At 38.2% G+C, this 135995-nt stretch overlaps 11 protein-coding genes and 2 long non-coding RNA genes across 21 annotated transcripts; 7 read left to right on the top strand and 6 right to left on the bottom strand.

Annotated features, from left to right (window-relative positions):
- Positions 1-13540: 13540 nt before the first annotated feature.
- On the top strand, positions 13541-15612 carry LOC122007250 (elongation factor 1-alpha-like). The gene is made up of 3 exons (XM_042563079.1): positions 13541-13698; positions 13904-14391; positions 14458-15612. The coding sequence occupies exons 2-3, from the start codon at positions 13930-13932 to the stop codon at positions 15337-15339; spliced, it is 1344 nt and encodes a 447-aa protein (XP_042419013.1). The 5' UTR covers positions 13541-13698; positions 13904-13929; the 3' UTR covers positions 15340-15612.
- Positions 15613-30902: 15290 nt separating this feature from the next.
- Positions 30903-33448, top strand: LOC122007249 (pyruvate decarboxylase 1). The gene is made up of 6 exons (XM_042563078.1): positions 30903-31484; positions 31583-31746; positions 31846-32496; positions 32572-32689; positions 32776-32964; positions 33054-33448. Exons 1-6 carry the CDS (start codon positions 30954-30956, stop codon positions 33222-33224), a joined length of 1824 nt encoding a protein of 607 aa, XP_042419012.1. The 5' UTR covers positions 30903-30953; the 3' UTR covers positions 33225-33448.
- Positions 33449-35321: 1873 nt separating this feature from the next.
- LOC122007248 (superoxide dismutase [Mn], mitochondrial-like) lies at positions 35322-39036 on the bottom strand. Its single transcript, XM_042563077.1, has 6 exons — positions 38569-39036; positions 38301-38347; positions 38095-38220; positions 37922-37978; positions 36179-36256; positions 35322-35551 (listed from the first exon to the last, which is right to left on the bottom strand). Exons 1-6 carry the CDS (start codon positions 39011-39013, stop codon positions 35459-35461), a joined length of 846 nt encoding a protein of 281 aa, XP_042419011.1. The 5' UTR covers positions 39014-39036; the 3' UTR covers positions 35322-35458.
- A 6427-nt stretch (positions 39037-45463) lies between these two features.
- Positions 45464-48823, bottom strand: LOC122007247 (endoglucanase 9-like). Of its 2 annotated transcripts, none has more exons than XM_042563075.1 (6): positions 48229-48823; positions 47829-48136; positions 47284-47757; positions 46534-46669; positions 46278-46450; positions 45464-46187 (listed from the first exon to the last, which is right to left on the bottom strand). In XM_042563075.1, exons 1-6 carry the CDS (start codon positions 48620-48622, stop codon positions 45789-45791), a joined length of 1884 nt encoding a protein of 627 aa, XP_042419009.1. In that variant the 5' UTR covers positions 48623-48823; the 3' UTR covers positions 45464-45788. The 2 variants fall into 2 exon arrangements, with proteins under 2 accessions (XP_042419009.1, XP_042419010.1); XM_042563076.1 differs by having other exon boundaries at positions 47284-47748; positions 48229-48822.
- Positions 48824-52097: 3274 nt separating this feature from the next.
- On the top strand, positions 52098-53863 carry LOC122004807 (L-ascorbate oxidase homolog). The gene is made up of 2 exons (XM_042559635.1): positions 52098-52339; positions 52453-53863. The coding sequence occupies exons 1-2, from the start codon at positions 52098-52100 to the stop codon at positions 53861-53863; spliced, it is 1653 nt and encodes a 550-aa protein (XP_042415569.1).
- A 10797-nt stretch (positions 53864-64660) lies between these two features.
- LOC122007246 lies at positions 64661-76608 on the bottom strand. 5 transcript variants are annotated; one of them, XR_006118873.1, is made up of 9 exons: positions 76559-76597; positions 74798-74884; positions 74202-74635; positions 73792-74106; positions 73589-73689; positions 69937-70029; positions 69686-69857; positions 69247-69542; positions 64661-64835 (listed from the first exon to the last, which is right to left on the bottom strand). It is a non-coding gene; the product is annotated as an uncharacterized LOC122007246 (long non-coding RNA). The 5 variants fall into 5 exon arrangements; XR_006118871.1 differs by having other exon boundaries at positions 74202-76448; positions 76559-76608; XR_006118872.1 differs by having other exon boundaries at positions 74202-74884; positions 76559-76608.
- Positions 69345-75671, top strand: LOC122007245 (proline-rich receptor-like protein kinase PERK12). 2 transcript variants are annotated; one of them, XM_042563074.1, is made up of 9 exons: positions 69345-69528; positions 69709-69851; positions 69961-70058; positions 70245-70504; positions 72853-73389; positions 73982-74130; positions 74224-74445; positions 74512-74661; positions 75230-75671. In XM_042563074.1, the coding sequence occupies exons 1-9, from the start codon at positions 69345-69347 to the stop codon at positions 75524-75526; spliced, it is 2040 nt and encodes a 679-aa protein (XP_042419008.1). In that variant the 3' UTR covers positions 75527-75671. The 2 variants fall into 2 exon arrangements, with proteins under 2 accessions (XP_042419008.1, XP_042419004.1); XM_042563070.1 differs by having other exon boundaries at positions 69345-69612.
- A 4652-nt stretch (positions 76609-81260) lies between the features above and the next one.
- On the bottom strand, positions 81261-83828 carry LOC122007244 (calmodulin-1-like). The gene is made up of 2 exons (XM_042563069.1): positions 83579-83828; positions 81261-81799 (listed from the first exon to the last, which is right to left on the bottom strand). The coding sequence occupies exons 1-2, from the start codon at positions 83652-83654 to the stop codon at positions 81426-81428; spliced, it is 450 nt and encodes a 149-aa protein (XP_042419003.1). The 5' UTR covers positions 83655-83828; the 3' UTR covers positions 81261-81425.
- Positions 83829-98718: 14890 nt separating this feature from the next.
- Positions 98719-101910, bottom strand: LOC122007243. Its single transcript, XM_042563068.1, has 2 exons — positions 99724-101910; positions 98719-99315 (listed from the first exon to the last, which is right to left on the bottom strand). The coding sequence occupies exons 1-2, from the start codon at positions 101779-101781 to the stop codon at positions 98881-98883; spliced, it is 2493 nt and encodes an 830-aa protein (XP_042419002.1). The 5' UTR covers positions 101782-101910; the 3' UTR covers positions 98719-98880.
- Positions 101911-107256: 5346 nt separating this feature from the next.
- On the top strand, positions 107257-111041 carry LOC122007241 (probable glutathione peroxidase 5). 3 transcript variants are annotated; one of them, XM_042563066.1, is made up of 7 exons: positions 107258-107452; positions 107561-107637; positions 107721-107782; positions 109333-109451; positions 110574-110741; positions 110826-110885; positions 110991-111041. In XM_042563066.1, the coding sequence occupies exons 1-6, from the start codon at positions 107396-107398 to the stop codon at positions 110865-110867; spliced, it is 525 nt and encodes a 174-aa protein (XP_042419000.1). In that variant the 5' UTR covers positions 107258-107395; the 3' UTR covers positions 110868-110885; positions 110991-111041. The 3 variants fall into 3 exon arrangements, with proteins under 3 accessions (XP_042419001.1, XP_042419000.1, XP_042418999.1); XM_042563067.1 differs by having other exon boundaries at positions 107257-107452; positions 107769-107782; positions 110826-111041; XM_042563065.1 differs by having other exon boundaries at positions 107259-107452; positions 110826-111041.
- A 4709-nt stretch (positions 111042-115750) lies between these two features.
- On the bottom strand, positions 115751-118695 carry LOC122007240. Its single transcript, XM_042563064.1, has 2 exons — positions 116405-118695; positions 115751-116300 (listed from the first exon to the last, which is right to left on the bottom strand). Exons 1-2 carry the CDS (start codon positions 118574-118576, stop codon positions 115833-115835), a joined length of 2640 nt encoding a protein of 879 aa, XP_042418998.1. The 5' UTR covers positions 118577-118695; the 3' UTR covers positions 115751-115832.
- Positions 118696-126315: 7620 nt separating this feature from the next.
- LOC122007239 lies at positions 126316-126846 on the top strand. The gene is made up of 3 exons (XR_006118868.1): positions 126316-126457; positions 126594-126649; positions 126747-126846. It is a non-coding gene; the product is annotated as an uncharacterized LOC122007239 (long non-coding RNA).
- A 1294-nt stretch (positions 126847-128140) lies between these two features.
- LOC122004746 (probable UDP-N-acetylglucosamine--peptide N-acetylglucosaminyltransferase SEC) lies at positions 128141-133174 on the top strand. The gene is made up of 4 exons (XM_042559586.1): positions 128141-129855; positions 130291-130535; positions 130750-130803; positions 133096-133174. Exons 1-4 carry the CDS (start codon positions 129757-129759, stop codon positions 133172-133174), a joined length of 477 nt encoding a protein of 158 aa, XP_042415520.1. The 5' UTR covers positions 128141-129756.
- Positions 133175-135995: the final 2821 nt, after the last annotated feature.

Here is a 135995-nt window from a genome sequence, read left to right as displayed (position 1 = left end):
ATTAAATCATTTACATTTGTTATTATTTTTTTTTAAATGGGTTAAGTTTGTTTCTTTTTGCAAAAACGAGAGAACACGGTGACGGGGTGACAAGCCGACTGAGGCGACGAAAATTTCCATGACTTCCCTCCTTGTTGTCGTGCTGTGAGATGCTTTGGCCGTGATTTTTGCAGCACGCATGGCCACGGGAGACTCTAGCTTTTCCATGATCACAGCATGGCCACTGTTGCGGCCAAAGCATCTCACAACAAGAGTTGCTGCTATGCGCGTAACTAAAACATCGTATAACGTGGGTAGTAGTGACTCCTATTCTGCTTCCTATTTCTAGTAGTTTCAATTATTTCTTTATGTTTAATTTTAAAAATGCATTGATGCCATTTCTATCATTTTTCTTTGATTTTGCTATTCTCAAAATTTGTATTTTCATTTTCTTCATATTTTGTTGTTCTTAAATTTGGATTTCATTAATCTTTTTAATTTACTTTTGGTAACCACATAAAAAAATATCCTAAATTTAATTTAACCTAAGAATATAAAGATAAGGCTTCAATTGGATGAGCTAGGAATATCATATATAGTTTCAATTGGATATGCATTTCATCTCACCATAATGGTAGAATTGTCATAGCCAAATCTTAGCGTCTGGGTGGATAATTTATAGTTAGCTTAAAAATATTTCTTTATTTTTTTTTTCACTTTTATCAATATATGAAACAGAATGATTTGTTTGATAATCTATTAATGAACAGTAGATGCTATCAATTTTTTTGTTGTACTCGGTGAAGAATGGACATACTACCGAAAAAAACAAAAAGCTAAATTGAAATTATTATTATGTCTTATTATCCACTTTAATTTTTGTTTGTTGCACTCAGTTTTGTCTCTTGCACTCTAGATTTACAATTATGAACACGGGTCAATCCTCTCCTAACTATGATTCTTGGATTTGTACATGAGTAATTCAATTTATATGATATATCTCTTATTACTTTTGGTTTGATTTTAGTAGTTTGACTAAATGTGACGGAGAGATAAGAAATTTAGTTCCCCATCCTTCATCAATTTTAAGATTACTACTAATTATATACCAAACAAAACAAGCATACTTTTAAGAAATAATGAGAACCATTAGGTGAATCTACCTGATACGACTCCCAAATGTTACCATGCAATAGTTGAAAGCAAATAATAATTTTAGTAATTCTCTTAGAAATGAAAAGTTTGTGTCCTTTTACTAGAGGAAAAACTTCATAGACAGACATGAGAAGTTGGAAAAGAAATAGATCTAGTGATGATTTTTTGCATTACAATTGAAGATGGGTGGTCAATTCTTTGATGTTATGATGCACGATTAATTTTTTATGATTTCATTTGTAGGCACTGAATATTGACAATTCTGAAGTTAGAGATTTATCACATTGGAGAAAACTTCTAAAAAGGTATTATTCTTTCATTAGTTAAAATTTAATTGTACTTGTAAGTGTTATCTGTATAGTAAATATTTAGTTGTGATCTAAGAAGTAACTTTTATTCGGAGTTAATAAAAATAGCTACGGAGAAAGCTGTAGCAGAGTGTATGAAAATAGTAACTCCTATTCTAAATCAAATGAAATCCCAAATTGATGCACTTCAATCAAAGTTAGAGAATCATGACTCCCAATTGACTCATCTTTGTATGGAATCCAATGAATTTAGTAATCAAAAGGTATTTTTACCTTATTTAAATAATTGATTTTTATAATGAATTTTGATAGTTTTGTGATACATACACTATTTTTTATTTAAGTTGCAGATAATATTATTTCATATATACAAGGAATGAGTAACCAACAGGTATATTAGTAGTTGTTTTTAGAAGATTTTTTTTGTATTATTAACAATTTTGGTATAGTAGTGTATATTTTTTAAAGTTTTAGATAAATTTATTTTATAGGTGTAGTAACTTGAAAGACACAAAGATATTGGCAAACACATGAATACTCACATTTCTTATTATGAGATGAAGAGGTTTGTTTAACTTGAAGTTGTTTGTATTGTATATATAAATAGTTGTAAGAAAGAGTATTATGTGTTACATGAACTATTTATTGATTTTTCTTAATAGTATATATTATAAATCATCTTTACCTCTAACAAGAATTTTTTTTAATGTTCAAGATTCTGATGAAAAAAGATTATAGAAGTTATCTACAGATCATGAGAAGTTGTTCTTTAGACTTTCTCTTGTGTAACTTTCATGGGAATAGTAATATTTTTCTTATCAAATTAATGATCGATATATAGATATTTCTATTATTGGATGAATGTTGGATGCACTTCAATTAATGATTGTAGAATTTTATATTATGTATATTATTTTTAATTTATAAAGAAAAAGTTTTTCCTTTTATTTTGAAATGACAATTCAATAAATATGATTTAGATTAATTTGTATAGTAAATGTTCTTTTAAGATTATTGATTTTCATCATAAATGTTACATCTAACAAGTTAAAACATTAGGGACAATAATTTACTGTCTTCACTTCTATTTGAGACAACACATTACCATCTTAATTTGTGTCTCTAGTTTTTTCATAGAATAAGACATAACATTTGAGACAAAACAATAACTGTCTTAAATACTTTTTATACAATTGAACAACCGTCTCATCACCATCTTAAATAGCATTTGAGACAGTACAACTGTGTCAATATTTTTTTAAGACGCTTGTATTGGGGGTGCGCTCGCCCGCCCACCCCTCAAGCTACCATGCCCCCTGTGCGGCCGAGCCGAGACAATGACAATTGTACGATACTAGAGCTACCACTACTCTCAAATGGTCGAGTAGAAAGGTTTGTAAAGTAGTTATCTAACTACATAGCAACGAGGTCCCTGCCTACTTGCAACTCTAGCTATCACTACCCCTGAGTGGCCGAGTGAGCATGAAAGGATATGTTGCACACACTCCAAACACCACTACCTCGGTGGTCGAGTATGTAGAAATGGTTGATGACTCTCTCAACCATAAGGGATACATAGTCGCCGACATATCAATGTTATGATGAGCAAGATGTGAATAATCATATCCACAAATATAATAATCAACTATACTACAATAACACAATCATGCCTAACAATAAATATACATCAACCAATGCCAATAAACAAAATAACCAGTGTCAACTAATATCATAGATAGCAACGAGAGACTATATATATATATCAAGTTGATCATCTTAAAGATCAAGCAAAATAAGTATCAAACTCAAGAAGTAATATGAATAAAGTTACAGTAAATACAGTTGACTATCTAATCATAGCTTATGTGCTAAGGACAATGTACTAAAAAAATAAGACAAGAACTATCTGTCTCAAATGTAGATCAAGCGAAATGTCCATACATCAATGTTTACCATGAGCTTAAAATCCAGCAACATATAACACGAGTTATTACAACACTCTAACATAAATCAAATAACTAACCTAAATCCTAATCCAATTAGAGAACCCTAATTAGATCAACCTAATCATCGATTAGCTCTGATTAATCTAACTCATTTGATTAAATTAGGTTTAGCCAAATTCCAAAACCTAATCCTAACTGACTAATAAACATTGATGAATTCAACCTATAAGATCATTACTTAGCCCATTGATCACCCATTTGATCTCTCAATCAATTAAGGAAGATGTTAGCTAATCAACATCAGGCTAACTCTTATCAATAAAGTATCAGCTATCAATCAATCTAAACTGATCCGTATTATTTTTTCACATGTTTCAATATAATACAAGCAAGACATGAATTAATAATCCAAAGAAACTCTTAAATAGAATAACTCATCTTTGATGGAAATCAAGGAGGGGGAAAACATTGAAGGGAACATATACTGATGGACGGAACAATGAATGGATGCCTATGTCTTAGTGATGATTTGATAGAGTTGCTCCTTGTTGACAAGAGGGCCGATCGAGGTAGAAGAAGATGATGTGCCCTCTTCCCTCAACAACGCCATGGAGATACGACAACAATGGTGGTTGGTTGGTTGCGGAGACACGCAAATGCTCTAGAGAACGAAACTACGGAGGTAAAACCCGACTCACAGCGAGACTGAGCTCACGGCCAAGGGAAAGGCAGGTGCCCGACGAGGTAGAAGACAATGGGGATGTTGTTGGAGCGCGATCCCGGCGATGGAATACAAGAGGGATGGGTGACAGTGAGAAGGAAAGGCAAGCCAAAAGCAACAACTCACCGCGCAAGAGCGGCGGCGATGGCCGACGGTGATGGTGGCATGGATCAGGAGATGGAGAGGACTCTATAGCAGATCGGGAGATGAAGTGGAGAAATCAAGAAAGGAATTAAGGAAATAAAATTGGGTTTTCCCTTTTATATACCTAGTTAATAATTATAACATTGGAATAATTAAATCAATCAACTCCTAACTAAATGGGTATTTCAAGCCGTTCTTAATTCTCTTAGCATAATAAATCTACCTCTTAAAACATCTCATCTGAACTTAGATTAATTCTTGAAATTTTTTTAAAAATTTCTACAAAATTATTTCTCAATTAACTGTATTATTTAATTATGAATTGGTTGTCGTATTTAACAAGTATACTTAGCAAATTGATCACCAAAAAAAAGTAGGGGGGGGGGGGGGGGCAAGACACCATAAAGAAGTATGAAATAGATGGAAGTATGAGATTTCTCATCTGAAAGTTTATGAGAATATAACCCATGTTCATGTGTGTTTGATGAAGCAAGCAGTAAATTGCATGATAAAAGTAAGAAGTTTATTTTTATTAGTTATAATACTAACTCAAAATGATATAAGCTATATAATCCAGATACTGGAAAGACAATCATCAACCTAGATGTTGTATTTGATGAAGGAAAATGGAATTGAGAATCTTAAAATGAAGATTACAACTTCTTCTCATACTTTGAAGAAGAAGATGTGGAGCAACCAAGGGTGAAACAAATAAGAAAGGAGTCTACTACTCCATTAGTAACACCAACATCAAGTACTCAAGAAAATTCATTTGCATCAACTTTAAGTGAAAATTCATGTGAAAAAGTATCACGCTTTAGAAGTTTATGTGACCTTTATGAGGTAACTGAAAATCAAGATAATCTTACTCTATTTTGCGTCTTTGTCAATTGCAAGCCTATGGATATTCAAAAAACTATAAAGAGAAAAAAGTCTAAAGATGCAATGAATGAAGAAATCAAGACGATCAAGAAAAATGATACATGGGAGTTAACTCCACTTCTTGAAAGACATAAGGCGATTCGTGTGAAATGGGTATACAAAATAAAGAAGAATGTCAAAGGAAAAGTTGAAAGATACAAAGCAAGATTGGTGGCAAAAGATTATAGTCAAAGATCTGACATTGACTATGATGAGATATTCGCTCCCGTTGCTCGATTAGAAAGTGTCAGACTAATTATTTCTTTAGCAGCTCAAAATAAGTGGAGAATATATCAAATGGATGTAAAATCTACTTTCTTAAATGAAATTATCCAAGAAAAAGTCTATATTTAGCAACCATCGGGTTTTGAAGTCAAAGACAAGAAGTTAGAGTTCTAAAATTGAAGAAGACTCTACAAACTAAAGCAAGCACCAAGGATATAGAATAGCCAGATAGACGGGTACTTGCAAAAGAAAGGGTTTATCAAATGTCCTTATGAACATGAACTATACATTTAGAATAATGGTAAAGATATTTTGATCGTCTATGATACACGGACTTATCAGAGGCTCCGATGTGTCCTTCCTAAGTCAAGATATTTTACCTATGTGGATGGAAAATTCAAAAATAGACCGATCAGAATAAAAAATAAGCAATTGAACGGGATGAAGATCGCTCAGATTGGGTTGGCGGTCCAAGTACTGTTAAAACCCTTGGCGACCGACTAGAGGAGGGGGGGGGGGGTGAATAGCCCCTGCACAAATTAAACAAACACAACCTTTCTCAAACTTATAACTTAATTAAAAGAACACTTGCATAAGAAATAATAAAGAAACTAAAAGGAAATAGGCATCGAGAATTTAGTTGGTTATTACCGGGGAGGTTGTTAATCCAAGGCAGATCAAAAAGCTTGCTAAAAATCTCCTCTATGCGGAGAAGCCTCTTACAACATTCAAAGCTCACAAAACAAAGCTAAACTCAGACAAACTCAAGCACAAGTGTTGTTACTTTGTAATTCTTGTTCTTGTTGTTAGCTTTGGGGAGCAGGGCTGATTATATAACCTTGCTCGGGTGTCTGGAAGGGTTCCAGGTGCCTGAATGGGATAGAATTTTATCCCCGACGCAACGTTCAAACGTCACGTCAAATGGCTAAAACTTAGGTTCCGAGAGCAAGAAATGGTTCCGGACGCCCCGGACTGCTTCAGGCGCCCCGGACTGCTCTGGGAGCCCCTGATTGCTCCGGGCCTTCCGCTCCGGCTCCGGTCACTTGGGTGATTTCGGCCATCCGAAATACGGCTCACCCGAACCCAACTTCCAGTCTTCTCGAGCAAGCTTCCGCTCTGACTTCTCGTCCCTCATAAACGTCGCGCGCCTCCTTGCCCGCACGCGTACTCTTCCGCAGCACCATTTCCCTCAGATGCACCGAGCCCGTCAGCTCTCTCCCGTGTAGTCCTTCTCGCTAGCCGTGTCTTTTGCTCGACATCCTGTGCTCCTGAGTTCCTGTACACTTAGATACAAGGCTAAACATAACAAGATCTAACTTAACTTGTTTGATCACATCAAAACTACCTTGGGGTATCAACAATCTCTCCTTTTTTGATGTGAGCAATCCAAGTTAAATTAGGGTAAACCAACGTAAAGTAAAATAAATAAAGTGTAAAAATTGTAAAAAGTTTAAACTACCTCCCCCTATACTTAATCTTCCCTTCTCCTTCTTTGATCACATAATAAATAGGGAAAAAAAAATCTAAGGGTAATTTTTGAAAAATAAGAAAGTTTTTAGTTTTAAAAAAAAAATTTGATTTTCCAACAATTTTGATAAACTTATCAAATTTTTGAAAACTTTGAAAATAATTTTGATATCATTTAAAAAATTTGCAACGTAAATTTTAGAAACATTAAGTTTTGGATAAAAAATAAAAAATTCTAAGTAATAAAATGTTAAAGCATTAATTTACAATTAATTGTTTTATTAGTTAGTTAATTAAATATTTTATTTCATTAATTGACTTCCAGGCTGTGACGAGACAGGCCTTCTTGGTTATTGGAGCAACAATCACTTTTTAGACAAAGCCTCTTAAGGAAATCAAATATTTAATCTACTCTCTGAAAGCTCTAACTTTAAAGTTTTAATCCAAGAATAATTTGGAACCCAATATAGGCTCCTTCCAACTAGGTTGATTAAAATTCTTTTAGGAATATATTTCTGAGAAATTTTCCTAATTTATCCCTTGTGATCAATAAGGTACCAATTTAGACCATTACATTTTTCTAATACTTGTATTATATGAGCATGTATTATTTTTCAAGTTCTTTATTTTTTTTAAATTATCATTTTCTAATTTTATTTTGTCAAATTCTTCTAATGGACAAGATTTGGTTAGAATTAATTTTAACTCTTGGTTTTCTTTTTCAAGCTTACAGTAATCTTTTGACAATAATTTAACAAATTTGAATAATTTATCGGGAGGCAGAGATAATACCTAACTTACCTTGTCGATTCCATCATCCGTAGTTTCCCATAAACTACTGCTTTCTTCCGATGTAGCTCCCCTTTCATCGATGCTCTCGATGCTTATTTCGAACGAGCTTGTTTCGTGTTCATTTTCTTGATGGCTTGCCATTAACGCAAGTTTAGAGAAAGCATCAATCTCTGATTCGGACGATATTTCATCCCACGTTGCCTTTAGCGTCTTGTACTTGTTAGACTGGGCAGGGTTCTTGTTCTTTCTTTTATCCTTGTCCTTAATCTTTAACTTAGGGCAGTTGTCTTTAACGTGCCCTTCTTCATTGCAGTGGTAGCATCTAATCGTTCTTTTCTTTCTACCCTGCAGATGGTTAGTTTTTCTAGTTTTAAATAATTTTTAAATTATTTTACCATCAATGTCATTTCATTGTCATCAAGAGAGGATTCTGAATCTTGTTCGTCCACCCTTGCCTTAAAGGCAATGTTGTGCTTTGGCTCCTTCTTGGAATCTGCACATGTCGTTTCATGGAGTTCAAATGTTGAAAACATTTCTTCTAAGGTGACAGTTTCTAAATCTTTAGATATATTGTAAGCATCTACTAATGGTGCCCACTCAGTAGTTCTAGGAAATGCATTAAGCGCGTACCTTAGCAAATCTCGGTTGCTTACCTTTTCTCCGAGATTCGTAAGTCTGAAGATTAATTCCTTCATTCTCGAGTGAAGATGTGCAACGGTTTCTTCTGCTTCCAATTTTATGTTACTTGGTTCCTTAGCAGATCCCGTCTCGCAAGCTTGACTTCGGACGCCCCTTTATGTAGCTCAAAGAACTTCTCCCAAAGCTCCTTTGTTGAGTTGTAGGCACCGTACCGGTTGAGTTCTTGTGGCGGTAAGACGCTCAACAGATGGAACTCTATTTTACCATTTGCCACGAAGTCGATCTGCTTCTTCTTCATCCATTGGTATTCTTCCTTACATTTATGCAGGGGGTGAATAGCCCCTGTACAAATTAAACAAACACAACCTTTCTCGAACTTATAACTTAATTAAAAGAACACTTGCCTAAGAAATAATAAAGAAACTAAAAGGAAAGAGACACCGAGAATTTACTTGGTTACAATTGGAGATGTTGTTAATCCAAGGAAGATGAAAAAGTGCACTAAAAATCTCCTCTGGACGGAGAAGCTTCTTACAGCATTCAAAGCTCACAAAACAAAGTTAAACTCAGACAAACTCAAGCACAGGTGTTGTTACTCTATAGCCCTGCTCAGGGCACCTAAAGGGTTCCAGGTGCTTGGAATGGGATAGAATTCTATCCCAACACAACGTTCAAATGTCACGTCAAAATGGCTAAAACTTGGGTTCCGGGCGCCACGGACTACTCCAGGCGCCCGGGCAGAAAAATCATCCCCTTGTTGATTTTTCAGTCTCGGCCTCCTGCTTCAGTTCCGCTCGCATCGATTCGGATCTTCCGCTCTGGCTCCGCTCGCTTGGGTGATTTCGGCCATCCGGAATAGAGTTTACCCGAACTCAACTTTCGGCCTTCTCAAGCAAGCTTCCGCTCCGGCTTCTCTTCCCTCGGAAACGCCGCGTGCCTCCTTCAAGTCCGCTCGCGTACTCTTCCACAGCACCTCGTCCCTCAAACACACCGGGCCCGTTGGCTTTTTCCCGTGCCGTCCTTCTCGCTAGTTGTGTCTTTTGTTTGACGCCTTGTGCTCCTAAGTTCCTGTACACTTGGACACAATGTTAAATACAACAGGACCTAACCTAACTTATTTGATCACATCATAATTACCTTGGGGTACCAACAAGTACCCTGCTGCCGACCGAGCTGGCTGTCCAAGTACTCTATCGACCATGACGAAAAATACTTGATCATGATGAGTGCCTGACTACTCGAGATTAGATTGGCCCAACCGACCGAGATGAAGATCGCTCGGACCGCGGTGGGTAAATCTAAATATCCAACTACTCTACCAATTGGGGCTAAGAGGGCTCTGTCGGACATACAACAACACTAATAGGTTGAAGCTGAGGGCCAAGGGTATTAATAATCGACAAGTGTTGAAGATAACTATTGTGCATATTAATGATAAAACAATAATAAACCATTAAAATAAGGAAAGGGGAAAAGATAGATATACTTAATAAGGGGAAGAAAAAATAAAAAAAAACTATTCCATCTATATTTGTTATTGCTCCATTGAATGTAAAGAAGTCAAGAAAAAAATACTTTCTATCGATAATTAATACTATTAAATAGGAGAAGATGGAAGGTGGTTGAAAAATGTATAAAATGATATGATGAGTACGAAAGGTTCATCTCCATCTCCTAGTTCCTTTGTTATTTCAATTCCTCTTCCTGTTATTGCTTCTGACTTGAGTGTTGGAGTGTAAAGTCAGGTCACTCCCCGACGTCTTTATTTGCAGCCTACTCACTGGTGAGTCATCCCAAGACATCTCAGAGCAGGAATAGTCTGCTTATATGTCGATGATTTGATCTTCACGTGAAGCAATTCAAGTGTATTTGGAGAATTCAAAGAAGCGATGACTAAGAAATTTGAGATGACTGATATTAGACTGATGGTATCCTATCTGGGCATCGAAGTAAACTAAAGAGAAGATGAAATTTTCATCTCACAAGAAAGTTATACAAGAGAGATATTAAAGAAATTAAATATGGATAACAGTAAACTCATAAATACCCTAGTAGAATGTGGAGTCAAACTTAAAGCACGATGAAGGAGAAAAAGTTAATTCAACATTTTTCAAGAGTTTGGTTGAAAACTTATGATACTTAACATGCACAAAGACTGATATTTTTTATGTTGTTGGACCTGTTAGCCGCTACATTAGGGCTCTAACTACCACCCACATTAAGATTGCTAAAAGAATTTTGCCTTATATCAAAGGTACGACAGATCTTGGATTATTTTATTTATCATCTAATAATTTCAAACTTAAAGGATATAACGACAGTGATTAAAGTAGAGATATAGATGATAGAAAGAGTACTACGGGTTTTATATTCTTTATGAGAGATACAACTTTCACTTGGATATTAAAGAAACAGTCTATTGCTATACTTTCTACTTGTGAAGTGGAGTATGTGACTGCGACCTCATGTGCTTGCTATGTCATTTGGCTCAGAAATTTATTGAATGAGCTAAGTAATTTACTACAAGAAGAGACAACCAACATTATGGAGTTAGTGGATAGAGAGAGAATTCAGTCTTTCATTATAGAAGCAAACACATCGATAGACATTATCACTATATATACATTATAAGAAAAGAGGTGTAAGTGGAATACACAAAGTCTCAAGATCAAGTTACTGATATATTTACCAAGTAACCCAAATTTGAAGATTTCATGAAAATGCAAAATTTATTTGGAGTCGTAAAATCAAGTTTAAGAGAAGTGTTGGAAATTAAACTTAATTGTGGATAGAGATAGAATATTATGGAGTTAGTAGATAAAGATAGAATATCACAAGGATACAAATAATAGATAGATGAGATGACAATTATGGATAAGAATGAGAGTTCATGGTAAAAGAAAAATGGTCTAGATTTAATTTATTTGAGATAAATGTCGGTGTAGTGAGAGATAAATATAGACTTAATAGTTATCTAATAAATCTATAAATATGTTAATCTTTTTAATGAATGAAATTAGGTTTTTTTAGTAAAGTGTATTTTTTTTCTCCCATAAATATTTTCCTATGATTCTGATATAGAGTAATACTCTAGTTACTGATTAAAAAAATAACTATTCAGAATAAATTAACCTTTTATTTATTTTTTCAAAGGAGTTTGGATTCTCTGTCCCTAAATTTCTCTGTCTCCGTGTCCCCTTATCGATTGGATGGATCAAATTACATCTCAAGAATTCCTTGCACATCATGAGGATATTGCACACATCTTAAGCATGTCATGATGCCTTAAGATATAATCTGTTCCGTCCGGTCGACAGGGGACACGGAGACAAAGAAAGACAAAGGATTCGAAGTACCCTCTAAGATGGAAGAACATGAATAAAAGAAATGGAATATAATATTCTAATGAATAAAAAAATCTTTAATTTTTTTTTACCATAACTATATATCCAAATAGATAGAATTTTTATCATTATTTAATTTATGAATTTTTTTATTATTTTATTATTCATATTATAATGAATATTTAATTAAATAATTTAAATTACTATCGAACAAAATAAAGAAAAATCTACTTTTGATTATAAGAGTTAAGATGAATTTTGAAACTTTTATTTTTTATTTTTACAACAGAATTTCATTGGTAACACTCAATAAACCTAAACCGTCATTCTTTTATGGAATCATAGGTTTGTTAAAACATGATTTCTATTCTAGTAGAATCATCATAAACATGTTGCAATAAGGTTCTACGATTTTTTCCAACTTTTTTTCTCTGTTTTTATGTTGATTTAGGCGGTAGCATAGGCTTACTTATCTATTTTTATTATAACAAAAGATGATTAATTATAGTTATTTTAGACGTCTCTTATTGTTTGTCTCATCTAAGGTATATTAAAAAGGATAAATTATAAGATTAATTTATAATTAACCGTCAAATGATTAAAAGGTGGCTTATTTATGTTTATGCTGGAATGTGTAGTTTGGCTCTTCATGTGGCATACACGAACAAAATTACATATAATATTTTTTTTTTCAATCACAAACGTAAAATAGTTAGGACAATAATAGAGTGTTAATGTTAATGATAATGATAACTTAGTCATTGTACACATATAATATAAAATATGAATACACATAAATTTTATATAGAATGAATATTTTTTGTCAAATAATTAAACAACATTATTTAATAATAATATGATTTATTCTCAAGTGTGTCTTTAAAAAAAAAAAATTTAATTCTTTATATTATATATTAAACTAATAAAAATAAATAATACATTTAATCTTAGTCCATAAATTAGGTAAGGTTGCACCAGACCCATGCAATAGTGTACTCCAGAATTCAAACAACAAGCTATTGTAACAGATTCCCCCTTATAAAAAAATAATTTAATATTATACTTGGTTTTAGTCAAAAAAAAATCGAGAAAAGTATGTTTTCTAACTTCATCAGTTCAAAGTATTTGTAAAAATTTCTCTAATGTTGGTATTCCTAAGATACGAAACTAAAGAGAATAAAAAAAATACTAATGTGAATAATTTTTAATAATATGTCAAGCTGAGTTCCTGACTATAAATTTCTGATTGATTAATGAAAAACATTCTTAATAATACGTCATAAGTCTTAAATCCTAGATTCCTGATTGATTAATTAGAAAAATTTATAATAATATACCATGATTGAACCTTGAACTCCTTATTAATGTGTCTATAAAATTTTTTAATAAATCTTGAAATTATTTTCGGTGTGAAAAAAAATATTCAAATAATTTAATTTTGCGCTACCAAATTGATTGAGAGTTAATTAGATATTGATTTTTAATAAAATAGTTATATATATGGCTGATATTTCAAACTATACAATTTTTAATCATTTCTTTACAAATTCAGAGTAAAAGGATATCTTGGTTTTTCACTACGGGATCCCTGCCATTAAACAAGCTAGAAAATAATGGAAATGCTTCCAAAATTTTATTGAACAGATTGAAGAATTACTAAATTTAACTTACTTTTTAAATAATTAATAAATAAATGCATCTGTAATTTTATTTAAACACTTGTAACTCTACTTTTATTAATATATTCTAATTGAATTGCGAGATAAAAATACCTCTGCTTTTATTATTATTAAAAAAAAAAAGAAAAAGAAAAAAACAAAGGTTTTAACGAGCCACCATGTTGCGCCGTCCGAGCTCAACATGACGGGTAATTCTCCTCGACGGCTCGTACTTTCATGCTGTTCGAGGCCGTCCGATGAGTCGATCGAACGGAAAGGATGGAAACCCTAGGCATCCTTCGTGCCCGCGAATCTCTATAAAGCGCCCGCCAGAAGAGCCACGCCTCCCCGCATCGATCGGACTTGCTGTCGGCGTCAGATCTACTCGGGATCTCACAGGTCCGATTTCTCGCTTCTCTCCACTCTCGTTCTTCTTTCTCCGTTTAGTTTCCTTTTTTTTCGTTGTTGGATCGTCGATGTTGGTCTTGCTCTTGCGCCTGTCAGTCTTATCGACGATTGTTCTGTTTAGATTTGATTATCTCCTTACTGTTATTGTGAAGGAATTACAGATCTGATTGTTAGTTGATATTTTCGATTCGTGTAGTTGGATAATCTTCTCCGGCGAGCTTCATGGGGAAAGAGAAGGTTCATATCAACATTGTGGTCATCGGCCATGTCGACTCCGGGAAGTCGACCACCACCGGCCATCTCATCTACAAGCTGGGCGGCATCGACAAGCGCGTGATCGAGCGGTTCGAAAAGGAGGCCGCCGAGATGAACAAGAGGTCGTTCAAGTACGCCTGGGTGCTCGACAAGCTCAAGGCCGAGCGAGAAAGGGGAATCACCATCGACATTGCCCTATGGAAATTCGAGACCACCAAATACTACTGCACCGTCATCGACGCCCCCGGCCACCGCGACTTCATCAAGAACATGATCACCGGAACCTCCCAGGCCGACTGCGCTGTTCTCATCATCGATTCCACCACCGGCGGCTTCGAAGCCGGCATCTCCAAGGACGGCCAGACCCGCGAGCACGCTCTGCTTGCTTTCACTCTCGGAGTCAAACAGATGATTTGCTGCTGTAACAAGGTAAAACGTTTCTATCCTCTCGATTTTATGGATCCGTGAGCTCAATCCTGTGCTTTATCTATCTAGATGGATGCGACGACGCCGAAATACTCGAAGGCGCGATATGAGGAAATCGTGAAGGAGGTTTCTTCTTACCTCAAGAAGGTCGGATACAACCCGGACAAGATTCCCTTCGTTCCCATCTCTGGCTTCGAGGGCGACAACATGATCGAGAGGTCCGCCAACCTCGACTGGTACAAGGGCCCGACGTTGCTCGAGGCTCTGGATTTGATCAGCGAGCCGAAGAGGCCCTCGGACAAGCCCCTCCGGCTTCCACTTCAGGATGTGTACAAGATCGGAGGCATTGGCACTGTGCCGGTCGGGCGAGTCGAGACTGGTGTTCTTAAGCCCGGCATGGTCGTCACCTTCGGCCCTACTGGGCTCACGACCGAAGTCAAGTCGGTCGAGATGCACCACGAAGCTCTCCAGGAAGCCCTCCCCGGCGACAATGTCGGCTTCAACGTGAAGAATGTCGCTGTCAAGGATCTGAAGAGAGGGTTTGTCGCGTCCAATTCTAAGGATGACCCTGCGAAGGAGGCTGCCAACTTCACTTCTCAGGTCATCATCATGAACCATCCTGGCCAGATCGGCAATGGCTACGCCCCCGTGCTCGATTGCCATACCTCCCACATCGCAGTCAAGTTCGCCGAGATTCTAACGAAGATCGACAGGCGATCGGGCAAGGAGCTCGAGAAGGAGCCCAAGTTCCTTAAGAACGGCGACGCCGGCTTAGTGAAGATGATCCCCACCAAGCCCATGGTCGTGGAGACATTCTCCGAGTACCCTCCTCTTGGCCGTTTCGCGGTGAGGGACATGCGCCAGACTGTAGCCGTCGGAGTGATCAAAAACGTCGAGAAGAAGGATCCTACTGGTGCCAAGATCACCAAGGCTGCTGCCAAGAAGAAGTGAATCTTCTTGTCGGTTTCAGTCGCTTGTCGACGACATCCCGGCGAACTAAGAACAAGTATTTGGATTCATGAGTTTTTAGGTGTTGTTGATCTTGGTTGGCGCCAGGAGTTTTTAGGACTGTGCTGCTCCGGGCCTCTGCCGACTACTTTTGCATTGTGTTAAGCTGCTACACTAGTTTATTGGTATCAATGGCGTGCTTTAGGTTTGTGTTAACTTTTACTTTTTTTTAATCTCTGTATCTCAATTTTATCAAGTTTCTATCTTGAGCTGAAATGATTCTGAAGTTTTTTTTTAATATATATATATAATTGTCCATAATATATATATATAATCCATATAACATAATATTTTGATTGAAAAGAAGAAGAACATGCCTTATTTTTCCTATCTTAAAGTCCAACCCAAGTCAAAAGACAATCAACTTTCATTATCCTTTTTTAGATTTTATATTTAGTCTTTCCAGACGAAATATAAATTCTTTCATTAGTGTTCTTATATTTAGTTATGAATAGTTAGTATAACTTTTACAATTAAATTATTATAAAAATAAACAATATTTTAATTTAGTTAAAAATATTATATATAATGCAAATCTTTATCAACTGGGTTTTAATTAATCTTGATAAATCAATTTTAAAATGTTATAATCGTCTACAGTAGTGGAGCTGCTATTTAAATAATTTGGATCAAATTCTTTTTAAGAAAAAATTATATAAAGTGCTTTATACAAATTATTTGATGTAAAGCTGGTATACTTATAGCAATTATGGTTATTAATTTTGAATTATTTTAATTAACATCTAGAAAATAATAACTGCTTGATACAGTAACTGTGGCGGGAATATGTGACATTATAACCTGCAAAAGCTTGAACTCTTGTTTACTTTTATAACTTTAAAAATTATATATTCAAAAATATATTTTATTTTTTTAATGTAAACTCTTAGTATAACGCTACTATGCTTAAGCACGTCTTATCTGACTTGAATACTTTATTTATAATTATTTTTAAAAATATTAAATACTTATTAAAAATATATAATAATCACAAAACTAATTAAAATAATCACAGTTTACGCAGCATGAAAAAGGAGTGTCCTTATTTTTTAGGACAATTAATTAAAAAATAATAACGGCTTGATACAGTGAATGTGGCGGGAATATGTGACATTATAACCTGCAAAAGCTTGAACTCTTGTTTACTTTTATAACTTTAAACATTATATATTCAAATATATATATATATATTTTTAATGTAAATTCTTAGTATAACTCTACTATGCTTAAGCACGTCTTATCTAACTTGAATACTTTATTTATAATTATTTTCAAAAATATTAAATACTTATTAAAAATATATAATAATCACAAACCTAATTAAAATAATCACAGTTTGCGCAGCATGAAAAAGGAGTGTCCTTATTTTTTAGGATAATTAATTCAAAAAAAAAAAATTAGTCTTTTAACATCATGATGGTAAAAGATCAATACGTTCGTCTCCAGCGCCCTCACCAATCCGTCTTAGGACCAATATGAAAAAGATAAATCATGGACGGCTAGTATAGTCTTTTAACATCGTGATGATAAAAGACGAATACGCTCGCCCCCAATCTTTTAACATCGTGCTTCATGTGACAAAGGATGAGATTTTCCATAATCGTCTTTCAATTTCTCCCATCTTGTCGATGATTCTAAGAGCATCGAAGCTCCTATTGTGATCCTTCGTTGATTTTGAAAAATCTGGAGTCGTTTTTTTTTATTTTTTTATTTCTTTTTTAAAATAAAAATATTAAAATATTAAAAAAAATTGAGAAATATGAAAGTGAGAATATTGTAAAAAATTTATAAAAATTTATTAATTTAAATTTTATAAAAATTTAATTATATATAATATCAAATATAAAAGAGAGATATGAAATATATATAATGAAAATTGTAGGAATAAATTGTTGAGAGATTTTTTTTTTATAGTTGAGATGTATAAGATTATTTACTTTTGACCTAGTATGAATGTGACAACAAAAAATTTATAGAGACGTTCCATGACTATAGATGCCTTAAACGAAGGCTGATCCCTCCCTCCTCTCTTCTCACACACCAATCACCATGTAAGAAATTGACATATGAGAGAGTTTGACTTGAACCAATGTGTTTCTTAATTTGATGATTTCACGTGTAACTAACTTTCACAATTATTTAGATGAAGAGGTATTTTGTGAATGATTGTATTGTTTGATTGAAGACACATTGATTCATGAAAAGACATCATAAAAAGATATGAATCTCTTTATAAATATTCAAAATTCTATATATTTGGTAATTCGATATTTTTTTTTTTTTTTGATAGTTTACATGTTGAAAGGGTTATTATATCTTGGGGATAATTTACTGATAAAATTCATTAGCAATCTTTGAGTTGTATGGGCAAATAAAATCTTAAAGGAAAGTATTTCCATATGCCTCAACCTAAACATTTTAATACGCTGTAAATCCATTCCACCTCCATAGTTCTTTGTTTTTTTAGATGTTCTTTATTTCCAGTTTGCCTACTCATACATAACTCCAACAATCTTTAGGTTTTAAGTCGGTAATGGAAATTAAAAAGAATATATCATCTTTGTTGGAATCAATTTTACCTCAAGATGGTCCGGTGTGATCATAAGTTTTGATGGTTTGGGCAAAGAGTTTAAATTAAGTTTACCCATGTATTTAATATGTGTATTTGAGTTGTGCAAGTTTACAGGATACACATATGACTTAGCTTGATAATTTCGGGTCCGATGAAGGATAGAACATTTGAGGGACCGTGGACAAGGTAACAAGGCAAGAATCGAGGGAAGCGCACTTCGAGGCATACGTGAAGGATGGCATTGGGACAAGCCGCAGGTTTGAATGCATCTGAGGGACGAGAGCCAAAGGAAGTAAGCTTGAAGGCAAGAGGTCAAGGCTACAAGGAAGATTTAAGTGAGTCATGAGGGTCCGAGTGTTGGAAATGTGAATGGCTTAAAGAGATGGAGACGAAGAGACTATTGTGCATGAGTTTAGTCCCACATTAGAAGTCTCTTGGCTTTATTGTTGGTTTATATTATGACACATGCATTGACGTTGTAAACATATGCATGGGGAGAGCTCTCTCACGCGTGAGTGCGCAAGGGTGGGTGCAAATCCAGGGCCCGGATTGTACCGAACCAAGGTTGACTCGTGTGCGAGCACGACTTGTGCATGTCGAATGTCGGACCGGTTGAGGTAAAATTTACCCAAAAGAATGAACCAACATATAGCCACTTGAATCTTGCTCAAGGATGTAATGGAAGCATTAATGTGAAATTAATGCTGATTCCGTAACGTCTCGACATTAATAACGGCATTAAACTCATTTATTGCAGGCAAGATGAGAGCTCCTATATAAGGAGGCTGGATCTTGAGCAAAGCGAAGAAAAAGAACGAAAGCAAAGCGAAAGCAAGAGAATTCCTCCACCTTCGTTCCCTGATTCTTTTCTCTCAGTCGTGCATCCGCTCGGCTAAACTATTTGTGATAGCACTCAGGTGCATTCTCAGTTCGCCACGAACAACCAGTGCTTGGTTGCGTTCGTGGTCTTGCCGTTGTATCCTGGAAAACAGACGATCCGAGAAAACCTCGAAGCACAGCCGGAGGTGGGACGAATCTGTTTCAAGGAAACTGCGTCGATCGCAGGCCTCGGTCTGGTGCTCTGTTTGTCCGCTCGGTTGGACTCTTCATTTGCTGGGTCGGCCACTCGCCCTTCTGATCTGCCCGACTGGTCTCCCGCTCTGCCTGTCTATCCTTCAGTCTGCTCGGACGATCTGATTGCTCAGACTCTGAGGCTAGAAAAACCAGCCCCTGCTGGCAGCTTGAGATTATCTGCTCAGGTCATCTTAACTGTGAGTTGAATTTAATTAGAGTATTTAGATTCAGCTAATTTCCTGTAAATCTCCGACTACAGATTGTTTGGTGTCCAACAATCTTGAAACAGACTCGATTCTGTTGAGATGGTCACGGAACGAAATGTTGAGGTGCAACAGACTCAACATGTTCAGGCCCCCTCCGCCCCGATTGGAACTGTGCCAATCAGTCATGGGGAAAGGCCAGAGAAGTTCAGTGGACTGAACTTCAAGAGGTGGCAACAGAAGATGCTCTTCTACCTGACCACACTCAATCTGGCTCGGTTCTTGACCGAGGACCCTCCCAAACGCACTGAGGATGCTGATGCGCAAACCATCAGTACAGTGGAGGCATGGACTCATTCCGAGTTCCTTTGCCGAAAGTACATCCTTAACTGCCTTGCCGACTCGCTGTATGCTGTGTATAGCATGAAGAGTACGACTAAGGAACTGTGGGAGTCCCTAGACAAGAAATACAAGACGGAGGACGCAGGGGCAAAGAAGTTCATCGTGGGCAGATTCCTGGACTACAAGATGATTGACTCCAAGACGGTGATCAGTCAAGTCCAGGAGCTTCAGGTGATCTTGCACGAGATCCACTCAGAAGGAATGGTTCTGAGTAAAACCTTCCAAGTGGCTGCTATCATCGAGAAGCTGCCTCCTGGCTAGAAGGATTTCAAGAACTACCTAAAGCACAAGCAGAAGGAGATGAATGTGGAGGAACTCATCATTCGACTTCGCATCGAAGAAGACAACAAGAGTTCAGAGAGAAAGTTGTTCTCTCCGACTACTGTCAAAGCCAACGTGGTCGAGCACGGACAAAGCTCGAAACGGAAGAACCCCAAGTCTTCCAAGATAGGACCCAAAGGAGGCATCAACAAGAAGAAATTCTCTGGGAAGTGCTTCAACTGTGACAAAGTGGGTTACAAATCTTCGGAGTGCAGAAAGCCGAAGAAGAAGCAGGAGGCCAACCTGAACGAGGGACCAGAAATGGACAATCTCTGCGCTGTGGTCTCTGAGCTGAACCTGATCGGTTCAAACTCACGACAATGGTGGATCGATACTGGAGCCACTCGACATGTCTGCTGCAACAAGGAGCTGCTCCACAACTTCGAAGAAGTCACTGGAGATAAACTGTTTATGGGGAACTCAGCAACCTCGGACATCACGGGCCAAGGAAAGGTGGTGCTGAAGATGACCTCGGGCAAGGACCTCACTCTGAACAATGTGATGTATGTTCCGGAGATTCGGAAGAATTTAGTGTCCGGATCACTTCTGAGCAAGCATGGCTTTCGCATTGTTTTTGAGTCGGACAGAGTTGTATTGTCCAAAAATGGGAGGTTTGTAGGAAGAGGCTATGTATTTGATGGGTTGTTTAAGCTCAATGTAATGGCCATTAGGCCCAAAATAAATAAAACTGAAAGCTCTTCCACTTATATGCTTGAGTCTTCGTGTTTGTGGCATGGTAGACTAGGACATGTTAACTACGATGTATTGCGTAGATTAATAAACATGCAAAGCATACCTACATTCCACCTTGACCCAAAACACAAGTGTGAGATTTGTGTTGAAGCGAAAATGACAAGGTCATCCTTTCAACATATTGAAAGAAGTAACGAACCACTTGACCTAATCCACACTGACGTGTGCGATCTAAAAGGTACGCCAACGCGTGGTGGAAATAAATACTTCATCACTTTTGTAGATGATAACACAAAATACTGTTATGTGTATCTTCTCAAAAGTAAGGATGAAGCTATAGAGAAAATTTGCTCTCTATAAGAACGACGTTGAAAACCAGCTTAATAGAAAGATTAAGGTGGTTCGAAGTGACCGAGGCGGTGAATATGTGTCACCGTTCACTGAGTTGTGTGCTGAACATGGGATCAGACATGAAACAACAGCTCCTTATACTCCTCAGCAAAACGGGGTTGCTGAGCGAAAGAATCGAACTCTTAAGGAGATGATGAATGCTCTTCTATTAAGCTCTGGATTGCCAGAGTTCATGTGGGGGGAAGCTGTGTTAACAGCTAATTACCTTTTAAATAAGGTGCCTCGGAAGAAAATAGATAAGAGCCCTTATGAGTTGTGGAATGGAAGACAACCGTCCTACAAATATTTACGAATGTGGGGGTGTCTTGCCAAAGTGTTGGTGCCTGATCCAAAAAGGATTAAGATAGGACCAAAGACTGTTGATTGCATATTTATTGGATATGCACATAACAGCAGTGCTTATCGATTTTGTGTATGAGTCACACATACCGGAGATACATAAGAACTCGATAATCAAATCGAGAAATGCCTCTTTCTTCGAGCATGTGTTTCCATATAAGACCCGTGAGGATGCTAGCTCCTCAAAACGGGCGAATGAAACACAAGGTGAAGAAGAAAATGATGACAATGAGGAACCAGTGGAGGTTGAGCCTAGACGGAGCAAAAGAGTTAGGGTAGAAAAATCCTATGGATCGGATTTTATCACTTTCATGTTGGAGAGTGAGCCCCGTAGTTACTCAGAAGCTGTAGGCTCTTCTGATGGACCTCACTGGAAAGAGGCAATTGCATCTGAGATAGAATCTATCTTGTAAAATCACACTTGGGAACTTGTGGATCTTCCTCCGGGAAGTAAACCACTAGGTTGCAAGTGGATTTTCAAGAATAAAATGAAGTCAGATGGCACGATCGATAAATACAAGGCCGGATTGGTAATCAAAGGATACCGACAACGAGAAGGCCTTGATTACTTCGATACATACTCTCCGGTATCGAGAATAACTTTCATTAGAGTATTGTTGGCTATTGCCGCTCTATGAAATCTCAAAATACATCAAATGGATGTAAAGACAACTTTTCTAAACGGAGATTTAGAAGAGGAAATCTACATGGACCAACCCGAGGGGTTTTCTGTGCCAGGACAGAAAAACAAGGTATGCAGATTGGTGAAGTCATTATATGGCTTGAAACAAGCGTCAAAGCAGTGGCATGAGAAATTCGATAATGCCATGAAGGAATGTGGATTCAAGATCAATGAATGTGATAAATGTGTCTACATGAGAGTCACAGAGAGTGACTATGTCATCTTGTGCCTTTATGTAGATGACATACTTATCATTGGGAGTAATGATAAGATAATCAAATCCACAAAAGATATGTTGAACTCAAGATTTGACATGAAAGACATGGGCCTAGCTGATGTGATTCTGGGAATCAAAATTCTTAGAACGACAGAAGGACTTGTTCTTAGTCAGTCCCATTACGTGGACAAAATTCTTGAAAAATTCACCAAGGGTGATACTGCTTTGGCACGAACGCCGATAGATACGAGTCAACATCTATCGAAAAATCGAGGTGAAAGTATCTCGCAGATAGAGTACTCTCGAGTGATTGGAAGTCTGATGTACTTGATGAGTTGTACTCGACCAGACTTGGCCTACGCAGTAAGCAAACTGAGTAGATACACGAGTAATCCCGGTGTTGAGCACTGGAAAGGGATAACAAGAGTACTGAGGTACTTGAGGTATACTCGTGAATATGGACTGCACTATACGAGATATCCTGCTGTAATCGAAGGATACAGCGATGCAAGTTGGATATCCGATATAAAAGACTCTAAGTCTACGAGTGGGTATGTCTTCACTCTAGCAGGTGCAGCCATTTCCTGGAAATCTTCTAAGCAAATCGTAATAACCAGATCCACGATGGAATCTGAGTTTGTAGCTCTTGACAAGTGCGGTGAAGAGGTTGAGTGGCTACGGCAATTCATAGAAGATATTCCACGATGGGCGAAACCGGTGCCGGCGATATGCATACATTGCGATAGTCAATCAGCAATCGGTCGGGCACAGAACCATCTGTATAATGGTAAGTCTAGACATATACGTCGTAGACACAATACCATTAGACAACTACTCTCAACTGGAGTTATTACTGTTGACTATGTGAAGTCAAAGGATAACCTAGCGGATCCGCTAACCAAAGGGTTAAATCGAGAGTTAGTTGCAAGCTCATCACAGGGAATAGGCTTGATGCCGTTGTCAGCGATCAGTGCAGAGGACACCCAACCTATGCTGACTGGAGATCCCAAGAACTAGGTTCAAAGGGACAACTAATCTGCGCTGACAAGACACGCTGTGGGGGTAGCCCAATGAAACAGTGACTAGACGAGGGTAAGTCGATGGGTTTTTAATGATCAAAAAGAGTAGTTGGAACTCTTGAGGGATCACCTATGTGAGAAAGAAGTGGGGCCGCTTCAAAGAGAATTGGAGGCATAATTCTTAGAGCTTCTCACAGAACCAGGCGTGTTCATGGCCAAGAACGAACACACTCATGAGAACTGAGTTGTATCAGGGAGAGTCTTGGGTGAGATTTGTCACTGCTTACACAGACGGCAGTATAGTTCAAAGGCATCATGTCTACTATCAGCCGGTAAGCAACCAGATCTTCACAAGGGAGGGTTCAAAGGGTAAAACCTACCTATCCTATACTTGACTCAACTGTTGAATGCTATCACATACCCTGTTTTCCATTCATGTGGGGGATTGTTGGAAATGTGAATGGAATAAAGAGATGGAGACGAAGAGACTATTGTGCATGAGTTTAGTCCCACATTAGAAGTCTCTTGGCTTTATTGTTGGTTTATATTATGACACATGCATTGACGTTGTAAAACTATGCATGGGGAGAGCTCTCTCACGCGTGAGTGCGCAAGGGTGGGTGCAAATCCAGGGTCCGGATTGTACCGAACCAAGGTTGACTCGTGCGCGAGCACGACTTGTGCATGTCGAATGTCGGACCGGTTGAGGTAAAATTTACCCAAAAGAATGAACCAACATATAGCCACTTGAATCTTGCTCAAGGATGTAATGGAAGCATTAATGTAAAATTAATGTTGATTCCGTAACGTCTCGACATTAATGGCGGCATTAAACTCATTAATGGTGATTTCGTAACGTCTCAGTATTAATGACGACATTAATCTCATTAATAATGATTCTGTAACGTCTCGACATTAATGAAGACATTAAACTCATTAATGACGAAATTAAACTCAGCATTAAATGATCATAATTTGATCATTTATTGCAGGCAAGATGAGAGCTCCTATATAAGGAGGCTGGATCTTGAGCAAAGCGAAGAAAAAGAACGAAAGCAAAGCGAAAGCAAGAGAATTCCTCCACCTTCGTTCCCTGATTCTTTTCTCTCAGTCGTGCATCCGCTCGGCTAAACTATTTGTGATAGCACTCAGGTGCATTCTCAGTTCGCCACGAACAACCAGTGCTTGGTTGCGTTCGTGGTCTTGCCGTTGTATCCTGGGAAACAGACGATCCGAGAAAACCTCGAAGCACAGCCGGAGGTGGGACGAATCTGTTTCAAGGAAACTGCGTCGATCGCAGGCCTCGGTCTGGTGCTCTGTTTGTCCGCTTGGTTGGACTCTTCATTTGCTGGGTCGGCCACTCGCCCTTCTGATCTGCCCGACTGGTCTCCCGCTCTGCCTGTCTATCCTTCAGTCTGCTCGGACGATCTGATTGCTCAGACTCTGAGACTAGAAAAACCAGCCCCTGCTGGCAGCCTGAGATTATCTGCTCAGGTCATCTTAACTGTGAGTTGAATTTAATTAGAGTATTTAGATTCAGCTAATTTCCTGTAAATCTCCGGCTACAGATTGTTTGGTGTCCAACACCGAGTGCTGAGAGTTTGTACTTGGGGAGGGAACTAGCGTTTCTCGATCAACTGGTGACTTTACAAGTCGACTGCTACACTCAACTGGGAGCGAACAGAATGCCTCTGTTCGCTCGGCCAATGTGGATCAGTCGATTGATAAAGTCACCAGTCGATAGATATCGAGACGTTGGGATGTAGCACATTTACCACAGAGGTTAGTCGACTAGCACATTTACCACAGAGGTTAGTCGACTAGCACATTTACCACAGAGGTTAGTCGACTAGCACATTTACCAGTCGACTGGTAGGCAGGATTTTCTAATCCGTGATCTATATAACCAAGGATTTGAAGCTTGGTTAAGGTTGACGAAATATAGGTCGTGAACTCTTATTAGTAGTCTTCCAAGTGCCCATCTTTTCAAGAGTTCTTATGAGAGTTGTAGTGAGGTTTTTCCACCCACAAAAAACTACGTGAGCTAGCCGGAGGTTTTATGGGGAGTCATCCACTGAAGGATCGGGATTGTCCACCTTACGGGCAGCCGTGGATTAGGAGTTTTATCACCGAACCAAGTAAATCAGCATGTTAGTAGTTTGGTGTTCTTCGTTATTGTTTAGCTTGTTTATTTGTATTTCCACTGTGCAACTAACACGTATAGGAAGAGAGAACCACGAATTAGAGACACCAACTATTCAATCCCCCCTTCTAATTGGCCATCAATCCTCAACAATCTTTTCTCAATCCAAATGTTCAACTCAACTGATTCGACAACACTAATTTTACCCGTTGCAAAGAAAAATTATTCTTCATACTTATTGTTCTCAAGGTTGCATAGGTTCTTGAACCAAAGTTGGAGCCATTTCTAGAGCCAAAGGATGATGAATGATTATGATACGGGCAAGGTTACACAGAAGATGCGTGAAAAAACCTTGGTGATATGCCATGGTCATATTCTCAACACTCTCTTCGATAGACTCTATGATCTCTACATCTCAATTGAATATCAAGTAGAGATATGGAATGCACTTGAATACCAATATAAAGCCGAAAAAGAAGAGAGAAATTCTTTATCTTAAAGGCTAGATGGCTAGCGAAAGGTTTTTAATAAATATGCGGTATATATTATTTTGATACATAGTCTCTGATAGCTAGATTAACATCCATAAGAGTGTTATTTGCTATTGCTTCAATTTATAAGTTGCATACACATCAAATGGATATAAAGATAATATTTCTAAATGGTGATTTAAATAAAGAAATTTATATGAAATAACCTGAAAGATTTGTATTATCTGGAAATGAAAAGAAAGTTTGCAAGTTGGTCAAATTGCTTTATGGATTAAAATAAGCTCATAAACAATAGCATGAGAAGTTTAATCGTGTTATTTTATCTCATGATTTTAAACATAATAATGTTGATAAATGAATATATTCAAAATTCACAAATGATTTTAGAATTATTTATACTTTATATTGATGGCTTACTTATTTTTAGAACAAATATAAGGTATAACTGATGCTAAAAAGATTAACAAATACCTATTTAGGATCTTAGCAATGCTCATTTTTTCCTTGGCATAGAGTTTTTTTTCCACATTCTGAAGGTTGTCTTCTCTCTCAGAGCAAATATATTACTAGACTTCTATAATGAGCTAAAATGGATGGTATATGTCCTATATCCACACCAATCATTAAAGGTGGTTTCACTACGCCTTCATCCTCCTTTTCAATGATTGACCCCCAAATCTACTGAAGCATTATTGGTGTCCTACAATATGTCACAATTATACGACCTGATATTGCTTTCGTTGTCAATCGTGCTTGTCAATTTATGCATGCTCCTACTAAACACTATTGGAAAGGTGTTAAGAGAATTCCTTGATATCTCAAAGACACTATTTTACATGGTTTTCTTTTATATCATCAGTTCTCACGAGAGTTGTTTGCTTACAGTGACGCAGATTGAGCTAGATCTCTCAAAGATAAACGTTCTACTAATGAATATGTCATATTTCTTGGGCAAAATCTTATTTCCTGACTTTCAAAGAAGCAACCTACAGTCTCTCGCTCAAACAATGAACTTGAATATAAAGCTATAGCTAACACGACATCAGAAATTATTTGGCTACAATCTCTTTTTTCAAAATTACACTTTTCCTTGACTGCTACCCCTAAAATCTGGTGTGATAATATTGGTACAACTTATCTTGTAGCATATCCTATTTTTCATGCTCGTACCAAGCATGTAGAGATTGATTTTCATTTTGTTCACGAGCGTGTGGCGAATCGATAACTTTCAGTTTCTTACATCTCTACAGAATATCAAATTGCTTATATATTTACTAAGTTATTATCTAGACAACGTTTCATCAAGTTAGTACTCAAACTCAATGTTCAGGCACTCCCGTTGAGTTTGTTGGGGGTAATGACAATAATGAAAAATAATCTCTAATTAATTTCAATCAATTGAGATTTATTATATTTGGCATCACAATCAAGATGAACATGAAGCAAATAGTAAAAATAATATTTCTAAATATATTATATTAGTATGTTTATAATTATTATGATTGTATGTGATATTTAATCTTTCCTATTATTTTTTAGACAACTTGTATAAATAAGTCTATTGGCTTTAGTACTATAATAATCAAAAGATTAATTCTCTATCTATTAGTTTATACAAGTAGGAGGATACAACCTTACAACAGACTCAGCGATTTTGTCTCGACTCTTCAGTCGAGAGGCTTGACGATCTTTCCCTAACTCAATCAGGAGCAAGTGAGCCTTATGATAGTCTTGGAAATTCTCAGTTATACAGTCACAACACAACAGTCCAATCAATTGAACTTGCATCTCCGTCCATAAGACTTGAAGGGGAGACTTGTGATGCGGGAAGATAAACAAATCATATGGAGAGGAGGGTTTTTGGGTCTTTTCCCCGTATTTTAGGGTTGGGATTGGCCGAAAGAAAGGTGATCCTTTTCTTTTTCTCACGCTCTCCCTCTCTCCTCTTCTCAAGTGTATGCCACCCTTTTCCCCTTCACGTGCATCTCCCTCCTTACCAAATGCTACCAGATCTCCCTTGTTGTGCTAGCCCACGTCACCATCGCCTCCTGCCTCATCTCCTCCTCTCCGACCTCGCCGTCGCCGACCTCTCCTCACATGGTTTCGCCAGCCTTCCCGCACGCGATTTCCTTCACGCGAGGAAGACACCGCCATGCCACCCTTGCTACCGTGTCGCTAATCCGACTTTCGAGCCTCTGTCGCTTCAGACCTTTCAAACTTCGTCGCTGATCCAACTTCTGAGCCTTTGCAACCACCTCTGTGCCCTGTCGGGCTCCTCCTCTGTCATCGATTCGGCCTTCGAGTCCATTGGGCTTCGCCTTTACTACCGATCTCCTCCCTTGTTGGGCTCCACTGTCGATCCGACCCCCTCCCCTACTAATCTCAATCAAGCTCATCTCCGAACAGTCTCACTGTTATGATACACCGACTCACATCCCACTCCTTTATGTTATAAAAGGTCTCACCCCTACACAGACATACGCGCACACATGCTCATATATAAGCGCATACACCTCTTCTTGCATTTTAGTAGTTTACAGTTCTTCTCCATTTATCCTCCTTTGGAGACTGACTTGAACGTCGGAGTGGACTAGCCGGGGCACCCCCGACCTCCATTTTAACCCTCTCATACGCTCCTCTACTCTCCACAAAATCTCTAGACGATTCGGTTCTCCTTGCAATGCAGATGACTCTCTTCTATAGTTTTACAGGCATCTCTGATGACTCCACCTCCCTCCAGATCACAGCGACTCCCTCAACACAGAGGACAATTCAACCTTATCTTCCTCGAGGTCATGGCGACTTCGTCAACATTGTCAACAACTCACTAGTGGCCCCACGGATAGAGATCATTTATTTATGTTCACAAATGATTTTCAAGGAATAATGCACGTTAGTAGGTTTACTGACGGGTGACTTGACCATCCATGGTATTTTGCCACGAACACCCATCTTATCTTGGAGTAATTGGACGAGTTTATTTAATTAATAATATATGTTACTCCTATTTTGTAAATTCAAATTAATAAATTTTAGTTTTATAATTTTTTATTATATTATATAAATATATATATATATATATTTATATTTAATGATTTATCATCCTAAATAATCGGTCGATGTAAATAAGTCTTTAATAAATTGTTTTATTCATATGATAAAATATAAAGATAAATAAATTCGATCCTTAACTTTATTTTTATCCCGGATTCACAAAAAATATATATAATATTTTTCTATCCATAATCAAGCAGACATTTTCATAGACAGAAAGTATGAACTATTATATGCTTGTCCCTGGACAAGCTCATCCCGATTGGCAGTATCCTCAGTGTCTTCTTCTCCTCATTTATCCAAATACCACCGTGGGGTTTGATCGAACTGTGGGACTCTTAAAAAAAACAATTAAACATGTAGATAACGTTAATACGTTCGATCCAGTCCCACGAAAGTACTACAGGATTCTTAAACGCACGTTTGAAGTGGTTCATTGTTAACCGTGACAATGAGCGGGGCCGGCACAAATGCATAGGTAGTAGCATAATTTTGGGAGAAATCACAATTCAAAGCGCGATGTTGTTTGCAGTAACTGCCCTTCATGTTGTCAGCTCGTCAGTGATAGGTTAATTTAATTTAATCGATCTTTTACTTACCGTACTCAATTTTAATTTAGTTTTTCAAATTAAACATATTAAATTAAAATTAAGAAATTTTAATTTCAGAATTTTTATTTATTATATATAAGATCATAAATGAGTCGAACGCCGTAATTTATCTTCTCCGTATTGATTCTGGGATGGGTTGATGGGAGCACTGAAGGCGAACGTATTCGTCTTTTGTCATCATAAATGAGTCGAACATTCGTGAATGAATTTAGCAATCGGCTTATTAAAATCTTGTTTATCCAATACTCACAAGGATAATTAAATAAATAAATTTGAACTGTTCGTTAAGTTAAACAAATAAATTTGAATAGATACGCATTCAGCTTGTTAATATTCATGAATAATATTTATAAATCATGTTTATTAATAAAATTCTTATCAACGTACTAAATAAATAAAAAAACCATTAAAATGAATATATAAGTTTGAATTATTAAACTCAATAATCAATCAAATAAGTAAAAATTTCAAATTTAAATTTAGAATTCAATAATATAAAAATGAATCAAACTTAAACTCATCGAAAATAGATCAAGTTTTAATAATTATTTTACTAACTTAATTTATTTTAGACTCAATTTAACTCAATTATTTTATCAAATAAGGCTTATCACTCAGATCAATATGTACAATCCTAATTATATATTATATAAATATGTAGGTTTGATGTTGTATTTATCAAACTTTTTTTTAATAAATATATTTTATGTACACAATAGAATATCAAGATAAATAAATTTATCCTTATTTAACTTTATTCTTATCCCAATTTACACTCTTACATATTGATATATAGGATATAGGATTTAGTCATCTAAACATCCACATCATATACCTTATTTAAATATTTTACTTTAAATTTTAAATAAAATAGCTGAAAAAAATTTATATCTACTTTATTTATTTCCTAAATTATATATTTATAATAATACTTCTCTAAATTTAAAAAATAGATTCTATTCTTTAAATATCAAGAAATAAGAAAGTTAATATATACGTTGTATTAAAAAATAAATATATAAATTTAATAAAATATTTTTTAAATTTTAAATTATATATCTTGAATAGGAAAATTGACGGGTTGCTCTTAGGATTTATAATTATAAAATTATTTAAATTCGACTCTGTGCTCACTACCCTCGCGCACCTGGTCTTGGCGCAAAACACTCCCGTGACCAGGTCCCTCTCCCGTGACCACCGTTGGTTTCGTCAAACTATGGGACCCTTAAATAGTAGAAATTTCCATTATAAATATAGAAGATACCCGACAAAAGCCGATCGCACTTTCTTCGTCTTCTTCTTCTACTTCTCCTCGATTTAGAACTATGGATACTAAGATCGGATCGGTGGACGCGGCGGCGGAGGCGAAGGCGAACGGCGTCCTGGGCTGCCCGCCGGGGACGGCTTGCAGCGCCGTCGCCCCATCCGCTGTGGTCCCGGCCGCCGGAACTTGCGAGGCCACCCTCGGGCGCCACCTCGCCCTCCGCCTCGTCCAGATCGGCGTCAGCGACGTCTTCTCCGTTCCCGGAGACTTCAACCTCACCCTGCTCGACCATCTCATCGCCGAGCCCGGCCTCCGCGTCATCGGATGCTGCAATGAGCTCAACGCCGGGTACGCCGCCGACGGCTACGCCCGCGCCCGCGGCGTCGGCGCTTGCGTCGTCACCTTCACCGTCGGCGGATTGAGCGTGCTCAATGCCATAGCCGGCGCCTATAGCGAGAATCTCCCCGTCGTCTGCATCGTCGGCGGACCCAATTCCAACGATTACGGTACGAACCGGATCCTCCACCACACCATCGGCCTCCCCGATTTCTCCCAGGAGCTCCGATGCTTCCAGACCGTCACCTGTTTCCAGGTACCGACATCGATCCCCATTCTCCTTTTCTTAAGGTTTAATGGGAATCGCTAGTTTAGGTCTTCAATGTTCGAATCTTGCGGCCTGTTCTCGTGTAGGCGGTGGTGAACAACCTTGAGGATGCTCACGAGCAGATCGACACGGCGATCTCCACTGCCATCAAGGAGAGCAAGCCCGTCTACATCAGCATCGGCTGTAATCTCTCGGGGATCCCGCATCCTACCTTTAGCCGCGAGCCTGTCCCCTTCAATCTCTCCCCGAGGTGAGCTTCGAGTTCACGAGTCGATGATTTGGGTTTTTTTTTGACGAATTGATTGCCTTTTTTTCATGATTTTTTCTTTTTTGATCATCAAACTGTTAGATTGAGCAACCAGATGGGGTTGGAGGCGGCTGTGGAGGCCACGGCGGCGTTCTTGAACAAAGCCGTGAAGCCGGTGCTGGTCGGCGGTCCCAAGATCCGCGTCGCCAAGGCCGGGAAGGCCTTCGTGGAGCTGGCCGATGCCTGTGGCTACCCCATCGCGGCCATGCCTTCCGCCAAGGGCCTCGTGCCGGAGCACCACGCTAGGTTCATCGGCACCTACTGGGGCGCCGTCAGCACGGCCTTCTGCGCCGAGATCGTGGAGTCCGCCGACGCGTACCTCTTCGCCGGTCCCATCTTCAACGACTACAGCTCCGTGGGCTACTCCCTCCTCCTCAAGAAGGAGAAAGCCATCATCGTCCAGCCCGACCGCGTGGTGGTCGGCAACGGCCCGGCCTTCGGCTGCATCCTCATGAAGGATTTCTTCCAGGCGCTCGCCAAAAGACTCACCCTGAACACCACCGCGCACGAGAACTACCGCAGGATCCACGTCCCCGACGGCCAGCCATTGGAGTGCCAACCCAAGGAGCCACTGAGGGTCAACGTGCTCTTCAAGCACATCCAAAAAATGCTCTCCGCCGACACCGCCGTCATCGCCGAGACCGGAGACTCATGGTTCAATTGCCAAAAGCTGAGATTGCCGGAGGGATGCGGGTGCGTCAAGCGCGCACATTATTCTTGCCACTTCCGCCTCTTCCGATGAATCACAACTCTGTCTTTGCTCTGCAGATACGAGTTCCAAATGCAGTATGGATCGATCGGCTGGTCCGTCGGAGCCACCCTCGGCTACGCTCAAGCTGCAACTGACAAGCGCGTGATCGCTTGCATCGGAGATGGAAGCTTTCAGGTATCGTCTTCACTCTCCCCGGCCTTCACAGATTACGATTTAAACTCTTTCGAATCTAATTGCTGCATCGCCTTTCGGAATCGAAGGTGACGGCCCAGGATGTGTCGACGATGCTGAGATGCGAACAGAACTGCATCATCTTTCTGATAAACAACGGCGGATACACGATCGAGGTTGAGATCCACGACGGGCCTTACAATGTCATCAAGAACTGGAACTACACTGCTCTGATTGACGCGATTCACAACGGCGAGGGCAAGTGCTGGACCGCAAAGGTGAGCCTCTTTTGCTATTTTTGGCAACGAGAGTTGTTGTTGCATGTTTGAGACGTCTGATTAAATAAAGCCCGTGCGTGTGTGTTCAGGTGACCTGTGAGGAGGAGCTCAAGAAGGCAATTGAGACATCGATGGGGCCCAAGAAGGATTGTCTCTGTTTCATCGAGATCGTCGTGCACAAGGACGATACCAGCAAAGAGCTGCTTGAGTGGGGATCTAGGGTTTGTGCGGCGAACAGCAGGTCGCCGAACCCCCAGTGATCTGATCTCGGTTTGAGTCTGCAGGAAGATCGACAATGTAGGGGTTTTATTGTGTCGAATTGCTGCTCTCTTGTCTTCTGATAATAAAGAAACAAGTAGTGACTCTCAACACTTTCAGCATCGCGCTGCAATTACTTTCACCTGTTGGTGACATTCCTTTTTAATGTAGGGTTTCTTTGCTCCTTGCTGATAATAAAGACGCTGCGGTGCTATCTGTTTTTTGATATTGTGCTGTGCGAAATGAACTTTGGCAAAATAAAATTTGGTGGACCAAAGAAAACCCTAATTATTAAAATCATTAAAAATTCCTCTTTTTAAAAAATATTAAAACAGCGCTGTTTGTTTTAAAATTTCTTCGGCAATTTAACCAACAGTGCACTTTAATTTTTAAATTTACTAAAAGGTACTCGATACTTTACTATTTATCACATCTTTTCAAGTACAATTTTTATTTTAGACTCTTATTTATCAAATAGTGCATTTTTTCAAGTACAATTTTTATTTTAGACTCTTGACGTAGAGTTGATATGATTCTATATCAGATCCAATATAAATATTTTTGACGATTCTTCGATTTTATATATTAACATCTATGATAAGCTGAAATAAATAATGAGCATCATATTTGAACTCCTTGTAACATCAGAAATCCATAAGACCTGAAATAGGTGCAATCGGAGCTCTCTAGATACTTCAGTGGATTTTGACCGAAATTCATTGATGGATCTAGAGAGCTCTGATTGCACTCATTTCAGTCCTTATGGATTTCTAAAGTTGCAAGAAGTTCAAATATAATATATATTATTTATTTCGACTTTTCATAAATGTTAACATGTAAAATGAAAGAATCGTCAAAAAATGACTGAAACTCACTGATAGACCTAGGAGCTCGGATTCCACTCATTTCAGTTCCTACGAATTTCAAATGTTGCAAGGAGTTCAAATATGATATCCATTATTTATTTCAACTTTTCATAGATGTTAACATGTAAAATGAAAGAATCGTCAAAAAAGCTCATGTTGGGCCTTTTTGACGATTCTTTCATTTTATATGTTAACATGTATGAAAAGTCGAAATAAATAATGGACATCATATTTGAACTCCTTGCAACATCAGAAAATCATAGGAGCTGAAATGAGTGCAATCGAAGCTCTCTAGGTCCATCAGTGGGGTTTGATCGAAACCTACTGATGGACCTAGAGATATGCGATTACACTCATTTCAGTTCCTATGGATTTTAAAGTTACAAAGAGTTCAAATATGCTATCTATTGTTTATTTTGGCTTCTTCAAATATATTAAAATGTTATTAAAAATTAACTAAATTTTATGTAATGTTATTCATATATTCTGTATATTGATAAAAAGAGAAGAGAGAGAAAAATAGTGAAGAAAAAAAAATGGTAGAAAAAGTAAGATTATCAAGAGAGTAAAATAGAAATTACACTTGAAAAATGCACTTTTTGATAAATAACAAAGTAACGTATGTTTTTTAATAAATTTAAAAATTTAAGTTAGCTAGTTGATAAATTATCAAAATTTCTTTATTATAGTCATTAAGAAATAATTACTAGAAAATATAAAATTAAATTATTTATTATTTTAAATTTAATATAGTTAACAATGTTATAACATAACATATTTTATATAATTTTTTTATAACGTAAGTAATGTTAATTAATTTAAATCAAAATCAAACAGCTGTTCAATTGTTACTTGCCGCACTTAGAGTCTTAGCTACTATAATTTTATCACAATTTATTAAAAAATAATATAAAAATGTTTTGCGTATTAATTTTTTAACGAAATTAAATCAATTTATTTTTATATATTATAATAAATATTCCGTAGTTATTATAAGATTATGTGAAAAAAATATTTATTTTGTTCCTAGGGTTTGATTGGACAAGATCAACTATCTACTGTGAGCGATTCCATGGCCAAGATGTATCCACACCTCCATCTTTTACAGATCTGGTGCAGATCTTACCGTATCGTTTTCAGTTGAACTGGTGTCTTAGAAACATGTTTGATAACTGCACAATGCAGATCAGTTTCGAGAGCACGCACTTGCTCTGGTGCTTTTGCTGAACGATCTGGACGAGCAAACGGAAGGGTATCATCAGGCATTGCAAGAGGAGAAATTTGTCGGGCTATGACAGCCCCTCAATTTATTACAGGACAGACAAGAAACATAAGTGGCGCAACTCTTCCAAGATCAAGAAGAACAGGCATCAAGCAGTCGCCGTTTCGTACACTTGGCTGGCATATTTCCAGTCAATAACCTTCCATATGTTCTTCAGATAGTCAGGTCTCACATTTTGGTACTGCAACACAATCAAACACAAGGTTGAAACAATCGAAAATTTACACAATACAAAACATAGTGCATTCCTTTTATTTTTTGGTAATTCAGATGTTCAAACTTCATCCGATTAATTCTGAAGATAGACGGGCTTCTCTCCTAGTTCACCTCCGGAATAAATCCGAAGCCCAACTTATGCACACTTAAAAACTAATGCATGAACAAAATAAATTAAGCTGTCTTAAATTAGCTATTATTATAAGAACATTAGCCATGACATTAAACTAATATTTAGCAGAAGTTTCTGTAGCAGTTATATAGGGAAAAAATGAGTTGAAATATTTACGACAGATGACCCATCAAGTATCTTAAATTGCATTTTAATCAATAACATTTGGCTGTTTAACTAGTTGAAGTAACACTCTTTGATATCATAGCACACTAAATAATATTACAGCCATTAGTGAAACACTAATTATTATAAAATTTTGAAATAATGTATTAGAGATATTAATACTGATTTATAACTATGTTTAGGTATGAATGAACATATGATGCCACATCATTTCCAAGTGTAATGGTGAGTATGACAAAATTCCTTGTTTCGTGTGGCATATGGCATTCAAAAGAGAAGCTTAGTGTATAGTACCTGTAGATAGTATGCATGCTCCCACACATCGATACCTAGCAATGGAATAAGTGTCGCGCCTTTGGTCACCAGTGGATCCTATAACAAATTTTTCAAGTAGGTAAGAGCTAAAGGAATGGTCAAACCATTGAACTATTAACCAAAAGAAGGGAATGCAGAGTATTTTTTGACTTAAAAAGAAGCAATATGAATATTGTGATACAATTACATGTTTCTCATTGATGGCGTTACATGGATAACGTGGATGAACATTATTTTCAGGCCAAGGAACAAAAACATGAATTGTCAAACAACAATGACATACACACAAGAAAGCAACATGGTGGCAAAGTATTAGTTGACCTACTGGCCTACTATTCTTATTATCAGATATATAGTTATAGAGATTGTTCAACTTGTAGAAATGATAAATTTTCAAATAGATATAAAACAGCTAAATTTGAGACAAAAATTATAAGAAAAATAAGTTTAAAACTATATCCGACATTCACTGACAAACTAAGAGTTAAGAATAAGACATATTGATTGAATTGCTAAATCTAGAGGGGAAAGATCGAGAATTATTCAATGAAGTTTTGGGGATTACGATGTTGAGGACCAAGAAAAATCAACTAATAATTTATAGGAATAATGATTGAGTTTATGAAACATACAGTAAAACTACCAAAAGAATTATTCATGGAAGAATTAAAGACGAAAGTAGTATTTTTAAATCAATATGGTTTAGATTCTGGATATCAACTATGACGCTATTCATTTAATAAGACAACTAAATCCTTTGCAAATGTTTTCTATTAAATTTAGAAAAATCTTTTGATGCAATACGTAAATCCTTATCGTGATCGGTAGAGAAGAAAGGAATATCTAGTTGTTACATCGATGTGGTAAATGACACATGATAATGTTAGTGGAACTAGTAAGAGAGAATGCCAAATGATTTTTTTATGATTGTAAGCTTACATTATGGATCAGCTCTAAATCCCTTCTTATTTAAAAATAAACTCCCTTCTTATTTATAACTAAACATTCTAATCATAATCAACTCTGCATCGTCTTGATCTATGTTATTTGCATACAACACTTGGCTCACTATAGTTATCGGATCAGAGTGCTACACAATTATATATATATAAGAGAAAGTTGAGATCATATCGATGTTCAAAGAAGATCAATAAAGTCAAATAAATTAGGATTGAAGGAATCATGGGTTGGAGACCAAAGAAATTTCTAGCTAATGTGAGTGAATCAATTCAAGATATTTGAATATTACTAATAAAGTAACCTTACATAGGCTTAAATAGACAAATAAGATTCATATAGCTGACTTTAGATAGTTGATATTAACACAATTAAATGACAACAATGACAACTATAATATACTAAAATATCTCTAACTATTCTTACAGCAAAACATATTCAACTTATATTGACATTACATTGATGCTTTAGTGAAATCAACGACATGGTTAGATACAGTCTGCTATTCCAAGTATGGAAAAAAAACAGAAAAATAAAATTAAAATATCATAAACATTCCTAGAGTTTGCATTAAAAGTTGATGGAGAGATTTCTTCATTACCATTTAAGAGAATAGCTTTGCGTTGCAATTGTCAGTTATCTTACAAGATTTGATCATTTAGGCTTAAGAAAAGACTACTACATTTTTCATGAACATATCAACTAAACTGAACAACCGAAGCTGCAGGTAAAGAATATCCATATCTTTGAAACAAATGATGCTACCTGATTTGCTGTGGTTTCAACACTGAGTTTCTTGCTGGTCTTATCCAGAGCTAGCCACTGTCATAAAGATGATCAAAGGAAATGCGCAGAAGAGAAACTAATAATCATGGCACAACAAACTTAGTAAATGTTTAGAGGAAGTAAGCAATTATGTTCTATGAGATTAAACATACCACCCATCCAGAACCTTGTAAAGCAGCACCTTCTGCATTTATTTTCTGCACCAAAGCCTCAAAGGAGCCAAAGTCTTCGTCAATTGCCCAGCCTAGTGAACTATGGGGAGACTCACCTCCACCTTCCTGCATACTCATTCCATTATCATATTTATGGACACAAAAAACAAGGATATTCCATGGTGTATTGGGCAGTTTGCACTTACATTTACAGGCTTCAGGTTTTGCCAGAAGATTGTGTGGTTGATATGACCTGCACACAACATTAAACCCTCCTATTAATCCAATCTCCTACTATTTGTCAGCTCAGATATGTCTAAACTCTAAATGCCCTATGCAATAGATTATGGTTTGGTAGGCGTTTTTTTTTCTTTATGATTTAAGAAAAAGAACCGACTGCGAAAACCCTGATGGATCTCGAAATCATCGAAACCACAGAGTCAAGGAAAGAAAGAGATGGAAAGCAGAACAAACCTCCGCCATTGAACTTGATGGCGCTCTGCAACCGGACGACCGCCGGCGCGTCACCCTTCGCGATTGCAGCGTCGAGCTGCTCGAGAGCGTTATTGTAGTTGGTGACGTACGACTGGTGGTGCTTCTGGTGGTGCAGCCTCATGATCTCGCCGCTGATGACGGGCTCGAGTGCGCCGTAGTCATAGGCGAGATCCGGAAGGGCAGCCAAGGTGAGGGCCCGGTCCTGGCGAACTCTCGATCCAAGACAACGATCCAGGCAGGCAGAGACGGGGGCGAAGCTGGACGCGCACGTTAGGGTTTTCTTGGAGAAGAGGGCTCGGAGAGCCATGGCTGATTGCTCCAAAGCAAGAAACAGAGAGAGAGAGAGAAGGGAATGGGGAGGGTTTGGCGACGCAGGCGGCATTTTATAGATTAAGCGGAGAACGGTAGGATCATTCACGCCCATGGTTTGCCGTGGTTTGGAAGGATTGGGGCATCCACAGCTTCCTTAAACATTAAATTTATTTTAAATTTAATAAAAAAAAATAAAGATAATCCCTTAATCTTTGATTATATGGATGATTACATTCTTTTGTTTGGTGTCCATTATTTTTTATAAGGAATGTAATTCGTATTATTATAAAATGACAAAAATATCTTACGACCTCTACCGGCGGAGTTTACGATCGCCGCCGTCGCCGGTCACCCGCCGACGTCGCCGGCCGCCGGCCGCCGGCGGCGGGCGACTATGGGCGGCGACAGATTAAGGGTATATTTGACATTTAAATTTTTGTTAAACGATGATCTTGTAATGTAATCGGATTACAATGTGTTTGTTTTGTAATCCAGATTACAAAACTTCATTATATTTTGTAATCCAGATTACATTACATTACAAGTTAAAAATTAAACCAAACAAATTAATCAGCCTTGTAATGTAATCTAGATTACATTACAAGGCAGATTACCCCCTACCAAACGCAGCCTTAATCTTCTTAGACACGCATGCTCATTCGCGACGTTTGGTCACTCCGGCTCGAAGTCTTCTCGCTGACAACCTCGAAAGCCATCCATCTAGCATGTCACCTTCCCCAATTTCAGACATCATCAAATTTGACGTCATCTGTGGAAACTTCACATATTTTTGATAAAAGAAGCTGGATGATTCACAATAGTTACCTTATCGCAAGAGGTTCTGGATTTGCTCGTGGTCGCCAAAGCATAGAAGATAGCGCAACAACAATAAGCTGTCAAACATTCTTTCTCGAATGACCCAACATTCTGACAGGAGCTCACACTGAGAGGAGGACCAGGGCAGAAGGACGGATGGAGTTTCCCCGGTCTGTCCTCCAGCTGATTTCAATCAGGTACCTATATAGCTAAGCGGTTTTCCCCCTGTGCCCCCATCTTGAATCGCAAATCACAGGGTGTTGTTTCGCATGCCTCTCGATGACATGGACCGATCGGAGAGGGCCCAAGGATCATCCTCAGGAGACACACCTGTTCGGGATCCATATAAAGGGAAGGCTCCAATCCCCAGGGCTCCCTGATTAGTGTATGTTGTTCTCCCTGGAAATATTGGAGGATAAATTATCGCCCCATTTCTGACTTCTCACAATTGGAGAATAAGGAGGTGCGACCGACCCATAGGACCACCTGCTCAAGTACAAAAATGCAGTCATCCTCTATCAATACACGGAAGGTGTCAAGTGTCGAATGTTCTTGACTACTCTCTCGAGCTCCATGTAAAGATGGTTTAACAGACTCCTGATTAACTCCATATGCAGCTTTAAAGATTTCTAAAAGGTATGTTCCTCCACCACTTCGCCAATAATCATCGGTACCATAAGACCACATAAAGTTTATTCTCCCTCAAGCAAGGGTCCAAAGAGGCGTTAAGGGCATATATCAAGCAGCTAAATTAAGTAGACACGGATGCCCCTTCAACTATGCTGGAGATCCTGGTGAGTACTTTCTCCCAACAGCTCACAAATGGGGACTTCTTTCGGTCCTTGATCAAGAAATCCTCTTGGGACTTCAACCATTTTCTAGGAAGGGCAACCAAGTATATCAACTTATAAGAGGCACAGTTCGCCCGGATGAAGGAGGTGGTCGCACCTACTCCTATCCCTGCCCCAAAGCGCCGAGCCCCTCTCCCTCCTCTTCCACCTAAAAGACCCAAGTAGGGGCCCCAGCCCCATCATCAAGATTAAAGACCAAACATGGTCTAATGTGTGGAGGTCCTTGTTAGTCCCTTGTGGTCGACAAAAGGGGGATGAATTGTCCTACACAATATAAAACAAATACCTTTCTCAACTCGATCAGGCTTAGCACAATTACACACTTAAACAAAAAGGAATAATAGAATTAAAGTACGAGACAAATAGATTTTTTACTTGGTTGGCAATCAGAGAATTGCTACTCCAAGAAAATTCAGCTCAGTAGACGAATCTCCTTCTCGAACAAAACATCGGGGGCAGAGAAGCCTCGTACACAAAAATTAGGCTCGTAAACTAAAAACAGAACTAGAATTAAAGTACAGAATATATTATTTGAGAAGAGAAAACAAGGGTTATATTAATAGCCTGCTGGTCGGTCAGCTCTGGGAGTCTGGAATGGGTCTGGGCATCAGGGTGTGGATAAACCTTTATCCACGATGACAACGGCTTGCTAAAGACAAGTTTACTGGTCCAGATGTCTGGACCAAGCCCGGGTGCCCAGACCGCATAGATATGGCCCCCCTAGATGAGGCGCCCCCAGGGGCGCCCAGGGGATTCGGGTGTCCGGACTGTCCGAACACCTGGACTTGGTTCAGGTGCCCGAACAGTCAACATCTTGTTGACTGCCCGATTTCTCTCCATTCCAGCTTCGTTGGTTTAGAAGATTTCAGTCATCCAGAATAGGGCTCATCTAAACTCATTTTCCGGCCTCCTTGAGTAACCCTCCGCTTCGACTTCTCGTTCCTCCAAAACGTCGCGCGCTTCCTTCTCGTCTGCCAGCATACTCGACTGCAGTGCCTCGCCCCTTGGATGCACCAAGCATGTCGACTCTCTTTCTTGTCATCAATCTCGCTAGCTGTGTCTTTCATTCGACTTCTTGTACTCCTAAGTTCCTACACACTTTGACACAAGGCATCAAAAGACAACAAGACATAACTTGACTTGGTTGATCGCATCAAAACTACCATGGAATACTTATAGTCCGGACTTCATTTGCCAAGCTCCGCTGGTGGGTTCCCATTTTTTGTACTTACCATCTATCGGGAATTCACAACACTCAAGACTGTTATCAGGATAATCAGGAGATGTGCTAGAAAGCTAATCATGGGTTTCAACACCAACCTCCCCCTAAGGAAAATAGACACTACTGTTGGATCGAGTCACACGTGAGAGGGGGATAAATCACATGATTTTCAAAAACTTATTTTTTTATTTGTTTTGGATTTGAAATCAAAGTAAAAAAACAGCGGAAAAGACGAAAGTGAAAAGCAAGTAAAAGACAGTTAATGCAAGCAATTTTTACTTGGTTCAGAACGTTCGGCGACTCTTACTCCAAGACCAAGGTCCCGCGGACCTATCGATGGATAATCCACTAAATTTCTTTTCCGAAACCACCAAAAGAGGAGATTAAGATCGTAGAAGTGTAATACGCTACACTCCCCGTTTGCAAAAATTAAATGTTATACAAAACTTTAATTACCAAACAATGTTTGAAGTTGGTTGGCTCAAGCTCGGTGTTTGGTTAGCTTCTCCGTGGCAGTCGGGCGTAGCAAAGACGTAACAAAGTAGTAACAGAAAGCCAGAGCAATCGAAAAGTTGTTTGAATATGCAGAAGCTCATATGTCAGTTGTGTCTGAAGCTTGGGTCGAGAAGCCCTTATAAGGAGGGATGTGGAAAACGTCTTCAAGGACCTTGAAGACACCTCCAACCTGAGAAATCTGATCCCGACTGATCCCGTCCGAAAGCTGAGTCAGACGGAGGTCGGCTGTGCTGTCGTCGGTGTTGACGGAAAGTCGCGAAGATGCCTTGTCGATTTGGTACCTCCTGAAAATGTTCCCACGGACGGATGACTGGGGGTGATGACGAGGACGATAAGGCAAGGGTTCTGCACACACTCAGACAAGCCGCCCTCACGTTAGAGACCAAGAACCAGGGAAAAAATCCTCCGGTCAGGCCCTCCGACGCTCAAGTCAGGTACTTTTTCTCCATAAGCACAGTGAAAAGTACGAGAAGTAAAGGACGAATGTGTAAAGATGAGTGAGCGTACCTACGTAAGGGAAAAAACCTCCATTTTTATATGACAGTGGGTACTTCTGGAATCTGACGAGTGTCAGGAAATGTCGGGTGTCAGGATTTGTCTGGCAGTGAATGACACATAGCGTCCCCCTATAGGTCTGATAAGGATTCGACGGGCAATGAACCCTAGACCGTTAGCATATTCTCTGACAGGCAGTGATTGTTCTCTAACAGGTTGTTACGATTCTCTGGCTTGATTGTTGTATAGTGTGTGCACGCCCTGGTCTGTTAACCCTGACATGGGTCTTCATACCTGCAAATATTGACTTGTGGGCACAGACCTGCCTTCCCCGACACATTCCCTGGCTTGTTTCCTGGCTTATGTTTGTCGCCCCGTAAATTCAGATCTGTACGTCCAACCCTCCATTTGTCATTCGATAGATCCTGGTAAATCCTGACCTGCGCTTACCGCCCTGCCAGTCGAGGCCTTTCCTTACCGTTCCTCAAGTCTTGTTCCATATGCACAGCCCTGCTCTGTAAACCTTAGTCCTCCGGTCTTGACCTGTAAGCCTTAGTCCTCCTGTCCTGACCTGTGCGCCTTGACCCATGTGTAAGCCTTAGTCCGATTGCCTTGAACTGTAAGTCATGGTCCGTATATCCCGACATGTATGTCTTGATCCGTGTCTCCTGTTCTGCCTGTCTTATCCTGCGAGTCCTAACCTGCAAGCCTTAGGCCGCCTATCCTAACCTGTGTTTCCTTACCTGTATCCCGTAAGTCCTAACTTGTACATCTTACCTTCCGAATTCCTACTCACCATGTAGGCATAATCCCTGAATGTTACTTATGTCCAACCTGCACCGTCCTGTAATCTGGACCTTTGACCACCACGTAGGCCAGACTTTTGACCACCACGTAGGTGGACTTTTGACCATTACGTAGGCTTGACTTCTGACCGCCACGTAGGCTTGACTTCTGACCGCCACGTGGGCTGGATTTCTGACCATCCTGTGGGCTTGACTTTCGACCACATCTGCTATCTGACCCCACTATCATGCACCGTATCACCGACTTTGTTGTGCCTTATCTGTGATGAGGTCCAAGATCTATCCTGTGGAAGGCACCTTCCACAGCACTGAAGGCGCCTTCCATGAACAGTAGGAAGGCACCTTCCTTCACCTAGAAGGCGCTTCGGACACTGTTCACCCGAGACCTTTGTGCCCCTTTTGTCCTGTAAAACATATTAGTTTAATAATACAAGGTGTACCCTGTAAAACAGAGTTAGCACAATCATAGTAAAGAGTAGTAATTATATCTTGTCTCCCTGAGAGTAGGATCTAGTCAAAGTCTTGATTTAGGTTTCCGAAATGGACCTAAATCGGATCGATGCCTACTGTCCCTTCAAATAGGGATGTGTCCTCACATAGTTACTCTCCTCCAATAACTTACCTCTACTTACCAAGTGTAAAGTTACCTCCAAAATCACACATCCGGACTTCGAAAATTGCACATCCCAATTTACCGGAATCGCACATCCGGTCTTCTCCAATCGGGAATCGCACATCCCGATCTACCGAAATTGTACATCCGATCTTCTCCAATTGAGAATCGCACATCCCGATCTACCAGAATTGCACATCCAGTTTTCTTCCATCGGGAATCAAACATCCCGACTGCCAATCGGGAATTGAACATCCCGACTGGACTTTCTTCCAGTCAGAAATCGAACATCTCGACTGCCAATTGAGAATCGAACATTCCGAAACATGTGCACTCGGTAAATGCGTTAAATCAAGATAATTCCTAACTTAACTCATTTGTCATTCATCAAAACTTTAATTAGACCATTAGTGTAAATTACACTAACAATCTTCTCATTTTTGATGAAATGACAACCTAAGTTAAAGTTAGGAAAAAAATATACAAAACTAAAAAGATAAAACATATAAGATAGTTAGGTTTTGTTCTATCATTTTTAGGATTAAATTCTTCTGATATTCCATATTTTTCTAACTTAAACTCTTAATTCTTCTCTTTGACATTCATCATCAAAATAACATGCAAATAAGTGAATCAGAGTATAAACATGTAACAAAGTAAAGTAATAAAATTTTGACAAAATAATTATAACATGTAATGAGATCAGGAACCATTACCAGTGACTTCACCGCCTAGAGATAAACAACTTTGGTTTGAGTCGTGATATTTTTTTCTGCAAAAGGTGTTATTTCACCAACTCTGAACATCCACAATCATTAATAAAGAGATAAATTAGAAAATTAAACAGACTACCGTATAAAAAATTATTTCCACCAACTTCGTCTATAATCAACTCTAATCCTTTTTTATAAATCTACAGTGTGATAACTAACTCAGTTGCCTATGTCTGAGAACATTACACAAGTCAATCCCCTCCATGCACATCTGGCCATGGCCTAGAATCAAAAAGCCTCACAAAGACGGAATCAGGAACATAGAGATGGCATTCCTAAAGTGATAACTGGATGAGCTTTTCCTGGACATGGAAGAACAAATTGAATACTAAAAAGCTTCTATTAGTGAATTCAAAAAGATCGATCAAACCAAACTGCAGCTTATAGTCACAATCACAGCCCTTCTACTTCTCCAATTTGAGTGGAAAAAAACAACTAAAAACAAGTTTTCAGTAGATTACATTCTAAACTTCACTGAAATTGTACAAGACTAAATAGAAATAAATCAACGACTCAACATGGTTTTGATGAGCTTGCTATATTTTCGAGAATTTTCAACAAGCTTACCATGTTTCAGAAAAATAAATTGAGCTGAAGAGAGAAAATTAGTTCACACACTGAGTCTAATAGGGGCTCTGTACAACATTGGCAAGACATCTAACAAAAAGGATGCAAAACTGAGGTGCTTCACTCAGCTCCACACTCATTTGATCTTTAATAACTTGCTATATCTCGCAGAATCGGGATGGATGGAAGAAATATAACATAGAGCAACAAGAACTACAGAACATTTTCTCAAGGCTTCCATGGTGCAGGCGGTGGTGGGGGATTCGGAAACATTGGGGGAACCGAAGAGAACATAGTGTTCTTGTCAACTCCAGTTCTGCCTCCAGACAAAGCCACCAGGGCAGCAACTAATCCAGCATTGCCTGCGAGTGTTGGCTCAGTGTAGTTGCGGTTAGACCGAACATCTCTGAACTCGTCGTGCCTATCTGGTCCAGCGACCATAGCACCGGCGATTGTGTTTGGATTAGGCTTCCTGGTGTCCCTCCATTTCCACCCTCCTTTGCAGTTATAATGCACCCTGTTCTTCGGAATTGATGCTCCTCTGTGATGAACATGCTTAGGATATTTTGTGCCGAATCCCACAACATAACTCAGTTGGTGTGGATTTTTGCCCAGGATGTAATCAATCTGCACATGGAGCAGAATTGCATTTAAACTTATGTCGAAATCTAGGATTACTGAGCGATAACATAAGTCAAAGGCACCGAGCACGAGAACCTGAGTGCGAGCAAAGTCACGAAGTGCACCAGCAGGGTAGAAGTTAGGACCACAATACCATCCTGGAGCATCGGCTGTTTCGAGATAGTCACTGTAGAGTGTTGCAAGAAATGCAGCATTCACTACATGCTGAAGAGGCTTTGGATTTCCATGGTTTAGTTCAATTAAACCACCTGTAAGAGCACAACCTTCAGAATTTTTAAGAGAACAAAAAAAGTGGATTAGTTAATATGACAAATGATTGTGATTATCTAACCTTTTGTGCGATTGAAGGACTTGAAAACCGGAAGATATGAGCACATGAAATTGGCAGTTTGTTTATGGAAAGCTTTTAGTATTTCTTCGTAGGGGTAACCGGGACTCAGAAACAACCTCAATCTACTAAGAAGAACCTATCAAAACAAAAGAAAAAAAGACTCAACACAATCTTGTTCTAAAATTCATCTTGATACATTTGTAAAGTAATTACGTAGATAGGAATTGTGACAAGATACTACAGTAACACTTAAAAATCTACTCTCTTTTTTCCCCTTTTTGTACAATTTCCATGTATCACTTCTTAAAAATTTCCTTTTTAACCATCTACGAACTCTAGAGCGCGGCAAACACCCCTCAACCACATTGCTAATTGCATCATTCTTTTTCAACACAATGTATCTTTGACATCTCAAACGTCATTGTTCTAGTCATCATCCCAAACATAAAGACATTACCACATAGATATTGAATATTGATACAATTTGGGCATATCTAAGCTTCTACTTCCTATTCTATGTGAATTTTCTGCATACATACTTCCATCTTTTCAACTAAAAGATGACTATAAATTGAAGACAATCTCACATTCCTTTAACTATAATGTTAAGATCATAAGTTTGTTTAAGAGAACAAACTACCAGATAAAACAACAAGGAACAGTGCATACCTCATTGTAAGTTGATGAATATGTATCAAAGTGGAATTGAATTCATTTCAAAGAAGCATAAACAATAAAATTGCTACTCACTTGAGCACCAGGGAGCTTGTTGTCCCAGTTCAGAACTCCATATTGAGGACCGCCATGAAATGCCCCAGCTTGTTGGGCGAGCTTGGGATTAGTCGAAACCGAGAGGCACGATGCATTGCCGGTTGCGAGGTACATCCATGCTCCACCCCAAATAAGTTCATCAAAATTACTAGTTGAATTGTAGGAGGCGGCATCCCATTGTCCAGTATATACACTTTTGTGCTTGGTGTATCTAGAGGCGAACTTCCAAAGAGTGGAAGCGCCATGGACGAGTTTGTGGGAGTAGGCCTTGTCGTCTTTGAACACTATGGAAGCTGCAGCTAAAGCTGCAGCCGCCTCTGCGGCAAGGTCAGAGCACCTATCCCAGCAGATGGCAACCGGCCGCCGGTAATCAATGTCCTCTGGTCTCATCCAACAGTAGTGATCGTTTTGTTTAGTTCCTCCTGAAGCAGAACCTTGCCCAACCTGCAAAAACTAAAGATTTCAGAGCACCATTTAGGGTTTCCTTCTAGAAACAAAAATGTCCTTTTTTTGCTTTCCTTTACCTCTGCAACGATGCTATCGGTGGTGTCAGCGGAAGAATTGAAGGTTTTCAGCAGGTAATCGACGCCCCACCTTATGATCTCCTTGACGTGGTGGAGCTCTCCGGCGGCTTCGTACTTGGTACTGTACTCGATAACGCTCCAACTGAGCATGGTCATGGCGAAGGAAGCGGGGAAGGTGAACTTGATGGCGTCGCCGGCGTCGTAGAATCCTCCGACGAGATTCTTCCCGTACGATTGATCGGAGAGGCCATCCCTCAAACCGGAGTTCCCCCTCCACGATACATTGCTGTGTTTGGGAATCGGCCCCGCTGCAAAAGAAATCAGGCGTAAAAGGAACGTTTTTTTCTCCGGTCAAAACCCTTCCTTTTTTTTTCCGAAGAGGCCGTCAACGAGGACTCACATCGCTGGGCGTTGAAGAACATAAGCGCCTTGTGGAGTGCGAGGGTGTAATTATCCTGCGGCGGCTCTAGGCGGTGGCGCCGGGGGACGGTCTTGACGATGATGGCGATGAGTCCGGCGAGCGCGGCCGCGACGACGACGGCGCCGGCGGTCCAGAGAAAGAGCTTGTGGCTGACGAGGAGGCACCCGAGGTCGACGTACTTCTTCTTCTTCTTCTTCCCGTGGGACCCCGGCGCCGCGAGGAGCCAGCTCTGCTGGGTCTCGTCCAGCTGCCGCGACGTCATCGACAGCGCCCCCCGGTCTAGATCGAGGTTGCGGCTCCGGTCGTCGTCGGTGGCGGAGTCACCCTGCAGCTCCAGCGGGCCGCCCCAGGGGTCACGGACGTACATGCTCATCCCTCCTCAGACCGCTCCACGCCTAGCCTGCAACAACGAGGCCTAGAAGACCGCCAAAATCCGAGTTTGAAAGGGGGAAGAGGAAGGCGACGAAAGGCGAGTGGCGCATAGGAGCAAAAGTGGAAAAGGCGCCAGCTTTTGCCATCGTTTTACCAGTTCGCCAGCTGGAACAGAACCTCGTAATTCGAGAACGAGAGAGGAGAGAAGGTGAGGGAAGTCGAGGAATGCCCGAATCGGGAGAAGGAAAAGTATTTATAAGAAAACGCCGTGGAAATGCATGCGATTTGGAGTGTCCAAAATCGGAAGTCCAAATTTTTCATTTTTATTGGAATAATAAAAAACATTCTTTTTTATTTATGATCAAAACAACATCTCATTCCATTTTAATAATTATTTACCTGTGGTAAAATTATATTTCTGCCCTTTTCTTCTCCACTCTGAGCCTCATTTGGTCAGCTATCGCATCGCGTCTCGTCGCTCCCGCCTTAAGGCTGCTGCCCGTAGCAGGTCTACCCTGCCCCTAACGTCTTCTGGGCCCTACCCACTACACGTCCCACTGACATCCGAGCACCCAGAATGTCGCGACGAAGAAGAAAACAGAGCATTTAAAAATGACAAATTTAATTTTAACCTTTTTGCCACTCCAAAATCTTACCCTTTCCCCTTCTTTCCTTTGGCATTTTATGATAGAAGATGAAATCGCTTATTCTTGTGCTCTCATCGTATTCAATCTCAGATCATCAAGAGGGTAAGTGGTGGGGAAATAAGTTGTACAGGGTTCAAGAATTTACACCCTGATAGTCTTACAATTCAATCACATGACCTCATGTGACAAATATATCATCACTTATCATCACAGATGACCCGTGGGGTCTTCTTCCCTTTCACACTTAATCATATTATAGGTTGTCTTCTCAGACGATCTAGTGATTAGCACATGAGGTATCATCATAAAATCTAGGGTTCGAATCTTGGTAAAGTCGAGATAAATACTTTCCTTATGTGCTAATCACTATTCCAAAAATTAATTGTCATCCGTGATTTACCTCCTCCGTATTGATCCTAAGACAAATTGATGAAGATACTATGGGCAAACGTATTCATCATTTTACCACCTTGATCACATTGTAGGCTTTTGAAAAAACTTTATTGTTACATTTAATCGATTCAATTTAAATTGACATAATTCAGTAAAAATTTCAGAATGAATATAAACTTTCAATTTAATTTTGCAATTTGAACCGGAAAAAAAAACATCTCTAAAGATAGGCAAATCATAAATGGACGAGGAGGTGTTCCGATGAGGAAAATAAAGCAATGGGTGTGGTTTGTTTGTTGAACTAAACTCTCTTTTGTTAGAAGAGTATTCATGATTTAGGTCAGTTATAGTGAAAGGAAAAACTATCACTGTAACAAAAAGATCTAATTCCACAAAGAATTATTGGAGTAAAGATTATCAAAGGACATACTTCATCTTTCTCATGATCTAGGATGAATTTTCTCTTGTTCCTTTTTCCCCCTTCAATTTTAGATACTTACAGACATTAGACAATATCCAATTGTAGATTAATTTAATTTGCCTGTGTCCTTTTTTTGAAACTAAGTCATTATTTGAAGGAGACTATCCATTCGCCTGTGTCCTTTTCTGAAACTAAGTCACTAACAAGGAGACTTTCTGGCAATGTTCAACCAATTTTAACCTGATCGTGCAGAGGAATATTTCTATTTCTCTATTCACGACATCAAAACGCTGGGAAATTATATAATAGTAATAATTATATCTTATATGCCACTAAATTGTATTTTGGTACCGTTCAGATTTATTATGTGTAATTAAATTATATCATAAATGTTACTAAGTTTTATTATAAATGCTACCAATTTTTATTTCGAGATAGAAAGAGATAGGATAACAAATTAGCAATCTTCTCTAAAGACATTGAGTTTATGAACTATTTTATAAAATTACAGTGTATGTGCTATAAAATTGTATTATGAGAACTAATAAATTATATTATAAATTATCAAATTCAATTACATATACTATTAAATCATTAGCTTATTAAAGGATTTAGAGCTTAAAATGTAGGATTCATTTCAATTATTAAATTAATATTCATATATAGTTCAATCAATTTTGAACTCCACACTGTATTTGTTTAGTTAAAAAAATGTTTTATTTCCATCAACTGATTTTCAATGAGCCACGTTCAGTTTGTGAAAAACTACTTGATTAAAGTTAATTACGTCGACATGCCATGTCAGTTTTTTTTTTTCTATTTACATTTTTTTTCCTCATTTTCTCTCCTCATCGAAATCACCGTTCGTGTGTCAATCGTGCCAGGCGGTGAACATGCCAGCCTTGCCATCGGCCACCTGCCCATCGTCGGCCGGATCGCATCCAGAATCCTGACGACAATTCTGTTGAAATCCAGTCGCTAGCGTGGTGGCCGGATCGCGCAGGATTTCAACCGGATTCCGATTGCAATCCAGCCGTGAACCGGGGCGAGGTCTAACAGTGATCAGATTCCGACCGCGATCAAGCCGGATCGTGGCTAGAATTCGGTGCAATCAAGCCGGAACGCGGCTGGATTCCGACCGCGATCAAGCCAGATCACGTCGGATTCCGTGCCTAACTCATCGAAATCCATCAGCGATCGCGGCTGGAATCCATGTCGTGATCCCCCTAAGGATTCACCTTCCCCCCATGCTATAGCATTGGGGTGGGTCTAGGCGGCCAGAGGATGCCGACGGTGGACAAATGGTAGGCGACGGGTCGAGTGGCTTTTGGGCGAAACTGTACAGTGAATTTAGATGAGAACGAATTGTTTCAGTGAGAACAAAGGAAAAAAAGAAAAAGTTACATTTAAAAAATTAAAAAGAAAATATAACAACTAGTAGGAAATAATAATTTGTAGCATAATAATTATATATATATATATATATATATATATATATATATATATATATATATTCAATAAAAAAATCTCAGTGAAATACTAAAAGATAAACACATAAAATGATAAGACAAATAAAAAGTAAAATAATGGGTCATAAATTTATATGTCTATCTTTGAACAATTCATTAAAATTTTAGTTTATATATATATATATATATAAAAGGCTAGTTTAACCAAAGACTTTATATAAAATAATAACAGTTATTATAATTATATATTTTGAATAGCTATAAGCCCTCCCATCCGACCAAACTTTGATGTTAATAATCAACTAACCAAAAACAGAACGGAACGGTAACTACTTTACCACGTAGCGGTCCACTTAAAAGTCAACGTGCCAAAGTCACACTGACCTATTTACCCGCCAAAAGCAGAATTCGACTGACGACGTGTAAGGCAGTGCAAGCTTTCCGACCGGCGTTCGCGCTCCACATTACTACCTTCGGACTATAAAACTCCCCTTCATCTCCCTCTCCTCCACCACCCACAGATTTCCCCTTCTTTCAATCCATCCTATGTCGGCGACGACGATGCTGGTGCTGTTGCTGGGTCTCCTCCTCGGCCTCGTTCGCTCCGAGGACCCTTATATCTACTTCGACTGGAACGTCTCCTACGGGACCATCGCCCCCCTCGGCGTCCCCCAGCAGGTTATCCTCATCAACGGCGAGTTCCCTGGCCCCAACATCAACTCCACCACCAACAACAACGTCATCGTCAGCGTCTTCAACAACCTCGACGAGCCCTTCCTCTTCACCTGGTTCCGTCGTCATATCCATTGATCTGTTTTCCTTTTTAAAATTTCCAGCGATCGAACTCGCTCTGTTTCTTAATTGCTCTGTTCTTGCTCTGTTTCTTAATTGCTATGATCAGGAATGGAATTCAGCACCGAAAATATACGTGGCAAGACGGCGTGGCCGGCACCAATTGCCCGATCCTGCCGGGGAAGAACTTCACGTACCATTTTCAGGTGAAGGACCAGATCGGTAGCTTCATGTACTTCCCATCGCTCGGCATGCAGAAGGCGGCCGGCGCCTTCGGCGGTCTCCGCGTCAACAGCCGCCTCCTCATCCCGGTGCCCTTCGACGACCCCGCTGACGATTACACCGTCCTCATCGGTGATTGGTACGCCAAGAGCCACAAGATCCTGGCTAAAAATCTCGACGCCGGAAACACCATTGGCCGCCCCGCCGGCATCCTCATGAACGGCCACTCAGGGAAGGACGCGTCCGGCAATGACGAGCCGCCGCTCTTCTTCATGGAGGCCGGAAAGACCTACCGCTACCGGGTCTGCAACGTGGGGTTGAAGGTGACCCTCAACTTCCGGATCCAGTCCCACTCGATGCTACTGGTGGAGATGGACGGATCCCACACGGTGCAGAACAATTACGACGCCCTCGACGTCCACGTCGGGCAGTGCCTCTCCGTCCTGGTCACCGCCGACAAGAACCCCGGCGACTACTACATGGTGGCGTCCTCGCGATTCACCAAGTACAGCATCTCCGCCACCGGGATCATCCGCTACAACGGTTCCAGCACGCCGCCGTCGAAGGACCTTCCGCCGGCTCCAGAAGGGTGGTCGTGGTCGTTCAATCAGTGGAGGTCGTTCCGGTGGAACCTCACCGCCAGCGCCGCCCGCCCCAACCCGCAGGGCTCCTACCACTACGGCAGCATCAACATCACCCGCACCGTCAAGATAGCCAGCTCCACCGGCAAGGTCAACGGGAAGCGGCGGTACGCTCTCAACGCCGTCTCCCACGAGGACACCGCCACGCCGCTCAAGCTCGCCGAGTACTTCGGCATCGCCAGCAAGGTGTTCAAGTACGACATCATCGGCGACGAGCCACCGGCCGAAAACACGGCGATCGAGATCGCGCCCAACGTGCTGAACATGACGTTCAGGACCTTCGTGGAGGTGGTGTTCGAAAACCCAGAGAGGACGACGCAGGCGTACCACATCGATGGCTACGCGTTTTTCCCGGTGGGGATGGGGCACGGGAAGTGGACGCCGGAGAGCAGGAAGGTGTACAACAACATGGACGCGGTGAGCCGGCACACGATACAGGTGTACCAGAGGTCGTGGTCGGCGGTGCTGATGACGTTCGACAACGCCGGGATGTGGAACCTGAGGTCGGAGCTCTGGGAGAGGAGGTACCTCGGGCAGCAGCTCTACTTCACCATCCAGTCGCCGGCGCGGTCGCTGAGAGATGAGTCCGACATCCCGGCCAACGCTCTGCTCTGCGGCGACATCGTCGGGCTGCCGAAGCCGCCGCCGTATGTCTGACACCAACGAGAAGGCTAATTAATTTAGTGACCTGATTTATTTGCGAGTGTTTTTTTTTTCCTTCTATTTATTATTTTCATTTATTGTTCATTGTTTGAGGCCATGAGAATGGCCAGTGCAATGTTTTCTTAAATATTATTTGATCTTATAAAATTGTTTCAGTGATTATGATAATATTAGATGTTGCCCAATGTTGAGTTCCAATGCTGATAAAAGATGAATATATTCGTCTCAGTATCTCAGTCAATCCGTCCCAGTAACTTTATTAGAATCATCCATCTCTGCTTATGTACCCAAATCATACTAATAGTATAATAAGAAAGTAAAGAATTTCATTGTAACTGGATCCTTGTAATTATCTACTCTCGAGAATTAATTTGTTTGGCCTTTATGAAAAATTAGTATATTCTAATGTCTGATTGCTGAGCTGTGGTAATTGCTGTAACCAAAGAACCTTTGTAGCTTTTTAAGGAACAGGATGTGGAGCATAGTAACTGCGATAATAACGAGCAAAAAAGGTTGTTCATGTGACTGGGCAACGATCTCCATCGGAGAGTGATTAATTAGACTAAAAAGCTATTTATTACCTTCAACTAGTTTGTTTTGGTTGGAATCTAGGAAACACACCAGGTATTAAGTTAGTAATCTCAATAAGAAGAACAATGTTGGTGCCTTTGGTTCATCGGTTCATAGGAAATGTTGAGCTACTTCACTGCTCGTGGAGTTTTCATAAAATTGTACTGTTTTAATGATCATTCTTAGCAATTTTTTTAGTTTCTTTCATGAATAATTATTCTTAGTCTACTATATTGTCAAAATAAAGAACCTCTAAAAAATATCATTTATTATGAATATCAAAATAATATTATTTTTAATGATTATACTTGTTATGTTATATGACATTAAATATTGGACTATAATCCGAACATATGAATAGAAGATGAGAGTTAAAGAGATAAAGATGTTAAAATAATTTTGTGAACATATGATGATGGACAATAAGAAATGAAAATATTAGAGAGTTGAAATTACATTATTAAGAGAAAACTTATACGATTAAGATGATACAAATATAATAAATACTCCAATTGGGCGATTTAAAATTATGACAAATATACACATCGAATAAAAAACTAAAAAAAATGTAATTAACAATAATAAAGTAAGGTAAAATTTATTGAAGTATAGATAATATAATAAAAGATAAAACTAATATATTATAAAAAGATCTATATATCTTATTCCACTTAATATGATAAAACTTGAACTTAACGACGACTTCGTACAATACCAAAGCACTATTATAAAATAGCATCATTACTCCATCAAGTTCCTTTGGGTCAAAACTAGTTAATGGTCCTTAAAACACCAAAACAATAAAAAAAAAAAAAAAATCATATTTAGATTCTATATTCATTGATGCGGTGGTAAAAGGAGTCTATCAAGGATGAGTCAAAGACGAGAAAAGCAGTTGATATAGAGGTCAAAGTAAAAGTGATCAAAGGTATGGAATCGTCAGGTCACCAACATTGGCCGAGCGGGTCGATCGAGCTTGAAGGGTTCGATCAAACATGACCGCTCACTCAGCAAAAAGAGAGTCCAGGATCAAGGTGTTGCTTGGAAGCTAGTCCGACCAGATCGCTAGTCCGGCCAGGAGATAGGCAACGCCCCAATAGCCGAACAACTACAGAGAAAGATAGATGTTCGCAATTGTGACAACCCTACAAGGGCTTAGTCTGACCGGACCGCCTGTTCGATTGTACAAGGGACGATCTACCGAGCCAAATGACCGTGGAGAAAAACAGGCTCGAGCGGCCAGGAGGGGAATCGCGGCCGAGAGGCTCACCCGCTCGGCCAAATAGCGAGACCCCTTGCTTTACGACCTACCGAATCGAACGATCGTGGAGAACAAGCTCGAGTAGCCGAGCGAGGAAGCCCAGCCGAGCGGCTCACCCACTCGGTCAAACAATGGGACTCCTTGCTTAGCGCATTGTATCATTCTAGGAGTTGATGACGCTAATAGCAAGGCATGGTTAACAGACAAACCATACGGCGAAAGCTTCCATGTCATGTCAGGGATTTGCACACCCTGTTAAGGAAAAGTGTCAGGACACTTTCCTGACTTGTCCTTTCATAGGACAATTGGAAAACGCGTGCACATGCTTTGAGAAGCATGCACGTACTTTGCGAAACGTGCACATGCTTTGAGAAGCATGCACATGCTTTGAGAAGCGTGCACGTACGCTACAAAGCCACTATATAAAGAGAGTGTTGAATATAAGTGAATGGAGAAGAGGTGGAAGAGTAAAGAGATTTCATTGTGAATGGGACTTTAATCTCACATTGGGAGTTTCATGGCATGATGATTGATTTATATTGATTCGCATGCATTGAGAATGTGAATAAATGCATGTGGATAGGCTCTTTTTCATACGTGGATGCACAGGGGGGATGCAAATCCAGGGTATGGATTGCACTGAACTATGTTGACTCGTGTGCGGGCACGACCTGCGCGCGTCGAATGCCGGACTGGTCAAGGCAAAATTCGCCAAGTGGAACAACCAACGTTTTGCTACGTAAACATTTTGCTGCTGTAATGGATGCATTAAGTTTGAGATTAATACAGAATCTAAACGTTCGAGTAATAATGAGTGAAACAGTAGGTAATGGCCATTAACGCTGTCATTGATCTGAGCTCTTATATAAGGAGGCTGCGATCAAAGGCAGAGAACACACACGCAGCGAAGCAAGCAAAAGCTATCCACCTCATTCCCCTCCTCTGTAGTGCTACTCCTGCTCGGCAGAGTGCTCGTGATAGTGATCGGGTGCCACTCAGTTCGCCGTGACCACCAGTGCTTGGTGGGGATCACGGTCAAACCGTTGTATCCTGGGAAACAGATGACCCGAATAAGCCTTGAAGCACAGCCGGAGGTGGGGGCAAATCTGTTTCAAGGAAACTGCGACTCTCGCAGGCCTCGATCAATTTTCCCGGTCGGTCTCTTCGTCCGCCCGATCGATCAGTCGACTCGTCAGATCTGTCTACTCGCCTGGTCAGTCTTTTGCCAGATCTGTTAAGGCTGCTCTGTCAAGACCTGGTCTTTCAAGACTGTTCTGTCAAGACCTGGTCTGTCAAGACCTGCTCTGTCAAGACTACTCTGTCAAGATCGCTCTGTCAAGACTGCTCTGTCAAGACTATGTTAAGACCTGCTCTGTCAAGACCGCTCTATCAAGACCTGCTCTGTCAAGACTGTTCTATCAAGACCGCTCTGTCAAGACCGCTTTGTAGACCTGCTCAAGTCCCTCTGCAACGCAGACCTACAGCTCGGCTGATCTGCCCGCTCGATGACTAAGTCCGCTCTTCTGTACGTAACAGAAACCAACCCTGTAAGATATCGGAAAATTAGATAATAAATATTATTGGACGAAAAATCTTATTGGATTTTTCCAAAATTTTTAGAAATTTTCTGGGAATTTTTCGGAGCTTGTACGGAGGGTTTTGAGGGGATAGATCGGCAGACGCGGATAAAGTCTATTTGGAATACCCAATTAAAGTGGGATTTGATTGAGGAATTAACTTAGGTTTTAATTACCTAAACTTAAGTTTATAATCCCTAATTTCCGAATCACTCTCCTCAACCCCCGAACCTTTCTCCTCTTCTCCCTTCTCCCTCACGCACTGCCCTCTCCGGCGATTACTCTCCCGGCGACGTTGAGCCACCGCACAGTGGGCATTCCGATCACGTTGACGCATCTCAGCCCAACGCCGGCCGAGTCTCCTTTCTTCCTCTCCCTCTCCCTCTCGATTCCCCTTCCTCTCTCGCGCGAACGCCCGACGCCGTCGGTGCGCGTTCTCCACCGCGATCACAGCCTCGCCGAGTCGCCTGAGGAAGAGCTGCTGGATGTCGAAGGGTACCGGCCATCTCCGGCTGAGAAGGCGTTCTGGTGGCTGTCTTCTACGGGCGATCGCTAGTGATCCAGAGGGTAGGGCACGCGGGGTGCTTGACTCGCATCATCTCCGATCGATCGAATTCCTTTGTTCTTCCTCCTGGATCTGGCCAGAGGGAGGCGACTTGTGCCATCACACGTTGGGATAGATCGGGCGACGCCGGCTGTAGGTGATGATTGAGGTAAGCATCGGCAGGAAAAAAATCTTGTGGATTTAAAGATTTTGGTTTATAGGGTTCCAATGTGATGTTTCTCTTGTTTTGGATTAGGGGAAGACATAGGAACAACTCGATGGTTTTCCTTGACCGATCATTGTCCTCTGCATTCTTGCGGCTGAGTAGGGTTTCAGATGAAGAGGTGGAGGCTTGGTTGAGGTGAGTAAGACTCTGTTTACTAAGGTTCAGCAAACCAAATTTGCTTTGCAATTAGGTTTTGTGTTTGATCTTGGAAAGAATTGATGTGGGAATTCTTGGTGGCGGTTGGCAGGTCCTTGTGGGGCTGTGAATTTGGAATTGCTGCCATACTTCAAGGTCAGTGCCTTTCTAGTGTTGTACTTTGGATATTCTATTAGTATGATACTAAATTGGGTTTTCTATGGGTTGTGGGGTTTTGTTCTGCTTAGATTTATGTAGGGTTGATGTTTGGATTAGTAGAGATGAATTGTAGAAATTGATGGTTGTGGATTATGTTTGGTTTTAGGAGTTGGATTAAGGATGGATCTATTATTGTATTGGATTTGGATCATTAGGTAGAGTTAAACATGATGGTTATTGGTATGTGTTGGATGGATTAAGGTTTGTTTTGGATTGGAAACTATGCATATGGGTGAGAATTTAAAGATGAATCATGTTGGAGTTTGTGGTTGATTGTGGTTTGATAATTTGGTTGATAGGTTGATTGGATGATTATCGAATTGGGAGATATTGATACGATGTTGGATAAAATTGGATTATTGATTTGGAGGAGTTTTGGAGATGTAACATGTATAACCTAATTTAATTAGGTTGTATTATGATTAAGGTTAGTTGGAGGATTAATCCTTAATCATATTTGATTAGGATTATTTTAATTAGGTGGGGGAAGTTGTTTAGTTATTTACTTCATATGTAACTAGCTAAATACATTATATGATTGCAGGACTTTGGTTTGAGACGAGTGTCTCGACGTGGGATTTCTGGATCACGATCGACAGATTTAAGGCGGGTATTTCTTCCTTGGTCTCTGCGTAGTTTTTCTTGATCTTAGTGCATGGCTATTATGTGATGGTTTAGGCTGCTTTATCTTATATCATGATCGATTGCTATTTTTCCTGCATGATACTTATGCTTGACCCTTGTGATGATCTATGTAATTCATATACAGTCTTCACTTTTGATATCTACTCTGTTGTGATTACACGTGTAGAGTATGTCTTGTAGGGATTGTCGGGTTGTTGGTATTACCATGCTGATTGGGTATATGATGTGGACTGTACATAGGTGGGTATGTGTTATAGGAGTCATCTTGTTGACCGTGCATTTGCATGTTGTATGTACACACGTATTTGTCATGTACTTTTGGAGGAGTTGTGTTGATTGTATGTTTGGAGTATATACACATGTCCGTTGTGTTTTTATTGGAGGATACATGTTGATTGTACTTATATTTTTGTGTACATGTGTCTGGTGGGATTATTGGAGTTTTGGTTGATTATACATGTGTAGTGGGTAAATATGTTTGGTGGGATACCTGGAGGTATCATGACGATTATACTCATGTTGGAGGTATTTATGAGGTTTGGGGTTGTTGCATGGATGATGATTATATATATATATCATGTTCATCATTCATTGCATCTGATGACCATTGTCTCCCTTGTGGTGAGAGAGTCATCAGTTGGTTTGGCTTAGCGCCGCACACTCGGCCACTCATAGGTAGTGGTAGCTAGAGCAGTTGTCGCTCGTCCTGTCGTGCCACCCGGTCACGAGGTTTAGTGAGATCCGGCGTTGTGAGCAGTCAGGGACCCTGATGCTATGTAGCTAGATAGCTACTAGTGGATTGTCCGCCTCGACCACTATATAGTGGGCTGGAGGGTAGTACAGTTGTCACGGACCCAAGCCTCTCGGCCATACTGGGGTCGTGGTGTCTGGAGAGGTGTCGGGGGTGACCATCGAGCATGCATACGCAGTTATTATTCCTGCGTTTGATGCGCGGTGCATCTGCATTTGCATACATGCCTAGTAGATACTAGTTGCATGTGATTGTCGTTGTTGCACTTGATTGAGATATGGTTGTTGCATTTGGTTGCCATGCTGCATACATGTCATTTATTTTACATGTATATGCAGTCGTACTTATATTGCACAGGTATCACGGGTATATCTGTTGCAGATCCGGTGAGTTTACTGATCATTGTACCATGTGTCGATTCCAGATTGGGTATGTATCTGTTGTTATATTAGTTGTGGTTTGTACAGTTTATATGTCAGGTTATTATGTCAGTTATGTTTAGGTGCATTGATTATGATAGTATGATCATGTTCTTTATTTCCTACTGAGACTGTATACTTGTGATCTCCATGTTGTTTATGGACCATGCACTATCTTGTCTATTACCCGCTGAGTTACCTATACTCACCACCGCATGTATATCCTTATGTTTTCAGGTAGATGGTTGGAGTGTCGCTCGGAGTATCATGTCTGCCGGGTCCTACGTCACATCCGAAGACCATACTTGTTTTCTTTTGTATATCTTTTTATTATTTCTGGCATTGTATTTGTGTTTAGCCATGTGGCTATCTTCAGGTTTTGGTGTTGTACTTGTGTTTAAGCCGTGCCGACATGCATTGTATTTATTTGTGTTGTGTGGGCTTTCCGTTTTCGTTTTTCCGTTGTGTTGGTTTTTGGTACAGCCGTGTGGGCTGTTTTATATATAACTGCGTGGTTGTGATTGTTTCATTCCAGCCGTGTGGGCTGTTATTATAACTGCGTGGTTGTGTATATAAATATTCCAGCCGCATGTGGCTGATGTATATTTTGTTTGTAGTGATGCTTCATATTGTCACCGGTACAGGGGATATGTTGTCGGATTTTTGTCTGGCAGGGACTCCTCTGGGGGCGTGACCTACAGCTCGGCTGATCTGCCCGCTCGATGACTAAGTCCGCTCTTCTGTACGTAACAGAAACCAACCCCTACTGGCAGCCTGAAATCATCCGCTCAGGTCATCTCTATTGTAAGTTGAATTTAAATTCTGTGTAATTTTAAATTCAAAGAACTTTGTAAATGAATCGCCTTGAAATTCAGCTTGGGGAAGGGTATTGACGCCACACTCAAGCAAGATGAGAAGATGAGTGATAAGTCATGGGGTTTGATCGCCACAAGTTGTCTTGATAAGATCAGAATTAGTTCTTTGCCTAAGAACTAGAATGAAGCTCTCATCAAAGAGAAACTAAAATTTTCATTCAAACTTACTTGATTTTCCATATAAGAGTTCTCCTATTTAACATCCCTTAAGATCCACTATGCACTAATTATGCAATAAATATCATGCTTGCATGCATGGTATTTATTATCCACTAATGCAACCACTAATCCCTAATACTAGCTTAATGCAACCATGCATGCATGGTATTTATGATACTAGCTTAGGAACTCTCAAAAATACATTAAAAATTCACAAAGAACATCAAAAGTCACTTTAGAAAAATCCCCCCAAAAATACATATGAGAATGGTCCTAATGTTGGTCCAATTTCACTTTCAAATTGAAGGAATGTGATCCATTTAGTTGTTGCCTTCATTGTGCATTGATCCTCCTTTTCCTTGAGCCTCATTATTAAGCCTTCCAAAGCTTGCTTCATTCTCTTAGTCTTGGATCTCGTCATGGGTCCCCCAATTCCCTTCAATACATCTTCTTAGGGGTGTCAAAAATGAACCCGACCCGACGACCCAACCCGAGTCGACCCGAAAAAAATCAGGTTCGGGTTGGGCATTTTCGGGTTCGGGTCGGGTTCGGGTTGGAGGGTTGGAGAGCAAAAAAATTTCGGGTTGGGTCGGGTCGGGTTCGGGTTGACCCGGGTTGGCTTAAATATAGGGTTTTGTGGGTTTTTTTGGGGTTAAATCAAATTTTATTTTAAAAATTTAGATGTTTTAATGTATATTAATATCATGTTTGTATGATAATGATAGAGTATTGAGATAAAAGTGAAGAATTATAGGGAAAATAATCAAAAAAAAAAAAGTCGTTTTGAATCGGATTTTCGGGTTATATGGGTCGGGTTCGGGTTGATCGGGTTGGTCGGGTTCGAGTTCGGGTTGAGGTGTTTTGGGTTGAACTCAGGTTCGGGTCGGGTTCGAGTTGGGTTAAAAAAAAAAAAACTCAACCCGACTCGACCCACCCGAATTGACACCCCTACCTCTTCTGGGCTCACATCATTGCCTCCTTCTTTAGGTGAATTCGTCCTCGAATTTAGGTCTTCATCACCTACATCAAAAGGACTCAAATCAGCCACATTAAATGTTGCACTGACACCATACTCACCGGGCAAATCAATTTTGTAAGCATTGTCATTAATTCTTTCCAACACTTGCAATGGTCCATCTTCTCTTGGTTGAAGCTTTGATTTCCTTTGGGTAGGAAACCGTTCCTTTCTCATATGAACCTACACCCAATCACCGGGTTCAAGGACAACTCTTTTTCTCCCTTTGTTGGCTCGATTTGCATATTGCTCCATTTTCTTCTCAATTTGAGTTTTAACTTGCTCATGAAACTTCTTCACATATTCTGTCTTTGTTTTGCCATCCTTATGAACTAAAGAAGAAGTGTCAGGTAAAGGAAGCAAATCAAGAGGTGTTAGTGGAATGAACCCATAAACAATCTCAAAAGGAGAAAATTGAGTAGTAGAATGGACTGCCCTATTATAAGCAAATTCAACATGAGGTAAACATTCTTCCCAAGATTTAATGTTCTTCTTAATAATTGCTCTAAGAAGAGTAAAAAGTGTCATATTTACCACCTCAGTCTGGCCGTCAGTTTGTGGGTGGCATGTGGTGGAGAAAAGGAGTTTTGTTCCCAGCTTGTTCCATAAGGTCCTCCAAAAATGGCTTAAAAATTTGGTGTCACGATCTGAAACAATACTCCTAGACATGCCATGAAGTCTTGCCACCTCTTTGAAAAACAAATCTGCCACATGAGTTGCATCATCCACTTTGTGGCAAGGTATGAAGTGTGTCATCTTAGAAAATCTATCAACTACCACAAAAATAGAGTTCTTACCTTTTTGGGTACCTGGTAGCCCTAAAACAAAATCCATAGACAAGTCAGTCCAAGAAAAATTAGGAATAGGCAAAGGCGTGTAAAGTCCATGAGGTAATGTCTTAGATTTTGCTTTTCTACACACAATGCACCGTGCACAAAATTTCTGCACATCGTGTTTCATGCGTGGCCAATGAAAATGTCATTTCTAAGGTCTTTTGAACCCCAAAGTGTCCCATTAAACCCCCCCTCATGTGCTTCCCTAACTAGCAATTTACGCATGGATCCTTTAGGCACACAAAGTCGGTTATTCTTAAACAAGTAGTTGTCATGCCTAACAAACCCATTTTGTGATTTCTTTTCACACGCAGCATATAATTGGAAAACCTCATTATCATGTACATACAATTCTTTAATATGTTCAAAGCCAAGCAATTTAGTTTCAAGTGTAACTAACAAGTTATACCTTCTTGAAAGTGCATCTACTACAACATTTACCTTTCCTTGCTTATGCTTAATCACATAAGGAAATTATTCAAGAAATTCGACCCATTTGACATGCCTTTTGTTGAGCTTCCCTTGCCCTTTCAAATACTTCAAAGATTCATGATCACTATGAATGACAAATTCTTTAGGCAAAAGATAATACTGTCATGTTTGCAATGCTCTAACAAGTGCATACAATTCTATATCATAAGTGGAATAGTTGAGAGTGGCGCCACTTAGTTTCTCACTAAAATATACAATGGGATGACCATCTTGAAGTAAAACAGCCCCAATACCCACATGAGATGCATCACATTCAATTTCAAATGATTTGGAAAAATCAGGTAAAGCAAGAATGGGTGCATGTATGAGTTTATCCTTAAGTGTTTGAAATGCATTTTCTTGATTCTCTCCCCATCTAAAACCCATGTTTTTCTTGACAAATTCATTTAGGGGTGCTGCCACTGTGCTGAAATCCTTCATAAACCTCCTATAGAAACTTGCCAACCCATGGAAGCTCCTAACCTCACTCACAGTTTTAGGAGTTGGCCAATCTCTAATGGCCTTAACTTTCCCTTCATCAACCTACACTCCTTTAGAACTAGTGACAAAATCATGAAAAACCACATGATTAGTGCAAAAAGAATACTTTTCCAAGTTAGCATATAGTTTTTCCTTTCTAAGGACTTGCAAGACAGATTAGAAATGTGCAATATGCTCTACAAAACTCTTGGAATATACCAAAATATCACTAAAGTATACTACCACAAATTTTCCAAGAAATTCTCATAAGACATGGTTCATAAGTCTCATAAAAGTGCTTGGTGCATTAGTTAATCCAAAAGGCATTACCAATCATTCATACAATCCATATTTGGTTTTGAAAGCTGTTTTCCATTCATCCCCTTCCCTTATCCTAATTTGATGGTACCCACTTTTCAAATCAATTTTAGAAAAGAAGCAAGCACCATGCAATTCATTAAGCAAATCATCAAGTCTAGGGATAGGATGTCTGTACCAAATTGTGATGTTGTTGATGGCTCTACAGTCAGTGCACATCCTCCATGATCCATCCTTTTTAGGCACCAAAATTACGGGTACAGCACAAGGACTTAAACTTTCTCTAACCCATCCTTTTTGCAATAACTCCTCCACTTGATTTTGTATCTCCTTTGTTTCTTGAGGGTTGCTCCTATAAGCTGGCCTATTGGGCAAAGAAGCGCCAGGAATAAGGTCTATTTGGTATTCAATCCCCCTCATTGGAGGCAAACCTTGAGGCACTTCCTTGGGAAACACATCCTCAAAATCCTGCAAAATAACAACAACATCACTAGGCAAGAAGTTAGTATTAGATTCCATGCAAGTTTCCTTGCACAAAAAAAGAAATATAGGTTGCCTTATCAAATAAGCTTTCTTCGCCTCACTTCCTCTTGTAAACAAATTTTCTATTTTTCTCTCTTTCTTTTCCTCATTCTCTCTTTTCTTTTGAATTTTGTCCTCAAAATCAAGTATTTTCTTTTTCACACACTCTTTCTTTTTCTTAAGCTCTCACTCCTCTTTTTCTCTTTTCTCTCTCATTTTTATTTAATCCTCACAAACCTCTCTAGGTGATAATGGTACAAGTGTGACTTTGCGAGAATTGTGAACAAAAGAGAACTTGTTAGAGAATCCATCATGGTGAGCTCACCTATCAAACTGCCAAGGTCTTCCAAGAAGAATGTGGCTTGCCTCCATAGGCACAATATCACATAAAACTTGATCTTCATATTTGCCAATGGAGAAATTAATCAACACTTGCTGGTTCACTACCAATTCACCACTATTACTTAACCATTGGAGTTTATATGGTCTTGCATGTGGTGTAGTCTTGAGGTTGAGTTTGGTGACTAACCTAGTGCTTGCCACATTAGTACAACTTCCACCATCAATGATAATAGAGCATGTCTTATCTTGAATAAGGTAACGGGTATGAAAAATATTTTCTCTTTGGTCCTCCTCATGCTCCTTGGCTTGGCTTCCCAATAATCTCCTAACAACCAAGAGATCTCCATCTTGCGCATAGGCTGCTCCATCATTTTCCTCATTGCTTGAGGAAGAGGAATGAGAAGTAATTTCTTCACTAGAGATACTCCCATTATCTCTCACCACCATAGTCTTCTTATTCGGACATTCGGATGCAATATGACATTTTCCCAAACACCTAAAGCACTTGATATCCCTACTCTTAGAAGTGGAAGAAGTGGTAGTAGGAATAGGCTTCTTAGTGTTTGCTACCTCCTTAGAATTTGAAGAAGAACCCTCCTTCTTTGGCTTGTCCTTCCAACTTGAAGAGTAGTTTGGAGAAGATGATTTCTTCATAACGCCCTTTCTCTTTAATTGTTGCTCTACTTTCATTGCTTGATGCACTAAGTCGTCAAGCTCCACATAATGTTGTAACTCCACAATGTCTCTAATATCTCGGTTTTGGCCATGGAGAAACCGAGGCATGGTAGCTTCCCTATCCTCCACAATATTGGCTCTAATCAAAGTCACCTCCATCTCCTTGTAGTAATCATCCACACTCCTACTCCCTTGGGTGAGTCTTTGCAATTTGTTGTGCAATTCCCTATGGTAGTGGGAAGGCACAAATCTCCTTCTCATCAAAGTCTTCATTTCGTCCCAAGTGTTGATAGGATGCTCTCCATACCGTCTTGTCTCCTTTTGCAATTGATCCCACCAAATTAAGGCATAATCGGTGAACTCAAGGGCATCCACCTTTACTTTCTTTGCATCATTGTAATTGTGACATGAGAAGATTTGCTCTATTTTCATCTCCCACTCAAGATATGTTTCGGGATCATTCCTCCCTTGGAAGGAAGGTATATGAACTTTCACACCTCCTAGATCATCTTCTCGTCTATGGTCTCTACCTCCTCTTTCACGTCTTCTTCCCCCTTATGTCTCCTTCTTTCTCTTGGTGAATCATAGAATGGGTCACTTTGACAAGATTCTTCATGATTAGAATTGCCCCCACGGTTGGAAACATTTTCTCCTTCAAGTCGGTCCATCCTTTCGTGTATTTCTTCAAGTTGTCTTTGAAGCATTCTTTCAAATTGTTGGGTAAGTGCCTCCATTTGAAGCCTATTAAGATCTCGCCTAGGGGAATGAGGTGATTTTTCCTCACTCAAGCTTGCAAAGAAAAAAAAAAGATGACAAGGAAAATTACAAAAGAAATGTTAGACGGGCCTCACCACTCTACTCACGTGGTTGCACTCAAATTTATCCACTCAGCTTCCTTTATAAGCTCTTAAGGAAAGAACCTTATCAATATCTTTCTCAAGACAACCAAGTGAATAAGAAACCAACAAGAGAAATATGAGTAGAACAAGAGAAATAAACGAATAAAACGAGAATTTCAGCAATGATCAAGAGCAATGAAAGGAATATATCTTTGAATTCAGATTTCACAAAGAAAGAATATTGAGTCCTTTCAATTCACAAATCCTCCTTTTTTTCAATCAGAAACCAATGACTCTAATGATTCATTTCTCTTTTTTTTTTTCAAATTTTTCTTCTTTTTTTTTAAGTTGAGGACCCAAATAGCGAATAGAAATTTATGATAGATAGGGACGGAGAGATCAACAAAGATGGACAAGAACAAAGATGAAAACAAGACACAAACCTGAAAATCAAGGAGCCAAGGCTCTGATACCAAATGATAAGGAACCTTATAAATGGATCGCCTTGAAATTCAGCTTGGGGAAGGGTATTGACGCCACACTCAAGCAAGATAAGAAGGTGAGTGATAAGTCATGGGGTTTGATCGCCACAAGTTGCCTTGATAAGATCGGAATTAGTTCTTTGCCTAAGCACTAGAAGGAAGCTCTCACCAAAGAGAAACTAAAATTTTTATTCAAACTTACTTGATTTTCCATACAAGAGTTCTCCTATTTAACATCCCTTAAGATCCACTATGCACTAATTATGCAATAAATATCATGCTTGCATGCATGGTATTTATTATCCACTAATGCAACCACTAATCCCTAATACTAGCTTAATGCAACCATGCATGCATGATATTTATTATACTAGCTTAGAAACTCTCAAAAATGCATTAAAAACCCACAAAGGACATCAAAAGTCACTTTAGAAAAATCCCCCCAAAAATGCATACAAAAATAGTCCTCATGTTGGTCCAATTTCACTTTCAAATTGAAGGAATGTGATCCATTTAGTTGTTGCCTCCATTGTGCATTGATCCTCCTTTTCCTTGAGCCCCATTATTAAGCCTTCCAAAGCTTGCTTCATTCTCTTAGTCTTGGATCTCGTCATGGGTCCCCCAATTCCCTTCAATACCTCTTCTGAACTCACATCACAAGACCTGCTCTGTCAAGACTGCTCTGTCAAGACCGCTCTGTCAAGACCGCTTTGCAGACCTACTCAAGTTGCTCTGCAACACAGACCTACAGCTCGGCTGATCTGCCCGCTCGATGACTAAGTCCGCTCTTCTATACGTAACAGAAATCATCCTCTACTGGCAACCTGAAATCATCCGCTCAGGTCATCTCTATTGTAAGTTGAATTTAAATTCTGTGTAATTTTAAAATTCAGCTAACTCTCCAAAATCTTACGCAACATATTGTTTTGTCTAACAGAGGAGTCCATGCACTAAGAGAGGTATGCGTTATTTTACGATCACACTCTTGTTGCTACAGTTTCTACTATTCTTCTATTGTTCTGGTGACTAACTTCAGCGTCGGGACAACGTCGGGAACCCCTTCCCTAACTCGACACTAACATTCTTGGTTTTGCAGGGCGAACAAGCTTCACACGTTCAACCGCAAAGTCACATCCCCAACCATTATCTTTATCGCTTTAAGACACGATAATTCATCAAATAATTTTAGTTAAAACTATTAAAGTATCATGAATTCAACAGGAATCTTATTTATCAAAATACTAAAGTTGCATTTAAATAACTAGAAAGAAAAAAAAATACTAAAGTTGGGTGAATTTTGCCATGGAACATTAGCAAGTAAAATTAAGAAATAAGAACCATCGTATCTAGAATATTTAGATGTGAATAGAATCGGTTCCAGATTATTCCAGCTTCTCATGTCAGCGTCAAGGATCCACACAGAGCTGGACTCTAATATAGAATAAGTCCGGATCCCTGGCCATTGGTGTTCCAGTTATGGTTCTTTAATCTGACAGCTACTTCGACGATGACCTCAAGCAATATGATGAGATCCTAAAACGCATCTCACATTGGATTCTCCAAATAGCTATGAATCCTGACAAAATCTTGCGATTTGTACTTTCTAATAAGAGACATTGAGATTCCCTCCAGAGGCATATATACTACAATGTCCCTTCAGAAATCCTAATCAAATTCCAAAGGTTAGGATATCCGAATATGCCTGGAACAAGAATCTAAGATGCATGCCTGGATCAACCCCACCACCATTTCTGTTCTCTAAAAGCTCTTAGCTTTTGGAATCTAAGTTTCTACATTTTGCTGTTCCTAGGAAACTAGACAAGTAGATCATAGCTTACTTAGTTCCTAGCAACTCAATCTTTGTTTTGTTTTAGTAACAATCTTTTGTTTAACTCAGTAGATAATCTGGTAGATAGGTAATATGTTCAGTTCCACGCCTGCATCAAAATTCTTGCTGATTTCTCATGATCATATGAGAGATTTAACTATGAAACTTTGTGAGAATAGGATATGTTTTACCTTAGAAATTGTGTGTACAGCATGCTGCCGGCTTTGTTAGGAAATAAGGATTGCTTTGCTACTTTGTTCCTCTTCATCGGTTGTCAAGCTGTTCTTTGATGACGAGTTCTTCAGCAACTGGTGGTGGCGGCATGCCCACTGCACCTCAAAGGGTGGTGGTGATCCAGGACGCATCAAAAGATTTAAGTTCCAGCGCAATCAAATGGGCCATTGATGGTCTTTCCCTTAAACTCGGGGATGAACTCACTCTCCTTGGAGTTCTTCACCATGTTAACACCCCTAGTACGTTATTTTTCCTGCGAGCTAGGAAATTAAGTAAAAACCCACAAGCTTTTCTTTTAAGATCAAAAGAAAAACAAGACTCTGGTAATAATTCCAATCAACTATTTGTTAAATAGACTTTTCAACAGATGAATTTTCTTTAAGATTACATAATTACCATCTTAGAGCAATTGGTTTCAGTGGGCTACAGAAGCAAGATAGATTCCAACTCCGTGTTGGCGACAAACACTAGGATCATCAGCGAGGAAGTTGCAAGGAAGGAGGAAGAATACCAGAGAAGTGCAGAGTTATTGCCCATCCGTGAGCTATTTGAATCCAAGAAGGTAACACTGCAGTGTTTTAGTTGCACAAGTAAATTTAGGCAATGACAAGAGTGTACAAGTGTGTTTCATATACCAGATTGTTAACCTGGATAATTGTTGGAAATGCCAGATTGCATTCAACATAAGTGTTGTTGCGGCATCTTCACCGAAAGTAGCTGCCCTTGAAGCTGTCAGTAAGCTGAAGGCAACGTGGATAATTCTTGACAGGTTGGGAAAAATGTGAAGAAATTATTTCATAAGAACAATGGTTAGTACATGATCTAAAATCAGCTCATCCGATACAGAAATAAGCACCTAAAAGAAATGGGGAAACAAGCAAGGAAGCAAGAAAGTATTATGCTCTGCTAGAATGCTTGGTTTTGTAAATGACATTTTTTTTTCTCGTTTCAATAGGCAGATGAAAAAAGACAAGAATTTTTTCTTGGAAAGGTTACCTTGTGGCATCTCCAGAATGAAACGTAACAATAGTGTAGAACACCTCAGAGAGCCAAGATTGCATCGAAGAAATGACGAGTTCTCAGAGGCAAATGTGGGGAACCCCATAAGGTACAATGAGATGCTACCAGGACAAGAGATAAAATCAGGTACTACTGAAATGGTGCTAGAATTTCCTGATGATGGAGATCTTTTCAGTTTGGAGCTGACCGCAATAAGTAAGCCACAGTTAGTTTTTACTAAGTCATAAGGCAGTTTTTCTTCTACATTTACCACTATCCTTGATCACACACTCTTTGGTATCACATGTATACATCCACAAGCCTTCCCAACCATGAAATTATTCACATTATTAGTAACCATAATTAAAGCAATAAAATCCTCAAATTTTTTATCCAATTTTCAATGTAAACAATCTATCACCAAACACAACCTCAATATATCATTCATACACCTCAATTATCTATCCAATCCAATGTCCTCTCAATCTCCTCAAAAATAGCCTTGTATGACTAATATTTACAAGATCAAAATATCTTTATAACTCACTATCAACACATAATTACAATAGCGTAATCTTAGTCACATCCCAAACTAATCAATCAATAGGTCTTTTTGTTATTATCAACCTCAAATTATTTTTCCCAACCAAAACAACCTCACCTATTCACAACCTCATATTATTGTCCAAGAAGCTGAGCTCACCCTCCTCAATTGTGTACCATGTTATTTTGACTATTGCTCAAGAAATTACTAGAGAAGCTCCTAAACTCCTTTGGATCTACATGAACAATTCCTACCCTTTTTAGCATAGGGAACTTCATCAATAATGATAAGTTGGCAAAATCACACTCAAGCTATTTATATAATGATATGTCAATAATTGCATTATATGCACATTAATCAACTCCAAAATTTCACCTTCATGGTTCATCCCTTAAAGTCATTTGTGCTCAAAATTTGAATATCAAGTCAGTCAAAATTGTACTTATTTTATTATGTAGATCAGTTCAACAATAACTCATCTTTACAAATGTATCTGAACACAATATATTTGCTGAACTTTTATGTTAACCAGCACCTTTCAAACTAGACAGCTTGCAACTTAATCAATAATGCACCTTGATGTTCAGGATTGATTTCACTAACTTGTCCTTCGGTGAAATTTAATCGTAGCAACACTTACATTCAATGTATAATGCTAAACACAAAACCTATTTTCTTGCATAAGACTTTGTCAATCCTCAAACATCTTATAATTATTTTTCTCCAAACAAACTTCTTGAGCCTTGCTCCCCTTGGTCATTGCCCCTCATTGGTCCTTTGTGCACATTCCCATTCTTAATTTACACATGTAAAACTTGGTTTATATCTTTTGAGTAATACATCAAATAGGTTGAAGCTCAAGCAAAAAGTTCTGATCCATAGTTTCAATACCTAGTTAAATGTATGGAATTATCAATAATGCTTCCATGCAAACTTGTCTCCTCATGAAGATGATCTCCTTTTGAAATCCATCTTGTTGTCTATCATTCCCTATTGGCCTAAGCCTCTTAGCTAGTGGTAGATTTTAACTTCCACCTCATACAGGGTAGGAGGGGGACAATCAAATTGACATAGTGCTAAGGACCTTCTCCTCCTTATATTGCCTGTCCAATTCAACTAACATAGCTTTAGTAAACTTGACTGGGGTCAATTTGATGTTGGAAGGCCATTGACATATGACATGATTATGATATTGAGTCATTAGTTATAAACTTAAGGTTAGTAACTATAACTATTCTTAACATAGGTAAAAAAAATTATATTGATTTTAATAAATTTTAGGATGTGTGAGGACCACTCCAAAATTCAAATCCCCTTGGCCCTCTTCTCTCCTAGAATTCATTAAATATCACTTTAACGTGCAAGAGATTTTATTGGATCTTTCCAACATGTTAACAAAGGTTCTTAGGGAGTTCTCTCACAAGGATTAAATAGATTCTAAAGATCATAATCATAAACATTAGATGAGACCTGTCAACTTACATTGCTGCCTCCACAACCGTCTCAATGAACTTATGACATCAGGCTATCCACTTCCTTTGTCAATTGTTACAAAAGGGGGAATAATTAACATGAGAAGAAACTAAGAAATTTAATTCTATAATTCCATCTTGCTAACTGATAATTCTTAACTAAAAAGAATGAATTGTTTCTCTAGAACATTTCTCCAAGTATTATTTAGGTATTAGTTTACTTCCAAAGGAACAAGATCTTCTCTTTAAGGATTTATAGCAAGAAACAGCGTCCATGTTATAGCTGTGATAGTAAGAAACTAATACACAAGATATGAATATCTAAAGATACGAACTACATTTTTTTTGGAGAGAATATCCAAAATCTGAATGTGCCTGCAAGAGCCAATGAACCTTGACATAAGCAGCTCAAGTAAAATGAGTAGGTCTAATTTTGCAAAAGTGTCCAGAAGCTCTACTGATGGTTAATTAATCTTCGTAATATCTTATCTATTACAAGTAGATAGCCAATGCTAAAATTAATGAGCTTGATAAAAAATAAATCTCAGGTTCTAGGCTGTCTGAGAAAAAGCACACTTCCATCCATCTTCAAGAAGATGACTACATAAGCATTCAAGTAGCAGCTGAAGATAAAGGTTCAATGACTTCAAAAATGCCGCTAACACAAAATGATGAAAACAAGAGTCAGGAGTTTGGAGCAATGAACCAAATATTGGAGGGAGAAAAAGCATATCCTGGTTGTAAAGTGTGTGGCATAGAAAGACCAAAAGCAGCATCTTTAAGGGAATTCACTTACACTGAGCTGTGTACTGCGACAAAGGGATTTTGCCAGGAAAATTTTCTGTCTGAAGGAGGATTTGGGTCTGTCTTCAGAGGAGAACTTGATAGTGGGCAATGGATTGCTGTCAAGCAATATAAACATGCAAGTTCACAAGGAGAGCGAGAATTTCGGTCAGAGGTTCATCTTCTAGGACAACTAAGACACAAGTATGTGGTCATGCTACTTGGTTCATGCTCAGAAAGAAATCACAGGTTGCTTGTCTATGAGTATGTCTGCAATGGTTCATTGGAACAACATTTGTCAAGTAAGATTTTGTGTTCAATCTATCTTCTGTTTTAACAAGCAAGGTATTTATTAGCAATTAATTTTATTACTTCATAGCAAAGAAATTCTAGCGGATTATCCAAACCTGCTCACTAGATTGTAGAATTCATACCAATATATAAAAAGATACTCTAGAAGAACAAAACCTTATTGGAATTTTATGCCAAAAGAAAGCTTACCCTAGAGCCTTTCTTCTTCAAAGTTTAAGAACACTTTTTTTTCGTCATGTTATTCGTTCATGCTCAGAAAGAAATCACAGGTTGCTTGTCTATGAGTATATCTGCAATGGTTCATTGGAACAACATCTGTCAGGTAAGATTTTGTGTTCAATCTATCTTCTGTTTTAACAAGCAAGATTTTTATTAGCAATTAATTTTATTACCTCATAGCAAAGAAATGCTAGCGGATTATCCAAACCTGCTCAACTAGATTGTAGCATTCATACCAATATAATAAAAAAATGTACTCTAGAAGAACAAAACCTTATTGGAATTTTATGCTGAAAGAAAGCTTAACCTAGAGCCTTTCTTCTTCGAAGTTTAAGGACACTTTTTTTGGTCAATTTCATGCAGAAAACAGTTCATCCCTTTTGACTTGGGGACAAAGGCTGAAGATAGCTATTGGAGTTGCAAAAGGTTTGAACTATCTGCACCAGAACAATATAATCCATAGAGATATGAGGCCCAACAACATCCTCCTAACACATGAATATGAAGCTATGGTAACAAATTTAGACCATCCAACATAAAGGAATTGCAAAATGAAATTTGAAAACTTTTAAATTTAACTCACTTTCTGTTGCTGAATGTATCAGTTGGGAGATTTTGGGCTTTCAAGAAAGCAACGAAATGAGTCTGTTCTTGTGTCTGAAAACAAGGTAGTAGGTACTATTGGATACTTGGCACCAGAATACACAGAACGTGGCAGACTATCGACTAAATCTGATGTTTATTCATTTGGAGTGGTTTTGCTTGAGTTAATCACAGGTCGGACAACAATGGACAACAATTTAGAAAACAAAGGTCTTGTTGGATGGGTAAGTTATAGTGTTTTACCTTTGCATCTATATATTATCCTCAATTATGTGTTTCCTTCTCTGCAGGCAAGACCACTTCTGCATGAGAGGAACTACCCTGAACTGATTGATGAAAGGATTCTTGATTGCCATGACTTGTACCAACTATTTTGGATGATAACCGTGATTGAGCAATGCCTTATAAGGGACCCTGATAAAAGGCCATCGATGGAAAAGGTAAGAAGAGAGATCTTTCAAAAAAACATCTAATTCTGTTTTTACAGTATTACCACATGATTAATAATGTTTGAAGAATTATAGTATATTATAAACCTGCACCTGATATGAACGATATTTTCAATGATCAAATTACCAGAAAAACATGATCTGTTTAGACTGCTTAGTAGACTTTTTGTGGTTTGGTATAAGACTCCGAGATCAATGTTCCACTTCATTACACCTGGGAAAGTTGTATTTATCAGCTTTACGAGTCAGTTTGTTTCATCTGATGGTATCATTACAAAGTACAGAGATTTTATAAGTTAAAAGCCTCATAGGGAATTAATAGGTCATAATACAAGAAACGAGACTTTTACCGGCTCCAACGTAAATGAAGTTAGGTACTCTAGAAATCTCTCAAAATTCTGCAATAGCTTTGGAATTTATCAGCTATTGCGACAATCAAAATCTTTTACTAAAATTTTCATGCTGTATTGCTGTATAGAGAAAATTTCTACTGAATGATTATACCAAGAACCTATTTTCCATGAAACTGACAATGAATTTACTTCTTGGTTCATGAAAGGTGGTACACATCCTAAAATGCATGATAGATGGGGAGGCAATTGATGTCAGTGAGACTTTCTCCCCTGCTCACTCTTCAGCTAATAGTTTGCCAAGCGAAAATGTTTCACAGGATGAGCAAGAATTTGAATGGCAAGAGAAGACAAGCGATGGTATACTATCAACTAATATATCTCAAACCAGTGAACCATTTTCAACAGTGCCAAGTTCCGAAAGTTCAACAAGATCAAGAAGTTTCTGGAACATAATGGTAAATCCTCAAGGCACAAAAATATATTACGATGAGATGCTCACTTAGAAACAGTGTATAAAGTTAGCGCTCATACATCCGCAAGTTCCAATGGGTAGTAAAATGATGTAGCCAGTGCACCATAAATGGCATTCTCTTTCATGGCTCATAAACAGGATAGGCATGAATCGAACCCCACGTAGACATATCACAAGCATGCATAGAATGGACAGTTAAATGTAGTCAGTGCACCGTAGATGGCATTCTCTTTCACGGCTCATGAACAGGAGGCATATGCACCGAACCCCACATAGACATATCACAAGCATGTACAGACTGAACTGATCTGAGCAAGAAATCCATGAAAGCTATTGCAAAGTGGACATACAAGCAAATAAATGGCATAATAACCTCTAACGGGTGATCAGAAGCTCAGAAAACTGCTACCGTCAAAGATTTGAAGAAGATAAATGGGCCTCACACCAGAAAATGAGGTTTGTTGCTTACTCAAAAGAATTGAAAATCAATTAAATTCATTCAAAATCCATGGTTAATGTATAGACTACTCAACTGATCTAAGCAAGAAATGGATGAAAGCCCAGACAACCGCTACCGTCAAAGATATGAAGTAGACGAATGTGCCTCGCGCCGGAAAATAAGGTTTCAAGCCCCTGATCTAAGTTAAGATTACTCGAAAACAAATGAAAATCAATCAAGTTCATTCGAAATCCGTGGTTAATGTATAGACTACTCAACTGACCTAAGCAAGAGACCGATGAAATCAACTAAAAAATGGGCATAGAAAGCATATAAATGAAAATACAACCTCTAACCCAGTAGTCGAAGCTCGATCGGGAAACTGCTACCATCAAAGACTGGAAAAATATAAATGAACAGAAAAGTAGGTCTCACAACCTTAATCTAAGTTTAAGCTTACTCTCAAGCGATGGAATGCGAAGTAAAATCACCCAAAACTTGCAAGTTGTTCAACCTTCGTCATTCATTGGAACACATAAAACAAGGGAAACCGGATCGTCGTTGAACATCCAAGATCGAATAACGAGCGACCGAAGGAAAAGAGTGGTTGAAGACGATGCATACCTCGCACCACCCTCTCTCGCAATGACCCGCCGTCCTCACCTACTCTCGATGGACGATGGAATGAGAAGGCGAGCCATTTTATAGTAGGACTGGATGACCGACTTGGGAGATATTTAAAACGTCAAAGTATTCCTGAGCGTCATTTAGTTGATTCTTAATTGATTCCTCCTTAAATTATTTGCTTTTTATTTAAATCTGGATATTCCTTTCAATTTTGTCTTACGTTTCTAATCATCAAAACTCGAGTAATTGACGATAGAGCCGCACCATCTTTATATTTTTTTAAAAATTCGGTGACTTCCAACTATACCACCCAACTACATACATACATTTCTATGTATACTATATATATCAATTTAATCAATATTACTTAAATTTAATTTAAATTATTTTTTAAAATAAAATAATTGTTAAAGATCACTATAATAATTTTAAGAAAATTTTCACTACATTAAATATTATATCAAATTTTTTTTTTACCATTTAAATATTTTTTTTACGAAATTGATATATACTTTTTTTATATATAAAAATATTATATCTATAATATTTGAAATCAAATTGAATAAATTTTACCATGTCACACTATCCTCTCTCACAATAACCCGCCGTCCTCACCGACCTACTCTCGTCAATGGGCGAAGATGGAATGGAGCAAAAAAAAAAAAAGAGAAGTCGGGCTATTTTAGAGTAGGGTCGGATGACTCACTTGGAAGATATTTGAAACGTCAAAATATTTTTGGCATCAATTAGTTGGTTCTTCATTGATTCCCCTTTCAATTATTTGTTTTTTTATTTAAATCTGGATATTGAGCTCTTCCACCGAATTAATCACGATGGAAGTGACCGTTTAGATCCAAAAATTTTACATCTACCAAGATAAATCAAGTAGCAGTCACAGAACCCATCCAAACAGCTAGTATTGTCTGATGGTCCTACATCATAATCCCGGGCTTGAAATCCTTTTCAATTTTGTGTTATGTTTCTAATCATCAAAACTCGAGTAAACGACGTAATTGAGCCTTAGCCGATACCAACTTGATTACACCCATGAAGGAAAACTTATATTTTATCACAAATACTTTAGGCATCCTCTTATATAATAGAATGGTTAAAAATATAGCAGTATTATAGTACCATTATATTTTTAAATTTTGTCTGAGTCCCCTCCTCTTGTTGAAAGAATGGTTAAAAATATAACACCTTTATATTTTTTTAAAAATTTGTCTGAGTCCGGGTTTGAACCGGAACCTCTAGCACGTGATACTAGTGTGACTTCCAACTACACCACCCAGACTACATATAAGCACTTCTATGTATACTATATATATTAATTTAATCAATATTACTTAAATTTAATTTAATTTTTTTTAAAATAAAATGGTTGTTAAAAATCACTATAATGATTTTAAAAGAATTTTCACTACATTAAAATGATTCAGTTTAAATATTTTTTTTACCAAATTGATATATAATTTGTTTATGTATAAAAATATTATATCTATAATATTTGAAATCAAATTGAATAAATTTTACCATGTCGCACTACCCTCTCTCGCAATAACACGTCGTCCTCATTCACATACTATTGTCAGTGGGCGAAGATGGAATGGAGCAAAAAAGAAGAGAAGTCGGGCCATTTTTGAGTAGGACTGGATGATCGACTTGGGAGATATTTGAAACGTCAAATTATTCTTGGCGTCATTTAATTGATTCTTCATTGATTCCCCTTTCAATTATTTGTTTTTTTTTATTTAAATCTGGATATTCAACTCTTCCATCGGATTAATCACAATGGAAGTGACTGTTTCGAATCAAAATTTTTACATCTACCCAGATAAATCAAATAGCGGTCACGTAACGCATCCAAACAGCTAGTATTGTCTGATGGAAGGAAAACTTATATTTTATCACAAATACTTTAGGCACCTTAATAGAATGGTTAAAAATATAGGAGTATTATAGCACCATTATATTTTTAAATTTTGACTGAGTCCCCTTCTCTTGCTGAAAGAATGGTTAAAAATATAGTACCTTTATATTTTAAAAAAAAATTGCCTGAATCCGGATTTGAACCGAAACATACTAATGTGACTTCCAACTACACCACCCAGACTACATAATGACAATTCTATGTATACTATATATATGTCAATTTAATCAATATTATTTAAATTTGATTTAAATTATTTTTTAAAATAAAATGGTTGTTAAAAATCACTATAATAATTTTAAGAGAATTTTCACTACATTAAAATGATCCAATTAAATTTTTTTTTTACCAAATTGATATATAAATTTTTTTTATATCTTTAATATTTGAAATCAAATTAAATAAATTTTAACATGTCGCACTAGTCTCTCTCGCAACAACCCATCATCCTTACGGTGACAAACGATAAATACGCTCGTCCCGGTGTCTCCGATAATATGAGATAAATCACGGGCGGTTACTAATCTTTGGAATAATAACTAGCACATAAGAAAAACATTTATCTTGACTTTATCAATATTCAAACTCCAAATATCATGATGACAACACCTAACCACTAAATCGTCTCGAAGGAATATGCTCTCGTCGGTGAGCAAAGATGGAATGAGGCAGAAAAGAAGAGAAGGCGAGTTTTTTTGTAGTACAAGTTTGATGACCGACTTGAGACATATTGAAAACATAAAATTATTCCTAAACTTCTTAAACGTCATCGCATCATTTAATACAAAAATATAAATAACTCCGAGAGTAACTGGCTAGTCCCAATGGTGGTTAGAATAAATTTAAAAGTATGCATGACGCAAGCATCCCAGGGTTGTCTTTCCACTGGTGAAAATTAATCTGTCATGCACAGTGATTAGAAATCGATCCGTGGGTGCTTAGTTGGTTGGTTGGTTGGTTAACCGTGGAAGAGCTTTGTCGTTGCATCGTTGCTCGGAGGCATTTGACTGCCTTATCTTTAAATCTACTATCAAGCTCTTCAACTTAAAAATATATTGCAATACTAAATACATCAAACCAATACTAATGTTCAATTATGATTTAGTCATTTTATTGACAAAAACTACTTATAACAAAATTTTAACGAGTAGGTATTTCAAATTAACATCATCACCCAATATTATCGAAGCTCAAATAATCACAACTAATATAATTTTAGGATTGTTCAATTTTATATCAAAGTTGTACAATTTCAAAACCTATAACAATAATCCAACCAATAAACAATATTAACATGATATATGAGTTGAAATCGAAATAGTCCCCTCGGATAGGTCTAGTGGTTAGTACAAGAGGTGTTGCCACCATGAGGTCTGGGGTTCGAATCTCAGCAAAGTCGAGGTAAATACCTCCCTTATGTGCTAGTCATTATTTCAAAGGTTAATAGCCGCCTGTGATTTACCTCCTCCGTGTTGACCCTGTGACAAATTGACGGAGGTGCTGGGGAGCTAAATCGAGCAAACAAAATTTCTAATAATCGATGGCTTGAAAATCCCAAACTAAGGATTTGGAATAAGTTTAAAACTCATCATAAATGAAGTAAAATTGATCTGGGTACTTAAAGGTCGACGATAGTCACAGTCAAGTTTGGTGGAAATTCTTGCTAGAATTCAAATAAACTCACAATCCACTAGAAAATCACCGACGAAATATAGCACCTTTATAGCACCCTAACCCAAGGGAATGGTTAAAATATAGCACCTTTATATTTTTAAACTTGGTCTGAATCCAGATTCAAATCGGAACCTCTTTAGTGTGTGAGGCTAATGTGACTTCCAACTACATCACTCAAACTACATACAACACTTCTATATATATATATATATATATATATATACCGATCAGGGAATCTTCTGATCGGTCCAGAGATCGATCAGGAAGGCATGTCCGCAGCGGTCCGCACGGCTTTGTCCACAGAATTGCTATGCTGTGGACAAAGCCGTGCGGACCGCTGCGGACATGCCTTCCTGATCGGTCACCAGTCCGATCAGGGAACCTCCTGATCGGTCTTTGGACCGATCAGGGACTCCTGATCATTTTCTAATCGGTCTACAGACCGATCAGGAGGTTCCCTGATCGGACTGGTGACCGATCAGGAAGGCATGTCCGCAGCGGTGCACTACTTTGTCCGCAGCATAACAATTCTATATATATATATAATCAATACTACTTAAATTTAATTTAAATTATTTAAAAAATAAAATCATAATAAAATCGTTGTTAAAAGTCACTATAATAATTTAAGGGAATTTTCACTACATTAAAATTATATTGATCCAGTTTAAATATTTTTTACCAAATTGATATATAATTTTTTTATATAACAATATTATATTTATAATATTTTAAATCAAATTGAACTAATTTAAGCACATCGCAACAACTACATCAAACGGTATAATTTTGATTAGAGAAGAAAAGATAAGTTACTAAATTAAAGGACTAAAATACATAAATATCCTTTGCCACTAGGGGCACGCCGGCAAGGTGTGGTGGCAAAAGGGGCTACATTTCAGGATTAGTTGGCTCGTAAAATCCAGATACATAATATAAAAAAAATGAAATACAAAAGTCCAGACAATCTGGAAACAGATATATGTATAGTCCCAATAAAAGATATTAAAATTAACAAAAAAAATGATATAATACATTTAAACGAGAAAGATGTATTCAACAGATCGATTGCTTCATATCGTAGATGCAAAATACTTGATAAAATACATTTATAGAAGCAAAAAAGGTTTAATTTGAGTGAGCACCATCCATCCACACGAGGGAGTAAAACAATTGTATAGTTTCACAACTACAACTATTAAAAATAGGCAATTGACATTTCATAACTAAATTTCCTCACTTTTCTGTTATTCTGTTGCCTCACTTGGCCATCATGACCTTAACAAATTCCTCATAGTTAATCTGGCCATCACCGTCAACATCAGCTTCGCGAATCATTTCGTCCACCTCCTCGTCTGTGAGTTTCTCTCCCAGGTTAGTCATCACATGACGGAGTTCAGCTGCTGAGATGAAGCCATTCTGGTCTTTGTCAAACACACGGAATGCTTCCTTCAGTTCTTCCTCTGAATCAGTATCCTTCATCTTGCGAGCCATCAGATTAAGAAACTCTGGGAAATCAATCGTGCCATTGCCGTCTGCATCAACCTCGTTTATCATGTCCTGCAGTTCGGCTTCGGTAGGGTTCTGACCCAAAGAACGCATCACAGTCCCGAGTTCCTTAGTTGTGATGCTACCTGTTTGGAAATCATGAAATTTCACAAAGAATATTGGACAATTAGAATCAAGTATATCATGTTTTTAGGTCTTGATGAATTAGAATGTATCATTTTCGAGCATTTGAAAATTATGAAAACAGAATCTATCAACAGATTTTTCCTATCAGTTCCAACGAAAACAAACTCACCATTTTGAGTAGAATACTCAGATGTTTAGTTGAAAGTAACTAGGTAATACATGAATTTAGCATAAACAAATAAGTTGACCAATGATCCATTTTATCTGGAGCATCAAAAACATAGTAAATAAATGATATTCCTAAACGACATGGTGTGCTGCAATTGAAGAAACAAAGATACATCTTCAAATAAACAGTTTATGCACTGACAAACAAAACCATAAATTCTTGACTACTTTCATCGACACTGTCAGACTGTCTATTTAGTTCCATCCTAGTTTTTTTTTCCCTATGAAAAGGAAACAGTGGACTAAGCCTGCGGTAATATATTAACTAGAGATCAGTGTACAGGGAGCCTTAATTATAAAAGGTATAGCTAAGAAAAACGCAAAGGAAAGTAAGAACAAGATTCCACCCTCATTAGATCAGATCATGTATTCATGGGAGAGTATCCATCACAACTATGTTTTTTTCATAACAAGATATTTGCTAGTTGCCATGACTCAATATTCAGTTATTCACTTGCAAAAATTGCACAAAGTAAGGTGCCTTGTTGTTATACATTCTTTTCAACTCATATACCTAGAAACTGGATATAACATGGAAAAGAAAATGAGATATGTTGCAGAACCTTAGATGTGTAGCCTGCACTGCAAAATCAATTGGCTTTCATGTGTTAAAATCCTCACACTAACATGGTATTATCCTTACCATCCTAAATGCATCTCTCTTTTCAGCTCTTTCAAATGTAGGGTGGTCTAGGAATGGAAATTTTGGGGCTCGCTAAGTATCTTTCCCATATCTATCTGATATGCAAACCACCTCACTGGGCAGAATCCACTTGAATTCAATCCCCAACATTTTTCTTAATTTTCCAACTAAATTACATCGTTGCTATTTCCTGATTCATCAATCATGTTTTGGTAGTTGTTAAGTTTGATTGGTAACCAGTTCTGTAATTTAAGTGAGTGGACAACCCTATAGATGAGTGATTTGGCTAGTCCAACATAACACATAATTGACTTTATTGAAATTATTGACACTAGCAAGATAGAAATAGAAGATCTCATTCTTCAAAACTATGTGCAGTTACCATATGAAGTATGAATTTGTGACCATTTATCCAAAAGCTTAAGCTAGGGAAAAGATTCCACATACTTTATTTTCTTAGCAATACTAATAAATGAATCACACATTTCTATCTCCACATATGAGCATGAAAACTATGAAAAAAGAAGTAATGGCGTAGATATGCACGGATCAACAATCCTAGTGACAAAGTGATCAAATGGTAATGAAGAGGGAAAAACAAAAAAACAAAAAAAAAAAAAATCATTCTTTACTTCGTATTATCATGTATCGTTCCAATTGGAAAATATTTGAGGAATGAACCAGGAATGGGAATAGAACTAAAATCTGAAAGCAACAGAATTAAATTCGAAATCATTTTCATAGAAGAAGTAGAGCAAGACAATGTTCCAAACAAACTCTTCCGCTAGTGGACAAATTATGCTATCTGGAGCCCACAAAAGTCATAGACACAACCAATCGAACACTAATGGTCGCAGATCTAGGCATCAAAGCGAAGAGAAATGCAATGGGTCAAAGAGGACCAGACCGTCGCCGTCCTTGTCGAACAAGCTGAACGCCTCCTTGAACTCAGCGATCTGGTCGTCGGTGAGCTTGTCCGCCATGCCGCCTACGCGATTGCTCGATCGATCACAGAATAGAGACGGAGGGAAGAGGGGGGTGAAGACGAAGGCGAGAGGACGAGGAAATGGAGAAGCGGATGGACCCGAGCGCTTTCTGCCGTCGACTTCGCTGCTTCGGGCTTCACGAGTTAATTGCGCGATTAATTACATAAATAGGCCATTAGTCCTTAATCATCGCCCTCATTTCGACTAAGTCTTTTTAGGCAATTACTTTTATCGTCTTTAAAAATTAAAAATTATAAAATAACTTGTTCCTATTAAAATATTTAAAATTTGAAATTTAAGTTCATTAAATATCTCATTTTTATGATTTTATTGCAAATTAAATATTGGTCCTTATTCTGTGACGCGGATGGGAGTAAAGGTTCTTATTCAAAATATAGTTTACATTAAAGATGGTTGGCTTACATTAAAGATGTTTGCCTTTGGTGTTTGATTTTATTTTTTAAAAATTATTTTTAGTTTTGGGATGAATTCAAAATTCGTCCTAAATTTGGGATGAATTTCTGGATTCGTCCCAAAAATTTAATTATTTAAAAAAATAGAACAAAATGGGACGCCTTAAATACGGACCTAGAGACCAGAGGTGATCACAGATCGGGTTGGTTCGGTTATTGGGGTAAAAAATTATTCGACCCTACTAGATCAGATAATGCAATATCAGGACTTACATCCGACCTTATATCCAGCTGTTCTTATGTATCAGATATCCGACGGGTTGTAATTAAGTTATTTGGATATCCGACCCTATATCAAATGAAATATAAAATATAAATATAAATACAACAAAAAAATAAAATATTTTAAAATGATAATAGACATTACTCATTATACGTTGTAGCAGCTAATCGGAAATATCTACTATAACATGTAGTAGCTTATCGGCAGTAGCTGCTACAACGTGTAGCAGTTTATTAATAGTAGTTGCTACAAGTAGGGGTGATCGCGGATCGGGTTGGTTCAGTTATTGAGATAAAAAACTATCCGGCCCTACTAGATCAGATAATGCAATATCAAGACCCTACATCCGACCCTATATCCGGCGGATTATTTTTTTTCGGTTCGATTCAGGTCGATATAAGCGGGTTGGTCGGTTTGACGGGTTGACTGCTCACCCCTACTAGAGACATTGGAATTTGATGAAACAAGTTTCTATGCGTTCGTATCATTGTCCTAATCGTAAATATATCCATAAAAATATTTTTGACCAAATATATTTATTTTTGGAATTTTTTAATCCCAATTTGACCTAATTTGGTGTTAAAAATTTGAATCACTGAAAATATTAATTAAAAATTATGGATGATGACATATTTACGGTCAACGATACAAACGCATATAAACTTATTTCATGAAATTCCGATGTCTCTAGGTCAAGATATAAGCCTTCGGTGTTTGATTTTATTTTTTAAAAATTATTTTCAGGTTTGGGACGAATCCAGGATTCGTCCCAAATATTAATTATTAAAAAAAAAAAACAAAATGGGACGCCTTAAATATGGACCTAGAGACATCGGAATTTGATGAAATAAGTTTCTATGTGTTTGTATTGTTGTCCTGATCGTAAATATATTCAAATAAATATTTTTGACCAAATATATTTATTTTTGAAATTTTTTAATCCCAATTTGACCTAATTTGGTGTTAAAAATTTGAATCACTGAAAATATTAATTAAAAATTATGGATGATGATATATTTATGATCAGGTCAATGATACGAACGCATAGAATCTTGTTTCATGAAATTCCGATGTCTCTAGGTCAAGATATAAGCCTTTAGTGTTTGATTTTATTTTTTAAAATTTATTTTCAGGTTTGGGACGAATCTCTGGATTCGTCACAAAAATTTAATTATTTTAAAAAAATTAGAACAAAATGGGACGCCTTAAATACGGACCTAGAGACATCGAAATTTGATAAACAAGTTTCTATGCGTTTGTATCATTGTCTTGATTGTAAATATATCCATAAAAATATTTTTGACCAAATATATTTATTTTTGGATTTTTTTTAATCCCAATTTGACCTAATTTGGTGTTAAAAATTTGAATCACTGAAAATATTAATTAAAAATTTTGGATGATGACATATTTACGATCAAGTCAACGATGCGAATGCATAGAAACTTATTTCATGAAATTTCGATGTCTTTAGGTCCATATTTAAGCTTTCAGACACTAATTTACAACCATTCGCTGCATAACACCTTTTTAGTTAGTAGGAACCTATATATGTTTTAAAAAATATCTACCAAGATATATCAGAATTTGATGAAACAAGTTTCTATGCATTCGTATCGTTGTCCTGATCATAAATATATCCATAAAAATATTTTTGACCAAATATATTTATTTTTGAAATTTTTTTAATCCCAATTTGACCTAATTTGGTGTTAAAAATTTGTATCACTGAAAATATTAATTAAAAATTATGGATGATGACATATTTACGATCAGGTCAATGATACGAACGCATAGAAACTTGTTTCATCAAATTCTGATGTCTCTAGGTCAAGATATAAGCCTTCGGTATTTGATTTTATTTTTTTTAAAATTATTTTCAGTTTTGGGACGAATCCAGGATTCGCCCCAAAATTTGGGGCGAATCCAGAAATTCGTCCAAAAAATTTAATTATTTTAAAAAATAGAACAAAATGGGACGCCTTAAATATGGACCTAGAGACATCGGAATTTGATAAATAAGTTTCTATGCGTTCGTATCATTGTCTTGATCATAAATATATCCATAAAAATATTTTTGACCAAATATATTTATTTTTAGAATTTTTTAATCCCAATTTGACCTAATTTGGTGTTAAAAATTTGAATCGTTGAAAATATTAATTAAAAATTATGGATGATGACATATTTACGATCAGCTCAACGATACGAACGCATAGAAACTTGTTTCATGAAATTTCGATGTCTCTAGGTCAAGATATAACCCTTCGGTGTTTGATTTTATTTTTTAAAAATTATTTTCAGTTTTGGGACGAATCCTGGATTCGTCCCAAATTTTGGGACGAATCCAGATATTCGTCCCAAATTTTGGGATGAATCCAGATATTCGTCCCAAAAATTTAATTATTTAAGAAAAAATAAAACAAAATGGGACGCCTTAAATATGGACCTAGAGATATCGGAATTTGATGAAACAAGTTTCTATGTGTTCGTATCATTGTCCTAATCATAAATATATCCATATAAATATTTTTGACCAAATATATTTATTTTTGGAATTTTTTAATCCCAATTTAACCTAATTTAGTGTTAAAAATTTGAATCACTGAAAATATTAATTAAAAATTATGGATGATGATATATTTATGATCAGGTCAATGATACGAATGCATAAAAACTTGTTTCATAAAATTCCGATGTCTCTACGTCAAGATATAAGCCTTCGGTGTTTGATTTTATTTTTTAAAATTTATTTTCAGTTTTGGGCCGAATACCTGGATTCGTCCCAAATTTTGGGACGAATCCATGGATTCGTCCCAAAAATTTAATTATTTTAAAAAATTAGAACAAAATGGGACGCCTTAAATAAGGACCTAGAGACATCGAAATTTGATGAAACAAGTTTCTATACGTTCGTATCATTGTCCTTATCGTAAATATATCCATAAAAATATTTTTGACCAAATATATTTATTTTTTGATTTTTTTTAATCCCAATTTGACCTAATTTGGTGTTAGAAATTTGAATCACTGAAAATATTAATTAAAAATTTTGGATGATGACATATTTACGATCAGGTCAATGATGCGAATGCATAGAAACTTGTTTCATGAAATTATGATGTCTTTAGGTCCATATTTAAGCTTTCAGATACTAATTTACAACCATTCGCTGCATAACAACATTTTAGTTAGTAGGAACCTATATATGTTTTAAAAAATATCTACCAAAATATATCAGAATTTGATGAAACAAGTTTCTATGTATTCGTATCATTGTCCTGATCGTAAATATATCCATAAAAATATTTTTGACCAAATATATTTATTTTTGGAATTTTTTAATCCCAATTTTACCTAATTTGGTGTTAAAAATTTGTATCACTGAAAATATTAATTAAAAATTATGGATGATGATATATTTACGATCAGGTCAGTGATACGAATGCATAGAAACTTGTTTCATGAAATTCTGATGTCTCTAGGTCAAGATATAAGCCTTCGGTGTTTGATTTTATTTTTTAAAAATTATTTTCAGTTTTGGGACGAATCCAGGATTCGTCCCAAATTTGGGACGAATTTCTGGATTCGTCCCAAATTTTGGGATGAATCACTGGATTCGTCCCAAAAATTTAATTATTTAAAAAAAATATAACAAAATGAGACGCCTTAAATACGGACCTAGAGACATCAGAATTTGATGAAACAAGTTTCTATGCGTTCGTATCATTGTCTTGATCGTAAATATATCCATAAAAATATTTTTGACCAAATATATTTATTTTTGGAATTTTTTAATCCTTATTTGACCTAATTTGGTGTTAAAAATTTGAATCACTTAAAATATTAATTAAAAATTATGGATGATGATATATTTACAATCAGGTTAACGATACGAACGTATAGAAACTTGTTTCATCAAATTTCGATGTTTCTATGTCAAGATATGAGCCTTCGGTATTAGATTTTATTTTTTAAATTTTTTTTTCAGTTTTGGGATGAATCGAGTGATTTGTCCCAAATTTTGGGACGAATCTAGAGATTCGTCCCAAAAATTTAATTATTTAAAAAAAAAAGAATAAAATGGGACGCCTTAAATACAAACCTAGAGACATAGGAATTTGATGAAACAAGTTTCTATCCGTTCGTATCATTGTCCTGATCATAAATATATCCATAAAAATATTTTTGACCAAATATATTTATTTTTGGAATTTTTTAATCCCAATTTGACCTAATTTGGTGTTGAAAATTTGAATCACTGAAAATATTAATTAAAAATTATGGATGATGATATATTTACGATCAGGTCAACGATATGAACGTATAGAAATTTTTTTTCATGAAATTTCGATGTCTCTAGGTTAAGATATAAGCTTTCGGTGTTTGATTTGTTGGTTGCTATTCGGAAAACCTAATGGTTCCACTGTACAAAAATTTTGTACAAAGGTCTGAACCTTTTCCTAGCTACCATGTGTTCTTTTAAATTAAACTTGGATCGCCTGCGGAACTTAACACGTTTGATCCAAAGTTTAATCTATTTGTTCTTTTAGGTTTTGACTTGGATCTCCTGCGGAACTTAACATGTTTGATCCAAATCACCTAGGTTATTAATTCCATTAAATATTAGTTTCCAAAATTGGCTCCCAGTACTGACGTGGCGAGGCACATGACCTTCTTGGATATGGGAACAACCACCACCGACTAGACAAAGTCTTTTAAGGAAAGTTAATATTTAATTTCCTTAAATAACTTTAGGTTAACCGAAAAGAACAATCAAACCACAAGGAAAAGAAAAAAAAAACAAAGAACACAACATCGAAAACAAATTCAAAATACTAGAATCGCATGCCTCTTGTATTTGGTATTATTTCCAAAAATAACTAGTATGATGCGGAAAGGAAAAATACTAGTTATACCTTTTAGAAAGACCTCTTGATCTTCTACCGTATTCCTCTTCTAACCTCGGACGTTGTGTGGGCAACGATCTTCCGAGATGAGAAACCACCAAAGCACCTTATTCTCCTTTCTTCAAGTTTCGGCCAAGCACAATGCTTTCAAAAGATGAAGATCTTTTTCCACCAACCAAGCTCCAAGGGATGCATGAAACAAGACTCCTTTCTCTCCTTTTCTCCAAGCTAGATCCGGCCACTTCTATGCCTCCAAGAGATGATGAAGTCTCGGCCACAAGAAGGAGAAGAGAGAAGGAGAAGGGGAACCTCTAGGGGTCGGCCACACCAAGGAAGAAAAGAAAGGAAGAAAAAGAATAGAGTCGTTCACCATGAAACCTCCTCTACCCCCTCTTTTATAATCCTTGGTCTTGGCAAATAAGAAAATTTAAATAAAAACTTTCTTAATTCTTTTGCCATGAAAAGGAAAATTTATTTAATTAAAAATAATTTTCTCTTCTCCAATTTATTTGGCCGGCAACCTCTTTCCCCAAAACAAGGAGAGTTTTAATTATAGCAAAAATTAAAACTTCCTAATTTGTTTCTAGAAATTTATAAAAAAATTTCCAATAATTTTAATCCCTTCATGATTGGTTAATAAAAAGAAATTTTATAAATTAAAATCTTTCTTTTAAACATATGGATAATTTCCAAAAAGGAAAGTTATCTCTAAAAATTAAAATCTCCTTTCAATCTACAAATAAGGAAAGATATTAAATCTTTTCTTAATCTTTTGTAGATACTAATAAAAGAGAATTTTTAATTTTTAAACTTTCTTTTAAATCATGAACATAATTAAAAGGAAAGTTTTTACCAAAATTAAAATCAACCTTTTAATCTACAAATAAGGAAAGAGATTTAGCTCTTCTCTTAATCTTTTGTAGAATCTTATAAAAGGAAAGATTTAAATTTTTAAACTCTCTTTTAAATCATGTTATCCACATAAGAAATTTTTTTTAAAAATAAAAATCCTTTTATTTTAATTTGGGCCGGCCACACCAAGCTTGAACCCAAGCTAGGGCCGGCCACCTTGAAGCACCCATGAACCAAACTTTGGCCGGCCCTAGCTTGGTCTCCAAGCTAGCTTGGCCGACCCCTATGGAATGGGTAAAAAGGTGGGTATAGTACTCTATAATTAAGAGGCTACGATAGGGACCGAGAGGAGGAATTGGTTTTGGTCTCCCGATAAAATTAAGCATCCCGTGTTCGCCCCGAACACACAACTTAATTTTATCAATAATAATTCATTCCACTAGAAAACTATTATTGAACTACTGCACCAATCCCAAATTACATTTTGGACTCCTTCTTATTATGAGTGTGTTAGTCTCCCTGTGTTTAAGATAACAAATGTCCACTAATTAAGTAAGTTACTGACAACTTACTTAATTAATATCTAGCTCCAAGAGTAGTACCACTCAACTTCATCGTCATGTCGGACTAAGTCCACCTGCAGGGTTTAACATGACAATCCTTATGAGCTCCTTTTGGGGACATTCTCAACCTAGATCACTAGGACACAATTTCCTTCTATAATCAACAACACACACTATAAGTGATATCATTTCCCAACTTATCGGGCTTATTGATTTATCGAACTAAATCTCACCCATTGATAAATTAAAGAAATAAATATCAAATATATGTGCTTGTTATTATATTGGGATTAAGAGCACACACTTCCATAATAACTGAGGTCTTTGTTCCTTTATAAAGTCAGTATAAAAGAAACGACCTCTAATGGTCCTACTCAATACACTCTAAGTGTACTAGTGTAATTATATAGTTAAGATAAACTAATACCTAATTACACTACGACCTTCCAATGGTTTATTCCTTTCCATCTTGGTCGTGAGCTACTATTTATAATTTATAAGGTACTGATAACATGATCTTCTGTGTATGATACCACACACCATGTTATCTACAATATAAATTAATTGAACAACTACATTTATCATAAATGTAGACATTTGACCAATGTGATTCTTATTTCTAGATAAATGTTTATACCAAAAGCTAGGCTTTTAGTATACATTCTAACATGATTATCTTTTTTTTTAAAATAATTTCATTTTTGGGATGAATTCTGGATTCGTCCCAGAATTTGGGACGAATCCTGGATTCGTTCCAAAATCTGGGACGAATCCAGGATTTGTCCCTAAATTTGGGACGAATTCTGGATTCGTTCCAGATTTCGGGACGAATTTAGCAACGAATATTTTTCCTGTTGCAAACTTGGAACGAATTTTTTTTGTTGCAAAATTTGTTTGTTATTTGGGTCGAAATTTATTTTCGTTAGTAAAGTTGTCCCAATTTTGGGACGAATATTTTTCGTTCCAAACTTTTGTCCCCAAATGTGTGTTTTTTTGTAGTGTGGGGACGATCTCGAGCACTAAAGTATCCCATACACTATAACACCCGAGCATAGTAACATTCACTATAGCATCTCGAGCCCACGTGGGTGATGATTCTAAGCACCGTAGCAGTCCGAGTGGATGATGATACCGAGCATCGTAACGTTCCTGAGTTCAAGTGGGTGACGATCTCGAGCATTGTAGTATTCTCGAGTCTGAATTGATGATGGTCTCGAATAGTACATTGTAATATCTCGAACATTAAAACTACGCTATTTTGTCTGCAAGACAACATGAAGGTATCAGTTATGGACCGAGCATTAAGGGTTGGCGACATCAATAGATAATAATTATATATGCAAGAAAGAAGACGTCGATTACGAATGAGGAAAAGGAGGCTTCGATTACACAGCCACTTGAATCCGCTGTCAATAAAAGGGAAACGTATATTTTTCTCCGTCTCTATATATGAGATAATTATTCCGGGGAGACTAATACGCTGAATTGATTTCAAAACTACAATTGTTCTCCATTCTTATTCTCCATTCCTTTCTCAAAATTTAACTTGAGCGTCAGAAGAGCCACACCAAGCTGCGCCTTGACCCTCATTCTAATATTTGTTTTAGGGCATCTCCGATATATTTCTCTAAATATCCCCCTCCTCAAATATCCATAATTATGGGGGATATTTGAGGGGTGATTTCCCTTTGTCCCCGGTGATTTTCCTTTGTGTGGGGCCCACCAATAGGTGGGCTATCATATTTTATTTTATTTGTTTATTTAATTAATGTTTTGCATGTTGAGTAATATTGAAATCGAACGTCGGATAATGTTGAAGTCGAACGTCGAAAGAAATCAAACGTTGAACGTTGAAATTAAAAACGAACGTTAATCAACGTTCATTTTTTTTTAACGTTGAGCATTTTCCCCTTGTATATACATTGTTTTTTCATCACTTCCATACTCATTGCATACCAAAAATTTAGAGAGAAAGGAATAAAAATTCCGGTCATTATTTTAAGAATTTGTTCAACTCTCCAAATATCAACGAAAATTCTAATGAAGAAAGTTCTCGAGTTCGTCCCAATTTCCTCAATCCTCAATTTTCATTTCCCACTCAACACTCACCAAATTTCCAACTTTTTCCATACCCGCCACTATATTATCATAATTTTTAAAGTTATCCAAATTATTTGAGTGATGACCCTCAAGCTCGGTTTAATACATATCCTCCAGAATATTGGCAGAGTATTCAATATTCCATGCAAGCCCTATCTCATGGAATTAATCTGTTTCAATCACCAGAGATTCAATCAAATGAATCAAGAAGAGTTAGTGTTGATGCAACTGACAGTGATAAAGGTACAGAAATACCTTATGCAGTCCCCGATTCATAATTTCCTCCATTCTCATCTGAATATTGGCAGGTCCGACGATATTATTCTCAATCAAGCACCAGGGATGGGCAACAAATTAGATAAAGACCATAGCAAGCGAACAGTATGGACAGTAGCAGATGATAAGCTCCTTACAACGATCTACACAATTATGAGTGAAGATTCAGTAGTTGGTAATTCTCAAAAGAGTGAATCTTTTTAGAAACTAGTGGTGACTGTTGGAGCAATCTAGGTGCCCTAGGTTTTGATGTTTGGGCAAAGGTTTAAGTTAGGTTTATTGTTGTATTTGATATGCATTGTGAGTGTGCAGGATACAAGTACAACAAGAAAAGTCCAAGTGTGATCTTGGCAAAGGAGGAAAGTCCAAGAATGAGTCTTGGCGGTGTAAGTCCAAGCATGTAGTCTTGGCAACGTAAGTCCAAGTGTGACTTGGCAATGGATGAAGCCCCGGAGGTGAGGAGCCTCTTGGCAAAGGAAAACCCGACAATATGGACAAGGCCGAAGGAAGCTCCAGAAGGCAAGACGTGAAGGATGGGGAGACATCCGAGGGACGCGAGGCTGATGGAGGAGGCTAGAAGGCTAGGTCTAGGTTGGTCGGGCGAGAACGAGTGCTGAGTGAATGTACTCGAGGCAAAATCCTAAAATTAGGGTTTTACTGTAGCGTACTGTAGCAGTACTGCAGAGTTACTGTAGCAGCACTGTAGCAGTACTGTAGCAGTCGACTGATGATTGTAGCAGTCGACTGATGCACTGTAGCAGAGAGCCGTTGAGATAGCCGTTGGCACCAGTCGACTGGTGCATTGACCAGTCGACTGGTAACGGGCAAATCAGGTTCTGATTTGTTCCAAACTCTATAAGAAGGAGCTTGGTATGGCCGGCCAAGGTGACGAAATTAGACTTGGTTAAAGCCTAATTAGTAGTCACCAAAGTGCTCAAGAGATCTTTGTGTGCTAAGAGGTCTTGGTTGGAGTTGTGGTGAGGTTTCTCCACCCACAAGGAGGTTGAGCTAGCCGGAGTTTGCCGGGGACTAATCCACCGACGGATTGAGGGATCGTCCACCTTACGGACACGCCGTGGAGTAGGAGCAAGTTATCTCCGAACCACGTACACGCCTTGTGTTAGGGTTTGTGTTTGGTTTGTTGTCTTCTTCCTTCTTGTTTTAGGTTAACTTTCATATTTGTTAGTTTTCTTTTGTATTCCGCTGTGCACTAACATTATAGGAAGTAAAGTTTTGGGTGAGACGCTATTCACCCCCCCCTCTAGCGAACGTCAAGGTCCCAACAGTGACATACTATAATACCAATTGAGATAAGAGAGCTAAAGAACGGAGGAGAAAGTAAAATCACATTGGCCTTCGCTGAAAAAGATCGTAAATAGATACAATGAAATCTATAATAAATGGTGTAATGATCGACCAAGCTGATGGAGTGACGAGGATTTGATGGTGCGAGCTCATGAAGAATACAAGAGTACTTTTAAAACTACTTTCCAATATGAACATATATGGAGAATCGTGAAAGATAGTCCGATGTATATTCCTTAATCCTTAGAGCAGCGGGATACAAAGAAAGCAAGAACATCAGAATCATTAAGTGCACATACTGACTCTTCTAATCTTAACACAGCTGTTGATATGGATGATAGAGAAATCCGATCTCGTCCAATGGGATAGAAGGTAGCAAAGAAGAAAGGCAAACAAAGAGTGGGCCTAATTGATGAGTTGAATCAAGCTATGCAACCATCAATGACACATTGGGAAGAGTATAATAACAATAAGAAAGTAGATCAACTCATCCAAGCACATCAACTCCCCGTAATGGACACACGAGGCATGACAGATGAACAACTTCAAAATCATCTAGTGATATGTGAACAATTGAAGAAAAAATTGAACATGTAGTTAATTTCTATGATTTATTTTATCTACTTCATGTTTATTTTATTAATTGTAGTTTATCGTTGTGTGTTTTATTAATTTAATATGGTTTGTACCTCTACATTTCAATTTCAAATTTATAAAATATATGTATTCGTATGATGTAGTATTTTTCTTAAATTTATATGTTTTCTATTGTATTTTCCCTAAAATTAAATGTAAGTTAATAAAATGATAGTGAGCCCCATAAATATTTAGTTGGTGAAATATTTGATTGTGGAATTAAGGATAATTGAGAGTGAATATTTGATGAGTAGGACCCATAAATATTTGATTGGTGGGATATTTTATTGTAAGATTTGGGATATTTGAATAGTAGGATATTTGAAAAATAATATGGAAGTGGAGGCACAAATACTTGGGAGAAATATCCCTAACCATTGTGGATGCTCTTAGTAAGCTGCGCCTTGGCCCCCATTCTAATATTTGTTTTAGGACATCTCCAATGTATTTCTTCAAATATCCCCCCTCCTCAAATATCCTCCATTATGGGAGATATTTGAGGGTTGATTTCCTTTTGTCTCCAATGATTTCCCTTTGTGTGGGGCCCACCAATAGGTGGGCTATCATATTTTATTTTATTTTTTATTTAATTAATGTTTTGCATGTTGGGTAATGATGCGGCGAGGATGAGGAGCCCCACCCCACTGTCACGGTGGAGGTCAAAGCCAAGACGGTCAGGGGGTCGATAGTGTTGGTCGGTCGGACGAAGCATACTCCGATAGGAGATAAGCACCGACCCACCGTCTTCGACACAGGAAGTAATCAAACAGACGCTCAAGGGGTGCGCAGAAGTTGAGCCGAGCGGCTCGACCGCTCGGCCGAGCAACATACTCAACATCAGCGTAGCACGCGGACAGTGAGCTTCCTGTCGAGCGGCCATCCCGCTCGATCTAGCAACAGATCAGGATAGTGGATTTCTAGTCGAGCGGTCATCCCGCTCGACCGACTGTAGACTACACGGGGCAGTAGACTTCTAGCTGAGCGACCTTCTCGCTCGACCCGACAGCAGATAGTACATGGGCAATGGAGTTCCGTCCGAGCGACAACTCCGCTCGGCCAAGCAGCAGACACAGCAGGATATCATTGGATATCTTTTTGGGAGCTAGCGCCGCTGACAGCCGGCATGGTCAGACAGAAGATCGTACGGCGGAAGTTTCCACTGTCACTTCAGAGATATACTCGGCCCATTAAGGTATTGTGTTAGGGACACTTTACTGACACATCTTTTCAGGGAAAGCTTTGAGATACATGCTCGACTTAGGAAGCGTGCACGCACGGTTCCGGAACTCTATATAAAGGGGGCCAAACATCGGTGGAGGTATGCTTTACATGCGATATTTACTGTTGTGCTACAGTTCTTGCTTCTTGTTTCGTCGGAGACCGCATTGAGCGTCGGAAGACCATCGTCGGGGACCCCTTCCCTGGCTCGGCATTGACGTTGCTTGTGTTGCAGGCGGAAGCAAAGTCCACCGGAGGTCAGCAGGAGCGCCACGTTCCCAGCATCCATCTCTTCGACTTTCGGACAGGATTAGGTAATGTTAAAATCGAACGTTGAATAATGTTGAAGTCGAACGTCGAAAGAAATCAAACGTTGAACGTTGAAATTAAAAATGAACGTTAATCAACATTCATTTTTTTTGAACGTTGAGCATTTTCCCCCTATATATACATTGTTTTTTCATCACTTCCATACTCATTGTCTACCAAAAATTTAGAGAGAAATGAATAAAAATTCCGGTCATTATTTTAAAGATTTGTTCAACTCTCCAAATATCGACGAAAATTCTAGTGAAGAAAGTTCTCGAGCTCGTCCCAATTTTCTCAATTCTCAATTTTCATTTCCCACTCACCAAATTTCCAACCTTTTCCGTACCCGCCACCATATTATCATAATTTCCAAAGTTATCCAAATTTTTTGAATGGCGACCCTCGAGCTCCGTTTAACACATATCCTCTAGAATATTGACAGAGTAGTTAATATTCCATGCAAGCCCCATCTCATGGAATTAATCCGCAGTTCAATCACCAAAGATTCAATCAAATGAATCGAGAAGAGCTAGTGTTAATGTAATCGACAGTCAGTGGCGGATCTAGGAATTCAAGTATGGAGGGACGATTTTTATATGGAACAAGGGGTGGTATCCTCTATCTTCATCGGTAGAACCTCATAATACTAGGGGTTCCACCATCGACACCGGAGGGGGGGCATCGACGGTAGATAAAAGAGCTAAAAAGAGAACTGAGGAGAAAGCAAAATCACATTGGCCTTTGCTGAAAAAGATCGTTAATAGATACAATGAAATTTACAACAAATGGTATAATGATAGACCAAGCGGATGGAGTGACGAGGATTTGATGGTGCGAGCTTATGAAGAATACAAGAGTACTTTTAAAATTACTTTCCAATATAAACATATGTGGAGAATCGTAAAAGATAGTCCGATGTATGTTCCTCAATCCTCAGAGCGACGGACTATAAAGAAAGCAAGAACATCAAAATCATCAAGTGCACATACTGACTCTTCTAATCTTAACACAACTGTTGATATAGATGATAGAGAAATTCGATCTCGTCCAATGGGACAGAAGGTAGCAAAGAGGAAAGGCAAAGAAAGAGTATGCTTAATTGATGAATTGAATCTGGCTATGCAACCATCAATGACACATTGGGAAGAGTATAATAACAATAAGAAAGTAGATCAACTCATCCAAACACATCAACTCCTCATAATGGACACACGAGGCATGACAGATGAACAACTTTAAAATCATCTTGAAATATGTGAACAGTTGAAGAAAAAATTGAACATATAGTTAATTTCTATGATTTATTTTATTTGCTTCATGTTTATTTTATTAATTGTAGTTTATCGTTGTGTGTTTTATTAATTTAATATGGTTTGTACCTCTACATTTCAATTTCAAATTTATAAAATAGTTTTTGTATGATGTAGTATTTTTCTTAAATTTATATGTTTTCTATTGTATTTTTCTTAAAATTAAATGTAAGTTAATAAAATGGTCATGAGCCCTATAACATTTAGTTGGTGAGATATTTGATTGTGGAATTAAGGATAATTGAGAGTGAATATTTGATGAGTAGGACCCATAAATATTTGATTAGTGGGATATTTCATTGTGAGATTTGAGATATTTGAATAATAGGATATTTGAAAAATGATATGGAAGTGGGGGCACAAATACTTGGGAGAAATATCCTTAACCATTGTGGATGCTCTTAGCAAGGAAGTCGGGTGTCCGACGACTATGAGGTAAAGAAAACATTAGTTTGTTAAATTTTAATCATCTCCTCTTCATTCGATAGTACGCGCCCCAAGCGATTACAAACTGACCCAATAGATGAAGATGGATCAAGTTGCACTTGATGTGACCCAAGTCAATAGAATGCAATCCAATAAAGTTGACTCACATCATTAGAGTAAAAAGTAATATCATCATCCCCAAATCATCTAATATTAGTCTCATTATAAGATATAAGTAAATAAATTATGAGGGACATTTTATCATAACGCAACGATTCTTTGTATGAAAAAGATCAGACATTCAATGAGATATTTGGTACCGCAAACACCCATACATGTAATAATCCAATCCAATCCGAGGGGGTTTCATGCAATTCATTGTATTTATTGCTGGCCTACTTTATCAAGATTGAAAATCCCATGCTTCTATTCAACGGGAAAGTGTTGGTGTTGGTAGCAGTTGAGATGCGAACGATTTAGTAATGCACCAATGCCAATCAATACAAACACTGTCCATATTACACATTTTGCCTGTCTATGAGTGTTCAAATAAAAAATCAGAACAAATTTGACTTCTCCAGTTCATACTCTCATCGCCTTCTCTGCTTTCAGCTTTCAGCTTTCAGCTACCGATCGATCTCATGAGCTTCAGTGCCTTCTCTACACGAGACAACAGGCTCTTGCTTTGCCGGCTGAAGCCGACGCTGCCGGAGAAGATATGGAAGCACTCGAGCTCCGACGTCGTCTCCGCCACCGACTCCAGCAGCCTCTCCATCCCCAGCTTATTGAACTGATCGATGCTGCTCCTGTTCGACTTCATCATCCAAATGGCCTGATTGATCACGAACCTCCTCATCCTCGGAACCGTGATCTCGGGACTCGCGTATTTCCGCAGAATCGCCGCCAGCTTCTCCGCCAGCTCGGCTTCCTCGAGGCCCGCTCGGCTGAGCGCGTCGGAGAATTCGCCGGGAGCGTTCGTCAGTTTGCAGATCTGCGTTGTGAGACCCAGCGATGCCTCCAGTAATTTGCCCTCCGTCGCCATGATCGCTTTCAGCACCTGCTCCGACGGTAAAAATCACATTTTTAGGGGATTCCAGATCTACACTGCTTGATCTTAAAACAAAGGAAATTTTCGAGGGAAAAAAAATAAAGGTAATTTTTTTAAAAATATATATATCCTTTTTATTTATTTTATTAAAATAAATTCCTTTAAAAAATTATTAAAATAATATTGTATTTATAATTTAATATTCAAAATACCCTTCCATTATTCCATACTCCCTGTTAAAATTATTTTATATAAAATAGCATTATCTTAGAAGTTATTTGTTTCATAGCATGGATAATATGTCAAAAGGACCTCCATTTTAATTTTTGAGCGTTAAAACGCAATAAGCTTAACTAGAGGGGGAAAAATAAAATGCAGGCAAAGAGAAATGTTAGGGTGAGGGAAATGAGATCTTACGGTGGGCAGAGCGGCGGTGATTGGCTGGAGGTGTTGCCGAGGGCCAGTTCTGGCTCCGCCGTAGGCGCATAGATTGCGCAGAATCCTGGACGCGTTCAGCTGGATCTCGTCGCCGCCGTCGAGCGCTTCCATAAGTCGGCTCAACACCTCTGGTTCGTCGGCGATTCGATTGCAATTGTTCTTGCTTTCCAGCGCCAGGATCGACAGCGTCTCCCCTGCTTGATTCCTCAGCGGCTTCTCCTCGTTTGTGACTGATGGATTCAAGAAGATGGCAAGGAGAAGACTCGTTACTTGTCCGGTTCTGCCGATTTGGTCCTTGGCGTCGCCGTCCAAGGCGAGGTTCTTCAGTATCTCGATCGCTAGAGTCTGCAGCTCCCTGTGGCGCTCCCCGTAGCGGATGATCTCCCTCACGTTGCTCACCGTGAAGACTATCTCCGATAGCTGCTGCCGGAGCATTATGCCGGGGTCGCCGGTGGTGCCAGCGAGCATCTTTACGACCTCCAGCGCTCGCTTCACCGTCTTGATCTGCGACTCCGGCGCCAGTTCGTTGGTCAGAAGAGTCCTGCTCGCCCCGGTGAGATCGATGATCTTGGGCAAGAGCCCGCGCGAGTTGCTGATCTTCCAGCAGTTGTCGTGGTCGGCGGCGAGCCTTTTGAGGAGGGACAACCCCAGAAGATTGAACGCTGAGAAATCATAGGTGCCATAGTCGCCGGCGGTGTCCGCCGGCTTTCCAAGCAACGACGAGATCGCAGCCATCGCGCTGGGAACGGCGCCGACGCGGAGCACGTTCTGCCTCTTCCCGGCGAGTTTCGTCAGGATCTCTGCCGCGCAGCGGCGGAGCTCCTCTTCCTGCTTCGGGTGCGCGTTCTTCCAGCTCAGCATCTCAACGAGCCGCTCAACGACGGCAGTCGAGGTGCCGATCTTGCGGAGCGTATCGAAGCCAAAATCGTCGCTTCCGGCGAAGCTCCGCAGCACCCTCGCGCCGATAAGCTGCTCGTCGCGCAAGTTCGAGGCCAAGAGCTCCGTGGCGAAACTCACAAGGTCCATCTTTAGCCCGTCAAAGACGCTGCCGGCGACGCACTTGGAGTAGGTGTCATAGAAGAAGCGCGTCACGGCGACGTCGACGCCGCCGGAGCTCCCGGGGAAGCACTCGCGGCTCACGACCCGGAAGAGGCAGCAGTAGGATATTTGCCACCACCAGTAGGCCTTCTCCATCAAAAAGATCATGGCTTCGGCGAGCGCGAGGGAGTAGAAGAGGATTAGCGCACCTTTCCGGTTCCTGTGCTCGGAGCCGCCCTCGCCGAAGTCGTGCTGAACCAGGCGCGTTATGGAAAGGGCGACGCAAGCGGCGGACGAGGCGATTTGGAGCCACAAGAGAAGTCGGCTGGTGTTCTTGGCGACGAAGACCCAACCGGCGTAGGGAAGCAGGGGAACGTTGGGAAGCTGCCACGAGCGACTCCGGTCGGCGACGCGGACAGCATTTCCTTGGTCGTTTGTGGGGGAATTCCGGTCGTGTTCACTGCCGGCCTCGGCGTGCTCAATTTGGAGGACGGAGAGGGGGTGGAGCGCGGCCTTCAAGGTGCGGAGGAAGAACCGGGAGCTGGACCGGACGGCGCGGAGGCTGGACCGCTCGCCGACCGCGGCAGCCATCGCCCACGTGGACTGGTGCTGCCACTCCAGCTCGTGGCTGCGGCTGTACACGCGGGCGGACTCGGTGACGATGATGACCGTGACGAAGACGAAGTCCTTGCGCTCGAGCGTGATGGCGAAGCCGCCGAGGATGACGACGGTGGCCCAGACGAAGGCGAGCGTGCCGATGCCGGTGGCCGACTTCTCCAGCATCGCGACGCGGAAGGCGAAGAGGGTGAGCTTCTTCTCCGGCGCCCCAACGGCTGCGGTGGCGCCGCCTCCGCGGGGCTGAGTCGGCGTCGTCTCGCTGCCAACTTCGGAGTGGGGCTCGAAGAAGGAGTGCGTCTGTCCGCCGGAGATGCTGCTTCCGGCGCGGACGATTTCCAATCTGACGCTCGCATCATCCCCTCCTTTCGATCGAAGCTTCATGGCTCCGATGATCAATTGTGGTGGAGCGGAACGATTGAAATCATTGCATCTGACAAAGCAAGAAACGAGTGACGTCAAAATTTAAAGGGTAATGTGATAATGTCGCACCACACAATGTTGGCTCATTCAATATAATTAAAATTAAATTATCAAAAATACTCCAGAGTAAAATATTCCCGTAAAATACTATTAATCTTTTTTTTTTAAAAAAAAAAAACTCATCATCGATCATTCGGTTGATCCCCTCGAAAGCTTTCGAATCACAAACTTATCCTCTATAATTTTAATTACTTATTAAATACCCTTCTCACCTTTATTATTATTAGATAGAAGGACTTTCCTTATTGTTAATTTATCAAATAAATTTGAAATAGCACATTTAAAAATTAATTTTCAAATAAAAAATATTTGTTAAATTTTTATTATTGTCAAGTAAAAAATATTTAAATATTTAAAATGTTGATAAATTTTCAAGGGTGATTTATAAATACTAATAAATACTCAGGACGTTTTTGAAATTTGTCGAAGGTTAAAAATGTTGACTTTGAATTTTAAGTCGTCTCCTTGGAGCCTAGTGCCTTCCGACGCGGACCGGATCGGACCGAGTTGAACCGGCAAGTAATAAAAGGTAAACCGAATTGAGCCAATAATTAATCATCAACGGTTAAGGTTCAATTTCAGTTTAATCAGACGGCTGCAATAAGTCCTATACATTAGTCATATTTTAGTCTTGTTCGATTACTAAAATGTAGGAAATGTGTCTGAATTATTATAATTATACTCTTGAAAAATATCTATTTTATAATTAAAAAAGAAGCTAGTTGGTTTTATGAACTCGTTAGGTCGTTTTCTTAAAATAATATGCTAAGATTTTTCATACGCTTTGAAATGTCAACTATGATGAATTAGACACCGTAATTAAAGCCTAATTTATTAATTAGATTTTTATCAATGGTTGGTAGAAGAGAAGTGACTTCAATGCATAACTCTTGCTTTTATTGAATTTTCATTTTTTTAAAAAATAGTTCATTTATTCCGCAATTATATTCATTCAATAAATATATTTTAATTTTTATTATTGAATTCTTAATGACTATATATATATAAAGTGATTTTAATTTTCACATTTCTATCAATGTAAACGAGAAATGAGATCTTGGAATATGATGCAATGGTAAAACATCACCTGTATATTTTCTTAAGTGAGACGATAAATTTAGATATTGACTATCATATCGGCCATCTATTGTAAATATTTTAAAAATTATTCTTATAATCAATGAAAACTTACATAAAATAGAATCATTCATCCTAAAATTAATCGGCTTGAAAGGCATGCTAGCTATAAAAAAAATTATAAATTAAGATTTAAATTTTAATAGCTAAGAATATTTTGATGATCAATTCTTAAATATGAGTCCTGTCCTGAAGTTATTCAGATAAATTAAAAGAAATATAATTTAAAAAAAATAAGATGAGAAGATCTTTTTAATATGTCTTTAAAATATTCATCTGAAATTCAACTTTATTACATGTTCTATTGAGTATTTTATCAATGTACCAAGACACGTGGAGGTATGTTCTTTTGTTTTTCATCCAAAGAAAATCAATCCAATTTCAAGAATGCGGACACGGAAACGGAGATTTAGTAATTTCGGTGGTTCAAAAAGGAATACACCCCAGGATAAATTAAAATAAAATGACAATTTTATGATTTTATAAAAAATAAGGATGATCCCATCCGAAAGTGATCGAGTGAAAAATTAGGATGTGACGATTTTGTTGATTGGATAGGGACTCCGTACTACTCTGTAAAATAGATAATGTCGGTATCGAGTTAAGAAAATGGTCCTGACGTTAGTTCTCCGACGCTCAAATCAACTATCGGAATGTGGAGAAGAAGTGAAACAGTAGAATTATACGTCAACAGTAAATCACGTGTACCTCCGCCGATAATATATAGAGCCGTGGTTAATAACGTGCACGCAGTGGAGAATCCAGACAAAAAAGGAAGAGGGTGCTCAAAGAAGGGAGTTGGAGTTTGTCTTCCTTCTCGCTATCCCTTGGACTACAATATACTGATAGAATTTTCCGAGAGCAAAGGGGTGCTCAAGCATACCCCCGGTCCTCCTAGATCCGTCACTATGTGTACGTTTCTCGAGACATGAGTATGTTCTCTGATATATTTGTGGCCACATTCTCAAACATATTCGTGGAACGTCTTTCGCTATATCCTATGATATTCTTTCGAGTCGAAAGGATTGTTCATTCGAACATGTTTCTCAACAATCAAATCCTATCTATCTCGATCGACCGTTATATTTATTCTCCATTTGATCTTTTGACATTTCTATATTGATCATCTTAATTTTAATTTCCACCTTAACGGTTTACTCATGCCAGGTAAGCCTCCTGTATCACCGCATCAGTGCCCTTATAATCTTTGCGGATATTTGTTCCTTTGCTGGGTATAAAATATAAATTAAGAAAAACTTGCAGTTGGCAGTCTTATAAAAAGTTAAAAACAGGTAGGCGACGTGCGGTCCAGCGAATCAATTGCTTTTGTCCAGACACGATCACGAGTCGAGATCGTCGATTCGATTGATAAGATCCGTCAGTTCAACGATTCTTAAAACGTCAACCATCAATTTTAATTGTCCAACATGATTATAATATAACCATTTAAAATTATTGATTCACGGTTCAGATTACTGAAGATGATTTAAAATTATTATTATTAATATTAAAAAAGCATATTTAAAAATATTTTTTTATAAAAATAATCAATGTTCGTCAACCCATATGAATCCGGAATATATAATATAAACTATTTAATTGGATAATAATATGTAGAAAAAAGAAATATAATTTATTTATCAATAAAATTATATATATACATATATAATTTATTTAAAAATAAAATTATAAATATATATAATAAATTAACCTATACATTTATTATATATATTTATAATTATATTATCAAATAAATTATATATATATTATTTTATTGTTAAATAAATTATATTTATTTAACATATTATTATCCAATTAAATACTTTTTATCGACTAAATTATTGATTTTTAAATAATTTTAATATTAAATAAAATTAAATAATTGAGATAGTTAAATAAAATTGATAAATTTAATAAGACAAAGTACAAATAATTTCACATCAATTAAAACAAATAGTAAATCAGTTTTAATAGAAAAAATAATATAGTTCTACACCAAAAATTTCTAGACAGATAGGTTAAAAATTAGTTTAAATAGATAGATAGATAGATAGAATAGTCCATGTAAAAAATTTCAAGATAAATAAGTTAAAAAATTAATTTAAATAGTAATCTAAACCATCGGTTTAAATCTGTGATTAATTAGACTCCTCGATTTTAACTAACCTGACTTATCGAGTCGATTATGATTCAATCTAATTAATCAGGTCAACGGATAATCGTCCCATTGACTCAGTTATGGACTCAGCCCGTGGGCCAGGTCTCCAGACCTAAAATAATTTTTATATGTTTTTTAAAAATAAATACCCAAAAATGATATTCAATAATGATAGGACAAATATTGTGGTGATTATTTCAGCATTTAATTTATACCATAAAAATATTTAAACAGAAGTGTTTTTTAGTTGACTAATTAATTTTAATGCTTTTTAATAGAAGTGTAAATAGATGATGAAAACAATCCAAATCGTTAATTTATGGGGATGTTAGATATTTTTTATTTTAACGTATAAAAGTATTTATAAATAATGATTGGTCCTTTTTTGAATATCATATAATTTTAAAGATTAAACTTTTACGGAAATCACCATTGATTTTTTTAAAAAAAGTATTAATTACTTAAGCTCGAAGAAACTCATTACCATTTTGGACCTAAAAGTAAAAAGTCAGATTACTTTGAACCACAAACGATGAAGGGAACGAAATCCTCCGGTTACCTTCGATAAAGCAAACTCAAGCTCGTGAGTGTGATGTCGCAAACTTGCAAAAGTTAGAGAGGCCACGAGTTCACGATCCCATCGTATTTGTTTATTATTATTATTTTTTTTAATAATTTAGATTATCAATTATTCAAACGTAAATATGACAAATGCTTATGTTGAAGCTAAGATCATAGACAGCCTGACCTTTGCAATTAATCTATTGATCTATTGCTGTATTCCGCTATACTCCGCTTGGTACTATAGTTGTGGGTTACAAACACGGTGCTACTTGTTCTATGCCAATTTATTTTAGGATTAATATGAAGGAGATAAATCATGAATAATTATTATGATATATATATAAATACGACCACTCGTTAGGTGGAGCCAGATAAACCCACCTGAATAATGGTATTTCATGTTACTTTTATATATATATATATATATATATATACTCTAAAGGTAAGGGGCGGAGCCAAGTATAAGAGTACCCCGCCTTTAGCTCGAGGGTCACTCAGAGATCCTGTTTAGGGTAAATTTGCAGTGTTACCACGAATTCGTACAATCTCATTGGTCACAACAGTCTCAAAGAGGTTGATTACGAGATCACCACGAGCTAATTCAAGCCCAGCTTTATGATATTTAAGATTGTTTGATAAGTTAATAAAACTAAATCAAGTTTAAAATGAATCGAATCATTAAAATGATGATTCAAATATGATGATTCAAATTTGATTTGTTTTTCTTATAAGTTTCAATTTAATTTGAGATTGATTTGAATTTGATTCATTTAAATGTTATTGAACTTTCAATTCAAATTTTATTTGATTGTTTTAATTTTTATATTTTAAAATTATTTAATTAGTTATTAAACTTGACAATACAAATTTATTTGTTCATTTTGAAAGATTTTGTAAGAAATTGATAAGAGTTTATTAATGACCATGATTCATAAATATTATTCACGAACGTTCACAACCATTATCGATCTATGAATGTTATTCATAAACATGTTCATGAACAAACTGAACACATATGTGTTCAAACTTAATTATTCGTTTAATTAAATGAATGGTTCAAAATTGTTCATTTAATTAATTTTATGTATATTAAATGAATATAAATAAGATCTTATTAAGTCGTATATTAAATTTATTCAGTAACGTTCGATCCATTTACAATTCTTCGGAGGTAACTCGATTTCAAACATCTAAAAAAACAAAAACAAAAACAAAAAAAAGGCCGCAAAACAAATTTAAAATTAAGTCATTCTTTTTTTTTTTCAAATCAAAAAATTAATATCTCAAAGATTCAGCCTTTCTCCGAGTCCATTTTTTAAAAATGAGACGTGATTTTTAAAATATAGCAACTTTACCCAAATTATTTTAATAATAAGAACATAATAAATATTTTAGAGGTATTATAAAAAAACAGAAACAAAAATCGAATTGTTTTTTTTTTTTTGCAAAATGGGACGTATTTTTTTAATGATTAACGAAAACAAGCTCTTTTTATTTTCGTGTCACGGCTTGGAGCGGAAGCCATTGCTCTGACACTGACACGGGGTGGCTGCTAGATATTTCGAACTCGTTGGCAGCCCCTCAAGTTGCTCCGTCCAATTAAGACAAAGAAGGGGGAGGTCAGGAGAGGAGACAAAGAAGGTAGAGAAAGGGGGAATGGGGGCTGCCGGATCCGCGTTGAATGGAAGCTCCATCCACGAGTTCACTGTCAAGGTGATGAATCGCTTCGATTTTCTTCGACGTTTTGTTGGGTTGTTCTATCTTTTGGTGCTGGGAGTGGGGTGGGTTTAATCAGGGTTTCTTCTTCTGTTCTTCGTTCAGGATGGCAACGGCAGGGACGCGGATCTGGGGATTTACAAGGGCAAGGTCCTTCTCGTCGTCAATGTCGCCTCCAAATGGTACCACGTTATTATCAGCTGTGTTTCCCCCCTTCGGGAGAATTGATCTCTCTACTGCTTCTTCGTTTGTGATTTTCAAACAGCGGGTTCACAAATAGTAACTACACGCAGCTAACGGAACTATATAACAGGTACAAGGGCAAAGGTATGTTTCCGTTCTCCAATCAAAAAAGCTTCCTTTTATGGAATTATATCCTTGCACAAGATGATGAATGGCTTTTAGTGGAACTTTCAAACTGTTTACGACAATACAGAGTTGGTAAAGAATAAGAAACTTTTCTTGTTTCCTGTAAAAAAGGGAAATAGTCAGGAATACAACAAAATTTATATGAACAAAGATCGCTAAACACTGTTTTGTTGGAGTGTAGTAAAATGGGAGATAAAACTTAAATTTAAAAACTTCATTCGTTAAAACCATAAATAATATTAAATTATTAATTTAATTTTTTTAATGGTTAGGTTTGAGTTTCATTGCATGCAAAAGTGAGATTTCAACCTCAATTGAATGGAAGCAATATAGAGGAAGATTGAAAATAATTTCAAGCTTTTCCTTCACTCCCTCTTTTCTTTCTGTCAAAGGAAATAGAGGGAAAGTGCTGTTCAAAAAACTGTCACTCTATTTTCTTCCTGATTTCCTCCCCTTGTATGAAAAACACTCTAGATCTTGATCTCTACATGTGTGCTTAGCAATAATATTTATACCTCAAGATACAAAAGAGTAGCCTCCAGAGTCTGCATGCATGAAGACGATGCACACATATGGAACAGTTAACAATAGAATGAAGGAATACTTCACAATAGAAATAAAGACCAAGATTTTTGCCACCGACTATTTATCACCTTAAATTTTTTTTTTGGAACGGACTTGCAGTGCCATAAGTATTTGATTGATAGACCATACACTTTGTTGTAGGATAAGTGGCTCTTGGTTTTTGCCTAGGCATGATTATTTATTTTTCAAGTTTAATACCATGGCAAAATAAATAAGGTTTTGAGTATTATAAGAATTTTACAAATAACCTCTGCGAAATATGCGAAAAGATTTAGCATTTGTCAGGAGCAATGACTAGTGTGCTTATTTGGATGGGAAAAGGAAAGATCTTTTGACGCTTATTTAGACAAGAAAAATTTTAGTGTTGTCCTACATGTTTCATATTTCTTGTGATATTTCAATTGTAGATTTAATCTTTTTTTTTTGGCTGATAGTCTTTTTTGCCTCCTTTGTCCTGGATAGCGGATGTATCATTTTGATTACGGAGAGAATAGTGTCCATTATCTCTTCTGGTTTATTAGTCTCAAGGCAACACGATATGCAGTTTGATTTGATTGATGTAAGAAACCTTTTTCACTCAACTTAGACTTGTGTTTCTATGTATCTCCTAGGCAATTCTAGATAGGTATGCCTTCAGTTGTCTCATATATGGTTGCTAAGTTTGTTAAATGCAACATATGAAGCCGAATTTTCATTCTCAACTCAGATCCAAACTAAAGAATATCTCAATTCACATATTCAGTGAAATAACCCATCAAAAAGATCTCGACAATAATCCTATTTATGTTTGCGCATTCTATCATGTGATATCTCTGTGAATTGTTTCTTGAATGTGGAATTAAAAATTTTAAGGTTACGACAAATCATGTTATAGCAGTCTTTCCAACTTTTCCTATTTAATGAACCAAGTTTGGTATATCCAGATTTTGAGATTTTAGCATTTCCATGCAATCAGTTCTTGGGACAAGAACCTTGGGATGATCAGAAAATAAAGGAGTTTGCTTGTACAAGGTTCAAGGCTGATTATCCAATTTTCCAGAAGGTAAAGTTGTTATAGTTGTAAGATTGTTAGGTCCTAATCTTTTCAGTCATTGTTTTTTATTTTGTTTTATTTTCGCTATTTGAGTTCATAGCTATTGTGGCCTAACAGTCTTTTTGCTGTTATGAATATACCATCTTTAGCTTTACAACAACCATTGTTTTACCTAGCGGTCTGTGCAGCACATTTAATTGAGCCAACATAACCACATACCTCCTGTGTATGAATGTATCTTTATTGTTGCTCGTTCGGTACAACCCAGTGTACTAGTCCCACAATCTTAATGTCCTTGAGAATAGGCTAGATGGAAACTGTTGACTTATCCAATTTATGTTTAATTGCACCAATGATGATGAACAGATGAAATGAGAAAGGAAGAGATTTATTGATTAAGGGAGATGCAATGGTTGGTTGTAAAGGAATGAGTATCTAACTTGCAATCAATCCATTAAGCAACTTGGTTAAGATGAATATTTCAGAAAAAAAGGCTTGGTCAAATGCACTTTGATTGGAACACAGATGTTTATCTTCATAAATATTTCAGATGTTTTATAGGTTATAGTTCTCCGATAAACTTCTTGCCACTTATAGTCCTTGATCTCCGATAATATTCTTATACATCTATCAAGTATTGGATTAATGGAGATTGGTTCTGTATTTCAGTCATGTTAAGCATGCTATCTCCTTAGTATTTGTTTCTTCTTTATTTGCGACATACCATACTGATCTATTTTCCCATTATTACTTAGTGTAGCTACTAATAGCATATTTATTATAGACATTGTCGGGTGAAGGATCATCTACAGAAAAAATTAAAATCTTCAAACTCTCTGTTATATGATTGCACTTGACTTGGAGGTGTATCAAATGGTTGGAAGAAAATGCCTAGCTCCTTTAGAGGGTATTGACTGCATACTTATTTCACTCAATCTGTCAAACTTTTTTTGAAATTATTGTTCCTCAGATATTACATTTGTATCCTTCATTCTCAAAGAAGATTCTATGCTGAGGATTTGACTATCTTCAGATACATGTCTGAAGATCTTTATATCCCATTCACTAACTATGCATCTCTACTACTATTCATTCAATATAAAAAGACATTTTTGGATGCCGACCATATAGGTTAAAGTAAATGGTCCGGCCACGGCGCCAGTTTACAGGTTTCTCAAGGCAAGCAAACCTGGTTTTTGCGGGAAGAGGATCAAGTGGAATTTCACCAAGTTTCTAGTCGATAAGAATGGCAAGGTTATCGGTCGCTACGGGACTTCCACACCCCCCTTGTCCATTGAGGTACTAAGATCTCGTTCCAAGTGATCATACTCTTACAATAACCTTCCTTTTTCTCTTGTCATTTTCTTCTCGACTTGTTTGCAGAAAGACATTGAGAAGGCACTCGGCAGCCAGCACAACGAGTAAGAATATCCTTGGAAAGAAGTAAGAAACATAATATCTGAGACTCTAAAGCCCCTAGTTACTTTAAGGTATCATGCATTTTCTTGTATATATTTTTTGTTAATATTTTCTGTTTGTTGTATGTAGATATTTCATATTGGGTTACGTTGTACCACTAGCTGTTCATGTTCATTTTCATGTTCATGTTCTCAAGGAGATTGGTCCGGATGATTTAGTCGGTTGGTTAAGCGATTGAGTGATGCAGACGGCCCAACATGTCCTTTTGAATTTTAAAAGATTATAATTTTTGATTTGAGATTTAGAATTAGATTTTGTTTATCGTTATGCGTGTAAAATTTAAAAATCTATATTTGTTAGCAGGTATCGTAATTACTAATTTTCAAATCCAAATTTTATCATTTAGGTTCTTATCTAAGCCTCTGAAGATTTTTTTTTATTATTTTTTTAATAATTTTTATTTTTATGATATTTAAAATATTTTTGATATTCTTAATAATTATTGGATATAATTAGTCTAAAATAGTGTCTTGTTTTATTAATTTTATTTTTTTTTCAAAACTTTTTGTATGAAGAGATTTTTTTTTTACGAAATTGAAATTGAGGTTTTGAGATTTTTTTCTTTGTTTTAGATCTAAAGTTTATATAAACTTTTGTTCAGTTGTACGGGGATTCATCTCTCAATTATTAATAAAATATTATTTTTTAGCAAATGGTGACTTTTTTTCTTAATTCTTTAATTTCCTTTTTTGTCTTTTATTTTATTCTCCTTTCTCGTCAGCTCGTAGACAATACTCAATTTATTTTATGATCCATTTATTGAAAGATGTAGAAATTAGGTACAATATCATGAAGAAATTGGCTTTTGGGATAGTCTTAACCACTTGGTGGTTAAGACCTTATTTTTTGTCACAGCCTATCACTTGGCTTAGGGGATAGTGGTTAAGACCTTATTTTTGTCACATCTTATCACTGTTCTTATTTGAGATGGGTGTTCATTAATCTAGAAGTTTACGGATGGTTGATTAAATGGAACATGGAACTTAGTGAATATGATATTTAATATCCATCTTAGATGACTATAAAAATCCAAGCCTTGGCTGATTTTGTGACGGAAATAATAGTCCCGACTCAAAAGGAATATAGAAAAATTTTGTGAATGGATAATTTTCTTAACGGTAAAGTTGTCGCTTTGTGATCAAAAGGTCACGGGTTCGAATTTTGTAAACCTCTTGCAAAAAATAAAGTAAGGTTACGTACAATGGATCATTTCCCAGGACCCCGCATAGCTGGAGGTTCGTGCACTGGATTGTTTTTTTTTATCATCTTCACAACAAGGGATTAGAGTTGAGGTGTTATTAATTTCGTCTTGAGAAGATATACCTCAACTACCCGTTCGGCTAAATTTTTTAGTCACTAACAATGAGACAAAATATATAGCTTTATTGGCCGACCTTCAAGCAACCAAGCAAGTCAGCACTTTCCGTGTAATTATTCATTCCGATTCTTAGCTGGTCGCTCAACAGATAGATGAAAGTTTTGAAATCAAGAATGACCGACTGAGAAGGTATGTTGAAGCCTCCTCACGATTAAAATCAGATTTCTAGGAGGTGGTCCTCTAAAAGATATCTCAATCAGACAACCATAAAGCTGATGAGTTAGCCAAAATGGCGAGCGGCCTAGCTACCTTGACTTTAAACAATTTGATCTCCAAAACTCTACTTATTTCTCATCGATCAAGCACCAATTCAAGAGGAGTCGGTTGACTGGAGGACCCCCTTTATTTATTTTTTGTAACAAGGGATTCTGTCTGCCAACCCCGAGCAAGCCTGATTGTTAAAGCGAAGGGGCGCTTGGTTCACTTTGATCGACGACCATCTATATAAGTGAGCTTTTTCATGCCCTTACTCAAGTGTCTTGATTCCGATGATGCTGATTATGTCATGCGGGAAATTCATTAAGGCATTTGTAATAATCATGTATGGGGCTGGATGTTCGCTCGGAAAATTTTATTGGTCGATTACTTTTGGCCCACATTACATGCTGATACCGCTTGATACATCGTTGCCTGCTTACATTGCTAGAATCACCAGAATTGCTCTCATCATCCAACTGAACTTCTAAAGACTTCAACCTTCTCCTATTCGTTCGATTAATGAGGAATGGATATAGTAGGATCATTTTTGATCGGGCCGCAACAAAAGAAATTCCTTCTTGTTGTTGTGGATTTCTTTTCAAAATGGGTAGAAACGTAAGTCTTGACTTGGATCATAGAAGACATTATTATGAAATTCCTATGGAAAAATATTCCTATGGAAAAATATTGTTTGTTGGTTCGATTTTTCACATAAGCTCATTTCCAACAATGGTTCGTAGTTCCAAAGCTGCAAGCTTAAAGAATGATGCAAAGACTTTAACATTCACTTCCGTTGCTTATCCGCAGAGCAATGGACAAGCGAAAATATTCAAAATCAAGCTTGACCACGTGGGAAGAAATTGAGTTGATGAATTTTTGAGCATCTTTTGGGCGTACTAGACTACTCACTGGGAAAGCACAAGTATTTTCTTGCATTATCCTCATTATTATCTCGCCTATATCTAGCATCTAAATCATGAACTGAATGGTTCTCTACAACATATGTAGTAACTACGATTTCATAATTATTACAACTACAATCATTATAGTTTGTAAGTATAGTAGCTAATGTTTCATATCTACTACACCTATTGTAGTTGTAGTAGCTATGAGTGAGCAAAAGTTCGGTTAAATACAATAAATCGATCGAATTTAAAAATTTGATTTAGTTTTTCTAGTACGGCTAAATTGGTTAATTTAGTTTGATTTTAAAATTTCTTATTAGAAATCGAATAGATCAAATTTTTGGACCTAGTTAAAATTTTAAACCCTAATTTTAAATCGAAATCGAATATTTATTAAATCAAATCAAATTTTTAGATCATAATTAACAAAATTCAATTAATTCTGTTTTTAACCAAATTAATTAGTACTTTATCAGTCGACTCATACAGTCGACTCTACCTAGTGGGAAAAGATTTGGTTATTATTGTTGTTGTTGTTGTTTATCAATTTAGTTTATTCAATTTCTATTAGAAAATATGATCAGTTTGATTGATTAGAAAAAATCAATTTAGTTTGATTCAGTTAATTTAAAAAAAATTATTTTGTTCGTTTTGGTTAATTTTGTTCAGTTCGATTTTAATCGAATTTTTACCCTTAATAGTAGTTACAAAATTATAGCTACTATAAGTAAATATATATTTGTAGTTGTTAAAAAGCGTCACTCCCGGTTCACGATTTGGATAGGAAATATTAGGGAGAGATAATAATGAAATATAGTAGAGGATAGTTGAATAGGGAGAGATGATAATGAAATATTGTAGAGGATAGTTGAATAATTATATATGAGAATGGAACATCCCTTTTCAATTAAAAATAAATAAATGTAATATCATCTTAATCATTCTAAAAATAAGGGATATATATATTTTAAAAATTTTTATCATGAAAGAGTACTTCGCAATAAAAATAAAGATCAAAATTTTTGTCACCAACTATGTATCAACTTGCAATACACAAGTGTGATTGATAGACCATACACTTTGCACGGGATTGGGACTAACTGTTTCTTTGTTTCCTAAAACTGATAAAGGAATCTTCGATGAGATACGAACCCTAAGTAGTAATGTACTCATACAAATCAATCCATACAAAATATATACAGAGCTGTGATATATTCAAAGAAAATTTTTAATGAAATATTCAATGATAGATATATAAATTCATGATTCATCATTTCACTTTTTGTGTATCTCATCATTTTATATGTCTATCCTTAATTATTTCATTAAGATTATTTTATTGAACATATCATTTTCCATATATACAAATCAAAAATAAGAATTAGACGGTTGGAAGGTGGTAGGCTCTAAGGGCATCCAACGGTAGCCAAGGTTTTTAGCTTTTTTCTGTCAGCCCCACTCAAATCGAAGAAAGAGACTAAGATCGAACCTAGGGGTGTCAAAAATGAACCCGACCCGACGACCCAACCCGAGTCGACCCGAAAAAAATCGGGTTCGGGTTGGGCATTTTCGGGTTCGGGTCGGGTTCGGGTTGGAGGGTTGGAGAGTAAAAAAATTTCGGGTTGGGTCGGGTTGGGTTCGGGTTGACCCGGGTTGACCCGGGTTGGCTTAAATATAGGGTTTTGTGGGTTTTTTTAGAGTTAAATCAAATTTTATTTTAAAAATTTAGATGTTTTTATGTATATTAATATCATGTTTGTATGATAATGATGGAATATTGAGATAAAAGTGAAGAATTATAGGGAAAATAGCCCAAAAAAGTCGTTTTGAATCGGATTTTCGGGTTATATGGGTCGGGTTCGGGTTGATCGGGTTGGTCGGGTTCGGGTTCGGGTTGAGGTGTTTTGGGTTGAACTCGGGTTCGGGTCGGGTTCGGGTTGGGTTAAAAAAAAAAAAAAAAAACTCAACCCGACCCAACCCGACCCGACCCACCCGAATTGACACCCCTAATCGAACCCAGCTTCTAAATGTTTGATGACATATAGGAAAGAGAAATTTAAAAAACGTAAAAATTTATTGAAGGTGCTCTAAGTAATTTAGAGGGGAAGGAAAAGAGCTGTTGATTTATATTACAATTTCATATTACATTACTTTTTATAATACTTAATAGAAAATTTTAATTCTATATGATGATAAAAGATGAATATGTTCTTCAATATTCTGTCAATTCATTTTAGGAGGATGAGATAAATATTATTAATCTTTGAAATAATGACTAAGATATAAAGAAGATATTTATTTCATTTTTATTGAAATTCGAATTCAAATCATATGACAACAGTCTTGGATAGATTTCTAATTCGAAACCATACTTCATTAATTAGATATAGGAACCGTACATGAATAAGATTTATATATATCAAATATTTATTATGGCGTTGATACGCCTTGTTTGTTTTCAGCTGCTATACCGAACGATCTCATGATCTTCAGTGCCTCCTCTACATGAGATAACATGGTCTTGCTTTGCCGGACGAAGCCGATGCTGCCGGAGAAGATATGGAAGCACTCGAGCTCTGACGTCGTCTCCGCTACCGACTCCAACAGCCTCTCCATCCCCAGCTCCTTGAACTGATCGATGCTGCTCTCGTTCGACTTCATCATCCAAATGACCAGATTGATCACGAACCTCCTCATTCTCGGAACCTTGATCCCGGGACTGGCGTATTCCTGCAGTATCGCCGCCAGCTTCTCCACCAGCTCGGCTTCCTCAACGCCCGCTCGCCTGAGCGCGTCGGAGAATTCGCCGGGAGTGGTCGTCAGTTCGCAGATCTGCGTTGCGAGACCGAGAGATGCCTCCAGCAATTTGCCCTCGTTCTCAATGATCGCTTTCAGTACCTGCTCCGGAATATTAGGATAAGTTTAATTTGTAAGGGTTAAATCGAAATAAGTTTACTTAGAGGGGGCAAAATAAAACAAGGCCCAGAGAAATGAGATCTTACGGTGGGCAAAGCGGCGATGAGTGGCCGGGGGTGTTGCCGGAAGCCAGTTCCGGGTCCGCCGTAGGCGCATAGATTGCGCAGAATCCTGGACGCCTGGAGTTGGATCTCGCTGCCGTCGTCGAGCGCTTTTATAAGTCGGCTCAACGCCTCTGGTTCGTCGGCGATCCGATTGCAATTCTTCTGGTTTTCCAGCGCCAGGATCGACAGCGTCTCTCCTGCTTGATTCCTCAAGGACATCTCCTCGTTTGTGACTGATGGCTTCAAGAAGATGGCGAGGAGAAGGCTCGTTACTTGTCCGGTTCCGCCGATTTGTTCCTTGGCGTAGCGGTTCATGGCGAGGCTCTTCAGTATCTCTATCGCCGGAGTCTGCAGTTTGTGGAGCTCCCCGTAGCCGATGATCTTCCTCACGTTACTCACCGTGAAGATCATCACGGATAGCTGAATCCGGAGCATCTTGCCGGTGCTGCCGGTGGCGGCGGCGAGCATCTTTACCAGCTCCAGCGCCCGCTTCACCGTCTTGATCTGCAACTTCGACGCCTTTTTGTCGGCCAGAAGGGCCCTGCTCGCCCCGGTGAAGTCGATGATCTTGGACAAGACCAAGGACGAGTTGCCGATCTTCCAGCAGTTGTCGTGGTTGGCGGCGAGCTTTTTGAGAAGGGACAACCCCAGGAGATTGAACGCCGAGAAATCGTAGTTGCCATAGTCGCCGGCGGCCTCCGGCCCCGGCTTTTCGAGTAACGACGATATCGCCTCGATAGCGGTGGGGACGGCGCCGACGCGGAGCACGTATTGCCTCTTCCCGGCGAGCTTCTTCAGGATTTTTGCCGCGCAGCGGCGGAGCTCCTCCTCCTCCTGGTGCGGGTTCTTCCAGCTCAGCATCTCGACGAGCCGCTCAAGGACGGCATTCGAGGTGCCGATCTTGCGGAGCGTATCGGATCCAAAATCTTTACTCCGGGAGAAGCTCCGCAGCACCCGCGCGCCGATGAGCTGCTCGATGCGCAAGTTCGATGCCAAGAGCTCCGTGGCGAAGCTCACGAGGTCCACCTTTAGCCCGTCGACGAAACTGCAGGCGATCAACTTGGAGTAGGTGTCGCAGAAGAAGCACGTCACGGCGACGTCGACGCCGACGTCGACGTCGTCGTCGCCGGAGCTCCCGGGGAAGCAATTGCTGCTCACGACCTCGAAGAGGTAGCAGCAGTAGAATTTCCACCACCAGTAGACCTTCCGGATTAAAATAATCATGGCTTCGGCGAGCGCGAGGAAGTAGAAAATGATGAGCGCCGAATTCCGGATTCTGATCTCGGAGGTGACCTCGCCGTGGCCATGCTGAACCAGGCGCGTTATGGAGTAGGCGGACAAGGCGATTTGGAGCCACAAGAAAAGCGAGCGGATTTTCTTGGCTAATATGACCCAGCCGCTGTAGTGAAACAGGGGAGCGTCGGGAAGTCGCCACAAGCGAAACCAGCCGGAGTTGTCGTCGATCGTGAATCTTTGGTTCTCTTCTCTGCCGGCCTCGGCCCGGTTAATTTGGAGGACGGAGCCGCGGCCGTGGCGGCGGAGCGTGATATGCAAGGAGAGGAAGGAAAACTGGGAATTGAACTTGATGGTGCGGAGGAGGGACCAGCAGACGGCCGCGGGAACCACCTCCCACATGGACCGGTCGGCGACGGGGAGGGGACCTGCAATTGCGAGTTTGGAGGGGTCGAACAAGAACCGGAAGATGAGTTGGAATAACCCGAAGCTGGACCACTCGGTGGCGGCGGCGGCCATCTCCCACGCCGACTGGTTATGCCACTCCAGCTCGTTGTTGCGGCTGAACACGCGGAAGGACTCGACGACGATGATGGCCGTGACGAAGAAGAAGTCCTTGCGATCGAGCGTGATGGCGAAGCCGCCGAGGATGACGACGGTGGCCCAGACGAAGGCGAGCGTGCCGATCACGTTGGCGAACTTCTCCAGCATCGCGAGGTGGAAGGCGAAGACGATGAGCTCCCTCTCCGGAACCTTATCGGCCGCGCCGCCGCCGGGCGGAGGCGGCGTCGGCTGGCGGACAACTTCAGACTGGGGATGGGAGAAGGAGCTCTGCGCCGGAGGCAGCGTCTGCCGGCCTCCGGCGTTGTCGATTTCCAGTCTGACGCTCGCATCTTCCCCTCCGTTTGATGGAAGCTCCATGGCTCCGATGCGATGGCCAACAATCAAAATTTAAAGGATCGATAAAAGAAGTTCGATGATCGAGTGGCAGAACCCAGACCATGATATATACACTGAAAAGAAATAATAATAATGAAAATAATCTACATCGAGTTAATTTTTTTTATAAGTAAATTGTATATTTAAGATGCGAATATAATTCTCGGATATTAGTAGCATGAAATCATGATTGACATATTAGAAATTTGGACACCTTAATAAGTTTTCTTACTGTCTAACTATTTGACTTTAGTCAAAATTTAATCTCCCTTAGCTTGAAAAAACATCTGAAAACATATAACATCCACCGATAACTAGATATTTCATACTTACTTTCATCCTTCTCCGTAGTATCATGTCAGAGTTGCATTTTTATATGAAGATATTAGATATTATCATTTCAAGATATAATAGTAACTATAAATAATGATAGGTCTTTTTTATATGTTTTTTTTTTTTTGTCATCACAGCTGCTTCTGCCCTTTTATATATAGTTGACTAATTCATTTAATGCTTATTCATGGAAGCGTAAATAGATGAAATGATAGGTCTTTTTATATATTATCATCACAGCTGCTTCGGTCCTTTTATATAATTGACTAATTAATATGAAACGTTGACTTATTCATTAAATGCTTTTTAATAGAAGCGTAAATAGATGATAAACATAATCCAAATTAATTTAAATTTAGTAAGATATTAGATATTTTTATTTCAAGATATAAAAATAATTATAAATAATGAGGTCTTTTTATATATTTTTTTCATCACGACTCAACTGCTTCTGTCCTTTTTTTATAGTGGACTGATAGTAGGAAAGTTGACTAATTCATTTAATGCTTTTTAATAGAAGCGTGAATGGATGATAAAAATCATCCAAATCAATTTAAATTTACCAAGATACTAGATATTTTTATTTCAAGATATAAAAGTAATTATAAAATAATGATAGGCCCTTTATGTGGTGATAAGAAAGGGTCTATTCTGCGAAGAACTATTATCACGGTATTGGTCAAAATTAAGATGATCAACGCTTCGACAACATCGGTCGATCGGGCGAGTAGGCTGCCCGGTTGAGAGAAGGGGAGCCCGATCCGACATCACCTTTGGCTCGGCAACGCGCCGAGCACCCGACGCTCAATAAGGGAGAGGTCACAAGGATATGCGGAAGGCATGTTGAGCGACTATCTCGTTCGGACTTACAACAGTACTCGGAACATAAAAGCATAGCAGAGTTATAACTAAGCGGGCTATATACATAAACAACAATATTACGATCGAGGGACAATGGAGTAATGGCCGAGCAGCTATCCTGCTTGACCAGGCAACACACTCGCCAACCAAATGGACAGTGGAATAATGGTCGAGCGGCTATCCCGCTCAGCCCAAGAACAGACACAACACCATCTTTCTACATCTTTTTGGGAGCTAACGTTGTTGACAGGCAGTATGGTCAGACAAAAGATCGTACGGTGGAAGCTTCCACTATCACTTCAGAGATATGCTCAGTCCGTTAAGGTACTGTGTCAGAGACACTTTACCGACAAGTCTTTTCAGGAAAGCTTTGAGAGAGCGTGCACACCTTGGGAAGTGTGCACGCACGCTACAGGAGTTCTATATAAAGGGGGTCCAAGCTTCAGCGGAGGTATGCGCAATAGCTGTTGCTATTGTTCACTTCTTGTTGCTCCGCTTCCATATTCATCGTCGGTGACTGACTTGAGTGTCGGAGGGCCAACGTCGAGGACCCCTTCCCTGGCTCGGCACTGACGTGGTCTGTGGTTGCAGATCCAAGCGGAGTCCAGTAGCGGTCAGTAGGAGCGCCACATTCCCATCTTTCGTCTCTTCGACTTTCGGACAAGATCATATTTGGTGACGTCTGTGGGAGCGTAGCTTGCATCCGAGCTGAGAAGATGAAGGACGCTGGACGACTTATGACAGTGACACTGACCAAGGAGGAGCTCGACATGCTTGTGCAAGCTCGAGCAGTAAAGATAGTCGAGCAACAACAACAACCGGCGCTAGCCGATAGGCAAGCACAACAAGCAACGTCGACAGCAGGAGGCCGAGTGGAGCATGAAGACCGAGCGGAACAACTCTCTGTATGGGGACAAAATAGAAGGCCGATCGGCACACAGGGGGAAGCACTGCCCGTGCTGATCCCCTTCCATCGCGTCTTGTTCCAAATGCCCTCGAAAATAGCCCAAGCTAATCAAGAACGAGGATCATCTTCGGATGACACTCCCGTTTGGGACGCATGAAGAGGCAAGGCGCCCCGAGGCAACACATCGCCCGAACGGATCAATCGGCAGTTCTCTGAGGAGATCTTGCGGGATCCTTTGCCCAGACACTGCAATTCAATGGCGATCGGGTCATACAATAGATTGATCAATCTAGATGACCATCTGGATAGGTTCGATAATGAAGCTACTCTCCACCAATACACAGATGAGGTGAAATGCCGGGTGTTTCTCACTACTCTCTCCGGCTTGGCCTAGCGCTGGTTCAGAAGGCTGCCGGACGGATTAATACGCAACTTCAAGGACTTCTGAGCAGCCTTCTTGCATCATTTCGTCAACAGCCGACGCTATCAGAAAACGAGCGTCAGCCTCTTCTCCCTAAAGCAGGGACCGAAAGAAACGCTTCGAGCATATATACAGTGTTTCAACCAGATAGCCATGGACATCCCCTCGGTCTCATCCGAGATAATGATGAACGCCTTCACCCAAGGGCTCGTCGAGAGAGATTTCTTCCGATCACTCATTAGGAAGCCACCCAGGGACTTTGACCACATGTTCAAGAAGACCAATGAGTATATAAACGTAGAAGAAGCCCAAACAGCAAGAAGAAAGGAGGCGTCGACCGAACCTTCTATAACAGTCGAGCATCGACCATCAAGCAACCACCAACCACCTAGGGGGCCAAGGACCAAAGGAGCACAACCACACCAAGAGACTAGAGCGCACGCCATGCAGCATGTGGCTTCCGATCGGTCGAAGGCATTGAAGGGCAAGGTATGAACGCCGATATTCTGCTCCTTCCACCAGTGGATGACACACAATACGCGTGATGGAGTTTCGGATGATCGAAATAGACCCTCCGCTCGGGAGGAAGAAAACAGAAGCAACATTGCCCAAGGAGAAATATGCATAATCGCCGGTGGGCCGACCGGGATGACTCTAACCGAGCCAAGAAATCATACATTCAGCGGCCGGAGATCCACACAGTAGGATACAGCCGGGAGACGGTAGAAGGGCTCGAGATCAACTTCGGACTCAGAGACCTAGAGGGAGTGGAGATCCCTCATGACGATGCTTTGATCATCCGAGCGATGATCGCCAACTATACTATTCATCAGATTTTTATTAATACAGAGAGCTCGGTGAATATTATCTTCAAGAAGGCGTTCGATCAATTATAGATCGATCGAGGCGAGCTGCTGCCAATAACGACACCGCTTTATGGATTCACAAGTAATGAAGTTTTACCGATCGTCCAAACATGGTTGGTCATCTTGCTCTGAGAGGAGCCGCTTAGGAGAACAAGGACCATGAACTTCATCGTGGTGGATGCACCGTCGGCCTACAACGTCATCCTAAGCCGACCGACCCTCAACGAGTTTCAGGCAGTAATGTCTACATACTACCAAAAGATAAAGTTCTCGGTTGACGACCGAGTGGGAGAAGTCAGGGACGACCGAGTGAGAGAAGTCATGGGCGACCAACTGGCCGCTCGGCGCTGCTACATTGAAATAGTCAAGACCGAAGCAAAAGCCGCTCGGAAGACTCCGCTGCTAAAGGTAAATGCTATCACTAAGAAGCCTCCCACTCTAGTATATGAAGAAAAGGAGGAGGTTCAGATCCACCCCAGCTGGACGGAAGCAACCACATTTATTGTCGCCGACCTAGAAGTGGAGAAGAATGTAGAGTTGGTCTCCTACCTCAAGTAAAATCATGATGTGTTCGCATGGTCGACACATGAGCTTCCTGGGATCTTCCCGAGTGTGGCGCAGTACGAGCTACATGTCCGATCGGACGCTCGGTCAGTGAAGCAAAGAAAGATGAATTTTAGCATCAAGCAGAACCTGATCATCCGAGCAGAGATAGAGAAACTGCTAGAGGTCGGCTGTATACAAGAAGTTCAATTCCCGAGCTGGTTCGCCAACGTAGTGCTAGCCTCTAAGCCGGGCAACAAATGGTGAGTCTGTATTGACTTCCGTGATCTGAACAAGGCATGCCCGAAGGATTTCTACCCGCTGCCTCAAATCGATCAGATTGTGGACTCCACTACGAGATGTGAGCTGATCTGTATGCTCAACGCATACCAAGGGTACCACCAAGTGTCGCTCGCCCACGAAGATCAGGAGAAGGCCAACTTCATTACCACTACAAAAAAATTGGACATTAGGACCGCAATATTAGCAGCGGTTGATGAAGCGGTTGTAAAAGCAGACCCAATAGAATCGGTCAAGTTTAACCGCTCTTAAAATCGCTTCAATTGAGTTTTTTTTAAGCGGTTGGTAAACCGTTGATATGGACCCATATAGAACCGGTTATTAGAACTGTTCCTATAAGTTTCTTTTAGAATTGGTTTAGAACGGCTTCTAAAGGTTACATGCGACCGCTTCTAAAGGGTACATACGAGATTAATAAAAAAAACATGCTCGCATCTCATATTATTTTCACAATTCCAGCAAACCTTTCTATTTCGGCGACTCTCTTTGTTCCAGCGACCTTCTCTTTTCTATCGACCATCTATGTTCCAGCGATCCTCTCTATTCTAGCGACATATCAGATTAATTACATCCTAGTATCATCATTCGACATCCACGGTGCAATAAGTTTCTGAAGTAACTAGCCATGAACCCATGACACAAGAAATGTTGCATGATGCATTTGGAATGCATGAAGGATCTATAAGTAATGAAAATTACATTGGAGCATCAACGAGTCATACACCGATGAATTCTAATGTGAAAGATTTCTATCAACTAATAGAGGAAGAGAAACAACAACTATATACTGGATACATAGAGTTTTCTAAACTATCGTTCCTTGTTGCCTTACAATTTGCCACCTTGGAGGTAACATGGAGGTATACATCAATGACATATTGATAAAATCCCTCCAAGTTGCTAACTTGTGCACAGATATCTAGGAGACCTACCAGATGCTGAGGACCTATAGGATAAAGCTGAATCCAAGCAAGTGTCTGTTCGGTGCAAAAGTGGACGCTTCCTGAGATACATCGTCATCAAGTGGGGCATTGAGGTGAATCCGAACAAAGTAATAGCGCTACAAGACAGGTACTAACAGACAAGTACTTACAGAATTTTGAAACTTAGATGTGTAGAATTCTGAGGCTCCAAGGGAGTTATAATGCATATAGTGAGTTTCTTGTAGGTCTATGATCAGTAGGTACCAGTGATCGTCTGCATTATTTAATAGACAGAATATATATCTGAGTGACTTGTCAGTGTCAGTGCTTGCTGATAGACCAAATGTCTCATATGTTTCCATTGCAAACAAATCCTGCATATGCACACAAACATTATTGGAGAGAATATATGGAGAATAAAAAAAAGTAGATAATAGAAGTTGGTGTTATACTTACAGCAAAACCGGCAGGACAAAATATAGATGACCAATAAGGTATACCGGAAGATTTGACTTCCTCTGCAATGATTACAGAATATGCGTTTATGCAATCACCATCTCTGTCGACAGTCCAATCAAAAATACATAGCAAATATGGCATATTCAATGAAATCGTTCCGTTGGACCATATTGGAAACATGCACATAAATTTGGTTTTACATCAATAATGCCTATTGCTGCTACAATTGGAGCAGTTACAGAAATTATATATGTTATTGTAACTTCTAAATCATCCATGGTTGATTTTATTCAACAATATGAAATGTTTGTTTGACTATACAATAAGCTGATAATTCCAATGTAATTTATCCTTGTGTTCACAATAGAAGTATTAACATAATTCATCATATATTTGCATTATAGTAAGTGTATAACTCAACAAACATTTGACTCACTTTAGCTGACTCAGTTTCAATAATGTCTCTGCCACCACATTATCTTTAGTTTTCTTAAAATATGACTTCACTTGCTGAACAAATACATAAAGACAAGTTTTCTGTGTGAGTAATTATATATGAATTAGGACTAAAAAACAAAACATTTAACCAACCAAAATCGTACCTTAATGATTTTGGATTTTTGTTTGACAAGCGTATGCAAGAGTTTAGTTGATGAAGATGTGGCAGCTACATCAGTACATGAGACAGGGGCTTCTTGTACTTTAACAAGAGGCTCAACATTTTCCTCTCCTTTGCCCTTGGACATCTCTGTCTCATGCTAATCTTGGAAAGTGACTCTTTTACTCATTTGGCCAAGGGCACTCCCTTAATCTCTTTGGCAGTTGGGGGTATTCTTTTCTTTGTAGCACACCTCTTTGACTTGGTTAATGGCCAATTGGCAAGTAATGAGACTATAACCTTGGCAAGCAACTGATTTTGAAGATCTTTAATTTTTTTTATCTTGCTCTGTTATAATTTGATCTTTTACATCTATAATTCTGTCCTTCTCATCAATTGTTTTGTCCTTGGAAGCTAATGAAGTTTCTGCATCACTGGCATATAATTTATTCTCAACAATTAACTTACTAATTTTAGCCTCCATCTGGGCAATGGTCGGTCCTTGCTCTCAACCACAGATTCCAAATGAACAATTTTGACCTCCCTTGCTTGACAATTTGTACAAGCCTCTTTCTCCTGCTCAGGACATGCTTGGGGATTTTCTTGAGCGTCGACTGTCTGTTCAGGAAATTGCTCAAGAACTTGTTCAGGATGTTGCTCAGCAGCTGATTGTAAAAACCCCTACAACATCTTATAGGGAATCGTTTGAGAGCATATGTGCACTACAAGAAAAACCCTCATAGACATCGGTGGAACAACAACGGTTTTAAGTAAAAACCGATATCTTTGAGTATTTTACATCGTTTTTTCCAAAAATCGATGTCTATAAGCGCATATTTTCGCTCATAAACATCGGTTTTTTAAGCCGATGTCTATGAGCGTCTTTTTTTCGTTAATAGACACTAATTTTAACAACGGTTTTTGAAACCCGATGTCTATGATAAAATAAAATAATTTAATTTTCCTACTAATACTTAGCCAAAATTTACAACACTTCACTCTTCCCTCTAAACCTAAACCTATATCGCGACATCCACTGTATATCCACCACTTTCCTCCTCGCCGCTGGCCATCCGGCCTCATCTCCCATTTCCCCTTCCTAGATCGATGCACAGCACAGCTTGCCTTATGTTTGACTGAGGACGCAGAGGGTAGCAGCGTAGGCGGCTTGACCCATGGAGGACGAGGTGACGGAGTTGCATTCCATCCCCGGACGCCGCCTCCAGAATTGGCAGCGGTGATGGCAGCTCATTCTCGCCCGCCGGTCTCCGCTCCACTCTTCGTCGCACACGCTATCGCCCTTGCTGCCTTCGGCGACCCCGCGGTCGGCCACCCCGCGGACGGCGACACCGCTCACGCCGAGGATGCCCAGCCGCTGGCCAGCCCCATGCGGAAGGCCGTGGTCAGCATCCGCTGCCAGCAAATTGATTGGCTTTTGTAGTTTTGACTTGGGAAGACTCGCACTTCTAGCCAGGATCTTCTGTGGAGCTGAGTCAAATTAGGGTTTCCGTTCCCACTCTATGAAAGCTGTGCCTTCGGTCATCATTCTCCTTAACAACGTCAGCAAGCAAGCGATAGAAACGAAGCGAGCGTGGCGATGGAACAGACATACCTTCATCATGATCAAGCCCGACGGCGTCCAACGCGGCCTGGTGTGCTCTCCCTCTCCCTCCCCCTTGATTTCTTCTTCCTTCGCTTCGTTCATCTATTCTTCGGCATTGCATTGCGTAATTTACAGTAGATGTGTTACTGAAACACCAAAATCCTTCTTCTTCCCTTTTTTTTTAGTTGAAAGGTTGGAGAAATCATTAGTAGGTTTGAGAAAAAGGGTTTCTACTTGAAAGGTGAAGATTTTACCAACTGCAATCCTTTTTTTGTTTTCCCCGTCTACTTTAGAGAAGAAACGAGAAATTTTCTTGGTTATTTTTGTGCGTCGATCAGGGTTGAAGTTGGTCGGCGTGGAACGCTCCTTTGCGGAGAAACACTACGTCGACCTCTCCACGAAGCCTTTCTTTGGTTCCCTTGTGGAGTACATCATCTCTGGTCCGGTGGTAGCGATGGTATGGACGCGAAAGAATGTGGTGGTCAGACTATGCAATTGAGATTGGCAGGTGATTTCTTCTTCGTCAGTTAAATTTCTTGAAACTCAAATAAGCTTGAAACTTTGCTTGTCAAGGCCATGTTCTTGCATGTGTAACCTAGAAACTCAAGTATAGTGGAAACTAAAAAATATTAGAGTTTCATCTTCTTGATATCTTGATTGCAAGTATTAATTGATTGATGCATGCAATGTGTTTGATGAATTTCCTCAAACACTATCCAGCAAGAGATCTGAATGAAGTTTCCAGCATATGAAGAAAAAAAATCTTTTGGGGTTCAAGCTTGTGTGCCCGATTACGAGCTTTACAATATTACTTTCTCTGATTTTTGGAATCCATTAGCTGGACCTCTTCATATATCTGTGCAGATTACTATCTCCCTATAATGAACATGTTGCATAGGTTGGATTCTCATGTGTCAAATGGGTATGGATCGTTCTGTTCTTCTGTGTTCATAGCTCATTCATATCGTGTTAGCTCGATGCAGTTAAGAATTTTACATTACATTGTTGTCTTGTCACTTACAAAAGGGAATATGGAACACTGAACAAGCTGCACACATTCCTCTTACAGACAATTCTAACATTGAGCAGGTCTGTAGTAAGGCATTTTTTCCCCATTCTTTCTCATCGTCTAGGTTTGTGTTAACTTTTTTCCTTTGGCCCTTCAAGTTGAAAACCAAGAGGAATCACTATGTTGAGGGAAGAGAGGTAGGCAATCGCGAGTTTCTTTGCTCATGAGATAGACTACAAAGGTCATTTAAATTTAGATCTTCTGCTACTGCTATGATCCTCATTGGCTATCTAGTAGAAGGTTTCATCAGTTAGACTAATCTGCATTTCGACATGTAATCTCCACAACCAACAGATAGTAATCTCACCACACAAAACAATATAATGAAGAAAACATTATCCTGTTGACTGTTATGGGTGCTAAGGGAATATGTATCTCCCTATTACTAGCTTGGCATATGATAAACAATTATTTGTGCGACTCTTTTACAACATTATGAGGTCAACAAGCATTTAAACAATATTTGTTTTCCAATATAATCTCACCACACAAAACAGAATTAAGAAATTACTTTGATCACAGATTACATTCAAGCCAAATGTTATACAGGCTTGATTTTGTTTTATTGTTCAGAATACTGTGGAAACAAAAACAATATTGCATCATTTAATAATCTTCAAATGGCACTCTAATTGAATTCTGGTTTTGGTGGCATTTGCAGGGTCCATGATGCTTCCTTCCAACATGGTGACAACCATGCTAATTGAAGGTCTATTTTCTGGCTTTATCTGTATGCACCATAAACCCACTATCATCATCTTTTTTGTAATTTCTTTAGTCTTAGGATTAGCATCAGTCTCAGGACTAACAAGACTGGTATCAGGAGTGACCAAATCATAGTACTTATCAAAACTGTCATAAACCCAGTCTGGAAAATAAATTTCACTACTGTGGTCTGCCATTGCTTTGAAGTTCTTTCTCCCTCCAACGATTTCTAATATCATCATTCCGTAGCTATAAACATCTGACTTACTGGATGCAGTCATATGGCGTTCTGCTTTCTATATACTGCAAAAATTGATCAGATGTATCATCCCTAATTATTCACCCAATTTTAAAGCCAACCCAGTGTAAAAAAGTACAGTTAGTCATAACAAAATTGTAGTGACCAAATTGCCTACATACTTATTAGTCTAGCTTATGAGGAACTTGAATGGCCTCAAGAAGGTGATCCAACTGATAGTAGTTGAACCAAATGAAGATAGTGTGAATAAATTATTTTATATATTTTAAGAAAAATCATAATAATCTACTATACACCATGCATCACTATATTTAGTTTCTTTCAAATCAGTTGCCTTATAACATATTATTTCAAATGTGCAGATCAAAGAAGCTGAGCAAACAAGTAAAAATTTTGATATCTTTTAATATTTCAGTGTGTAAATAAATAAATATCTATCAATAAAATATCTTAGTTTATCTGCTTCGTTATAGGCTTTATGTTGGTGAGTAGCTACAAGTGGGGTCATGTGCATGCATTTTATAATGCCCTTGTCACATGGACCAACAACGGTTATATGATATCGATGGAATTATTCTGATAGAAAGTGGATCTCATTCCATGTATTAGGGTCAGAAGCCATTTGGATTCTGATAACCCATAATCCAACTCATGTGTAATTGTTAGTCTATCTTTAAGAACTAGTGAGGCCTTGTTAATTGGCAGGATGTAGCATCAAATTTATCTCAACAGTTAGTATACTTTGTAACCTTGACCGTTTAACTGAAAATTTTTGCCATTCCTTTCACACATCAAATAATATTAGCTGCACAATCTTTGTTAGTATCAAAGAAAGGTTTGTGAATTTAGCCAGAAAATGTTATGGTGATCTCAGATGGTACGTCTTCTTTAGTACTAAGGTTGTGCCTATAGTTGATCAGCGTCTTCTGTTTTTGCAACATACTACGCCCTTTGTATATTGTTGCTCCCTGCTTTATTGAATTCTTTATCAAACCTTCACTTTCCTTGATGGTTGCTTGCCTCCTAATTGAAGGGGAAGCATTGACAAAACTGTTATTTAAGCTATTGTTTGTAGAACGGCCAGAGCTTGTGGATATTATAGGGTGACTTTTTAATTTGGATATTTTTATTCTCTTAAGTTTTTTTTCCTTGTTGAATAACTTCATTTTAATAATTTTTCCCATGTCATGCTTTGCTTTACAACCTAACCATCCACAAGCATTGTCAAGCCTTGATAAGCTTTAGAAATGTTTGATGACAACTGTGCGGATAGTTTATTTTTGTTCCTTAATGAAACTTCTCTTCATGCAGCAACATGATGAGTGTTGCTGCATCATTCTATAAGGCAACTTTAGCAGTTACAACAGGGATATCTGCGCCCTTCAACAACTTAGTTATTATATACAAGCAACAGGTAGAGTACTATATCTACCTTTTTCATTGCAATCATGTACTAACAACATGTTCATTGCCATCACGCCCTCGCAATCATGCTTGGTTTTTTGTCAAACAGTTGGCTACAGCATGTTTATGTTTTAACAGGATACAGTTAAAATGCCATTTGGACTGCTATGAGATTGAAGTGAGAAGGATCATCAGTGATGGATGGTCGTTGACCATTTAGTGCAACTACCTCTCATTTTAGTGGGGAAGCATCTGCATTGGCTTTGACAAATTCAGTTTAAAATATTTTATTGGATCAAACTTTTCTTAGGGATATGAATTCCAGTTTACTATGTGGAATTTTTGTAAAAATCACTTCTCGCTTTTATTTCTTCCTTATTCAATCATGAGATTTTTGTCGGTTTATATTGGCAAGATACTTCGGCTAATTTCGTTAATTTGGCAGATACTAGGCAACACCTACATAGCTACACTGCTAGTTCAACCTTTGCTTCCTGCGTGGATATTCAATCATGAGAATTGCTGCTTTCTGCTAGTTCAGACTGATGTTGATGGTCTTGTCAATAGAGGGAACACATTTAAGGAGATTGGTAGAGTTACTGAAGCAATTCAGGATTATATACGTGCTGTGAATATCAGACCAACTATGCCTGAAGCCCATGCAAATTTGGCTTCAGCTTACAAAGATAGGTAATTGCTTCTTTGAATTTGTGTCGGTGTTGGACTATATCAGTATCTTACATCTATGATTCTTCTTTCTATTTATTTGTGGTTGAGATAATTGATGAACGTTTCTCTTTTTAAGCATTCCAATTACTCATCTTGTTACCTGGTGCTCTTACTACCTTTTCAACTATGATTGTTGGTCTTGATTTATTAATATATTATTTATGTGTTTTTACAGTTTACAAATCTCAAGTACTCCAGAGTTGAAATTGATGAAGTGCGGTTCGAGTGGGCTGAATGCATGCTAGATTACATTTGAAGTGCGGTTCTACCTTGATGTGTTGTTAAAAGAATGTTCTATCTTGATTCTGATATCTATTAGCTTTCGATGTAAAAAGAATATTTGTGTATTTTATGGATACTGTTGTAAGAAGATTATTTATGTAATTTGTGTATTTTATGAATATTGTTGAATGAAGAATATTTGTGTAATTTGTGTATTTTTTTTTGTTACTGTCGGTTTCGGAAATCAAATTTGTACTGTTAAAAAATAATGATATTACATCAGTTTTTCACCGCTGCAAAACCGATGTTATTAACTAATATTACATCGGTCGTATACCGCTGTCAAAATTGGTGTTATTAACATATAATATTACATCGGTTTTACACCGTTGATGAAACAGTGTCGTTAAGTGATATTACACCGGTTAATAACCGATTCGAACACCGGTGTCGTTAAGTGATACTACACCGGTTTTAACCCGATGTCTAAAATGGCAGACCTTTTACATCGGCTTCATAGACATCGGTCGAAAATGTAATAGACACCGGTGGAAAACCGATGTCTATGAGGGTTTTTGTTGTAGTGGTGTCTCTAGGTCCGATGGACTTAAATCAACAATTATTTTGGCAGTAGGTAATTCTGCGATCCTAAACTTTATTGTCTCTACACGGGAGCCTAACCACTTCCATCTGCATATTCTTGGAAGGGTATGATGTCTGTAATGATCTATTATTCTGACATGTTCACACATCCAGACCTACAATATAATAAAATTGTTTAAATATGATATTTTCTGCATAAATCTTATGAGACTATCATTAATTTAATCACTTACAGCTAGGAGATGTGTGAACCCTTTGAGCATGGAAGCTTGATTTCCTGTAAGGTCCTTTGGTTTTGGCCTCTGTAAAGCATCACACCAATAGCCCCTATCTGTGGGCTCATATAGTCATATATAGCCTTACACCAATTATACCTACCTAAATTAGCAAAATCATACACAATCTATTAGTGATTTTACTGGTAATCTAGATATACTGCTAGTAGTAGTAAATAAAACAAAAATAAAGAAATACAATATTAAAAATTGGCAAAAGAGAGTATCGGATTCAGCAGATGAAGGTTGTTTGTTGAGGCTGATTATCTTGTTCTCTAATTCCTTCTGTGTACACTCCACATTACTGAAGTGTTGAAGAAATAGTGGGGTGGTGGCAGCATGCTGCTGCAAATTTACTACATCGCCTTGGTCTGGGAGTCCTAGAATCAGTTAAACATCTTTCCTTGTGAAGCTAATCTCCTTATTATGAAAGATGAAACATCTGGCTTCAACGTCCCAATTGTCAAACATATTCTGTATAAGACTTCGGATATTTTTAATTTCAGACATGGCTACTGCCCAAGCAAATGAGCTTCCATTGATTATCTCCATCTGTTAGTCGTTTATGTGTAGTGATGATAAAAAACCCTTGAAGTGTGGGTAATTACTTTTCCAATGCACTTTTTTATGATATGTCCGGGAAGCAGCAGTTCTCTGGCTCGCTACTTAATTCTGTCAAACAAATATATAAGATCTTAGTGATATTCAGTTGCCTTCAATGCAATGCAGTTGATTTTCACCCATACTATGTTACCTTACACTGTTATTTTTTAACCATAATCTAATACATTACAATGTGTATAATTTCTCCTAAGTAGTACAATGTGAGTAGTTGCTGCTAAACATGAGTACTCTACACGTTGTAGCAGTTAGGGTCAAGTAGTTGCTACAATAGTGAGAAGTCAATTGAAACTGTAGGGTTTAACCACGTTGTATCAACAATAGGGTTCAACTACAGTAACTACTACAATAAAGATAAACTTTTTTTAAATACTCTATTCCCTCAACCATAATCTTAAACCTGAAAACCCTAAAATCAATAGACCCCATTGTAGCAGCTAGGAGACAAATCAAACCCTAAAAATTCAAACCCTTAAATAAAACGAGATGACTCAAAACTTTCATCCCTATCAGAATACTTACGATGGAGACGAAGATTTGGATGAGAAACAAGTCGTCGCGGTGAGATTGATTGACGAAGACACCGTGTGGGCACTGATCTACTATGATTGAAATGCTTTCGAAATATTTATCACACGGCGAGTTTAGGGGTTAAACCTTTGGCCAATGAGGGTAAAAATGTAATTGCACAATATATATATTTGCACAATAATTGCAAAAAGATAATTGGTAAGAAAAGGTTATTTGGACCATTAGCTGCTACAACGTGTAGCAGTTATTCTAGAGTAACTACTACACAGTGTAGCAGCCATTCTTGACAAGCTGCTACTTCAACGTGCTGCAGTTGCTTCTTCAATGTGTAGAACCTCATTTAATTGATCTAAATAAAAAACTGAGATTGCTATGATCTATTATTGGTTGAAAATGTAGAGTAACATCTTGTTGAGTGTAAACGAAGAAAGAACTGTTACATCGTTGTAGCAGTTAACATTTCAAGTTAGCTGCTACAAGTTGTAGCTGCTATATGAACAGTTAGCTGCTACAAGGTGTAGCAGTTATTAGTAGAAGCAGCTGCTACAACGTGTAGCAACAAAACAAAGGCGCTGCAGTATCATAAATAATTTTAAATAATTTTTCGCAAGTTGATATACAACTACAAAAATATTTTTAGGGTTAATCTCTGCTATAAAATATAGCTACTAAAAAAATGACTTACCAAGCGGTTGTTACAAGTTGTAGCAGCTACATGGAGAGTTAACTGCTACAAGGTGTAGTAGTTATTAGTTGAAGTAGCTGCTACAATGTGTAGCAGCAAAGCAAAGGCGTTGTAGCAGCATAAATAATTTTAAATTATTTTTTAGCAAGTTGATATACATCTACAAAAATATTTTTAGGGTTAATATATGCTAGAAAATATAGCTACTAAAAAAATGTCTTACCAAACGACTGCTAGAAGTTATAGCAGTTACATGGATAGTTAGCTGCTACAAGGTATATTAGTTATTAGTTGAAGTAACTACTACAACGTGTAGTATCAAAACAAAGACACCGCAACATTCAAAATAATATATATATATATATATATATATATATATATATATATTATGAATGTTAGCCTGCACACATTCACGATGGTTGACCATCATGGGTGCCTCTCAACCAAAGTTTTACTCTTATAGTCGTAATTTGTTTATGATAAATTTATTATTCGCTCGATTTGAAACATCCAAAATAATCCACGAACGAATTTAGAATTCAATCCATTGTGTTTTTTTTTTCCAACTGAAAAAAATTAATATCTCAATGATTCTAATGCAATTCAACCTCTCTCCAATCACAGCGTGCCAACATTTTTAAACATGAGACGTGATTTTTAAAATACAACGTGTAGCAACAAAGCAAAGGCGCTGTAATATCATAAATAATTTTAAATATTTTTTTCGCAAGTTGATATACAACTACAAAAATATTTTTAGGGTTAATCTTTGCTAGAAAATATAGCTACTAAAAAAATGACTTACCGAGTGTCTGTTACAAGTTGTAGCAGCTACAGGGAGAGTTAACTGCTACAAGGTGTAATAGTTATTAGTTGAAGTAGCTGCTACAATATGTAGCAGCAAAGCAAAGGCGTTGCAACAACATAAATAATTTTAAATTATTTTTTAGCAAGTTGATATATATCTACAAAAATATTTTTTGGATTAATATATGCTAGAAAATATAGCTACTAAAAAAATGACTTACCAAACGATTGCTACAAGTTATAGCAGTTACATGGATAGTTAGCTGCTACAAGGTATAGCAGTTATTTGTTGAAATAGCTACTACAACATGTAGTATTAAAACAAAGACCCTGCAGCATCCAAAATTTTATATATATATATATATATATATATATATATATATATATATATATATATATATATATATATATATATATATTATGAATGTTAGCCTGCACATTCACGATGAATGATCATCATGGGTGTCTCTCAACCAAAGTTTTACTCTTATAGTCGTAATTTGTTTATAGAGTATGATAAATTTATTATTCGCTCGATTTGAAACATCCAAAATAATCCATCGTTCAGAATTCAATCCATTGTGTTGTTTTTCCAACTGAAAAAAATTAATATCTCAATGGTTCTAATGCAATTCAACCTTTCTCCAATCACAGCGTGCCAACATTTTTAAACATGAGATGTGATTTTTAAAATATAACAAATTTACCTAAGTTATTAATTCTAATAATAAAAAATAATGATAAATATTTTGGAGGTTTATATAAAATATTTTCGAAAACACAACCTATATATTATATATACTAGTGTGATCGTGCACACGCGTTGCGTGTGTAATATAATAATATATAAATTATTTGGGTTAATTGAATTATTTGAATTTTCTAGTGTTACCCTTATGAACCAATGGGTCTTTGAAAATCTGAATTGTTTAGATTTTTTTAGTGTCACCCTTATGAACCAAGAATTACTTATTTGGGTAAGAATTAATTATTTGGGTAAGATTTGTCAGACCCATGCAATAGTGACGTTAGAGAATCCCAGCAACAAACTACTGTAATGAGCTTCCTTATAAAAAAATTTATTTTAATTTAATATTATACTTGTCTTAGTAAAAAAAAACTAAGAAAAATATATTTTTTAATATCGTCGGCCTAAAATATTTATAGAAGTTTCTTTAATTATAGTGTTGTCAATTCTAAGATATGAGACTAAAGATAACTATATTTTTTTATATAAAACAACATTGTTTTGCTTGTGAAATTACTAATAAACTTTGAAATTATTTTTAGTGTGAATAGAAAAAAGGACATTAACGTAAATGCATTTTAGGCTTCACCAAAGTTAGTTAGTAAAGGGGGGAGATTTTTAATAAAATAGTAAGATAAAAATAGAAAATAAGATTGGATTTGATTTGATTTGATTTTTCAAAATGGGATGCATTTTTCTAATGATATCGAAAATAAGTCATTTTTATTTGAAAAACAAATTAAAGGATTTTTTTACCATTTCATATATATATATATATATATATATATATATATATATATATATATATATATATATATATATATATATATATACACGGATTTAGCTGTGTTGGTAAGACATTCTTAAAAATCTTATGATTGAATTTCAGGATTGACGAAACGTAAATCTATACAACTTATATAAACTCA

The sequence above is a fragment of the Zingiber officinale genome, chromosome 7B (genome assembly GCF_018446385.1).
Source record: "Zingiber officinale cultivar Zhangliang chromosome 7B, Zo_v1.1, whole genome shotgun sequence".
Taxonomy (NCBI): domain Eukaryota; kingdom Viridiplantae; phylum Streptophyta; class Magnoliopsida; order Zingiberales; family Zingiberaceae; genus Zingiber; species Zingiber officinale.
This window is presented reverse-complemented; position numbering and strand designations above follow the sequence as displayed.

Coding starts and splice junctions, on each gene's coding strand:
- LOC122007247 (XM_042563075.1), bottom strand. CDS start 48,622: ATGAGCATGTACGTCCGTGACCCCTGGGGCGGCCCGCTGGAGCTGCAG. Junction 46,670..47,283: donor ACAAGCTCCCTGGTGCTCAA/GTGAGTAGCAAT, acceptor TTGTTTTGATAG/GTTCTTCTTAGTAGATTGAG. Junction 46,451..46,533: donor GTCCTTCAATCGCACAAAAG/GTTAGATAATCA, acceptor GTGCTCTTACAG/GTGGTTTAATTGAACTAAAC.
- LOC122007240 (XM_042563064.1), bottom strand. CDS start 118,576: ATGGAGCTTCCATCAAACGGAGGGGAAGATGCGAGCGTCAGACTGGAA. Junction 116,301..116,404: donor TCATCGCCGCTTTGCCCACC/GTAAGATCTCAT, acceptor ATTCCGGAGCAG/GTACTGAAAGCGATCATTGA.
- LOC122007245 (XM_042563070.1), top strand. CDS start 69,345: ATGACGAGTTCTTCAGCAACTGGTGGTGGCGGCATGCCCACTGCACCT. Junction 70,505..72,852: donor TTTGGAGCTGACCGCAATAA/GTAAGCCACAGT, acceptor AATAAATCTCAG/GTTCTAGGCTGTCTGAGAAA. Junction 73,390..73,981: donor ATTGGAACAACATTTGTCAA/GTAAGATTTTGT, acceptor AATTTCATGCAG/AAAACAGTTCATCCCTTTTG.
- LOC122004746 (XM_042559586.1), top strand. CDS start 129,757: ATGATGAGTGTTGCTGCATCATTCTATAAGGCAACTTTAGCAGTTACA. Junction 130,536..130,749: donor GCTTCAGCTTACAAAGATAG/GTAATTGCTTCT, acceptor GTGTTTTTACAG/TTTACAAATCTCAAGTACTC. Junction 130,804..133,095: donor ATGAAGTGCGGTTCGAGTGG/GCTGAATGCATG, acceptor ACTACTACACAG/TGTAGCAGCCATTCTTGACA.
- LOC122007244 (XM_042563069.1), bottom strand. CDS start 83,654: ATGGCGGACAAGCTCACCGACGACCAGATCGCTGAGTTCAAGGAGGCG. Junction 81,800..83,578: donor GTTCGACAAGGACGGCGACG/GTCTGGTCCTCT, acceptor ATTTCCAAACAG/GTAGCATCACAACTAAGGAA.
- LOC122004807 (XM_042559635.1), top strand. CDS start 52,098: ATGTCGGCGACGACGATGCTGGTGCTGTTGCTGGGTCTCCTCCTCGGC. Junction 52,340..52,452: donor GAGCCCTTCCTCTTCACCTG/GTTCCGTCGTCA, acceptor TGCTATGATCAG/GAATGGAATTCAGCACCGAA.
- LOC122007243 (XM_042563068.1), bottom strand. CDS start 101,781: ATGAAGCTTCGATCGAAAGGAGGGGATGATGCGAGCGTCAGATTGGAA. Junction 99,316..99,723: donor TCACCGCCGCTCTGCCCACC/GTAAGATCTCAT, acceptor CCGTCGGAGCAG/GTGCTGAAAGCGATCATGGC.
- LOC122007249 (XM_042563078.1), top strand. CDS start 30,954: ATGGATACTAAGATCGGATCGGTGGACGCGGCGGCGGAGGCGAAGGCG. Junction 32,497..32,571: donor AGATTGCCGGAGGGATGCGG/GTGCGTCAAGCG, acceptor TTTGCTCTGCAG/ATACGAGTTCCAAATGCAGT. Junction 32,965..33,053: donor GCAAGTGCTGGACCGCAAAG/GTGAGCCTCTTT, acceptor GTGTGTGTTCAG/GTGACCTGTGAGGAGGAGCT.
- LOC122007248 (XM_042563077.1), bottom strand. CDS start 39,013: ATGGGCGTGAATGATCCTACCGTTCTCCGCTTAATCTATAAAATGCCG. Junction 37,979..38,094: donor TACAAGGTTCTGGATGGGTG/GTATGTTTAATC, acceptor TCTTTATGACAG/TGGCTAGCTCTGGATAAGAC. Junction 35,552..36,178: donor AGCATGCATACTATCTACAG/GTACTATACACT, acceptor ATTGTGTTGCAG/TACCAAAATGTGAGACCTGA.
- LOC122007250 (XM_042563079.1), top strand. CDS start 13,930: ATGGGGAAAGAGAAGGTTCATATCAACATTGTGGTCATCGGCCATGTC. Junction 14,392..14,457: donor TGATTTGCTGCTGTAACAAG/GTAAAACGTTTC, acceptor TTATCTATCTAG/ATGGATGCGACGACGCCGAA.
- LOC122007241 (XM_042563066.1), top strand. CDS start 107,396: ATGGGGGCTGCCGGATCCGCGTTGAATGGAAGCTCCATCCACGAGTTC. Junction 107,638..107,720: donor GTCAATGTCGCCTCCAAATG/GTACCACGTTAT, acceptor ATTTTCAAACAG/CGGGTTCACAAATAGTAACT. Junction 107,783..109,332: donor TAACAGGTACAAGGGCAAAG/GTATGTTTCCGT, acceptor TGGTATATCCAG/ATTTTGAGATTTTAGCATTT.